General features: G+C 35.1%; 2 long non-coding RNA genes across 2 annotated transcripts; one reads left to right on the top strand and one right to left on the bottom strand.

The window, feature by feature from the left end:
• The first annotated feature begins 69,949 nt into the window (after positions 1 to 69,949).
• LOC120243740 lies at positions 69,950 to 82,257 on the top strand. The gene is made up of 2 exons (XR_005531386.1): positions 69,950 to 70,077; positions 81,972 to 82,257. It is a non-coding gene; the product is annotated as an uncharacterized LOC120243740 (long non-coding RNA).
• LOC120243739 lies at positions 78,166 to 138,554 on the bottom strand. The gene is made up of 3 exons (XR_005531385.1): positions 138,362 to 138,554; positions 134,637 to 134,727; positions 78,166 to 78,452 (listed from the first exon to the last, which is right to left on the bottom strand). It is a non-coding gene; the product is annotated as an uncharacterized LOC120243739 (long non-coding RNA).
• Positions 138,555 to 144,179: the final 5,625 nt, after the last annotated feature.

The following is a 144,179-nucleotide window of genomic DNA, read 5'->3' as shown; positions in this document are numbered from 1 at the left end:
ACTTTCACTTTGCCAAGGACAAATAGAAAAACAATGTTTTGCAACATGTTTTAGCATAACTACTAATTTAGAACTTAAGCACAAGCTTGCATTTTATAAAAGTATTTATTTTTATTTCTAAAATAGAAAAAGGACATTTTCAAAAGAGTATATTACCCTAACAGACAAAAGAACCCAAACTATTACATTTCTTTTCTGAAGCCACTTTCATAAAATATTAGATGCAATATGCTACTGGGAAGAGACACAGATTTGTATGCATGAGTTCACACTTCCTTGGCTCCTTTCCCATAGAAAATACAAATCAAATGTTTTCTATGGCCATCTTTTATAATGCAAAATTATTTCTTGGCTATAATTTTAAATATAGTATATGATCTATGTAAAGGGAGAATAAAATTTAATCCAAAGGGAATCCAAATATTGTTAAAATATATTAGGTAATATAGGGACCCTGGGTTCAATAGATTGGTCCAGTTGGAAAGAAGTAGCACTTTTGATATATTTAGAACATAGTAGGTTTGTAGGGGCTTAGAACTCTATTCTAAATTTTTCTTAGCATATTGGCTGTCTACGAGTAAAACAATTATCCACTTGTGTTTCAATAATTACATATATTTCCATTGAGAGTTAAAGGTCTTCATGATAATAAACACTAGTCTATCTCACTGTCTTTAGATAACATTCCAGAAAAATATCCAGATATAGGCATTTTTCCTCTACCATATAAAATACTTATAAAGACTATTCTGCAAATTCATGCACTAAAAATAATAGAGCTAATGGGAAAACAATAATTGAAGGCAAATCACTTAATAAAAGACTCATGAAACTTTTTTATCAAACCATATGTATAAACAGATATATAATACATATGCTTATAGATAAATATTTACAGTTACATATTCACAGGTAATTGCACCCATTATTACTGTCAGTCAATCCTTTTCAGCCTTAACCTTGATGTTGTGCTTATATCTGATATATTGTCCCCTAGAAACATTTGCTTCTTTGTAGAATTCAATTCTATCCAAATTGAGAATCTAATCAACAGTGCAGATTTCTTCATCATTCTTTCTTACCGAATAAAGTTGCTGATCCTTGTTCTAACTGATGCCTGAGTTTCTTGTCTCTCTTTTTCAACATACTGTGCCTTGAGCTGATGAAAAAGTCATTAACAAGTAGCATTTTGAATATTTAAATCTCCACTTTAAACAGTTCCTTTGAGACTATAATTTCAAATCCAGTCCCTTTCTCCTAGTGCATTGATTTTCTCCATTAAAACCATGTCTCTGGCATCCACTTGAATTGGGCTATATAATTTTAAACATGTGAGGCTGTAGATGATTTGAGAATGTAACATTGAAGATTCAACTTTATTTACATTTCTGCAGTGGAAATATCTGTATCCCTGAAGCATTTAATAAAGTCTGCTGTGATCATAATACATTAGGTCAGTGAAGATCAAGGAAAAACAGGCGGCTAGCAAAACAAAAAACAAACAGATGAAAAACCTAAACAGAACTGAGTTTGCAAGAAAACCTATAAACTAAATTAGGCTCTGAGCTTCAGGTCACCATAATCATTTATATTTCTACTTCAAATAGATCCTTCTTCGTAATCATTTTAATTCCATTCTCGTATTTAAATGTCCTTCCCCATTGCAAGTTTTTCTTGAGATCTTTGACATTTCCATAATTATCAGAGCCCATACTATCTACACCTTAAAAAGCAATGTGACCTCAACTGAAAGTTGAGGTTTCAAAGATGATGGAGATATAGTCTCTAGCAACAGTGATTTCTAAGACCATATGCACATGCGTACTAGACACTTTAGACACATGCATAAAGCACATTTCTGTGGATTTTGCATAGCTTCTGTGCTGTACACCAAGTGGTATGGGAGCAGAGAAGTGGTTTGGTACTCCTCCTGCTTGGAGATCTGAACATAAGCATCTTGATGAGAACTTGCCAAGGGTCTTCCCTTTTCTTTCATAAACTGCAAGGCTATTGAAATAAAGCACTCTTGACACTGGGTTCTTAGAGCAAGACCTCTCCATTAGGCTTTTGCAGTTAATGCAGAAGCAATCATATTCTTTTTTCTTTCCCTAGTCTAGATATGGGATATCACAGCTTCTAGAACCCCCTACCCCCACCATATATACAGTTTTTTAATCAAGAAATGAAAGATTCACTTAAAAAAAAACTCTCCTTGGAACAACTTAGCAATGCTCTTATAATTCAAAAAACATTAAGGATTAGGGTCAGGTTTCTTGATCCTCAGATCAACATGCATCTTATGGTTACATGGATGCATGGATGGATGGATAGATGAATGGATGGATGTCCGAGATCAGGGAGTCCCTGATGATTCAGTTCACAATGCCATTCATATCAGAAATCACACTGTTCTTGTTTTGTAATTTCACTTTTGTTACTAATTCATAGTACACATTAGCTCTACATGAGATCTCTTGTCTGTAGAGCACAAGACCCATGGAAATATAACTTTTTGATAGGACATTTTTAAATGTGAGTTTAAAATGACTAGTATTTCCTAGTTCCTGCTTATGGCTAAGACATCATTTCATGTTTATTATTTAAAAGCCTCAATAAAATTCTCAAAGTTATGCAATGTTGTCCATTCTGGTCAACAAAAATTTTTATTCTGTGATAACATCAAAGAAGAAGTGAAATAAAAGCTGGACTTTAAGGCCCTTCAACTAAGAATGTCACATATAAGAAAGAAGTTTGTCTAGATGGAAGGAAAAAGACTGTTTCTAAAAAAGGAGGATTTAATGCTTACTTAATCCACTTGAAAACAGCATTTAGCTTTAAAATACTTTTTTTCTGTTCCAATCATGTACGTTGACCTCTTCCTAGTTATGATATGCAGTGTAATGATAATATATAGATTTATTTGTTTCTATCCTTTCTTTTTCCAGAGAAGAATTTAGGTTGGCTACCTGAAATACCTATAATACAATATATTAAAATAAAACTTAAACCAAAGAATGAAGTGGTTAAAAAAACAAAAAGACACAGTTTATGGTAAAGTCAAAAATGAGATTAATATGAAATTTCATCAATCAACTTGCCAAATATGGGAGAAAAAATATACTTCTTTGCAATTCAGAAAAGAAACAAAAAAGATGATAAGGTCAAATAAAAAATCATATCACGTATAATTAAAACTAAACTAGGTGCACAGAAGTAGTCTAATTACATCACATGCTGAGGCTAGCGAAAATGTCCTGTGAGCTTTCAAGAAGAGAATAGCACTCCACAGTACTATAAACACGTTCCTCAACGCCATCTTTACAGTGAATGGAGGCTATAGGATTTTTTTTTTAATATTTTTATTTCTAGGAGAGAGAGAGACAGCGTGAGAAGGGGAGGGTCAGAGAGAGAAGGAGTCACAGACTGAAACAGGCTCCAGGCTCTGAGCTGGCAGTCAGCACAGAGCCCGACGCGGGGCTCGAACCCACGAACCGCGAGATCATGACCTAAGCAAAAGTCGGACGCTTAACCAGCTAAGCCACCCAGGCGCCCCGAGGCTATACGATTTTTAAAGGCACTTTTGGATAATATCCTTCCAGGTGGGCTAAAAGCTTAATAAGAACAATCCTTTTAACGATCAAAATAATAGAGCCAAACTTCTGGATAAGGATAAGGAAAGTAGAGTTTCTCTCTCATGAATTAAAACTAAAACACATGAATAAAAATTTTCAGTGGCTATAGACAGATCTCCAAGAAAATCACTCTTTTTTAGGTCAGAGAATTTGGAAGGGCCACCTCTGTATGAGAGTGGAAGGAAATCTTTTTGTTTTCTTCCTCTTTGTACTCTCCCAACACTGCCTCAGAGAATGTCTCTTTTAGGAAGCTGCATGGCCAAGCAGGCATGATGGCTGGCTCGGTAGATGTGGCAGTTATCTGGGCTCCATACTGACAAGAGAAACTGAGGAAATAGGCCCCTGTGATCAAAGCATGGGATGGGGGTGGGGTAGGGGGATCTCTATTACCTGTTCTCTCTTTTCTTATCATTACTCTTCTTTTTTTTTTTTTTTAATGTTTTGTTTTGTTTTTTCTAGGAGAGAGAGAGAGAGAGAGTGAGCAGGGGAGGATCAGAGAGAGAGGGAGTCACAGACTCTGAAACAGGCTCCAGGCTCTGAGCTGGCAGTCAGCACAGAGCCCGACGCAGGGCTCGAACCCACGAACCGCGAGATCATGACCTAAGCGAAAGTCAGACGCTTAACTGACTAAGCCACCCAGGCGCCCCTTATCATTACTCTTCAAAACAGACCTAACTGTAGAGAAAGCCCTCACAGCACAGAATGCAATGTTAGCTTTCAAGCCACTGCACCAAAATCAGTCCTATGGGAGTTAAAGTACATGAGAGAAATACAGACAGAGTGTGCCAGAGAAGCACAGAGATATTTTTGGAAATTAAAATGAAAAGGGTTTAATATTGTCCTAGACAAAGGTGAAGGAGAGGAGCTATGAAGAATGGCTGTTAGGATTATGATTGAACCACATGCTTAATGGGTTCTACTCACTCTATTTACTAACCTAAGAAGAGAACCAGATCTGATGGGTTAGATCTTGACTTTAATTTTGAATATAAAAGAGTTCTGAGTACCTTAGGAACATCAAATTTCATAGGTCAGGTATTTTTGGGTCCAAAGCTTAGGGAAGAGATTAGGGTTAAAAAAAAGATATATTTGGGAAATATTGGAGATAGAGTTTTTTAAAGAGAATGTAATTAATAGTATTGAATTTCTTCAAGAATTCAAGTCATAAAAGACTCAAAAGCAAAATTTTGTTAATAGGTGGTTATTGGTGACATTTGTCATAACTGTAAGTATAGTGTTTTTATTTATTTATTTTTTGAAGTAGGAAGCAAGACTAAGAAGAAGAAGATTGATAATTATGAGGAACATAGAAATGTATCCCAATAGCATGCCAGGCCCAGTATGTTGGTGATTATAATCAAATCATGTTGTTACCAATCTACTCTATTTCTTTTTTCAGTAGTGATTAACTTACTGGCCATTGTTAAGTTCACATACCTCTTCAAAGAAGAAATTTAAAGGGGAAATAAAATATGTTTTGTTCTGTTCCTATATACTGAAAAGAGCATATCAAGGATCCAATATACTTTTTTAAAGAGGAAAAAGTCAAGGTGCCTGGGTGGTTCAGTCGGTTGAGCGTCAGACCCTTGATCTTAGCTCAGGTCATGATCTCATGGTTTGTGAGTTCAAGGCTTATGTCAGGCTCTGCATTGACTGTGAGGAGCCTGGTTGGGATTTTGCCTCTCCCTCTCACTGCCCTTCCCCAGCTCGTGCTCTCTCTCTCTCCTTTGCTCTGTCTCTCAAAATAAATAAATAAGCATACAATAAATAAATTAAATAAAGAGGAAAAGGTAATCTCATAATAGACACAGGAAGCAGATGGGCATTATTGCTAGTGGAGTATTTATCTTAAAAGAATTATTTTTAATTCCTGGGGGAGAGGGGAAGCATGGACTGTTCACACATGGTCATGGCTCCTTGGCCCAGTTCACAATATTATGTTACTCACCTCCTCCCTGTAGACATTTGAGTATATAATTCTTCCCATACAATATGGTTACCATGATAGTATTTCTTGTATAAACAATTAAGTCATATATAATTCATTAAGAAAATCAATAAATAGGTTAATTTTGAACTTATCATAAATTAATGTACTTAAGAAAATGGATGTTATTATTAAACATAAACTGTTAGATATTAGGGATATCAATAAAAGTAATAACTTTGATTTAAAAATAGAATGTAGGCTCTTCCTATCACTTGACCTATACTCTTGAAGAATTAATCCCCTTCCTTTGAGTTTGGGTAGAGCCTATTTATATGATGGGACATAGTTATCATGATTACATAATATTACATGGAACAAAAAGATTCTGAAGATGTAATTTGGGTTTCTGATCAGTAGATTTTAGCTAATCAAAAAGGAGTCTATGCGAAATGGGTCTGACCTAATCAGAAGGTGATTTTTTTTTTTTTTTTTTATTTCTAGGAGAGAGAGAGAGAGAGCGTGAGCAGGGGAGGGTCAGAGAGAGAGGGAGTCACAGACTGAAACAGGCTCCAGGTTCTGAGCTGGCAGTCAGCACAGAGCCCGACGCGGGGCTCGAACCCACAAACCGCAAGATCATGACCTGAGCGAAAGTCGGACGCTCAACCGACTAAGCCACCCAGGCGCCCCAATCAGAAGGTGATTTTAAAAAAGACTCCAGATGAGAGAGAATCTCCCACTGGCTTTAAAGTAGGAAGTTACCATGTGATGAAAAGGTCACATGGCTAGGACTTGAAGGCAGCCTCTATTAGGAGTTGAGAGTGACCCCCAGTCAACAGCTAGTAGGAAAATGAAGACTTCAGTTCTATAACTCCCAGAAACTAAATTCTGTCAACACCCTAAATGAAATTAGAAGATGAACCCAAGGTTCAGATGAAACTGTGGACCAGCTGACACTTTGACCAAGCCTATAGAACTGAACAAAGAACCCAGTTATACTATGCATGAACTCCTACGCTACAGATGGATGGATGGATATTGTTTCAAGACACTAAGTTTGTGATAATTTTTTATGGATAATAATAACTGAATGTTGTTTTAAGACATTAAGTTTGTGATAGTTTTTTTATGTTGTGATAGAAAACCAATACAGGGGTGCCTGCGTGGCTCAGTTGGTTAAGCATCCAACTTCAGCTCGGGTCATGATTTCAGGTTGTGAGTTCAAGCCCTATGTCAGGTTCTGTGTGGACAGCTCAGAGCCTGGAGCCTGCTTTGGATTCTATGTCTCCCTCTCTCTTCCCTCCCCTGCTCGTACTCTGTCTCTCTCTGTCTCTTTCTCTGTCTCTGTCTCTCTCTCAAAAGTAATAAACATTAAAATATATAAAAAAAGAAAATCAATACATTAAGGCCACACCTATTTTGTAATAAGTAGTTCATAATATGTATCTACATGAGAATTGTCATACCTGTTTTCCATCTAGCAAAAATTTAAAAATATCTGTCAAACGTTGGAAACCCATTTTAGAACTCCATAAACTTCAAAAGCAATAAAAAATATGTACAGGCCATTTGTTTTTTCTGAAAAAGTGAATCCTTATAAGGTCCCATGTAGGGAGCTCAGGAGGAAATGTATAATCTTACAGTGTAAGATTAGCTACTTCATCATGTAAAAAATACCAGTGAAAAAATAGGCAACTTTTTAGCACTAAAATGGTAACATCTGGGTATATATGAGAAGTAGCAACATGAAGGCAGCATTCAAATTTTTATATCCTGAAATTATATATCAGGCTGTATTGAGAAGCCAGTCATGGCCAGAGTTTTTCATTGCCAATATGGACTATCAAGAAGCAGCAGTTTTAAAGAACTTATTTGGGCTTTCAAACTGCCACTTTCCTATGCAGTTCAGAAAAACCCTTAAAGCAGTATGGAAAAAATGGCTGGAATTCTTCACAAATACCATACAATGCAGTAAAAGAAATATTATCAGTATTGTTGTGTTAGACTTCTTATATAGCTTTCAATCAAATGTGTTATTAGTTATTCCTGAACGTGTTTGAATTTGAAGCAATTTATTCAGCCTTTTAAAGAATCTTAGGCTTATCCAATCTTATGAGAAAATGAAAGAACACATTATGGTTGCAGTTTTGATGTTAGTTTTTGAAATTAGAAATAACTTTGAATTGTTAACTTGTTGGTTAAAAGGTAAGTTGTGTATTTGTGTTAATGCTGTTCAGGGAAGAGAATGGCATAGTTTTGAGCAAACCTCATGAATCAGCTTTCATTTCTATGTAAAGAATACTTACTTATAATAATTACTTTGTAGTTAAAGATCTGATTTTCTTCTTTAAAATTTGTATTACTCAAAATTATTTATGAAGATCTGTATTAACATTAGTCGGCTGTGTTGTATGATAACCCCCTTCTTCTCTATCTCACTGGCTTATAACATTTAGCCTGTAGGAGCCAAGTATTTCACAGTGGAGAAGAGTATAGGCTGAGCCAAACCTTGCAATAGTACTTAAAGCTTCTGCTCAGACGTGGTGTGTGTCATGTAGGCTCACTTCCCATTAGCTAAAGTAAGTCACATAATCAAGCTGGAGTGCAATGACACAGGGATCAAGGAGAGAGGTAAAATCACAAGGCAAGGTCAACGATATATAATCCTACTGAGAAGTGGTGGGGGGGGGGGTGAGTAACTGTAAAAGATAATACAATCAAGATCAGGATTGATGTTGAATGTTGTGGTAAAATAAATTTGAATAAAATCTGTCATTTAATTAGTTCACTATCATATTCAGAGATTTATACATTTATAGGTAGGAGTATAAACATTTTCAAGCATTAGATCATAAGTTTTTTTTAATTTTTATTTCAATATTTACTTTGTTTTTGAGAGAAAGACAAACCACAAGCGAAGGAGGGGCCGAGAGACAGGGAGATACAGAATCTGAAGCAGGCCCCAGGCTCTGAGCTGTCAGCACAGGGCCTAATGTGGAGCTTGAACCCAAATCCCATGAGATCATTACTGGAGCCAAAGTTGGAGGCTTAAACCTGCTGAGCCACCCAGGTGCCCCGATCTTAAGTATTAATGGAAACTTAGGCGTGAACAGTTGCTAATTTCTACTCAAGCACAATAGAAATAGAGACAAATATATTCAGAAAATGAAACATATTCAGGAAAAAAAAAGGATCAAATACATTTCAAAGGCAAAATGAGAATATTCACCAATTTTACATTTACTTAGATTTCCCCCAAATCGTGATATACTGTGATGAATTTTTAGGCTGGCTAACCATATGAAGAATATAATCTTTAGAAGCATCCAGGGAACTTCTCTAGGCATACCCTTAAGAAATATGCTGTTAAATGTTTAATTTTGTTTTGAATATTCACATTTGATGATTTTATGTTTAATAAAGGAGGACTTATTCTATTATGAACTATTTCAAAAAATCTGTTTAAGTAGTATACTAAGTAGCGTTTTATAAACACTAGATCTCACTTGTAGATTTGCACTGAATTTGTTTTCACTTAAAATAAATGTCTTTGTCTTTAGCCTGACAAATAATTTAAGTTTGCCCTCTTTAAAATACTTTCATCTTAAAAAAATAAATAAATAAAATACTTTCATCTTGTAATCTGGTATCTATTTCCAAAACATTTTCAGAATAATAGCCTTTAGTATTAATAACATATACATGCAGGTCTGTGAGTATATGTGTACCTACAATAATGTATACCAAATTGTTTATTATGATAATTTTGAAAGTGCAATGGATAGAAAATAGGATTAAATATTTTAAAAATGTTTATGTGTTGACTTGAACAAGAATATATTTGTTTTAAAATAAATATGCTTAATGGTTAGTCCAGAAAGGAAATTCTGTTCATTCTTTTTTGTCCTCAGAATTTTATTCTGAATTTTATGTTAGTTCACCATAGATCCTTGGGAACATATTAAAAGTTCCAAATTATAAAGTGGCTGACTGTTATTCAATGATAATCCTAGATTCAGATTCAAGGATGTTAAAAGATAAGTGTAGGAACATTTTCATTTTATTGGAAAATTTAACCTCCAAAGGTCTCATCTGGTCTCGGTATTGTGAAGCCATCAATGTTATTTCAAGGACACTATGCACATTTCTAAATAAGAAATATTACAGAAGAAAAAAGCTAAACAATTCTCTATGAAAGATTCATGTATATGTCTTTTCCCATACTTACCAGGATATCACCTAAATCATTTGGAACATTAAATTGATTCTATTGTCATTTTAAAACGCTACAATATTTTTCTAAATCTATATTATTTATGGCATACAATTGTGGTTTTATTTTTTGGTAAAGAAAATTTATTGTCTTTACATATTTTTATAGATGTTGTTGTTGTTGACAATAAAATCAAATTTGTATAAGGAACTAAAGACCTTCTGGGAATTCAAAGCTACTGAATTCTGTCCTGTGGATAGAGCTGATCTGTCTCAAAGCCACTGTCTGGCGAGAGTTGTGGGTCTCGAAGTGGTAAAGCTCAAAGCTGAGTCATGATGTCAGGTCTCTCAGTGCAGACACCACCACGTCGTTCCTAAATGCATCATCCTGAAGGAAAGCAATTGTTCTAGAGAAAAGACTAAGAAGAATGGTGAGTAATTTTTTAAAGGAGCATAGTTTGGGAACCTCAGTTCAATTCTGACATCGGCTCAACTTTGGCAAAATTTGGCACAGCCAGAAGACAGTCCCACCTTGTATCTTGTGGGCCTGATGCAGGCCAGGGTGAGCTCTATCAGTTCCCTAGGCAAGAAACAGACAGGAAGGTTTACAAGTCACCTCCCTTCATTGGATAGGACATGGAATGGACTCCAGCCGGTACAACAGCCTCTGATAACAGACACCTCTTTTGGCCATTTGTGTGACCAGCATATGCCAGGCTCTTGTGGCAACAGAGTAGCACTGAACCAAGTCATTTGGAGCAACCAGCTTGAAGTATGATTGGGAAATTCTCTGTATCAGGGGGGCAGGTGAGTTCAAGGTCAAGCATAAGGGTCACAGAAGATATAGACAAGACAAAGGACAGTGTGAATCTGGGGGTTCTAAGACATCAACATTGGGAGAGTGAGTGGAAAGGGCACAAAGACAGGAGACTGGACTTCCTATCAGATTGCTGAATATGGATGTGCTACTATTTGAGCTCTTTATTGCATATAACCTGAAGAGTTTGTGGTTTGTATCTCAAGATTTTAATAGGAACACTTTAATTAAAGAAACATTATCTCATTTAATTTTCAAAACAACTCGTTACGAAAAAACTATTATCTCTCTTACATGCGACAACGAAAAGAAATTTTGATTGGTTATCTTGCCTCAGGACATACTGGGAGTAGAGAGTGCACAGCCAGGATTGTAAACTAGGTTTATCTGACTCAAAGCCTCTTTCTTTTTATAACCTCAGGGTGAAAAGAGTAAATGCTATAATTATATATCAGATATTGAAATGCTAATTGTGAATAGTGGAGTGGTTCGCTGCAGAGTCCAGACCTTAATAAGTAGCAAAGCCAAAATGAGAATACGAGTTTTCTCGTTCCTGGCATTGTACCTTATTTGCCCTTGAAATACGTTATTAAATTATTTTCCTGTTTACTTAATGACAAAGAACCTCAGGAATATACTACATGCTTCATTTAAGGTCATTTCCCTCATAATCTTAGATTTTGGAAACCCAAAATTTCCTAAGTGTGAACACTGAGACAGTATTTACTGCCAGAAATTTATCTCCAAGTGTATTTTTTTGAGGCTAAAGAATAAAGCTTTTGGCCAAAAATAGACTTCATATTTGCACTGAAGTTCAGTCCTACAGGATGTTGAAAGAATAACTTAATCACATATTCATCAATGTTTTCTTATGTTCTTGAAGCAGAGAAAGAGCATCGTTAATCTTGTTGGGCTGTGACAATTTATCTTCAAAGACTTCAAGTGGTGTAGAGTTTATCGAAAGATTAATAAACCTTGAGTGCAATTTGGGTTGAATTAGCAAACTGTCCAAAATAATTGATTTGGTTTACTATTAATCTTTATTTATGAAAATATAAATTAAAAAAATCAAGAGCCTGGCAAATCGCTTAAGACTTTGAAATATTTGCAGGTATATGTTTTTGAGAATGTAGAATTAATACCTATGGCTAAAATACTTTTAATCCTGACCATTTGAAGAATTTTTTAAAAACATGCTAATTAGTTTCAAGCTATGAGCTGTATTACTACTTAGTATGGTATTAGTGCATATATTTTCTTTGTTTAATTTTCTTAAATGACTACTTTTCTCAGCTTATACAGTCTTTTCAATCAACTTTTATGAAAATGGGAGAAATCAAATTTGTTAGGATATTTTTTGTCAATGTGTAGGTTCCAATCAGAAATTATTCCTCGGGGCACCTGGGTGGCTCAGTGAGTTGAGTGTCCAACTTCAGCTCAGGTCATGATCTCACGGTTTGTGGGTTCAAGACCCACGTCGGGCTTTGTGCTGACAGCTGTCTCAGAGCCTGGAGCCTGTTTCAGATTCTGTGTCTCCCTCTCTGACCCTCACCTGCTCATGCTGTCCCTCTCTCTCTCAGAAATAAATAAAAAAAACATTAAAATAAAAGAAATTATTCCTCCATGTATCAACATCTATTTTTTTATCACTTTACCAATTGCAATTTGTGATAAAATAATTTCTAGGAAAAAAGACTTTAGTTCATGTCTTGCCGACAGCCAAATTTTTAGAGAAGGTCAAATCACATTGTTCTAAGAAAAATTTTGCAGCATTTGTACAATGATATCTAGTTTGCTTTGACAAAATAAAACTTCAGAATCATAGAGCATAGCCAGTTCAGGAGTATCAATTAATGTACTCTGTTTATTCTTTCAGCAAACATTTATTGGAACTTACTATGAGCCAGGTAGTGTACATGGCACTGTTAATATTAAAAACAAATAAGACTTAGTCCTGTCTACATAAAGCACATAGTTTAATAAGAAGACATGTATATGAAAAATATAATTACAAGATAAAGTAGAAGTAGATGTGATGGGGGAATTAGCAAACCCAAAGCAAGGTGTGCCTCCTATGTCAAGGAACTGGAATGTTATCTATGGAAGGCATTAACTTGTCCCCCACCCTTTTTTAAATCTTCTAATATTATTTAAACCCAAGTTTTTTTTTTAACATACAGTGTAATAATGGTTTCAGGAGTAGAATTTAGTGATTCATCATTTACATACAACACCCAGTGCTCATCCCAGTAAGCGCCCTCCTTAATGCTCATCACTCATTTAGCCCATCTCCCTACCCAACACCCCTCCAGCAACCCTCACTTTGTCTCTGTTTTTAAGAGTCTCTTATGGTTTGCCTCCCTCTCTCTTTTTATCTTATTTTTCCTTCCCTTCCCCTATGTTCATCTGTTCTGTTTCTTTAAATTCCACATGTGAGTGAAATCATATGATATTTATCTTTCTCTGACTGACTTATTTCACTTAACATAATGCACTCTAGTTCCATCTACATTGTTGCAAATGATGAGCTCATTCTTTTTGATCACCAAGTAATACTCCATTGAAGATATGTTCCACGTCTTCTTTATCCATTCATCAATCAAGGTACATTTGGGCCCTTTCTATACTTTGGCTATTGCTGATAGCGTCACTATAAACGTTGGGGTACCTGTGCCCCTTTGAATCAGCCTTTTTTATCTGTTGGGTAAATATCTAGTAGTGCAATTGTTAGGTCATAAGGTAGGTCTATTTTTAATTTTTTTTAGGATCCTCCTTATTGTTTTCAGGAGTGGCTGATTTTTTAATCAGTTGGGAAGTTCAGGGAGAATAGTTGAAGAAGACTGAAGGCAGGAGTGTAACTATGGGGATCATCTGAGTTCAAGAGAAGATCTGATCCAGGGCAGTGATAGTAAGGCTAGAGAAGATATATTCAATTTTAAGAGATTCTTTAGAGGACAGATCAGCAGCATTTGGAAATACATAAGAAATATGTAAGAAAAAGAAAAAGTGAATACAGTTTAAAATTATTTGTTTTATCTTGCTTTATTTAATTTTCTGTATTTTTAATGAGGTGGGATTACATTACAATAATGTTGAGATCTCAAGTATACCGTTTGATGAGTTTTGAAAAATGTATACTTCTGTGTAGCCTACACCTTAATCAAGATATAGTACATTCCCATCTCCCCAGAAAGATCCCTTTTACCCTTTTCCTGTCTCTCTGTACCTTACCTGCTATATGGAACCACTATTCTAACTTCTATATCCTTGGGTTAGTTGGTTTGTTACTTAGTTTTCATATGTATGCCTACCTTCTTTTTCTCAGCATGATTTTGAGATTAATGCCTGTTGCTAAGTGTTCCATCCTTATTATTGCTGAGTAGTAGTCTATTGTTTTAATATAGTAGAATTTGTATATGCAGTATTCTGCTCATGGGTATTTAAGTCCCTGATAACTTATTTGTTCTTTCTGAAAGCTTCTGAAACTCCATCTTTGATTTATGGAACTTCTTCTTTGATTTATGGATTATTTAGAATTTTTTTTCTAGTCTGGAGATTTTCTTTTTACGTTAATCACATTGAATTCTAATATACTTGCATTATGATCAGAGGACAAACTGTATGATGTCATTTATTTTATATTTTTCAAGCTCTGGTTTATGGCCCAGGATATAGTCTGTATTGGAATTTGTTCCATGAGCTCTTAAAAAATGTATGTTCTGGGGCACCTGGGTGACTCAGTTGGTTGAGTGACTGACTCTTGATTTTGGTTCAGGTCATGATCCCAAAGTCATGTGATTGAGCTCTGTGTGGAGCCTGATTGAAATTCTCTTTCTGTCTGCCTCTGTCCCTTAACCCCTCTACCCAGCTATCCTTCTCTCTCAAAAGTTAAAAAGAAAAAAAAAAAGTATTCTGCTGATGTTGAATGGAGTATTCTAAGAATGTTGACTACATCTTTTTGTTGATGGTGTTGAATACTTCTAAGTCCTTGTTAATTTCTTGTCTGGTTTTTCTACCAATTATTGAAAGAAGGGTATTGATATAGCCAACATAATTGTGGATTTATGTATTCCTGTTTTAATTTTTTAAATATTTTTTAAAATTTTAACTGAGGTAAAGTTCCATCACTGTTTGCTTCAATATTTCACACCTCTGTTATTTGTTGCAAACACACTTAGGATTGCCATATCTTCTGGTTAGATTTACTCTTTTTCCATTTTTTTCAAGTTTATTTATTTATTTTTCGAGTCAGAGAAGGTCAGAGAGAGGGAGAGAGAGAATCCCAAGCAGGCTCTGTGTGTCAGTGCATGACATGGGGCTTGATCTAGTGAACTGTGAGATCATGATGTGAGCCGAGATCAAGATTCAGATACTTCACTGACTGAGCCACCCAGATGACCCTATTTTTTTTTTTTTATTATATAATGTCCTTCTCTGTCTATTATTGCTTTGTTCTATTAGAGTCTACTTTATCCAGTTTAGCTACTCTTGCTTTTATAGAATAATTATTGAGGGATGCCTGGTTGCTCAGTCAGTTGAGCCTCCGACTTTGGCTCAGGTCATTCATTTTCTGACACTTCGTGGGTTTGAGTCCTGCATCAGGCTCTATGCTGACAGCTCAAAGCCTGGAGCCTGTTTTGGATTCTGTGTCTCCCTCTCTGTCTCTGCCCCTCTCTTGTTCATGCTCTGTCTCACTCTCTCTCTCAAAAATAAATAAACATTAAAACTTTTTATAATATAATTATTGAAAAATTTCTTTTACATATATTTATAATCATATCAGTGTTATAATTTTGCTTCAACCATCAAAGATAACTTAGAAAATTCAAGAGAAGAAGAAAAATCAGTTTTATTTATACACACTTGCCTGCTGTCTTCTTTTCTTCCTGATATTCGAAGGGTTCATTGTTTCCTTCATGTTTAGAGAACTTTCAATTTGGGTAATATCTACTCCTCCATATTCTAGTTCATTGAGTCTTTCTTCTGTCTTCTTTTTTTCTATTGTTGTATTCTTCTGTTGAAATTTTTAATTTCTGTTATGTATTTTGGTTCTAAAATTGTCATTTCTTTCTTATATATTCTATTTTTTGGAAGAGAATATTACTTTGGTGAAATTTTCTAGTTTTTCTAGAAAGTGTGTTTGTAATTCTTCCTTGAGACATATTTATCATGATCACTTTAAAATATTTGTCAGATACTTCTAGTATCTCTGTCTTCTGAGTGCTAACATCTGTTGCTTATCTTTTTTCATTCACTTTGAGATTTTCCTGGTTCTTGGTGTGGCAAATGATTTTTTATTGAAACCTGGACACTTTTGTATTATGTCAGGAAACTATATCTTTTGTAAATTTTCAAATTTAGCTGGCTTTCTCCCATACTGCTCTGGCAGGGGAAGTCAGGGTGCCAATTTGTTAATGCTAAGGTACCAATGACAATCCAGGCTCCCCACTTGGCTTCCATTGACACCTGAAGATTTCCTTCCTTGATGTTGGGCAAGGTAGGAGTTCAGGTGCCCCATGTGATTTCTAGTGACACTGCAGTGGAGATGGCTTTATGACCACTGGGCAATTGTGAAAGTGCTGACTTTCCACTTAACTCAAACACTATCCCAGTGGAGAGGGGAAAAGGTGTTGGTTGAGGATGGAAGTCTAGGCTCCTTAAGTTGTCTCCACTGACTGGTGAAGCTCATAGGCAGGAAATTGGTGATGGTCTTATTACTGGCTAATGGGGATGAAATTCTCTACTCTCTACCTGGACTTCTCTGAAACAACCACAACAGTGACTTTGGGGTGTCTCAGTATAGCTTCAAGAGGGTGCAAGTCTAGTTCCCCAACTGGCTTTTGCTGGCATGGGTGAGTGTGGGGAAAAGGTTTATATCTTGCTTTCTTGCCCATTTCTTGACCTATTAGCTAGAGAGTAGTGTTTGTCAGAGCTTTTGTTGTCTGTGCCTGTTGACATTTCTAGGTTGTCAGTTTCTTCAACTTCAGGTCTGGGATTCTATGAGATGAAAAAGAAAACCCAGAATTCACCATCATTTCCCAAGACAGCCTCTTTTCATCTCGTCACCTTTCAAATTTTTCTTGTATTTTGGCTATATATATAGCTCAGAGATTTTCATTCTTTTGGAGGAGTAGTTCTAGTTTGTTCTTTTGTATATCTTTCTTCTGAGATTTCTGTATCTATTTATCAGTTATTTGGATTTTTCTATATATTTGTTAATTTATTGATAACAGCTGCTTTAAAGTCTTTGACTGCTAATTCTAGTCTTTAGCTCATCTGGATAGTAACCTCTGCTAATTTATTTCTTGATTGTGTATCACATTACTTTCATTTTTGTTTTTCCGATGCTTTAAAAAATTTTTTTGTACTAGATATTTTACATAAAAAAAGAACAGTGATGAGGCAGGTATAGTAACATTTTGGTTTTTATTCACCAGAAAGTGTGGGCTTATTTCTATGCTTTGTATCTAAGCTGAGATGCCAACTGTACTGTCGTCTAGGATTGAGCCCCAGCACTAAGAAGATTGACCTCACTTCTGATTAACCAACTCTTACTCCACATTGCCACTGCTGGGAGCTCATAACCTCATTGGTCTTAACAGTTTTTTAGCTTGAAGCCAAGAGTCTTGTTGAGCCAAGGTGAACAGTTTAGGTGAACAGTTCTAGACACAGGAAAATTAAGTGAAGCTGCCCACATTCTTTCTTCTGTTCGGTTTCAACTTTATTGACTTTTTCTTAGCAAAATTGGGATAAGTAGAAATATGTGTAATGCCAACCCAAATAATTGTTGTATTTTGGGTATACTGCGGATTTCAATCTTTTCCATCTGTCCCCATCATCACCAGTAGCTTGGCTGGCCTCTTTTAGACCCAGTGAGGTGACTGTTTTTGGCACATCTTTTCATCCATCTGTCAGAAAGACATGGAATTTGTTCTTACTTGTACTGTGATGGAATTATAGGTCTGGAAATCAATTCATAAGGTTTTCTTTAAAAAGAAATTAAAGAACCATTGGGATATTTTGTATTCTAGTTATTAATTATTGTTTTATTTCATTTTGTTTTATTTATTTGTTTTTTTCATACATTAGTTTGCTTATTATGAGCCAGTTTGTGAAGAAAGACACTGAATTTGAGGTTTTTCAGGTAAAAAAAACACCTCACACAGGTAGACATGCCATTCCAGTCTGAAGCCAAGCACAGGTGTAGAAAGCAATGGGAAGGCTCAAATAGAGAGCAGGAAATAAGGATATGGGTAGTGGAATATTTATAGTCTTTCCTTTTTCTTTTTAAAAAGAATGTTCTATAATTTTACCAAAATTGACTATACATTATAGACAGAAACTTTTATACCTTAAATAATAGAAAGAATGTGCTAGAGGCACTCTGAATGGATTTGAAAATACTTACAAACTTTATCTGCACATAGCATATGTTTCTTTTTCCGTTCACTACTTACATCCTCCTAAGGCTCATACATCTGTTTACTGGATGTTTCTGCCTTTCTCCTTCAGTGTCCAGGTTCTGTCAGTTTTCTCTGTATCTCCGTTATCTTTAAAATTTCCTTTTTTCTGGCTATTTCTCATAGTCCTTTAAATGTTTTCAAATCTTTCTACCTTAAAACTGAACAAAGAATTTTCCCTTCCTCATCCTGACAGAAAAAATTCCTTTCAGAATGATCATTAAGCATATAAAAACAAAACTCTGAAAAAAATATATAAAACAAGTCCCTGAAGACACTGGAGAGTAAATAACATCAGGTTGTTATTATAGGGGACTTAACATTTAGACAAGAGAACATGGGGTAAGTTTTCCACTTTTTAGGAGTTTTGATTTGCTTTTTACAGCTTCTGACCTGACATCTGCTCAAGTCAGCATGGTACTAGAGGGTACCTGGAACTCAGATAGAAACCTTATGTTTCACAATCATGAAGAAATGGAAGGCAGACTTCAATGAAAACATAGGTACTAGAAATTGAGGTGTGAATCTCTGAAAGAAGGCATCTAGTGAGAGGAAGGCCAGATGCTATGTCAGCTTTACTCCCTCTTTTAACCATGTAGTATAACTGGCTGAGGAAAGGAAAAAAAGTGGACTTCACTTGAGCTGTGGTTCTGCAGGTGACAGGAGCAGTTTCAAATGTTAGTTCATCCAAGTTAATTCCCTACTTAAAGAATTGCAGACATATTTTGTTTTATTGAGCTCTACTTTATTGCACTTTGCAATTACTGAATTTTTTACGAATTGAAGGTCTGTGGCAACTCGTGGGTTGAGAAACTCTATTGGCACCATTTCTCCAACAGCATTTGCCCACTTTGTGTTTCTGTGTCATATTTCAGTAATTCTCACAATATTTGAAGCATTCTCATTATTATTAAATCTGTTATAGTGATCTGTGATCGGTGATCTTTGATGTTACCATTGCAATTATTTCAGAATGCAACAAACCATGCCCATATAAGACAATGATCTTCACTGACAAATGTGTGTATTCTGACTGCTCCTCCAACCAGCGGTTCCCCACATCTCTGCCCCTTGCTTCAGGCCTCCCTATTCCTTGAGACACAACAATATTAACATTAGGGCAATTAAGATCCCTTACAAAAGCTTCTCGGTGTTATAGCAGAAAGAAGAGTCATATATCTCTCACTTTATATCAAAAGCTAGAAATGATTAATCTTTACGAGGAATGCATCTCAAAAGCCTAGATAGACTGAAATTTAGGCCATTGTACAAGTTAGGCAAGTTGTGAATTCAGATGAAAAATTATTTTCTTTTTTTAAAAGTTTATTTATATATTGAGATGGGGAGAGAGAGTTGGGGCGGAGCAGAGATAGAGGGAGACAAGAGAATCCCAAGCAGGTTCTGTGCTATCAGTGCAGAGTCCAGTGCAGGGCTTGAACCCACAAACATGAGATCATGGCCTGAGCTGAAATCAACTCAGTCACTTAACTGAGTAAGCCAGGCACCACAGGAAAAATTCTTGAAGGAAATTAAAAGTGCTACCCCAGTGAACACATGAATGATAAGAAAGTGAAATAGCCTATTGTTCATATAGGTGATCTGGAGAGATCAAACCAGACACAACATTCCCTTCAGCAGTAGCCCAATTTGGAGCAAGGCTCTAAGTCTCTTCAACTCTATGAAGGCTAAGAGAAGTGAGGAAGGTGCAGAAGGAAAGTTTGACGCTAGCAGAGGTTTGTTCATGAAGTTTAAGGAAAGAAGTCATCTTCATAACACTAAACGGCAAGATGAAGTATTAAGTGCTGATGTAGAAGCTGCAGAAAGTTAGCCAAAGATCTAGCCAAGATCATTAATGAAGGTGACTACACTAAACAGCAGATTTTCAATGTAGATAAAATAGCTTTATACTGTAAGAAGATAATATCGAAGACTTTCATAGCTAGAGTGAAGTCAATGCCTGGCTTCAAAGCTTCAGTGAACAGGCTGACTTTCTTTTTAGGAGTTAATACAGCTGGTGACTTCATATTAAAGCCAATGCTCATTTATCAGTCTGAAGTCCTAAAGCCTTTAAGAATTATACTAAATTTACTCTGCCTGTGTTCTCCAAATGAAACAACAAAGCCTGGATGACAGCACTTCTGATTACAGTATGGTTTACTGAATATTTTCAGTTTGCTGCTGTGAACTACTGTTCAGAAAAAATGATTCCTTTCAAAATATTACTGCTCATTGACAATGTGCCTGGTAGCCCAAAAGGTAAAATTGAAATGTATAAGAGTAATGTTCCCACTTTGGTTAACCCATGGATCAAGGAGTCATTTCAACTGTGAAGTTCTACAACTTAAGAAACATATTTTGAAAGGTTCTAGCTGCCATAGAGAGTGGTTCCTTTGATGGAACTGAACAAAGTAAATGGGAAACCTTCTGGAAAGGATTCACCATTCTAGATACCATCAAGAATACTCATGATTCATGGGGAGAGGTCAAAATATCAACATTTACAGGAGTTTGTAAAAAGTTTTCCAGCCTCATGGATGACTGTGATGGTTTCAGGACCTTGGTGGAAGAAGTAACTACAGATGTGATCAAAATAGCGAGAGAGCTATAGTCAGAAGTGGAGTCTAATGATGGAACTGAATTGCTACAGTCTCATGAGAAAATTTGAGCGAGTGAGGAATTGCTTCTTATGAATGAGCAAAGAAGTGGTTTCTTGAGATGGAATCTACTTTTGGTGAAGTTGTTGTGAAGATTGTTGAAATGAAAACAAAGGATTTAAACTATTACATAAACTTAATTGATGAAGCAGAGTCAGGGTTTAAAGGAATTGACTCCAATTTTGAAAGAAGTTCTCCTGTAGATAAAATTCTATCAAACAGCATCAGATGCTACAGAGAAATCACTTGTGAGAGGAAGACTTAATCAATGTGGCACACTTCATTGTCATCTTTTTTGACATTAGTTATCAGAGATATGCAAATTAAAACCACAAGACAGGACTATATCCCTACTTGAATGGATTCAACTGAAGAGACTGTAAATAACAGTTATTAAGGAGTATGTGGAGAAACTGGACCTCTTCTATATTGTTGGAAAACTACTTAGGAAAACATTCTGACTGTTTCTTGTATCACTAAATGCATAAATACTCTACAAGTATATGATCCCACTTCTAAGTAATTACCCAAGAGAAATAAAATCATATATGCACAAAGAAACCTTTATAACAATATTGACAGCATATTTATTCATCATGCTAAAACTGGAAACACTCTATGTGTCTATCAATCACACTGTTATGTATTCACTCAATAGCAGTAAAAAGAAATGAACTACTAATACATGAAATGATATGGATATATCTAAAAAAATAAGCTCATTGAAAGAAGCATTTAAAAGAGTTAATAACTCAAATTGCAATTTGTATGATTCTAAAAGAGGCAAAAATTATATGAAGTGGAGAACATTAGAATACTGATTGTCTTTGGGAAGTGATTGACTGGGAAATGGTAAGAAGGAACTTTCTGTGTTTGACAGAAATGCTAGTATCTTGATAGGGATTCTCGCTGCAAATCCTCATGCATTTGTCACAACTCAATGTAAGGTATACTTAAAAGACTTTTGCATTTCATTTTATATAAATTTTATCCCCCAAACTAAAAGAACTATAAACAAACATTGGATCCTTTAATTATATGAGTATTTGGGGCAAAATGTATTGCTATGTATAAATTACTGAGCAAATCAAATTATTGATACCTACAAATTACTGATCCAAAGGATTGGATCAATGGATGTGCAGAGGGCTGGATAGATAAATAGATGTAATAATGCAAATGTATTAAAATATTAACTGAATGATAATAATAATTAACAATGTGTTAGTGGTGTTTGTTTGGATTTTCACTGTAAAATTCTTTCAGTTTGGGGGCACCTGTGTGACTCAGTCAATTCAGCTTCTGACTCTTGATTTTGGCTCCCGTCATGATCTCATGGTTGGTGAGTTTGAGCCCCACATCAGACTGCATGCTGACAGTGCCCTTCCCCTGTGTGCTCACTCTGTCTCAAAATAAATAAATAAACATTTAAAAAAATTCTTTCAATTTTTTTGTTTTTAAGCTAATCTTAATTTTGTATATTAAACTAATCTTAATAAAATGTAGGGAAAAATACACATCTAGCATATCTAATACGAATGAGCCTGACAAAAATAAACAAAAACTTGTCCTCTCACAGCCCCTCTTTTTACCAGGATTTTGAAGGACTGGCTTACATATGGTTTTCACAGCTCACTTCTCATTTACTCATCAATGCATTACACTGTCTCTCTTCTCACATAATTTCATTGAAACTGCTTGCTTTGAAAGCCTTTTTGCTAAATGTAAGAGTCACAGATATATTTGATATATTTGCTAAAGAAATCTACTTCCTCTAGGATCCCATGACATTACACTCACTGGGATTCCCATTACTTGTTTTATTTCCTCCTAATCTCCTCTTCGACCCACTTTGTTTATGACCATTCCTAAAGAGAGTGATGATTCTCAACATTCATTTCTGCCTTGGGATCTCCTGTATTCACAGACCGTTAGTGCTAGTACACATTCTAAAGTGGATTTTCAACTTTTGTAACTCTTCTGAGAACCCAAGTGGATTATCAAGTTGCCTACTTGATATCTACATTGAATTTTGCATGTGCACTTATATCTAAAAATGTGCAAAATAGTTCTCCCCTAATCCATATATTTCTCATATCAGTGAATGATTCTAATCTTTACTAAACCAAACAAATTCTAAACTAAGTGACATTCTCTTACTTTTTATTCCACATTCCACACATAATCAATCTTTAAGTTTAATTTTTGTTATCTCTTTCATATATCACAACTGTATTTCTCCCTAATGACACTACCTGTATTTTAGTCAGTCACTGTTTTCCTCTTGTTCAGATGGTACAAATGCCTCCTAAATAGTATCATTATTATACTATTTAAGTAGTATCACTCTTTGAGATCTTGCTTTTTCCAGCCAATGTCAATATTATAGCCAACATGATCATTCTAAATGTAAGTCTGATTACATTGCAAGCCTTGGAAAAATTATGCAGCATTTTCCATTGTCGTCAGAATCAAGTCTTGCTTCTCACCCTGCCTTATTCGGCTTATTATTATCTTCCCTGTATTTATATCTCTAGTCTCATCTCAATACTTACCCAGTGTGATAGGCTGAATAATGTCCTCCCCTGCAAAGTTATCCACACCCTAATCCTCAGAATCTGTGAGAATGTTACATTACATGATCATAGAAACTGAATATGTCCCCTGTAAATTCATATGTTGAAGCCTTAACTCCCACTGTGATGACATTTGGAGGTGCGATTTTAGGGAGTTAATTAGAGTTAGATTTGGTCATGAGGTTGGGATCCTCAGGATGGGATTAGTGGCTTTCTAAGGAACGATATCTCTCTCCATTTGCATTCAAGTACCAAGGAAATACCAAATGTGTACATAGCGAGAAGGTGGCCATTTGCAATCCAGGAAGGCAGCTTTCACCAGAAACCACACTGGGCATATCTTAAAGTGTGAGAAAACAAATTTCTGTTATTTAAGCTACCCACTCTATGGTATTATTTTATGACAGGCCCAGCTGAATAATACATATGGCAAAAGGAACTTCATAGAGGAAATTAAATTTACAAACCTTGAATAAGGAAAGTATCCTATATTATCTAAAGGGTACCACCTAATCATATGAGTCCTTCAAAGCAAAGACCTTTCCTTTGCTGAAATTAGAGAGATGAGGCAGAAAAGAAATCAGGAGAGAGGAGGTACAGGTAGGAATTGACCTGGGTTGTCTGTTTGAAGATGAGGAAAGCCTTGTACCATGGAATATGAGAAGCATCTAGAAGGTGACAGCAACCCCAAGGTAACAGCCACAGAAGAAATGAAGCCTTCAGAACTGCCATCTCAAGCACCTGAGGTGTGCCAACAATGTACATGAGCCTAAAACTGATTCTCCACAAAGCCTCCAGTAAGAATGCAGTCCTGTTACATCTTGATTGTAATGCCTAGAAACCTTTGTCAGACTTCTGACCTATAGCACTGTGAGATGATGAACTTGTGCTGTTCATCATCTTAGCCACTATCTTTATAGTGATTTGTTACACTGGCTGTAGAAAACTCATACACCCATCCTGAATTACAAGCTTCAACACCTCAGAAACTTCCTATACATCTTTTGTCTCCAGACGTTTTCCTATGCTCTTCTCTCTGTCTGGTACACCCTTCTTTATTCTTACATCCATCGTTTCCATAGATATTTTTATCAATATTGTGTCTTATTATTGTAATATCCTATTTGCAACAGAGTTAGTTAATCTATCTGCCCTTCTGATACCAGGACTTTTTCCCCTCAAAGTGCTTGTCACATAGTAGTAAATTTTTCCATATTCCTGACTGTCTTACTCACTAGCCTCAGGCTACTTGAGGTAGAGATTGTATTCTTTTTATTTTTTATTTTATTTTATTTTTTTACTTATTTCTGATAGAGAGAGAGAGAGAGAGCATGAGCAGGAGAGGGTCAGAGAGACAGGAAGACACAGAATCTGAAGACAGCCTCCAGGCTCTGAGCTAGCTGTCAGCACAGAGACCGACGCAGGGCTCAGACCCACGGACCCATGAGATCATGACCTGAGCCGAAGTCGGACACTGAAATGACTGAGCCACCCAGGTGCCCCAGAGATTATATTTCATTTATTATTTTATCTCTTTCATCAATCATAATTCCTAGAATATGGAAGACTCTCAGTAAATATTTTTGAGTGAATGAATAAAGGTTATTACAAAGCAAATAAACTCTGTTTAGAATTTAGAATTTAGTATTTGATAAATGTTATGCATGTTCTAAGATTACTAAAGTCAATCATTTTAATCAAATGGAAAAAAAGAGGAGGCTATTTACATACGATGTCTTTTGATTTCTCTATCTAGTAATCTTCCATCCTGTTATTTCCATCTGAAGATTGTTGTTGCTCATTGTTAACATGTTCTTAGTTATTGGATTTTTGTGGATTTTAAGTTTAGCTATTTCACCATCCCTAATATTATCATTACAAGTCTGTGTCAGCTGAGTGAATATTTTGCCTTTCCCAGACCTAGCTATTTGTATGTGTCTGTAAAAGAATGTTCTGGAATTTTATAATTTAACTTCCTCAGTCTCCCAACTACAACTTCCTATGTACACATGAAAGGCAAAACCCCATTAAGAGAAGGGACATATTGAAAGACAGTAGCTTGGAATAACTCTGGATGGAGGGGTGTATTTTGTGGGGCACTAATGTTTTCTACGTTGGTTGCAATGGACTGTAACATCACAAAACCCTCAAATCAATCAAAGACACATGGCAAAATGGGTAAATAATTGGGGGCATTATTATGTCTGGCATTTTTGTTTGTTTGAGTTTAAATTTTTTTTTAATGTTTTTATTTATTTCTGAGAGAGAAAGAGAAACACAGCATGAGCAGGGCAGGGTCAGAGAGAGAGGGAGATACAAAATCTGAAGCAGGCTGCAGCCTCCAGGCTCTGAGCTAGCTGTCAGCAGAGAGCCCGACATGAGGCTCAAACCCATGAACAGTGAGATCATGACCTGAGCCAAAGTCGGAAGCTTAACTGACTGAACCACAGAGGCACCCCAATTGTTTGTTTGAGTTTAAAGTGACCTTTGAAGTTAGTCTTGATTATTTCTAAAAGAAGGAGTTGGGGTGTGGGACAATAAATGCAACAGCTCACAGTGCCTCATAGTTAACTCCAAGCTGCTTTCATATGAGTCCAACAATTGTCATAAGATAATATTGGGTCTATCAGAAATAATGGTCAGAAATCAGGGTGCCTGAGTGGCTCAGTTGGTTAAGCATTCGACTTTGGCTAAGGAGCCGGTTTCCAATTCTGTCTCCCTCTCTCTCTGTCCCTTTCCCACTTGTGCTCTGTCTTTCTCTCTCAAAAATAAATAAACATTAAAAATTTTTAAAAAGAAATAGTTGTCAGAATTGTTTTTGAATTATTTAAAGCAAGGACTTCAGTGACTGGTTTGTGCCAAGATGTGTTATATATACCCAATTCAGGGTTTCAAATGGTTCTATGAATCATATCTCTAATACAGACAAAATTTTATATGCCTGTATAAGTTTTAGGGGAAGGAAATTCATAACTTTTATTAATATCTCTCAGGAGGCAGTAGATGAAAAAGGTTAAGAACCACTGCATTTAAACCACTTTGTAAAATATATACCCCTAAGTCTATCAATGGATTCACAATACACTAGTATAAAGTACTGTCAAATATAAATACTATAATACTCTTTGTAATAATTAATAACTCATAGTCATTCCTTATGAATGCTAAACAAAACAAATGTTATAGAGAATTTCCTAAGTTTCATTTTTCTCTTTATTTTCCTTATTCCACATTATGATAATTAAAAACCTAATTTAATTAGGTTTGGCATTTTTGTTTGTATCCTGAAATCTAAAATAAAGTCCTTGCTCCACCTTTTGCCAAGTAATGTATCTTTGCAATGATTTTCAAAGCTAAAGAAGGGTTTAAGAAAATGAATTTGTTGTTACTTTGCTAAAAATTTTACTAAGGCTTTGACCTCTAATTTAGGGGGACTCTTACTTTGGGCATCATAAATCTTCCTCACAATAGCCTTCACAGAGCAGACTTCATTTGCTGCTTTCACAAGCCACATGAAACAAAAGTTTCCTTATCAGTGACAACCATATAGGAACAGAGAAAACATTTAACCCTTTGGATGTTCTCTATTCCAATTTATAGCAAAATAATTGGAACATATATGAAAGAGAGTGGATTAAAAGTAGGGCTTTAGATTTTAGCAATTTTAAAAAAAAGTCTCTACAGAACACTTGAGTCCTAATTACTGAACACAAGCTATTTATCAGCAATAATCAATGAACAGCTTCATTGCAAAAGAAAAAAAAAGACTGATGTATAAAAACTATTTTATAAAGTCAAAAAATTATGGGTTGACAAGCAGTCTAAGTGATTCTGACTGGCTCATATTGCTAGTTTGTTGTGAAATGAAGCTAATGAAATATGTAAACTTATAATCAGAAAGCCTTGATTAGAGATTCATCTCTAGAACTTTTCATGTATGTGAATTTTGGCAAGTGAAACAATATCTCTAATGCTTAGTTTAGTTAGTTTGAAATAGTATATCTATCTCACAGCTATTATTTATGAGACTTAAATTAGAGAATTTATAACACTTTATAAGTATAATAAATATGTAAGATCCTTCCGATATTTAGAGAGAATTCTCTTCTTTCATGCTTTTATATATATATATATACATATATATGCATATGTATATGTGTCTATACATATATATACATATATATTACTTTCTTTTTTTAGAGAGAGAGAAAATGTGTGCATAAGAGTACAAGTGGAGTAGGGGAAAAGGAGAGGAAGAGAGTATCGCAGCAGGCTCCACTCTCAGCACAGAGCCCCACAGTGGGCTCAATCCCACAACCCTGGTATCATGACCCAAGCTGAAATCAAGAGTCAGACACTCAAATGACTAAGCCACCCAGGCATCCCACTTGCTTATATTTTTAAGCTTTTGAATTGTATCTTTAACTGTCTCCTCACTATTCTATAAACTCTTCAGTGTTCATATATTTATTGTACCAAACACAATGCTTAACACACAGAAGAGGCTTAAATAATTTATATGCCTTAATAACTACATAAACATACCTACTAACCTACTACTTATTAATTTGCCTTTAGCAATGGTGATATGTCTCTAATTGGACATGGTAATAGTGATTTTCATTTAATTTTATTTTGGGGAAAGATGTCTTTTGTGAGGGGAGGGAGATGTCTTTAAAACTTGAATATACATAGGGGCATCTGGGTGGCTCAGTCGGTGAAGCATCCGACTTCGGCTCAGGTTATTATCTCACAGTTCATGGGTTCGAGCCCCGCGTCAGGCTCTGTGCTGACAGCTAGCTCAGACCCTGGAGCCTGTTTCAGATTCTGTGTCTCCTTCTCTCTCTGACCCTCCCTTGCTCACTCTCTCTCTCTCTCTCTCAGAAATAAATAAAACATTAAAAAATTTTTTTAAACTTGAATATACATAAACATAGAATTTAAGAAGCTGTGTCCTTGCCCCTCTCTGATTATATGTTACCTAAGAAATACTTCAATTCTAAGATAAAAATAAAGAAATTTGCCCATTGAAAGGGTGAAGATAACCTAAAATTCTACAAATAACCTTCTTTCACCTCTCCATTGTGGATAGTATTATGATCATACTCATAGTTTGTACTATTTATTGATTGCCTAATAAGTTCTGATACCTGTATTGATCTTTTTTTATATATTTATTTTTGAGAGAGAGAGAGAAAGAGAGGGACAGAGAACAAGACAGAGAGGGTCAGAGAGAGAGGGAGACACAGAATCTGAAACAGGCTCCAGGCTCTGAGCTGTGAGCACAGCACAGAGCCAAATGTGGGGCTCATACTCATGGACTGTGAGATCATGACCTGAGCCAAAGTCGGACGCCTAACCGACTGAACCACCCAGGCACCCCGTGTACTGATCTTTTATGCATCATATCACTGAGTCTTCTTAACAACTCATTAATTATAATTATTCTTATTGCCAAAAATGAGGAAACAAGACCTAGAGAAGTTAATTTATTTTAACAAAAATAATGATAAAGCAAGAGTTTGTGTCTAAACATTATAAGCACACATATTCACAGTTTAACGAGTAATTCAGAATTATTTTTCTGAAGAATTTTTCAGCCTGTTAAATCATTAGTTCTAGAAATATCAAGAGAAGTCACAAGATTGGTCTTACAGACATCCTCAAATTTCTACATTTTTTAATGTTTGTTTATTTATTTTTGAGAGAGAAAGAGAGAGAACAAGTGGGGGGGAGCAGAGAAAGAGGAAGACAGAAAATCCCAAGCAAGCTTTGCACTGTCAGTGCAGACCTCAGGGGCTTGAACTCACAAACTGGGAGATCACGTGAAAGTAAATACTATTCTATAAGTTGTAAAAGTACATGCCTACAGAACCAAGAAGTTTTGCCCAAAGATGTGGATGAAGATGATGTTGCTATAATTGGAAATCTGTCATCAATGTCATCCACACTATCCTGACCAATAAGGACCAGGTTGAAGACAATTAGATACTGTTTATGAAATAACAGTCAAGGAAACTATTATGCAGAAAAGTTTGCCTAGACAGAAGCTACAAATCTATAGAATGCCCTAGAGTTCGGGTGGAGGAGAGGGCATAAATAAGGATTGGCTTTAAAAAAGAAATACAATGAGTTATTTAACCAAGTTATTTAACCAGTACAATGAGTTATTTAAGTAAACATGAATTGAAAGCATGTCTATTTCTGTTTGCTTTTCAAGTAGTTTCTTGGTTCCTAGGATGAATTCCAGGAAAATGGTGGCATCTTGAGGATACATCTGATTCACACTTTCTCACTACTCAAAGAAATCACCTAGAAAATGTACAGTTTGGAGAATAACATCTTCTGGATTGGAAGGCTGAGACGAGAGCAAGCCAGAAACTCTGAGGAATTTGGCAGTTTAAATGCAGATGAAATCAGACCAAACAGGAGAACAGAATTCTGGCGGACAGGATACTTCTTCCAAGTAAGACCAGAAATTGGAGAAAGAAAGGGCAAACACAATGCAAGAAAACCCAAGATGAAGTGAATGAACAAAGTCTTATGAGGACTTAACACCTACCAAAAAAACAAAAACAAAACAAAACAAAAACCATTAAGTCCTTTTATTGCCTCTGAGCCAACACAGTTTAAGAATACCTGTGGATGGCCATCTGGGTGGCTCAGTTGGTTAAGTGTCTGACTTAAATTCAGGTCATGATCTCACAGTTCGTCGGTTCAAGCCCCATGTCAGGCTCTTAACTGACAGCTCAGAGCCTGGAGCCTGTTTCAGATTCTGTTCTCCTTCTCTCTCTGCCCCTCCCTCTCTCTTTCTCTCGGTTTCTCTCTTTCAAAAATAAATAAATGTACAAAAAATAAAAGAATAAATAGAATACCTGTGGCATCACAAAACAGGGCATAGGTGACTACAATGGTTATGGTTATGATACAAAATGTAGGTGACTACAATGATTATGGTTATGATACAAAAGATTATGGCAGAGATAGTTGTCAAAGCAAAAACTGTGCCAGGGAATGTTAAACAGGCAGGGAAGACAGTTTACTTAAGGCTCATGCAATCGGGTAGGGAGGCCAGTCTGAGCTCCTGTTGAAACACAATGCAAGAGAGTTTGTAAGAGCTGGGATGGTGAGACTATAGAGGCCAGGAGATATCTGTGCAACTTAGAACAAGGCACCCACTGAAGTTGGGTTCTCATCCTCCCACAGACACCAGGAAATAGAAGTGCTGTCTTCCTTAATGATTAAATTCCAAAGCCCTGCGTTTCTGATCCTGAAAAATGAAATTCCTGGGTTTTAAAACTGGAGAGAGACTTTAAAAAGAGTTACATCCCAAAGGAGTAAATAATTTACAACTGTAAGTTTTCTAAAGTAAATGCTCTAAGAAAAGGGCTTACAGTCTTTAGCTTGGCTAAAGTTTAGTCAAACTGAGGGAATTAAGTCATAGGTAAAGTCACAGTTTAAGGAATCATAAAAAAGATAAGATTTATGATATAAAAACAAGAATATTTTCTTAGTCTAACATGTCAGATTTTCCTTTTCCTCAATTTTTCCTGGTATTGCCTTTCAGTACTCAACCCTAAGATCACTTTTCAGTTTTTTTCTCTGTACAGTTTCCTAAATAGATATCATCAACCTTCATGACTTTAATTACTGTTTAATGGTGACAATTTCTAAGCTATGATATTTTTACTCTCAAAAAAAAATACATTTTACTGATTCAAAGGGGGTACATGCACCCTGATATTTATAGCAGTGCTATGGACAATAGTCAAATTATGGAAAGAGCCCAAATGTCCATCAGCTGATGAAAGGATAAAAATGTGGTATTTACACACACACACACACACACACACACACACACACACACCATGGAATATTACTCAACCATCAAAAAGAATGAAATCTTGCCATTTGCAATGATGTGGATGGGGCTGGAATGTATTTTGTTAAGTGAAATAAGTCAGACAGAGAAATACCAATACCATATGATTTCACACAGGTATGGAATTTAAGAGACAAAACAGATAAATGTAAGAGAAAGAAAAAAAAAGAGTGGGAGGCAAACCATAAGATTCTTTTTTTAAAAAGTTTTACTTTATTTACTTTATTTATTTTGAGAGAGAGAGAGAGCACATGCAGGGAAGGGGCAGAGAGAGATTGGGAGAGAGAGAATCCCCAGCAGGCTTTGCATTGTCAGCGCAGAGTCCAACTCAAGGCTTGATCTCATGAACTATGAGATCATAATATGAGCTGAAATCAAGAGTCAGATGCAGGCAGAGGATTGGATAATGGATGATGATGGGTATTAAAGAGGGCATTTGTTGTGATGGTCACTGGGTCTTGTATGTAAGTGATGCATCCCTAAACTATAATCCTGAAAGTAATATGACACTATATGTTAAATAACTAGAATTTAAATAAAAACTTGAAACACAAAAAACTACATATTGATTCAAACTTCTATATTTAGTGTCTTTTGTTTGTCTTTCTTATAAAAAAAAGACAGATATATAAAGGGTACTCAAGCACAAAAACAAATGAACAAACAAAAACATGAATTAAAATAACAAAGGAACCAGGGGTTGCATTAGAAAACTACTCTAAATACAGTTATAGGAGAATATTAAGATGCCAATGTTTCTTAAAAGAGATTTATTATAGAAATTAATTTTTAAAAAGTAAACTAGATATAAATTTCCATATTATCCTAATAAAACTGGGTAGGAAGATAATAAGTAGACAAATAAAGAAAACATTATGTGCCTAAATTATAGTCATTAGAATTGGTTTTATAATTAGAAAATTTTTTAGAGAAAAGAATATATGTATTTTTTTCATATACAAAGACTAGCATGTTGTATACATTTTTCTTTATTTTTCTTTTTCTTAACAACATACTCTGAATATCTTTCTATATGACTCCATGGAGAGACATAAAATGATAACATAAAAAGACATTAAATGATAAAATGGTAGAACCGATAACTGCACTGTCATCTAATTCATTAAATAAAGAGGTAATCAAGAGCTCAATAAAACATGACATGAATTATAAAACAGGGTAATAACTAGAGTTATATTAGGATATTTTTAAATAATAGAACATATATAATTCTTTACAGTTGAATTTAAATATCTCCATTAAATATATGCTATTTTAGGAAAACAGAAATGATCAAATTGACTCAGGGAGAAATAGAAGCCTGAAGAGTACAATAAAGTCTGAAGAATTTCCTTCAAGTATAAATTGATAAGTCTTTCAAAGATGACATTGCAATAGCCTTTAAAATTTTTAATTTAGATATGCATTACTCTACTATTAAAGACTTGTCTTATATGCTTGCAGAAGCATTCAAATATATATTTCAAATATATAATTGCAACATCTTACATTTAAAAAATAGTTAAAATATCTATGAATACTTGCTTTAAAAAATCATCACAAATATCAAATATTAGAATATAAGCTCCATGTGAGTGTGAATCTTTGGTTTTGTGTCATTGTTCATCATGGGTTCATCAATAGTACCTTTGTTTGCACATAGCTGGCCCACAATAAATATTAAATGCACAAATATGAGGAATACTATCCTAGTTGTTAGGAATAATAAAATAGATGTTTCAGCATGTTTTAGGTGAAAAAGCATGTATTTACTTTTTCCCACAATTACTGTTCTTTTTAAAATTTTTATGTTTATTTATTCTTTGAGAAAGAGAGAAAGAGAGCATGAGCAGGGGAGAGGCAGAGAAAGGGAGACACAGCAGCTGAAGGAGGCTCCAGGCTCTGAGCTGTCAACACAGAGCCCAAGAGTCAGACACTTAACCAACTGAGCCACCCAGGTGCCCCACCACAATTATTGTTTTAAAGGTCATTCTAATACACCAGAGGCAAAAACAATAAATGAAACATGAATTGGGCTCTGTGCTGGCAGTGCAGAGTCTGCTTGGGATTCTCTGTCTCCCTTTTTCTCTGCCCCTTCCTCTCTCTCTCTCTTTCTGTCTTTCTCAAAAATAGACATTAAAAAAAATTCATCCACTACATCAACTTTAAGATCTTCTTATAGCTAAAAGTTGCCATAAAATCTTACAAGATAAAATATTAAATAAATAAGAAATGTACAGAATACTGTGGATGAAAAATTATTAATATATCTTAAATATATTAACATATCTTAAAAATCAATAACCAATTATGAGCCCATATGCAAATGATTGAATATTACCAATGAGTAATTTTAAAAGAAGAAATATAAATAAGAGGGGCATATGGTGGCTCAGTCCATTAAGCATTCAACTCTTGTTTTTGGCTCAGGTCATGATTATCTCATGGTTCATGAGATCAAGCCCCACATGGAGTTCTGTGCTGACAGCGTGGAGCCTGCTGGGGATTCTCTCTCTCCCTCTCTCTATACCCTTTCCCCTTTGTGCACACACATACACGTTCTCCTTCTATCTCTCCCTCAAAATAAATAAATATGAAAAAAGAGTCATAAATAGGAAACAAAACAAAGAAATAGATAAATAGGAAACAAGCTTGTGTAAAAACCGTACTGCTTATTAATAATCAAATAAATGCTACTCAATAAATTGACATCATAGATTTGTGACTTAATGGATCAGAGGAATTGTGTGAATTCTGGCCCTGTCACATACTACCTCAACATGTTCATTAAATTCTTTATTCCTTCTCTGTGTTTTGTTGTAAAATACAGCAATGCTACTTATCTCAGAGTGATGTTAAAGATCAAATGACAAAAGCAAGAATACACCAAAGTTCTACTTTTACTTCAATAAGTAGAGTAGGCTTTCGAATATAAAAATAATGTATCAACTAGTTGAATGATATTTCTTGGCATTGAGGAACTTAAGTAAAATCAATGATCGTTAATTGGTTATTATCTTATTTAATTAGTATAACACCATTGGTAATGAAGCAAGACTTCCCTTGCATTAATGCTAGTAGCATATGTAAGCATGTTATAGATTTCATTATGTGACTTTGTTAAAATTCTAAAGTTAAATTCTACACTTACTATTACAAATAGAACACTATAATAAATAATGATTTCTGCATCAAAAGAAAATTAAGAATATTAGAAAAAAATGATTTTAGCTCAATCCTAAAAAAAGTACATTAAAAATCCTTTAAAAAATGTTTATAATATTGCAAGACAGCACAATAGAAAATTAGATTTTATTATACTGTTAAACATTTCTAATTGGTCTATTAACATTCTTACACCTAGAAAGTTAACCTTTATGAATTCTGTTGAATTTTTATTTCTGAAGTTTCATTTAGATTATGAGTCTTCCAAGCAGTCTTGTATAGGTATTCTTTACATCTTTTGAGGGTGAATTAAAAGCAGGTTATCAACTCTGCCATGTTAAAATTTTATAAGAACTCTATGTTCTATGTGGCAGTAACTAATTGTCTACATCCAGACACAATAGAGAAAAGAGAAGAAAATCCTGAAAAAGGAAGTACTCCTATTTTATGCTAATGAAACATTAAAACAGTAGACATCACAAAATGGGTCTAAGATGTCTCCTTATAGTGCAGAATTATCATAGCTAAAAATTTATTATTATAATTTTTTTAATGTATGGATTCCAAGAGATGGCATTGATCATTCCTCAGTGGGTAAACCGTCTATAACCTTTATGGGTCACATCAGTTTTAGGCTCTTTGGCTTATTGTTTAGCATTCAGTGCACTTTTATTCACAAGCATAAGGTGTCATGTCTGAGAAAATGGATGCTGTATATTCCCTTTTCATGTATCTGGTTGAGTGCTAAGTAGTAGTAAAGTATGGCAAAATTATGGACAAAGTGCATGCTTCGAGCATATGAAAGGAAAAGTTGCTATTTGCTTTATGCCAAATCATGTCTTTTTATCCTGGCCTCCACAGCAATACCAGGAAGCTATAAAATTGCTCACTTGTGAGTAATAGAGTCTGTGTAGTTTTGATTCATTAATTAGGTTTTACCTTCTATACTGTAAAAGACAGTGTGACACCACAATCACATACGGTGGTAAAGAATGTAACTAAAATCTTACTCAGAATTATTGTGTGCCAAAGTGAATTCTTTTTTTTTTTTTTTTTTTAACATTTTATCCCTTTAGCTCATTTCTCCTATTGTCAATCCATCACCTCTGGCAACCAGCAATCTATTATCAGTATCTAGAAGCTTGTTTTATTTTGTTGTTTTTTTGTTTTGTTTTGTTTTAGATTCTATATACAAGCAAAATCATATGGCATTTTTCTTTCTGTGTGACCTATTTTACTTAGCATAATGTCCTGAGTTCCATCAATGTTGTACAAACATCAAGAATTCACTACTTTTTATGGTGAAATAATATTTCATTGTGTATGTATACACAACTTCCTTGTCCTCTCTTGCATCAGTACACACTTAGGATGCCTCCATACCTTGACTATTATAAACAATGCTGCAATGAACATGCACTGGTAGACATCTTTTCAACTTAGTGTTCACATTTCTTCTGATAACTGACTAGACATGGAATAGTTAGATCATATGGTTATTCTATTTGTAAATTTTTGAGAACACTTCTTATTGTTTTCCATAGTGGCTGCACCAATTTATATTCCCACCAACAGTGCATAATGCAATGTCCTTGCCAATGCTTGCTAATTCTTGTCTTTTTGATAATAGCCATTCTGACAGGTGTAAAGTGACATCCTCTTGTGGTTTGATGTCATTTACCTGATGATTAATGATGTTAAGCATCTTTTGATGCACTTGTTGGCTATCTGTATGCCTGCTTTGGAAAAATGTAAATTCAGAATGTCTGCCCATTTTTAATCAGATTTTTTTGGTCATTGAGTTGTAGGAGTGTGTATATATATATATGTAATATATATATATATGGTAATATATATATATATATATATATATATACTACCTTCTTATCAGATATATGATTTGCAAATGTTTTTCTCCCATTCAGTAGTTCGCTTTTCTTTTTGTTGATGGTTTCTTTTGCTGTGCAGAAGTGTCTTAGTATGACATAGTTCCAATTATCTGCTTTTCTTGCTTATGTTTTTGGTGTCAGATTTAAAAACCATCACCAAGATGTATGCCAAGGAGCTTATTGACTATGTTTTTATGGTTTCAGGACTGACATTCAAATCTTTAATCCATGCTGGGTTTATTTTTATGTGCACTGTAAGATCATGGTATAGTTTCATTCTTTTGCATGTTGCTATCCAGTTTGTCCAGACCATTTACTGAAGATAATGTATTTTCCCCATTGTGTATTCTTGAATCCTTTGTTGTAAATTAATTTATCATATATTGTGGGTTTATTTCTGGGCTCTCTGTTCTATTTATCTATGTGTCCATTTTTATTCCAATACCATACTGCTTTAATTACTATAGCTTTGTAATATAGCTTGATATCAGAGATCATGATGCCTCCAGCTTTGCCTTTCTTTCTCAAGATTGCTTTGGCTGTTTAGACCTTTGTGTGGTTACATACAAATTTTAGAATTTGTTCTATTTCTTTAAAAAAAGTCATTGGAATTATTTTAGGATTACATTAAATCCATAGATTGCTTTTAATTGTATGGACATTTTAACAATATTCATTCTTCCAACCCATGAGTGCAGAATATCTTCCCATTTACAAGACTTCATTAAGACACTTTTTCATAGTTTTCCATTATAGTAGCTAAGAATCTCTGTGTGTGTGTGCACATACACACATGCAGAAAGGTGCTTTTATTATAGCATGGAGACAGAATTGTGAGGAACAATTGAGTAGCTAAGAAATTAAACAGAATTTCTCTTTTGTATAATTGCTTGAGGCCATCAGCAATTTTCAGTAGTTGAAAAAGAAGGCTTATTCCCAAATTATGAATCTTAAGAACAATATTCCTTCTAGAAAATGTTGCTAAAAATATTTTTCCAGAAATAAATTCTCTGTACAAAAAAGACTAGTGATACTATTAAACATTCCAGTTAAAAGTAGACATTTTGTCATTGTGAAAATCACATTTTTAATGTGATCATAGGAACAAAGTAGCACCTGAAGTTTCTAAGAAATTGCTGTTTCTGGAAAATAAATTTCATTTACTAAACTTTTTAATAGTTAATAAATAATTAAGTAAAATTCTAAAATTAGCTGTGTTTCTTTGCATCAAATTTCAATATTACTCTGCTTTAATGATACTCAACTTTGACTCCAGGTGGGAATGACTGTTGATTTTAGCATCTAACCATTTTTCAAATAAAATGTGTATTTTATGCACCTCTTCTTAATGTTTATTTATTTTTTAAATAAGGACAGAGTGTGAGTGAAGGAGGGTCAGGGGGAGAGAGGGAGACACAGAATCTGAAACAGGCTCCAGGCTCTGAGCTGGCTGTCAGCCCAAAGCCCGATGCAGGGCTTGAACTTAGGAACGGCAAGATCATGACCTAGGCTGAAGATGGACACTTAACCAACTGAGCCACTCAGGCACCCCTTTATACATCTCTTCTTAAGACTTGCAAAGTATTTAGCATAGTGCCTAGCACATAGTCAATAAATCCTGTCTATTTAATATTACTATTACTGGATGAAATTAAAGATAATGTGATATATTGTATCATTTATATAATTAGATATTATTTTTTAAAATCTTACAACAATCTTTCGTGTTGAGGGAGTTGTAGAAACAAAAGTCCATCTTATACATTGATGATATAAGTATAGATTGGCCTAATTTGGACAATATGTTGTATCAATTCAAAGTCTTAAAAATATCACTATTCTTTGGCTCAACAACTCCACTTCCAGGAATCTATCTTCAAGGAAAAATTCACACAAGTTACCAAAGGTAAATGCGCTTGAAAGTTTACCTCACAAGCTAGATGTCAAAACAGAGGTTAAATAAATCATAGTCTATATAATCAGTACCAAGTTTCCATTTAAAACGAGAATTTAAAGAAGATATTTGTTGATGCAGAAATATTTTAGTAACATATTGTTACATAAAAAACAAGTTGTATCTATATGCATTACCATATTGTAATTTTATTTTAAATATGCATATTCATAACTATTATAAAAAGATTATGTATAGAAGGACAGCAAGAGAAAAGTAGACCCTGACATTCAAAACTAGCTTCATACTAGTGGCAGCATCTCAGTGCTCTTAGGCACTACCCTGTCATTCTCATGAGGGCCACGGTGTCGTCCTGTTGAACCCACACAATCTCACAGAACACTAACATCAGGCAAAATCATTTTTGTGACTTTAATGAAGTGGGATCAAACAAACAAACAAGCAGTACTGCTTCAGGGTCTTGTCTAAGCACAGACACAAACAGGGTCACTGTGCAAACCAAATGCTAAACATTCTCCTTTCCTGGCTTAGTGACTGCAATTTATTTACAATTGTTAGCTTCACCAGATCTTTCCTTCCTTCTGCATGAAATTAACCAAGAAACCTGGTCATAGAATTAGCCTGCTGCCTCACAGCATCCAATCCAGAACATGTCTCGGCTTACTTCAAACTTCCCCAAATCACTTTGCTCAAGTCCTGTAAGAAGTCCTTTCTAACACCTTTTTATAAAGAGGCACATGCTTCCCTACGTCAACTCCTCCTTAACCCTGTTCTTCCTTGTTGCAATGAGCAAGGAGCCCAAGTTGGTAAAAGTACAGATATGTCTCTGATGGTTTTTGCAAGAAGACACTGGCAGTCTATATAATACGTATTATATAACATTATATATATATATACACATTACCATTTATTTTTAAAGCAACTGGTTTTAAAAATGATAGAATGAATAAGTCATGGGAATAAAAGGAACAACATCCGGAATATAGCCAATATATTGGAATAACACTGTGTGGTGACAGATGGTAGCTACACTTGTGGTGAACATAGCATAACATATAAACTTATTGAATCACTATGTTGTACACCTGCAATTAATGTAATATTGTGTGTCAGCTATACTTCAAAAAAATCAGTTACTAAAAATGTAAAAATGATGTGATGTGAAATTTTTATTCTTTTTTAAAATAAATAAGTAATGTTTAGTTTCTAACATAGAAAAATCTGATATATCTCTGTTGGAAATTCTATAGAAAAGATGTAGGCAACAATAATTCAACACAGTATTGTGGACATACAAGAGAAATTTCTTTTAAGCCTTGAAAGCTGTGTTTTTTTTTTTATGTTTTATTTATTTCTGAGAGAGAGAGAGAGAGAGCATGAGCAGGGAAGGGTCCGAGAGAAAGGGAGATACAGAAACAGGCTCCAGGCTCTGAACTGGCTGTCAGCACAGAGCTCGACGTGGGGTTCAAACCCATGAACTATAAGATCATGACCCGAGCCAAAGTTGGACGCTCAACCGACTGAGCCACCCAGGCTCCCTGAAAAGCTGTGGTTTTTAAGGACACTGTGAATCATATTACTGATGGTATTGCAGTGTATTTTATAATCCATTTCTAATAAAATGTGTAGTTACCATACATTTTGTCTACTGATATCACCACTAGCTTCATCTTATTTAGAATAATTCTTATTTTCTTGTGCTTCTTAAGTCATGTGAAGAATAATTTTACCCTAACTTTGTTTTGTAAACAGACTCACATCAACTTGATTGGAAAAATGATTATAAATAAAATAAAATAAATATTTTCCTTTGGTTGAGAGTGTAAAACTTATATTACTCATCAAAGTAGGTGTTTGGTCACACAAGTATTATCACATAGCCAACCACAGACCTTTTAAAAATGAATGAACGGAAATAAATTAACAAAATAAATGAGTAAGAATAACCTGATTATTTATAAAATAATCAGGACACATGCATATACATATACAAATAGATACATTCATTTATTCAAGATAAATTTTCATGATAAATTATATTTACTTGTTAGAGTTCAATTACTTGAAGAAATTTTGGGTGTTTCCTTTTTCTTAAAACTGGCTTTCTTACTGTTTAAGATGAACAGAATGTAATTATCAATTGCTATACAATAAACTAATGAAATAATTATTTTAAGATTTAAAAATAATCTGATCCTTGCTCTATATCTTTCAGGGAATTTTTTTTTACTTTTATAATGTTTATTTATTTTTTGAGAGACAGAGCACCAGCAGGGAAGGAGCAGAGAGAGAGGGAGACACAGAATCCAAAGCAGGCTCCAAGTTCTCAGCTGTGAGCCCAAAGCCTGACACGGAGCTCGAACCCACAAACTGAGACATCTTAACTTGAGCTGAAATAGGATGTTTAACCAACTGAGTCACCCAGGCACCCCCAGGGAAATTATTAAAATTCAAACTGAAACTATGGTACTGTTTTAGATAGAATGATATTGAGATATGACTCCGAGATTTAGGAGACAAATCAAAGGTTCCCTGCACTTAAATGTTTTGGTATTATGCCATTTTGTTTAATTATTTTAAATAAAAAGAATTCAGTGTAACAGTCAAGTTCATGGGCTGTACAGTCAGATTAATTCAATATGAACTATTATATGACCTTGAGCAAGTTACTCTTTGTGCTTCAGTTTTCTGACATATTAATTGAAAGTAATAATAATATCTCTCATTTTACATGTTTACACATGTTAAATGAGTAACTATCTCCATGGGGCATCTGAGTGTCTCAGTCAGTTGAGCATCTGACTCTTGATTTTGGCTTAGGTCATGATCTTGTGGTTCCTGGGATCGAGCCCTTGTCAATTCTTCCTCTCTCTCTTTCTCTGCCCCTCCCCCAATGTGAGTGCATGCACTTGCTTGCTCTCTCTCAAAATAAATAAATAAAACATTTTTTTAAAAACAAGTACGTAACTCTAATGCACTAAGAACAGTGGCACACTGAAGTGCTATAGGCAACTATTTACCTCTAAGTGTCATGTTGGTTTAATTTTTACTTTTTATATGAAAACAAGAGGAAAAAAAGGACTTTTTTTTAGAGTGTACCTAATTGGAATATGAATTTAATGAGGTTTTATTATCACTTACATCAACAATCCCTTCAAAAAGTAATCAAAATTTAATACTAAACAACTCGATCATGGTAGAAAAAAAGTTAAATTATAATGTAATTAAGAAAAAGTGGAATACAACTGTTTGCTTTCATGGAAAATAATTATTTTCCCCTTATTGCTTTTGGTGTGTGAGTATTTCTTAACAACCAAAGATATGTTTGGTTTTCATTAGGAAAATAAATCATTTTCACAATTTTACCTCCTTTATAAGTTTATCATTCATAATTTTGCCATTTTTTGTATGATTTGTGAGAAAAGTTATAGAAGCAGGGGAGGTTTTGCTGTTGTTATTACCAATACAAAAGTTAAGTTACATGAATGTTAAGGACCATACCCTAAGTAATAGTTACTTCTAGTAAAAATAAGAGTAGAATTTTTATTCTCTGGCTGGTATTTCTCGAGGTGATTTATAACGTAACTTTCTCATTAATATTAAAATTAAATTTCCCATTTTCTGTCAAATTGAACATAATAGTTAGAGTGGCTTTCAGGCCTACAGGGTAGTATTAATAAATACATTTTCTTATTACCGGATAAAAATTACTATGGATCTGGGGCGCCTGGGTGGCTTAGTCGGTTAAGCGGCCGACTTTCGCTTAGGTCAGGATCTCGCGGTTCGTGGGTTCGAGCCCCGCGTCGGGCTCTGTGCTGACTGCCAGCTCAGAGCCTGGAGCCTGTTTCAGAGTCTGTATCTCCTTCTCTCTCTGACCCTCCCCTGCTCACGCTGTCTCTCTCTCTCTTAAAAATAAATAAAAATATTAAAAAAAAAAAAAAATTACTATGGATCTTTGTACTATCAGCTCTATAGGTAATTAGTAGAACTTTCGAGAAATCAAACCCACAACTCATGATTTGAAATATTATGTTACTATATAAAACAGACATAAAACCCATCTGTTAAACCAGAATCAGGACAGTGCTTATAAAAGAAAAACAACTACTCTTTTAGAAAATACTTAGGGGCGCCTGGGTGGCTCAGTCGGTTAAGCCTCCGGCTTCAGCTCAGGTCATGATCTCACAGTTTGTTGGTTCAAGCCCCGCATCAGACTCTGTGCTGACAGCTAGCTCAGAGCCTGGAGCCTGCTTCGGATTCTGTATCTCTCTCTCTCTCTGACCCTCCCCTGCTCATGCTGCCTCTCTCTCTCTCTCTCAGAAATAAAACATTAAAAAAAATTTTAAGAGTTTATTTCTTAAAAAAAGAAAGAAAATAGCTTAATATTTAGTCTGTGATACTGTTAAGATGACTTAAGTTTTTTCTATCTTGTGAAAGATTATAAAAGACTTTACAACTCTTATTTTTAGTCTACATTGCACACAATCTTTTCTTAAAAATACAATTAAGGTAGTTTTTCATAATATTTATGGGTTATGAGAATGTTTCTAGAAATTGATAGGTAATATAACAGATTTACATCAATCAAACATTATTAGGCATATCCAATTGGGATTTTTACAAAAAATACAAATATGGCTAAACATACAAAAATCATACAAAAATAACTATTATTTGAAGTAGACAAATTATACCTATGACGATATTTTAACAGTAACTTTTTTTCCTGGTAATCCATGGATAAATTATATATTTCATTTATAGAAATTTAATTTTCTGTGTATAAGTCCAGGCTTACATGTTGAAAAATGTTTCAAATGCAATTATCTGGACAATAAGTGTTGGGTATTTTAAATCCAGTATAAAAAATTAACAAGTAAAATTTTGTAAGTTTCAAGACAGTTGAAAACATGGTTTTAATAATATAAGCATATAATTTCTGTTAAATGGGTGCTAAGATTATGATTAAGCTTCTATATAATGGTAGGCAAATCTCTATATTATCTTTAAGCTATGGCAACAGTCATAGAGAGTCAAAGGAAAACACAGCATGTTGGTTTCTAGAATTTTAATTTTATTCCAAGATTTAAAAGAACAAATACATTATTTTATATTAAAATAAACATGAATATATTACAGTAAAATTTGAGAATTAGCATTAAATTTTAGAATAAAATGTTTTTGCAACTTTATAGTACAACTGACGAGATCTGGCCATATTTCTGATTTTCAGGAGCTATTTTTGCTCTTTTGATTTTTCTTAATTTGAGAGAGAGTGTGTGTGTGTGTAAGCATGAGAGAGGGGCAGAGGGAAAGAGAGAGAATCTTAAGCAGGCTCCAGGCTCAGCATGAAGCCCAATGCAAAGGTTCAATCTCACCACCCTAAGATCATGACCTGAGCCAAAATCAAGAGTTGGACATTCAACCAACTCTGACACCCAGGTGTCTTTGTTTTGTTTTTTTTTTTTTAATTTTTATGTCTTTATTTTGAGAGACAGAGACAGAGAGCAAGTGGGGGAGGGGCGGAGAGAGAGAGAGAGAGATACAGAAGCCAAAGTAGGCTCCAGGCTCTGAGCTGTCAGCACAGAGCCTGACACGGGGCTCAAACCCACGGACTGTGAGATCATGACCTGAACTGAAGTCGAACTATTAACCAACTAAGCCACCCAGACGCCCCTCTGTTGCTTATTATTAGCCTATTTGATGAAACCATTTAAGAAATATGAGATTAATTATTTCTGTCTCAGTTTTTGACATAATAGTTCCATAGTTTTATCAGGCCACCAGCCATCATTCTTTCTGGATGATTTTATGAATAAATTTTTATTAGTATACTTCTTCAATAAATACACATGTGCTGTCATTAACCAGATTAGGAACTCAGTAATGAACAAGACCCACTCCTTGTCCTCCAGGTGGCTCATAATAAAGACATCAAATCTATAAAAATTATCAGCTACAATGCTACATGGATGAACTTGGAGGACGTTATGCTAAGTAAAATAAGCTAGTCAGACACACACAAAGACTGTATGATTCCACTGACATGAGATACATAAAGTCAAAATAATAATGACAGAAAATAGAATGGTGGCTGCCAAAAGCTGGGGGAGGGGAAAATAGGGCGTTAGGGTTTATGGAATAGAGAATTTCAGTTTTATAAGATGAAAAGAATGATGGAGATGGATGATGGTGATGGTTCCACAACAATGTGAATGTATTTAATAGCACTAACCTGTGCACTTAAGCGTGGTTCAGATGGCAAAAATTGTGTTTTGTATTTAACCATCCACACATAAATATTAAGTTACTATCTTAAAAATGTATCTTCTTTTTAATGGCTTGGCTTATAAATTTGCGTGAAAACACATCTAAAGAAGATAAATTATTTACCAGATTGTATTAAATGATTCACTTATAAATATTCATACTACACAATTTGCACAAATTTGGGATTTTCTGTCACATTGTAGAGTAGATAGAGATTTTGCATGGCGAAAAGTGTAAGGGCTCTGAGATTCTACAATTAACTCCTATGTTCTTGATTATGAGAAAACTTTTTAAAGGATTTTGTGAATACCTGAAAAATGAATATTGTGGCATTAGTTAGAATGAGAGACATAAAAGTTTGCCAGCCTCTGTTACAGATTTTGTCTTAGTAGGTAAGTGTTCTTGAGTCTGTAAGTTTTATTTCATCATATGCCTCCTCTTGAGCCCAGAATTTGATATTCTCCAAAGCGTATTTTTCTTATTCAAGCATTTCTGGCATTTCTGATCAGGGTTTTAGTGACTCTCTATCAGAAATTTAATTAACTCAATGTATTTTCTCCAGTGTGTCATCAATACTACAACTAAATAAGTAGAGACTTACCAGGCAATTATCTTTCCTGTTCTTAAAAAAATATAGCTTCCATGTAAGTAAGTGTTCTGGGTTTCTGCTAATTCCACATAAATATAAAAATTCTCTACCTGAGAATAATTAGTTGAATGTAAATTATATAACCACGGCTAAATATATTATTGTTTAATTTCAACACAATTCTCTTTAATTCACAGTCAGACATAACTGATTTTTTAAAGTAAATCTTAAGTGTAATCACATATTTTAAAAATAGCAACTTTTACAGATGAAAGAATGGAGACTTTCACTTCTGGACAGACGGATTAGTCATACTGCTCGGTATTTCCCTGCTAAGTACAACAAAAATCCCTGCACATTACATACAGAACAAGTACAAGACTCTGAATGGGAGACTGAATAAGTCACACGAGCTAGGAAACTCAGAATTCATATAACAACATGGTGGTGATACCTCTGGGATTCTTTTGTCTTTTTTGCCTCATGGCCTGGAGCTAAAAATGCTGAAAATCAAAAAACATCAATGGGCATGGAGAAAACAAAACAAAACAAAACAGAAACCCTCCAACAGAAGTATGCTTTTTCTAGCCAGAGAACCAACAATGGGCAGTATAATAGAGAGAAAATTTCTAATCACCATTCTACTCCAGCCAAACACCAGAAAAACTTTTTCCCCCACCCATCCATGCCAACCGAGCTGGGAGCCTAGACTTCCATGCTCCCAAGCTACAAGTAGGCAAGCCTATCCCCTCACTGTGATGGTGTCAGAGATGGAACCACAACTTTCAATCCCAGTGGCCAATAAAGAAGCCTCACCCAATACACAGTGACAATGGAGACAGTGTGGACAGCCAGGACTTCTACCTTTACCTGAAAGTAGCAAGATGCTCCTCTTGATTGAAAAGATGTTAAAACAAGCCTGGTGGAGAGTCATGGGTTTTACATCAGCAGCAGAAATGAGGCTACTTCTGCCCTTATGCCCCCAGCGTGTCAGTGAAGACCACCTGGGGAGAAATCATTAGGTATTTCTTTTGCCATTAGTCAAGGAAGTATTAGCGAAGTTCTAAGGGAAAGCCAAAAATTGTACCTCCACCCAGCAGTAACAAGAAGCTCCTCACTCCCTTCAGGTGCCAACAGAAATTGTTGGGGGAACCTGGATCTTCCACCCCCTCCCCCAGCTGCCAGTATGTAGGAAGTCCCTTTTCCTTTCTCTGCTAGAGTGGTGTTGGAGGAAGTGAGTTCAAATGCAAGGTGCAAATAACATCCAGAGCCTTATAGCAAAATTCTTAAAATGTCTAGCTTTCGATAGAAAATCACATGTTATGTCAAAAACCAGAAAATCTCAAACTGAATGAAAAAAACAGACAATGAATGAGAAGATAGAGATGCTCAAATGAATATAGAAAGTATGACTAGGAAAATAAAGGGATGGATAAATAAATGAGTGCCAAGATAATTTAACTTTCTAACAATGTATATGCCAATCAGATGGGCATAATGTATCTTCTAGCTAAAAAGAATACAAAATATTTCCTGCAGCATCACTCGCCCTAAAATTTTAAGCTTGTGTGCCCCTGAACTCCTTGTATCCAGAGGAAATGACTGTCAGGAAAGTAAACTCTGTTTCTCTTTTTACCAGAAGCTAGTTTTAGGATGGAAAAAATATGCAGAGTTTTATAGACTCAGAGTTAATACGTCTTCTTTTGGTTCTCAAGTGCAAAATTTTCCTTCACATAAATTGATTAGGTTTTTGGACTGAACAGAAAATATAGCTCTGAAATATGTGATGATAAATGAGGGAAACAATGGCATCATTTCAGGATTCAATAGAAAATTTTCCAGATGTTACAATGGTTTAAAATAGTTTTCTCTAGTACAGACTTCTGGCTGCTGGCAGTGTCCAAATCCATGCTACCGATCGCTTCCTTATTGAGATCTCACAAAGTGTCCCTGCCTGGAAAACTCCTCTTTACTTGGTCCCGAGACTGGCCTCTTTTCGGAGTGGAGGTTCCCAAACCCAGCCAGAGAATCACTCGGAGATTTGTTAAAAGACAGTTCCTGTGCTTCACCTCCAGAATTTCCCATTCAATAAGTCTGGGGCGGGGCCCCAAGTTCTGCATTCTTGTTTCCCCATGATGCTGATGTTGTCGGTACAGGAACCAGACTTTTATTAGCTCTGCTTTAGACTAGCATTTCCTAAGTATGAAATCATATTTATTCAAGATTGAGCAAATATTCTACACCATATCTCATAAAACCTACTAAAATAAGGATTTATGAAAAATCTGTTAGACATAACTTTGTTTATTATTATGAGAAACTCTATCTTTTTAAAATGTGCCACAACTGTAAAAACCAGGGAATTAAAAATCACCAGATTCAAATACTCATGGTTTCAAATTTCCCACAGAAGCAGCATTTCTTAACCATTTGACATTTTTGGTGTGATTGTTACTGGTCTATGTTGTATGTTCTTAGTAATATATATGTATATATATATATGCATATTTATATATGTCTATCACTTGATTATATTTTTTGATTACATTATTTATATATTATATAGAAAATATATTTATAAAATATATAATATATAATATATATAAAAATAGGTGATATACATACTTATATATGTCTATCACATGATTATATTATTTTTTATTTTTATTTCTTACAAAACAAGAAGTACTATGAAATCAAATTTTGATCATTATATGGCAATAAGTCTGCTGGTTCATTTTTTACCCTGACCAGTTATTTCAAGTTACAATAAGGGCCCAAAAGTTCTGATGGATATGTCACCCATGCATTATGAATTACAACACACTTTGTTATCATACAATCACTTAATAAAATACTCAAAAGCATTTTATCCAATACTACTCAGTAATATACTCTTTGATGAAGGTGGGCTAATTCAATACATCTATTAGAATATATTTTCAAGATGACCAAATTGATAATTCATCAGATTGGTTCTCACAGAAAGTCTACTCCTGTAACCAATACTACACAGTATGTTAAATGAACCTGGATTTAAATAAATAAGTTTTTTAAAAAAAGAAATTTTATTTTTATTTACTAATAACACTTTCTTTAAAAGTATAATTTGTAAGTGTGTAATGCAATTAGTTAGGCTTCATTTGGACACAGGCATTTGTTTTTGCCTGCAAGGTATATTTTATTTTGTTTTGGACAACAAGAATTCCAGTGAAGTCTCACTTATAAACCCAGATATGGCAACATTCCAAAAGCTTTTAAAGTGCCTTTCTAAAATATTGGCAGGAGCCTATGGATTTTGGTGGTTTTATGTTGATTTCTTGTTGTATTTTTCCATCATGCTTTTGTTTCCTTTTTCTCTTTGGAGAATATAAGACTTTGCAAACAATTCTGGGGCTTGCCTGGAATGCTGTGACAGGGAATTACATCCTGTTTTAAAGGGAATTGTTTATGAGGAGGTATTTACACTGGGTGCAGATCAGGCCCAAAGAACCAGACCCACAATTAGTAGGAGAGACATTTATCTCCCAGTGCACAGTCCGCCCCGTGGGCACAGTCTGGAAGTCAGGCAAAACAGATGTAAATAGCCTTCTGCAAGCCAGCAAAGGTGGAGCCTGGGATGGTTTGAGGCCCACTGATTTTTGCCAGAAGAGTTGGCTCAGGATAAGCTAGAAAACACACATCTGTACATAGTTGTCTTCTCTCTTTTTCTTTTAAGTAGTTTGACTCAAAATCCTTATGCCATATTTTGCTTTCTATATATGAATAAGCCCTATCACTTTGTATAATTTGAAATCATTTAAGAATACAGATAGTCCCATGGGGCACCTGGACGGTTCAGTCTGTTAAGTGTCAGACTCTTGATCTACTTAAGATTCTCTCTCTCCCTCTCCGTTTGCCCATCTCCAGCTCATGCTCTCTCTAAAAATAAATAAATAATAAAATAAAAAATACAGACAGTTCTGACTTATAATAGTGCAACTTTTTTTGGCTTTACAATGATGTGAAAGCAATATATGTATTTAGCAGAGATTGTACTTCAGATTTTAAATTTTGCTCTTTTCTTGGGCTACCAATGTGGTGAACAGTCCTCTCTGGTGATTTTGGACAACAGTAGTGACCCACAGCTCCCCATCAGCCACAGATCACACGGGCCAACAACTGATACCCTTACAAGCATTCTGTACCCATACAACCATTCTGTTTTTCACTTTCAGTACAGCATTCAATAAATTACATGAGAGAGTCAACACTTTATAATAAAATACTGTTAAATGACATTGTCCAACTGTAGGTGTGAGTGTTCTGAGCACGTTTAAGATCAGCTGGGCTAAGTTATGATATTTGGTAGCTTAGATGTATTGAATGAATTTTTGATTATGATATTTTCAATTTACAATGGGTTTATCAAAATGTAACCCCATGGTAAGATCTGTATAACAATGTTCCAAATACAGAGTATATTTTTCAAGTTAGCAGAGCAAGATCATCTGACTAAAAATGTTTAACCTATGGTTTCTCATTGTCATCTCAAATGATGTGTAAAAGAAAATTTATCTCATTGATGAAAATTGCCTCTCATTATAATTATATGTTGATGATATTTTCATAGCATGAAATTGCAATGGTTAGTTCTGGAAACCAATTACAGAGCCTGGAATGGGGGAGAGTGGAGAAGAAGTAAGGAACAAAGACTGAAGGAGGAAGAAAAATGAGAAGCCGATTTCTCTGGTGAATCAAAAAGCATCCAGGCAATGAAGATAGAGAAGGCTGCATCCAGAAAAATGTAAAGTGTGAGAGCAGCAGTGGCACTGCACAAAATTAAACAGGCAAGGGAGATTTTACTTGAGTTATAACAATGGGGGAGGGAGACCAGAACTAAATTAGAACTCAACTCCAATGGAACAAAGAATGGACTACTTTGACAGGTTGGGATAAACTAGTGGAAAAGTGTGGGATGACACCAGGGGAAGATTAATCAATGGGATGTGACAAGCACATGAATGTATTCCTGAGTTTGCAGGATTGGGCCATGTTGTGATTAGGCCATCTGTGTTTGCTAATTGGTGTCCACTGAGTTAGTTAAGTTTCTACTATCTTGGGGCATAAGGATGCTATCTTCCTTGATGATTATGTGTCAAAGGGATGGTTTTTAGTTCCTTGAGAAAGGCATTTCTGGACTATAAAACTGGCAATAGGCTTTTAAAAAGATTTACATATATCCCAAAGAGGGTGAGAGAGAATTTGAAAGTATGAGCTTTCTAAGGAAAATATCCTAAGAAAAGAGAAGTCAAGAAAGGGCCTAGAGCCAGGAAGAGATTCATCCAAAGTTTCATCAAGTGCTTATGGCCCCTCCAGCCTGTGGCAGGTGCCACCATTCTGTCTCTGTCTCACTTTGGCCAGACAGACACATATAAATCATATCCCTAGGTCCTTTAAGCATTTAAATTAAGGTTTCCTGCACTAGCAGTTAGAGTGGGCAACTATACCTAATTCCTCTCATGAGGAATACATTCATTATAATAACTCCTGCAAAAATGCCTCAAGCTATGCCTGGCACAATTTGTGGTCTTCCATGAATACTAATAATTGCTTTTTGTTACATTCCTTTTTTTTTTTTCTAGTAAGGATGGGACACAGGTTGGAACATGCTGTGGATGGAGGATGGTGAGTGACATGGATACTGTAAGACAATGTGCTAACAGCTCTAATTACTCTCCTTTTAGGGTTTTGCTGCCTTAATGTATGTGTGGACAAGTATTTTTCTTGAAATGATAAATGCAGAGTCCTCAATACTCACAAATACGTTTCCAACCATGATCACCCACAACATATTCAAAGAAGTATCATAGCAAGAATAGACAAACTGACAAAGATTTCTACCTAGAGAAAGTCAATAAACTCAGTTGTCATCAGAGTTTACAGCTTTGCAGAAAAGAAACCATATGAGTTACTTGTCTTTGGCCTTAAACTGACATTAGAATAAACTAATTGTTAATGGAGTGTGGTATCATCTCACATGCACAGTCACACACATCATCGCACATACGTAGATACATAGATCCATTAATATCCACATAATGTCCATTATAATTCTATTCTTTAGATTTATTTTGAAATAGGATGTGTCAATTCTATTTTCCTGAAAGGGTCACAGCAATATTTCTAGACCCACATGCTTCTTCAGGAACTTGCCATTCCCTCTCATGTGTTAGAATCTATCTTTTCTTCCCTTGAAACTGTGCAAGTCTTTGTGACTTTGTGATAAAGAGAATGGGGCCAATAACACTGTATCAGTTAGTATAACAGGAGTTAAAATAAAAATCTTAATTAAAAAAAATAGAGAATGGGATCAAAGAGGTGCTGTATAACTCTGAATACAAGTCTGAGCTACATGGCAAATACCTGGAGTTCTCTCTCTTTCTGTCTGTCCCCATCTCTCTTTAATCTCTCTCTTGCATGTGCACATACCTTTGGATGATTTCACCTCCTAACTTTGGAGAGTTTTAGTTAAGACAGTCCCTGGAGCAGAAAAAGAAGCCCGTTCTTGTACCCAATCCAAATTCTCAACATGAAAAATCCATGATTATATTAAATGGTAGTTTTATACCACTAAGAAAGATTGTGAGTTATATGTTTTATAAGTAAGTAATCATAGCAGAGACAATGGGAGTTGTGACTTGTATATATTTCAATTATTTCTATGCTTTAAAAGTGTTTGTAAAAAGAGCTGGGGCTTTTTTTTTTTATGTTGGCAAATGTAATACTCTCAAAAGAAAGGCAACAGTCTAAATGGACACAGGTCATGACTGTATGAACTCGTGGCTGAGGACCTAAGAGACAATAGAAATCATTTAGCCTAAAATGTTCACACATTCTGGTTAAAACTGCCTTGAGGTGTGTTTACCTAGGCTCCAAGTAATGTCAGACCTGAGGAATGTTCTCTGCTTGATTTTCAAAAAATAGCTTGCTGTTGCAGTTTACACAAAGTTCAAACAGAACTTCATTCTATAGTGAGAAGTTTTCTGGGGGGCTTATATTTATTTTTAACTTATTTTTTAATGTTTCTTTATATTTGAGAAGGAGAGAGAGAGAGAATCTGAAGCAGGTTCCAAGCTCTGAGCTATCATCATAAATCCCAACATGGGGCTCAAACCCAGGAACTATGAGATCATGACCTGAGCCAAAGTTGGATGCTTAATTGACTGAGCCACCCAGGAGCACCTAATTTTATTTAAAACTCCAGTATAGTTAACTAATGTAGTTTGTATTAGTTTCTGGTGCACAATATAGTGATTCAACACTTACATAGGACACCCAGTCCTCATCATGACAAGTGCTCTCCTTAATCTCCATCACCTATTTCACCCACACCCCACATACCTCCCCTCTGATGACTATCAGTTTAATTCTCTATAGTTAAGAGTCTGTTTCTTGGTTTCTATCTCTCTCTCTCTCTCTCTCTCTCTCTCTCTCTCTCTCACTTCTTATGAAAGGGTTTATTGGAGTCTGAGAAAATTTTCAGCCAAATTCCATATCCTGAACCATTGTCTCTCAATATCCTGCAGAGTTGATAAGTGGATGACAAGAACATACATTATTTTTCTAAAAAAAAAAAACGTGTGCCCTTGTTGTGGCTTTCACTCAGCTTGACTAACCCCCTTGCACACCCTAATCTTTTTCATTATTTAAAGTTTAAATTCTCAGAAGGTCAATAAGTGGGCACAAATGACAGATATCTTTCTATGTATGTCAGTGTCTATACCCTGGGCTCATATTGTCTGAGAATACCTTCTATTACTCAGTTCTTCAGTGACGGGAAAGAGACCATGAATATATGGCAATGCCTTTGTCCTTTATTTTAATAAGGAAATTTTACTGCATATCCATTGCTGGTCTAATGAGTTCACTTCATAAAATCCTATTTCTAGATCTGTCTTAAATAGATGACCCAACTATCTTATTAAATTGTTATTTCCCTCCCCAATAAAAAACTTTCTTCAGAATCCTTTTAATAATTTTATCTTGATGAAAAAAATTATCCTTGATAAAGCATTCTTCATTAACTTACTAGCATAAAAAGTATCTTATCATTCTCTTCTATTTAAATTAGAGTAAAAAGTAACCACAGTGTTTCAGGGTTGGAAAACTTGAAAAGTAATGATGTCATTGTAATAAATAGGAAGTTTGGAAGTTTGATATCTGAATAGAGTCATGCAGGAAAACTTCCAATGAAGGGAAAAAGTCAAGGATAGAACCCTAGAGTTTTGAGATTTGTCTGTACAGACACAATAGCTGAAATCATTAAAATGAGCTAGCTCCTGAGTGAGTGTAAAGAAGTAAGAATACCACTTATGTATTAATTCATGGTATATTTCCAATTGTATTCATTTAAACATATTATTACTTTTGTCTCTTTATACATATCAACCCAATACTACTAGTTAAAGCAGCTTAGGGGCACCTGGGTGCCTCAGTTGTTTGAGTGTCTGACTTTGGCTCAGGTCATGATCTCCCAGTTCATGGGTTCAAGCCCCATGTGGGGCTCTGTGCTGACAGCTCAGAGCCTGGAGCCTGCTTTGGATTGTGTCTCCCTCTCTCTCTGCCCCTGACCCACTCATACTCTCTCTCTCTCTCAAAAATAAATATAAACTTAATTAAAGCAGCCTGAAGTTTCAGACATGGTGGAAATTTAATATGCTTTACAAAATATTTGTTACAACACAAAATCCACTGAGAAGCTAAGAAAACTTTCATAAGCACCCTCAATCTTTCTCATTGGTTTGAACTTCTGCTAAAAATGACCAAAGGAAAAAAGAACACATATTCTGTGCAAGGCACTACCCCCAGGCAATGGTGATACAATGAAGAATGAAACACATTAACAACCCTGCCCTCATGAAACATATTTTATTAGTGATGGAGATGAATAGAGTCAATATAATCAACAAACAGCTACTTAACATATACAGTGTCAGATATTGCTATGTGCTTTGAAGCAAAGTGAACTTGTGAAGGAGGATAAGGAAATGCTGGGCTGGAAGGTAAGAGGTACAATTCAAATAAGGGGCACAGTGCAAGTTGCACTGAGACGTGGCAACTGCACAGCTGTGAAGGATAGGAGACGTATCTGGAGGAGAGCATTCCAGCAGAGAAAAAGTGCGAGGCCCTGGCATGGCAGATGACTGGAGTGTTGGGAGAACAAGAAGGATGGTAATATAGGCAGAGGGAAGTGAGCCAAGGATAGGTAGCAAGGGAAGTCAGAGGGAGATAGGAAGGGTAATTCCATAGACCTTGAGGGAGATAGGAAGGGTAATTCCATAGTCCTTCAAGGACTTTGTAAGGACATAGATTACTTTCCTTTTTGAAAGATGGGAAGCCCCTAGCAGAACATGAGCAGAGGAGGGACATGAACTACCTTACATTCTAAAATGGTATTTCTTTTTTTTTAATTTATTTCTGAAAGAGAGAGAGAGCGAGCGAGTGAGCGTGAGCAGGGGAGGGTGAGATAGAGAGGGAGACACAGAATCTTTTCATGATAGGTTTAAGGGGAGGATTGATAGAATGAATAGAAAAGAATATTAAAGTTTTTAGGGATGTATTTCATATAGAACTAGAACCAGTGGCCCATAGTCAGTATCAACTGTGGTCATTTCATAAAAATAGGTTAGAATACTACCTATGTCTGAACTGGATCATGAGTATATGGAGTTTATAATAAATGCTCTGTAAATATTGATGTATTTGAATTTTATTTGGAAGCTGCATCATATTAACATATGGATCCACCAGTCTGGTTGGCCAATTGTTCATTTCCATACTGCCCTATAATTATTCAAGCTGTATTGAACATTTTTAAATAATATGTAAGAAGAACTTCTCATGAAAATGCTATTGGGAGCACCTGGGTGGCTCAGTCAGTTAAGCATCGACTTCAGTTCAGGTCATGATCTCATGGTTTGTGGGTTCAAGCCCTGCGTCGGGCTCTGTACTGACAGCCAGCTCAGAGCCTGGAGCCTATTTCAGATTCTGTATCTCCCTCTCTCTCTGACCCTCCCCTGCTCACAGTGTCTCTCTCTCTCTCTCTCTCAGAAATAATTTAAACATTAAAAAATTAAAAAAAGAGAAAAGGTTATTTGATGTAAATTCTCATTAATAATTAGAATTTATAGAGCTATAAATATACTGAATTAACCATAAACTGGATGTTGTTAATATGAGATACACACTATGTATGAATATTTCTTTTTTGTTCTACTCTATCATGAAATAATGTGGGGTAAAACTGTTAGAGAAAAGTATTTGGAGTTGAGTCAGTAATACAAATCATTATCGTTTATCAAACATTTTAGCTGTTATTTAGAAAATATGATGGACATGTCTACCTACTAGAAGAGCTATAATTTTAACTATAGAGGGAGAGAGAGAGAGAGAGAGAAGGAGAAAAAGAGATTGAGAAGGAGGGAGGGGAGAAGAGAGATTTTTCCAGACTGAACATGTCCTTATATCCCTGGGCCCAGATGATTTTTGGATCACCCACTGCTTTGCATAATTTCTGTCATTCAAAATCTCTATTGATGTCGGTAATCTAAAAACTGAATAATACCTTGAGGTGCATGCAACTCAGGAATTAGCAAACTTTCCATGTCTCTTTACCTGCGTACTCTAGGAATGTGGGAAAAGAAGGGAGGATGGTGGGAATAAAGAAAGGGATCTGGACTTTTTGGAAGATCCTCCAGTCAACAAGATCTCCCTCATCTTGCTCACCATAGAGAGACACTATGAACTAACAGGTATCTCCTTTTAAATGCAAATAACCCCTGAGAAGTCCAGGTACTGGCTTTGGGGTCAAATATATCTGTTGTTGAATCCTGGTTCTACCATTTACTACTCATGTGACCTTGGTAAAGTAGCTATTATTTATCTACTGATTTTTATACAGACTTGCTTCCTTTCATATAGTAGAAAGTTATTAACTGCCAATAACCTCTCCCTCTCTGCATTCTTCTTGAAATACTAACACTCATTCCTCTCCTTCTCTCCCCTCTTCCCCTCTCCTCTCCTCACCACCTACCCCCTCCACACACAGCGGTAGTTTGCCCTGAGAGATTTATATCACTTTATTCACTTATTTCCAGATAGAAGTATTTTATTCCTTTATTCATTCAATCAGCTAAAATTTATTAGGCATGCCAGTAAGTATTATGTCCCCTCAGTATACAAAACAGTATATAAAACAGACAGTGGTGCCTGTCTTCACAGAGCTTCATTTTTAGTAGAGGATGCAGATGATAAATATATACATAGTAAAGCATCACTTTCTATAGAATTTTGGAAGGTGATGAATGCTTTGAAAAAAAATGAAGTGGAAGACAGTACTTGGAGGGTATTAATCATGAATTAATTGGTTATAAAAGGTCTCCTTGAAAAAGTGACATTTGAATAGATGTGTATAAAGAAAAGGAACTTAAGGAACAGTCCAGAGGCTGGTGTAGCTAGGAAAGGAGAAAGATGGAGATAGGAACAGGGTGAGTCGGACCAGGCAGGACTGAGTTGATGAGGGCATGACCAGTCACACACAGGGCCTTGTACCCAGAAAGGCCCTGAGCTTGGGGCTGAATGTTTCATGGCCACCTTCTTGAAATTAGTAATAATTTGTCTTTGAATTTATTTTTTGCAGATGTGTGCTGATAGGACAACGCCAGAGCTTGGAGAGCTCCAGAGCTTGGAGGCTCAGTACATGCGTGATCCCACCTTCCAGGGCTTCGTTGACTTACCCTTCTGTTCCCCCATCCTCCACCCTAAAGGCATGATGGGGCCTGGGTAAGGACTGGAAAGAGTCTAGGTTAGTGCCTCAAAGCAGACCACAGTAGTGGCCATCTGGTTCAGGACTAGCAGTGCTATGTGCATTCTGTGGATGAGCTATTGGGGAAGCTTCACCCATCCCAGATCCAGGTGCCTCTGGCATCTTGGTACAAAGTTTTCAATACCCTTGACAGTGGCTCTTCAACTGTATGTTGGGGCAATGGTCCTGTGGGAAGTGGACCCTCCTGGTTGGACTTCCTTCTCCCAGCAAAGGCACAGCCTCTGAGTCCTGTAGCTTGTTGGGAGGAGGGAAAGGAAACCCAGGAGCTAGTGAGTGCCACACCATATTCAGTAGTGAGGCAAGGCCACTGGGCATCAGGGATGGCCTTTCCTTTCCGGAGGGAACGCATGACAGATCAAGAGGAACCATGAAAAGAAGAAAAACAACCCTATATTTTAGTACTTTTAATGGAACTTAGAAAAGCAGAAAAAGGGAACCTGAATTTTCATTTTGATCTGAGCCCCATAAATCAAGAAGCCAGTCCTACAGATAGGTAAGAGAAGGCAGATTATTTAAGATTGTATAAACTCTTCATTTCAAGGACAGTCCCTGCAGGGTTTTGAAAAGAGTGGATATGGCATAATCTGTGTTATATTTTTAAAAGTCTTTGCTGTTGTTTTGAGAGATCCTGAAAATGGGTTAGGACGTCATTTCCAACCCAAGTGAGAGATGTGATGGAAGCTTAGACCAGGTGAGAGAGTAGGTGGTGAGAAATTGCAACAATCAGGATAAGATCTAAAGGTGGGGTTGAGATAATTTACTGATGGGTTGTGTAGATCTCTGAGCTACACAAGTATATACAATTTCCCAGACTCACTGAGCTGTATACTTATGATCTGTGTATTTTACTATATAGAAATTACACCTCAATAGAAGTAAAAATAAAAACAAAATGATAGTGCAGAGGAATTTTCATGGTATAGCCCCATGTGTGAAGAAAACAAGGAGGGGCTTTCTTCTTTAGAAAAATATTCTTCTGTGTGTGAAATAATAATTTCTAGGAGGTTACACAAGATACGTTAGCAATGTTAACCTGTTCAGAATCTGGGTCAGGGAATAGGCAGAGAAATATAATTATTCTCTAAATACTTTTTATAATTTCTATATTCTTGAGCATATAAAATATTACCTAATAAACTGGTAAATAAATATATTTTAAATTATGTGCTTGGGGCACATTTTGAAAGTTTCACCATCCAGTCTCAAAGAAATAAAATATTACCAAACACTTTCAATACCAATAAAAGAAACTCTGGTTTGGGCTAGCACCAGGTATTAGCAATAATGTTCTTGGTGTTCTGAATCCATGAAATTCATACTTTCTATCCATGACTGGAACAAAGCATATTTCTACATGTCACTTTTGAAAAAGGACACAAAGAGGCTTTAATCAAGTATAATAAGGCAGGGGAATCAAAAAGTTGCATTCTGTCTTTGGCAAAATCCAAACAGGGCAGATAAAGGAGTAATTTTCTAAAACTAATAGAAAATGGACAGAAAGAAGTATAACAGAGAGCAATCATCACCCCTGGAAGAAAACATCTGACCTAAGTTAATACAAACAAGCAGCGTGTTCCAGGGCAGAGAACAAAAGCACCATCTGCTTTGCTTGGATTCAACACTTCTCTCTTACCTTAGCCAACTGTGCTCATCACCCTATTGCTCTGCCCCACTCCTGTTTGCTGTGCCTAACTTCCCCACACCAGAGAACATTTTTAAACTATAAAGCCAATCATTTAATCCTCTTGCTTAAATCCATTCCGAAGTGTTAACATGATCAACAATGGTCTGCACCATGTCTATTTCCATCTCCATCTGTAGTTACCCGCTTTTTTGTCTCCTCAGTACATTGGCCCTATTCATATCTTTCTTGATTCGGGATCTTTGCATATGCTTTGCATATGCTGTTCCTTAACTATCTAGTGATCTTTCCTATAGTGCTTTGCTTGGCTAACTCTCAATCATATTTCAGGCCTCAGTAAGTGGTCTTCTGAGTCACTCAGTAAGTGAATTTCTGATCTAAGCTCATAAGTAGTCTTTGTTATAGTCTTTCTGTTACTTTTACTTAATGATACTTATCATGACTTACAATTTCATAATTATTTAGTTTCCGTCCCCTGAGGATACTGTTGACCCTATCAGTGCAGGAACTCAAATTACTCAGACAAAATGATAAATTTAATATTTACTAACTATGAGTGCCTATCATCCCTATGTTATTGCAAATTTAAGAGATAGAAAGAGTAAAGAATTTTTTTTTTAAATGCTTCTTGTCTGCTTAAGTCAGAATCTGTTCTCACTCTCCTGACCTTGGCTTACTCCTGTGTCTAAGTGTACTTCCTTCTCAAAGTCCACAGGATACATCTGCACTCTCCTTTAGGAAAATGCCATCTCTATCTCTGAGTTTACAACAGCAGTTCTCAATAGACAAAATAATATTCACTAAGGAATGTTTTGGAAATTGGTGGGAACATTTTTGGCTGTCAGATAACTGGAATTTAGTGGACAAAAGCTGAAGATGTTGGATTTCCTGCAACATGTACTATGCAAAGAATTGAAAGAATTCCATTTTCTAGCAGATTTCCTGATAACCAACTGGAAATTCATGTAGATGTGCAGGCAAAAGACTGTTTAATTAAAAAGAAGTGACACTTTTTAATTAAAAAGAGGAACACCATATTAAAAATAGTGACTGACTATCCTTGATTATATAAAACCAAAGCAGATAGTTTCTCAGCACTGTTTTGGTTTGTAATAAAATTTTAAATGAGGTTTATATGAAGGATTGCTAGACTGCCCATTTTTTTCTACTTTTTTGTTAAGTTTAGATTTCTCTCTAAGAAAAGGAAAAAAGTCTCAAGACCAAGAATTACTCAATCAAATAGGTAAGTGGCTGGGGCCAGCTAGAGGATAGAAAAGACCCAAGCTGGTTAGGTTTTGCACACACACACACACACACACACACACACACACACACAGTTTATTAATTAAAATTACTCTCTAGGTTGTTATCGAATTATGTTTGGCACTAGGTGAACAAATATGAAAACTCTCTGTTGTCCTTATGTGATCTGAAGCAATTTTAAATAAATATAAAATGTACTTGACATATTCCTGTCATCCTCCTATTGATATCAATACAAATGTTTCTAGTATGCAAAATTTTAAGTGTTTTGCTGGAGCAAAGCTCCTTTTTTATAGAGCAATTCTCACACCAGAATTATCCTTCTTATCTTAATTGATTTATTTAAAAGAAACACCATATTATTCATTTGCTAATTCAGTGACAGTCAACAGGGTGCGGTATGGAAGGTAGCAAGAGAGAAAAAGAGAAGAGGCATGTGCGAATTTACCAAGTTGTTTCTCAGATTTCACCCACCAGGCAGAGGTAAGAAAGAAATATTAGAAAGCCTACTATTCTGGATTTCATCACAATCCATTCTGCTCTACATCACCTTGACCTATTTAAGCCAGAAAGTACACATCTAATTACTAATACAGCCGACCGGTTCCTTCACTGTCTTTCTACAAGCAGGTGATCAGAGCATGGAGACGATGGCAATGTCACCTGTGTGTTTCAGGCTTCTGTTGCACATTGCGCTGCTGAGAGGGCAGGGGCTGGAAACTGAAAAGAAGGGCATAGAGCAGCAGGACTTCAATGTTCCCACTCCACAGGGCCTGCCAGCCATATGGCTCTCCCAATGCCCCGAAATGCACACATGCGTGCATGCACCAGCACATTTATTTCAGAGGACCTTATTATTTCACAGTTACATTTTTGTTTATGTGTATTAACAGAATCTTCGGTTGTCCTTTGAAATTTATTAAATTTATTATGGAAAATATTGAGAAATATTAATTATGAAAAACAGTGGGGGGTTTTGTTTTAAAAATTGTATCTAAATTAGCAAGGAAAAGATGGATAACACAAGTGATCCAGAAAAACAGACCATGAGGAGAGTGTTGGGATTGTGGAAGCTTTGATGGTTAACGTTAAAAAGAGGCTAAATAGAAATGTCAGAGAACTAGAATTTCCTGTCTCCCATTAGGTCTTTCTTGCTGGACTAAGAATTAAATTGACATTAGACAGAGTAATAGGAGAAAATCAAATTTATTGTCATACATATGGAGAATCCACATAGACATGGAAATCCTGAAGACAGGCAAAATGAATATATATAAGTCATCTTGAACTAAGGAGAAGGGAGTAGAGGTCTGGGACTTCAAAGAGAAGGAATGTAATTAGCAGGGTAATATGAAGAAGAGCAGATGTTTGGTAAGTAAGTAGATGTTTGCCCTGCAGTACAGATGGGTCACTCAGTCAAATTTTATCTCTGGTATTAACCCTTATTCTGGAAAGGGCCACCAGTTTAGATTCTTTTATTAGTTAAGAGAACAGCAAAAATTTCTCTTGAACCTGGAGGGTCTCAGTTGCATTTAGCTCAAAATAATGTTCATACCAGTGACCCATCTTGCGGTGGCCTGTCTTTGTCCCCTACAGTATCATCTAACCAATGCTCTCTCTTTATGGCCAAAAAATACGAAGATGTTCATGAAGTCAAAAGACTTCTCCAGGATCCTCAGGACCATGAGGAAGGGTACTGCTGTTCCCGGAACCCAGACCACATTAACCCCACTCCCAGCCCCTGTCCAACCAACCAGAAGATACACAGATATTGAAGGAAACAACTGAAATTTTGGAATAAGAAATAGAAGACAACAAAACTGAGGAGGCTGAGTTTATAGTGTATTTCCTTGTTTATGTGGGTGATTTTTCACCTTGGCAGATGGAGTGGACATATGTAAAGCCCATTAATATTAATGGGCCCCTAATATTAATATTTTAATGGTCCATATTTATTTTTATTTATTACTTTTTACAGTTTATTTATTTATTTTGAGAGACAGAGCATGACAGTGTGAGAGGGGGAAAGGCAGAAAGAGAGGGAGAGAGAGAGTCCCAAGCAGACTCCAAGCTGTCAGCCCAGAGCCCATCATAGCGCTTGATCTCACAAACCATGAGATCATGACCTGAGCTGAAATCAAGAGTCAGACACTTAACTGACTGAGCTACCTGGCAGACCCAACCCATATTTATTTTAAATAATGTGAAATGAGAGTAAAGAGTTTCAAGAATTTTGGAGAAATTTTCAAAATACTGACAATTATGCAAGAATGCTTCATATTTGCACAATGCTTAGCTCACTTAGATCACAATGTTTGCAATTCTATTAATTAATAATGTTTCAATATTCTGAATGTAACATATTTTTTATTGGATTTTTTGGACAGAATTCTTCCAATCTGCTGTATCAACCTTACTGCTCTTCCTGAAAGGAATGTGAGAATACATTAAGCATAGGTAAGAATATGACAAGATATTATATAAACATTATAAGAAACCTACTGTTTTATCTCTGATCTCATTGAACATCTGGATTAATACAATATATCATGCCCTGTTTTTAAAAGTTGGTCCTGCCTCCATAAGTTGGTAAAATTCATATTTTTCTAAAATTCCTTTATAACATTATATATATTATATATGTGTTATATATATATCCAAATAGGATACAAACAACTTTTCAATGTATAAATTCTATACCTTTAAGACACTCAAATTCTAGAACTTAGTATATACCATTTAAAAAACTCTTGATGTGCTTTCGTATCCAAAGTTTCTAAATGACTGCTTTTTCATAATCTAATATAATAATTCCATCTGGAAGTATCCAGGCAATATGTTCTTTGATATTATTTCTTTAAGAGCTGCTAAACAACCTTCAGAGTTTCATGGGTTAGTAATATTTTTTCCTTATTTCTATTCATATAAAAACTTGAGAAAAAATCCCCATTTACATTTACTATAAATCATATGCCTTGTTCATCTGGGAGGCATGCAATATAACAGAACATATGTTCAGAATTTCACAGGAGTAAGGAAATTGTAAAAATGGCAATCAAACTGTAAAAATGTAGCTAGAAAAGTCCTTTTCTGAATTATAGTTTCACAGAGAGACTGGTTATTTGGGTGGTGGTAGGGAAGTTATTTTAGTCTGTATTTTAAAAAAAGTAACTTGTCCTAAGTAATTGTTTCCCTCTTCCTCTACACAGCTAAAAATCAAGAAATGAGTTTCCTTTTGTAGTGAATATATTTCCAAATTTTTGTGATCAAAAGTATGTTGGATATGTATATATATATTCAGTGTCTCAGTTAAACAAACAGTAGGTTGACTTAGAAAAATAAATGTTGGACAAAGAAAGCAACAATCTAATGAACAACCTGCACTCAAGAGACAACTATGCCTGGCCCACACCCACCAGGCAGAGATTTTCTGAGCCCTATCGGACCACTATAGATTATGGTTCCTCTCAATCGAAACACACAATCAAAGCCACATGGTCTTTCAACCACCACAACATGATGTTGTCTTTCTTGGCTTGAGCATTTTTGCATATACTTTCACAATATGTTAAACTGTTTATAAATGAAGTCAGACTTCACATATTTATTGTCCTCCCATCTGGCCTTATAAACTAACAAAGCTATCATATTAAATCACTGATTCATGTTGGTTTTTTGTTTTGTTTTGTTTTGGTTTTGGTCCTTAAAACTTCCCATTCTTTCCCATTCCCTTACCTACTTTCCATGCCAGCTAATTGAAGACACTCATTGTTTTCCAGATAGAGCAAGTACAAAACAACCTCTTAAATGGCTTACTTGTCTTCAGTCTCACCTGCATCCATCCATTCTCCCTGAGAGTTATGTTCCTATAATGCGAATTAAGGCTGAATCCCTCCTGCTTGAGATTCTTTACTTTCTCCCTTCTTTGTAAATAAAAAGTTGACTCTTTTGTGTGGCATTCAAGATTTTTTCAGAAATACCCTCCTCCAGTATATTTCTCCTTCATTCTTGTCACTTCTCAACCTTCTCCAATTCTTAAGCCCTACAAAAGGTCCTCAAAAGTGTCACTCTTTGATTTTTACCCTTTTGGCTTCCTCTGCTTTCTTTCTTTTTAGCTGGGCTACCTCAACTTAAATGAAATCTTGATTCTCTGAACCTCAATTTGAGTTGACATCCTTCCTTCATATTCCCAAAGATCTCTGTGATTTACTCATATCCAGTTACTCTTTAGGTATTAAATTTTCTATTTTAGGGACCAAGGGCAGGCTGCTCCAAAATGTACCCCTTTGGAAGGCAGATTATTTCAAGCTAAAAACAATCAAGGCCTAAAAAACTGAAGAAGAAACTTTGATCCCCTCCCCTCAAAACTGCATTAAAATTTTTGGATGGAGTGCCTGCTTCAGAAAGAGAGCTATCACCATAGTTAGCTACCTTACAATAGAACCAAGTACAGTAGACAGGGAGGAACCTAGCAAGGCCTGCTTGATCAGAGTGTTCTCTATGCCCCATTGTTTCTGAATGGGCCCATAAATATTTCTTTTCCAAACATTTACAAGTGTTCATCTTCCTGTGAATTGTATTCTTTCCCTTTGAAGTCTCTTCCAATCCTTGAGACTTAGCGTACTTGCCAATGAGCTGTGCACTACAATACCAACCCATTGAAGTCTACTACATTTTTGTTTCACTGAATTTAAGAATAAAACTCTTGACTTTCAAAATCTGCAAAAAGCTCTTATGCCCAAACTAAATTACCTTATTCATTATAGGTTATATCTTAGTGTCATCTTTAATTTCTGTCTTCAATGGTCTTAAAAAAAAGACATACTGAAGTTATCTTGAGATTTTGCAAAAAACATACAGCTTTAAAGATTATAGTTCAAAATAGATAAAGATGAGAAACAATAGCTTCTCCTTAGCATAATTCAGGGTGTGTGTGTGTGTGTGTCTGTGTGTGTGTGTGTGTTTTAAATGAGGCCCAGGGTTGGGGTGCCTGGGTGGCTTAGTCGGTTAAATGTCCGACTTTCGCTTAGGTCATGATCTCACGGTTCCTGGGCTCGAGCCTTGCATTGGGCTTTCTGCTGACTGCCAGCTCAGAGCCTGGAGCCTGTTTCGGAGTCTGTGTCTCCCTCTCTCTCTGACCCTCCCCTGCTCATGCTGTCTCTCTCTCTCTCTCCTAGAAATAAATAAAACATTAAAAAAATTAAAAATAAAATAAAATAAGGCCCAGGGTAGCCCTGCCACAGGCTGTCTAGAGGACACAGTGGCTGTTTTTTTGTCTGGCTCCAGTGAGAATCAAGGCCATAGCTGTCCTGTGTCCATTCTCATTTAGCTTCTTCTAAGGTTCTGTTGAGGTTCCAGATTCTTAGGGGCGAGAAGTGCCATTCCTGTCACAGAAAAGCTGAGTAATGGGCTGACAGCAATGGACCAGACTTAGTCTTCAGGTTGTATAGTGTGTTACCACTACCCCAGCCAGCCTGAGGCCAAAGGCCACACCTGTCTCCCAGTCTAAACTGCCCTTATTAAAGTCCATTTAACTCAGTGGGTTCTTGAAGAGTGGTCCCCAAACCAGTAGAATAATTGCGAACTTTTTAGAAATGCAAATTTTTGGTACTATCCCAGATTGTTGAATCAGAACTTTGGGTTCCAGCAATTTTTTTTTTTTTTTAAGGAACAGTTCTTTTTTTTAAATTTTTAAATGTTTATTTATTATTGAGAGACAGAGAGAGACAGAGCATAAGCATAGGAGGGGACAGAGAGAGAGAGACAGAACCTGAGTCAAGCTCCTGACTCTGAGCTGTCAGCACAAAGCCCGACGTGGGGCTCCGAACTCACGAACCACGAGATCATGACCTAAGCCAAAGTCCTACGCTTAACCGCCTGAGCCACCCAGGCTCCCCAGCAGCAATTTGCTTCCTAAAAATCTTTTGGATGAATCTACTTTCTAAAATTTGAGAACCATTGATATAACTTTAATACTCCTAAAATTAGGTTCTGAGAATAAATAAAGCAAGAACTTGCATAGAACTATTTTACTGAAGAGTCATCATTGCTTGTAGAAATTTTCCTTACTCCAATTCCCTGCAGTTTTCCTAACCTCATGCCTCTGATATGCAAAAGAGACGTTTTAAAGCTTTAATGTAGATTTTTGCTCTTCTTAAACTTGTGATGCATTTCTGTCCATCTGTTCTTAGAAATAAGGGGATTTTGACTAAATTAACCTGTAATATGAGAGAGTAATTTGGGTACTTAAACTCTTTAATTTTGACATTAAAGTGAGTGAGTGAAGGCTTTGCAAACCCTGGGCAATGCAAGTTTCTCAGAAGGCTAACCCAGGCTCTTTAAAGAGTTGTCCTTAATCAACAAGTCCTAAGCATCAGAATCACTTAATGCAATTGGTAAGAACATTGATTTCTTTACTTCACAATAAATCTACTGAATCAAAATTTGAAGATGAAGCTACAAAATCTTTATTATGAAATCGCTTGTGCTCTAATTCTCATGCCCACTGAAGTTGGAGATTGTTTGACCAGAGGGATACTTGGGAGTTTATACAGTTGTGACCAACCTACAAAGCAACAAAAACTGACAAATTAATTTGTATAATTGTCTCACACAGAAAATATTTGCACTTTCATGTGACTTAAAATATTTTTTTTTCTTATCCTGAGATTTCACCTTCAGAGAAATGGTATGCAGTGTCTCATTAGAGTCAGTCAAGTGTAAAAAAGTGAAAAGCGTGACTCAAAATTACAAAGATGTAGGAGTTAAAACAACTGCTACCCGGATTCTTCTATTCACAGGTACATCATGTGATGTACACAGGCACATTAAAAGACCTCAAACTATAACTGTTTCTGACATGCTCAGGGACAAGTTCTTTATAGATCTGTACCTGTGAAAGTTGAGGTTAGGTGCTCAGAGCCTTATACTTAACAGTATGCAAGAATTTAATTAGGGAATAGAAAATAACAAAAATGTATGTTGTTTGGAGATTTTGAAAACTATAAATGCCTGATGTTTAACTTAATTATATTCAGCGCTAGAGTAAAAGGTAAATAATTATTTTGTGAATAGCTATATAAATATAGGTGTTTTTCTTTTAAAAATGTTTAATGTTTTATTTATTTCTGACACAGAGAGAGAGAGCGTGAGCAGGGGAGGGTCAGAGAGAGAGGGAGACATAATCTGAAGCAGGCTCCAGGCTCTGAGCTAGCTGTCAGCACAGAGCCTTACGACCAGCTCAAACCCACTAATCGTGAAATCATGACCTGAGCCAAAGTTGGACACTTAACCAACTGAGGCACCCAGGTGCCCCATTGTTTTTCTTTTATATTGCTAACAAATTCTTGCCAACCAGTCCATTCAAAGCATGTTAGTCTAGACACCTTGGTTTTATAAATGTCTCAACATGAAAATTTTAAAACTAAAATATTTTCGATATAATATTTCCAAAATCTATTAATGAATATTCTATCACATGTAACAGATAATTTTGAATGTACATATGTACACACACATTTGCTTTTGCTTATTGACTTAACAATCATCATGAATACAATGGTGTTATGCAGAGAAGAATGGCATAGTCCATTCAGGATCTTCTGAGGCGAAAGGACTATCTGCCTCTAAACCACATGGTTCTACCTCTGAGACTCCTGTTCTGCGGCCCATCTGTAGTATAACTCAATATACAGAAACTCAGTAATTGCAGTCCTGAGTGTTTTTCTAATAAAACTGCTGATAATCTTGATATTAAATCTACATTTTTTCTTCTTTCTTTCAATTGTGTATGCATAATTGTTTGTGTGTGTGTGACTGTGTGTGTGTGTGACTGTGTGTGTGTGTGTGTGTGTGTGCATATGTGTGAGAAGGAAGAGTAGGAGTAGGACTCGTGGTAGTTGTAGTTATTTTTCCTGCATTCTGGTGGCAGCAACCTTATCTTCTTGCAGAAATTCGCCAATCTAAAAAGCCTTGTTAGAATTGCATGTAAGAGTGAATAGCTGTTGTCTCATAGTCCTGACTTTGAGATGTTTGAAAACATAAAGAATATCAATAGCTGACATTTATGTAGAGCTTTCTATGTGCCTGGCACATAGAAACCGTCTTTGTGGACGGTATTCTATTTAAACCATACACAAGTATCCTTCAATCTTATAAACTCTTTTATACAGATGAAGAAATTTAAGTTTTAAGAGCATAGATTTGGACTGTGAGCCTGTGTTGTCTGACTCAGGCTCTGGGCTTCTACCCTCTAAGCTTTACTACTTTTCTTTCAGCAGAAATCTGGAGTTTGGCCTCCTATATATAATTTCACATCTAAAGGATTCTGATCATCAATGAGATTTGAAAACAAGTAAAAGGATTTTAAGTAAGGTCTTGAAAGAGTTTCCTTTGACTCAAAAACATGCACTTTGGTGTATTTTAAAAATTAAATTTTAAAAATTTTGTTTTGTTTTGTTTTCCTGCTTGTGCCCAGAGAGTTAGTTATGAAACAGCAATCTGTATTCTAGAAACCCATTCAAAAGTCTGAGAAACTAGAATATTAGATGATGTGAGGAAGCCATAAGGAATATCCAGTTATGCTTTCTGCAAAAGCAATCTCCCAAACAGCATTCACATAATTCTGTTTTGTCTGAAAACATATGATAGAACTAAATAGAACCTCCAAACTGATAAGCTGATTGGAAGAAATGAATATAGTTATTGTACGTTATTAACATATAATGTATTAGGAAATGTATCTTATATTGCTCTGATGAACATTATTTAAATCTCTCTTCACTTCAGTTTACTCACTTATAAACTGATAATAACATTTTCCACCTCTAAAAACTGTTGTCAAGAGTAAATCTACCCCCAAGGTACTACTATACTCTATATGAGTTATTCATCAGTAATACACTTGGGTATAGGTTTTTAAAATGTCTTCTCTATTCATAATCTTTTCATGGGCTATTGATTGACTCATACCACATTGTTCAAAAGAAAGAAAAGGTATAAAATGATTTGAAATTGGGCTGACTTCAAAATAAATTTACTTTGGCATGTTTTATGCATTCTATATCAAATCAAGATAAAGCAAGATAGAGGCATAACAGCCTCTTCATTCTGATTCTCTCCATTTCGGCATTTGGTCAGGTAACTGTTAACATCATAAAAAGCAATTGTAATTTAAAAGCAGCTAGTGACAACCCATTGTACATCTTCAATCAACTCACAGTGGGCCATTTATCATGATGATTAGCAGTTCCAGGTACTTTCAGGAATTATAATACTTGTCTGAGCCTTCATTCAGAATTTGAGCTCATTTCTACCATCTAATACCACTAAATGTCACTGAATAAAAGGAAACATTATGTACAGCTATTGCATGAAAAGCAAGAAAAATGATAAATGTTTCTATAGCTACAGGTTTGAAAAAAAAATGACATGTTGAGATATAAACCAGAATAAAAGTCATACACAAGTACATTGTGCACCCTAAATTCTTTTCTCTAAAAGCAAATAGATTAAAATACAAATGTCTAATAGGTATGATGAAGTTTTGGGGTGATGGTGGGGTGGTCCGGAGCCAAAGCCAAGAAAGAATTCTTAAAAACATTTGCAGTGCAAAAAGGCGATTTTATCAAAGCATGTAGGCAGGAACCCAGGGCAGGAAGAGCTCCACTAGGGTCATGATAGGTAACTAATTATCTACCCTCAGGTTGGGAGGGAATCAGGGATAGAGTAAATATCTAGGAATTTTGGAAACAAGGTTTCCAATATTTGAGGGACTAGCTGTTGTGAGGGAAATGTCACTTACTACCATTTAGTAAAATCTCAGTCATGAGACCCTTCGAATGCATATTAGGGGGCCATAACCTTGAAGTATAATTGGCAGTGTATATCTTGGGGGAGTTGAGATAAAGGAAGTTTACAAAGGAATTTTCATATGTTAAAGTAGACTTACAGGATCCTTGAGGTGGGGATAAAGTTAAGCTAAGATTCTCTTTTGCCCCTAGCAAAATGTTGTTGTCCAGGTATCTGAGCTCTTAGAGGGAGGCCACTCTGCTGGTTTCAAGGACTTGTCATCAGGTTAGGCTGTAAGGGAATTTAACTTTTCATTTGCCTTAGTTTCCCACGTTACCATGGTTCCCACAGAACCTTTCCTTTGTTCTTGGGTAGCTAGGACTGTTGAGAAATACCACACATGTTCCACCTGGTGGGGGCTAAGTGGTGCTGTTAGCCTGTATTTTGCCCTCAGCTTTCCATACCTTCCCTCATTAGGTAGTCAGGACACCATTTTCTTAACCAATGGATTCAAGAAAGTGTATAGGAGGTAAGTACAACGTGGTAAAAGATTTTGTGTGTGTTCGTGTACATGTGCACACGCACATACACAGTATCAAAATCATATTTGTACAAATAAAATTAAAGGAAATAACTACCAAAGGCACCTTGACAAGAAAATAGACCATTCCAAAGGAGAGAATTTAGAGCTTTGCCCACTTTATCTTGATTGTTGTTGTTTTGAGTTACTGACTGTATGGGGTCAGAGTTAACATGTAACCTCTACTGAGCACCAGCTACCAGCTCACCTTTCCTTTCTACTTGGCAGAGTCTGTTTTTAACTCTCCAGCGCTCACCTACTGAGAGCTCATCAGAGAGGATGGTGTGCCACTCTGGGTTAGTTTTTCTCACAGGGTGCTATGTTGTAGCTCATACAGCCCCATGACACATAAGGAGTGTGGTCTGTCAGTTGTACGGACTGTATAGATGCACTGCAGGCAGGCTTAGAGAGAGTTGTTTTTTTTTTTTTTAATTTTTTTAATGTTTTATTTATTTCTAGGAGAAAGAGAGAGACAGCGTGAGCAGGGGAGGGTCAGAGAGAGAGGGAGTCACAGACTCTGAAACAGGCTCCAGGCTCTGAGCTGGCAGTCAGCACAGAGCCTGACGCGGGGCTCGAACCCACAAACCGCGAGATCATGACCTAAGCGAAAGTTGGACGCTTAACCGACTAAGCCACCCAGAAGCCCCAGGCTTAGAGAGAGTTTAACTCAATTTGCATCTGTCTAGGAGTATAACTATTAGAAGATATATCGGGGTTTTTCTTAGAAATCTTTTACGGTTCTTTTCCATTTAGATGTAATTAAGGATACTTCAAGATCGAATTATGCATCTATTTTATTGTTTTAACTAATCAGAATGGTTTGCCTATTTCAAGGTCAGTGAGCCCTGGTGGAGTTTGCAAAACAAGGCATGTTTTTACTATCCTACCATTTGGGGTACTTTTCTCTCACCAATCCCAAAGTCTGAAGAAATTCTACATAAGAAAATAATAAAGCAATAAACAAGAGCCTTAAAAATAAATGCATTTGCTGTTTTGAAGTGATAGAGCATATAATACAGTTATAAAATAAGTACAGGGAATTAAGAAACAAGAACAAGTATTTAGGAAAAAGAAGCAAAAAAGTGCATTTGTTGTGATGATCAGCAGATGATGCATGGAAATATTGAAATAGTGTATTATATGCTTGAAACTTCTATAACACTATATGTTAACTAACTGGAATTAAAATAAAACTTAAAAAATAAAGGCAAAGACTTTTTAAAAAATCAAATGAAAAATCTAGATATAAAAATATAACTGCTAACATAAACTTTCAATAGAGGACTTTTATCTGTAACAATATTTTAAGTTTTATGTTGAGAAAAGTTCTTGCTGATTCAGAACACCAAAAATACTGGGATATTTGTAAAGTATTTTTAAAAGCATGGCTGATCAATAGATAGTAAAGAACACAATTCAAAACCAAGATTCAGACAGCTCAGATCTGCGGGTGTCAGCAAACCCTGGAGTGAGAATTTGATTTGATCATCTGTGTTTACCTGGAGCTGGGGTTTTAGTTGAACATTCAAACCTGGGGAACAGGAGGTAAAACCTGGGGTTTTAACAAGATAAAAGAAGATCCGTGACATATGGAATAAAGACAGAAACCCCAAACTACTTAGAATTCATGACAAATTGGGGGAAGAATGTCTTGTAGGAAAGGGTTGTGTAATAACTTGTTTCAGCCATGTCACTAGGTAAAAAGCTGAAAAAAATATTTAAAAAGTTAATTACAAAGTCATCCTCAGTGAGAACTGAAAACACACAAACAGAAAAATGAAAATAGTCTGGAGTTGCTCATGCTCATATATATATATGGAAAAAATAAAATGGAAATTTTTTCTAGGGTTTTGCACTTAAAATACGTGGCTGAAATATATGCTATGGGAATGAGTACACACACAAATACTCACACACAGACATGAACACACGCACAAGAGGAAAAAAGCCACATTAAGCAAAAGGCTTAAGAAACAATAAAATCCAAAATGAGACCTACTCAGACTAATAACAGTAAAATCATCTGGTAAGAAGTAAGTCTTATAAGCAACAATATATGATACACATGTTATGTTTAAGATTGGAAAAATATTAATTGTATATTGAAAGATAAAGACTGTTTTTTAAAATTTAAATAGAACTTCTTGGGGCACCTGGGTGGCTCAGTCAGTTGGGCATCCGACTTCAGCTCAGGTCATGATCTCATGGTTTGTGGGTTCAAGCCCCACGTCGGGCTCTATGCTGACAGCTCAGAGCCTGTAGCCTACTTAGGATTCTGTGTGTCTCCCTCTCTCTGTCCCTGCCCTCCTCATGCTCTGTCTCTCTCTGTCTCTTAAAAATAAATAAACATTTTAAAAAATTTAAATAAAATTTAAAGAGATATATAAAATGTGATAATTAACAATTCAATAGGCATACTTAAAGAGTAGAATAAAAAGAGACTTAAAAGCTTTGATATATTCTAAGAAAGACCTATTTGAGGAAATACTCAGAATGCAGACCAGATAGATGGTATAATAGAGAACATAAAAGTGATATTACAAGCCATGAAGCACACAGGAGAAAAGCTAATATAGGCAAGATCAGAATGTTGGAAGAAGAGACTAGGACATGGAGGAGAGACAATATTTGAAAAAAAAAAAAACACTTTATACGATTGATAAAGGACAACAAGCCAAATGGATATTGATACAACAAATAAAAAGAGATTCAGGCCTAGATACATATCAGAGAATGATTTTGAAATCTGCCAGAAAATACAGACAAGAACTGCAAATAAACTATAATGAAATTAACTGCTGACTTCTTAGCAGCAACAAAGGAAACCAGAGAGAAAGGATTAAAATTCTCAAAGCACCAAAAACCAAGCAAGTGTTGACAAGAACTCTATGCCCTCAAAAATGCATTTGAAGAGAAACTACTGATAAAACCTTTACAAGCAAGTAAAATTAATACTTTACCCAAACCAACTTCTATTAAAAGGACTTATAAGTTATATGCAGACATATATCAAAATGAGGGAAAATCTCCCCACATGGAAAATCTGAGACTCAATAATGTAACAGCGAGCAAAATAAAAACGAAGATATTTGTTATATCTAAAAAGTCTTTATAAAAGAATAGCAATTGTTCTTGTGATATTTAAAATAAGGGCAGAACCATAATACTAAACAGTAATAATGCTGCTAAGGGTTGACCTGAGACAAAATAGTCTAAAGTCCTTTCGGGGCGCCTGGGTGGTTTAGTCGGTTAAGCGTCCGACTTTCGCTTAGGTCATGATCTCGCGGTTCGTGGGTTCGAGCCCCGCGTCGAGCTCTGTGCTGACTGCCAGCTCAGAGCCTGGAGCCTGTTTCGGAGTCTGTGTCTCCCTCTCTCTCTGACCCTCCCCTGCTCACGCTGTCTCTCTCTCTCTCTCTCTCCTAGAAATAAATTTTAAAAAATATATTAAAAAAAAATAAAGTCCTTTCATTGTTTGTGGATGTGAGTAGATTGGTTAGTATGTTGTTGATTCACTGATTGTAATCCTAAATATGCATTTTACAATTTCAAGGGTAAACACTAATTGAAGGCACACAAATGTCTAATTTCTAAACCAATACATGGAGGACAAATGAGAATAGCAAACAAACATAGGAATTCAAAATATAAAAGTAAAGTCAGGGAAAAAAGTAAAGGAAGCATGGAAAAAGCAAGATATGTTAAAAAGTACTATATAAGATAGTCATGGATCACCTGGATAGTTTAGTTAGTTAAGCTTCCAACTCTTGATTACAGCTCAGGTGATGATCTTAGGGTTCACGAGCTTGAACCCCCTATTGGGCTCTGTGCTGACAATGAGGAGCTTGCTCGGGATTCTCTCTCTCATTCTTTTTGCCCCTCCCTCCCTCAAACTTTCTCTCTCTCTCTCAAAAATTTTAAAGAATGATATAAGATAATATAAGAATAATATAAGAACAATATAAGAACAATAAAAGAATAATAATATGTAAGCAATCATAACAAGGGTACATAATCTAAGCTTACAAGTTAAAAGACAGAGATTGTCCAAAAGGACTTTTAACCCAGCTATAGTCTTTTTCAAAGGTCACTCATGAACAAAAAAAGACATATAGGGCTGAAAGGAAAAAAGAGGGGAAAAATATACCAGTGAAAAACTCACCAAAATAAAGCTGGAGTAGTTATATTAATAACAAATAAATATGTACTTTAAGATAAAAGCAACACCAAAAAATAGTGGTATTACCTAAAGAGAAAAGGTTTAACTTAATTTACCAAAAAGATAAAACACATTTAAACTTATAATCATTTCATGTCTCCAACTGTATTTTATAAAACTGGTAGAAACATGGAGAGGAGTTTTATAAATCCTACATCATACAGTAACTCTCAAAATATCTTTCAATTTTATAGATGAGGTGCCTCACCAAAAAAGGTTACATATAGAAGAATTGACAACACAACTAATACCTCAATATTATTTATTTATTTATACATTTATTTATTAAACTTCTTCTATGTGGCAGGTACTGCTTTAGTCGGTGCTTCTTAATCCATATTCGCAACATATGCTAGGACTAAAGTAATGTTAACATACTGAAAAGGAGTGAAATCATGTGCAGAGATGAGTACAATGAGTACAAATGATAATTATATGCAATTGAAAATTACAACACTTCCAAATAACGTAAATGTTGAAAAAACAAAAAAGTAACATACAATGGAAAATCTTAAATACTTAGAACTTAGAGCTATTTGATAATAAAATTACACGTCAAAGTCATAGAAGTTCGTTCTTTGAAATGACTAGTAAAAAGGCAAAATTCTATTGAGGGGAAAACAAAAGAAAATTAAACTATATCAAGAATGAAATAGGTAGGTATCTATACATGGAATGTAAATAAAATGAGATATATTGCACATAATTTCAGAAAGCCTGAAGTACCTCCAAACAATAAAGACGTTGAATTGGTATTTTAAAATTTTCTGAGAAAAAATCAACATAAATAGTTATGAGCTAGAAGTTATTAAATTTAAAGCCAGAATTACTTTTCAGTCCTGTACAAACCATTCCTGATAGAAAAGGAAGGGGAAATATACCCAATTTATTCTGAGAAACCAGCATAAATTTAAAGTGAACAAACAAAAACATACAAAGGCAGCATAATAAGGGGAAATTATAGGCTAACTTCATTAATGAAAAAAAAGGCAAAAGTACTAAATACAATATTCATGAAGTAAATCTACAAGTGCATTTGAAATAATCAATCATGAGCAGACTACTCATCACATTATCATATTAAAGGAATAATGTGATTATAATATTTGCAGAAACATTTCAAAAAGATTAAAAATTTATTTATTACAAACAATTGACACACTTGGACAAGAAGACTATTTTCTGATCATGATAAAGTTTAGATACTAAAGAAATACAAAAGTCATTCTTAAAGCTAAAATGTGAAGTGTATTTGCTTTAAGTTAGTAATAAAATGAAGATACACACTTTTGTAAATATAGGGTTTTTAATTTTTAAAAACGTTTATTTATTTTTGAGAGAGAGACTCAGTGCAAGCAAGGGAAGGGGCAAAGAGAGAGGGAGACACAGAATCTGAAGCAGGCTTCAGGCCCTAAGCTGTCAGCACAGAGCCCGATGTGGGGCTCAACCCAAGAACTGTGAGATCATGACCCAAGTTGAAGTCAGATGCTTAACCGACTGAACCATCCAGGCGCCTGAAGATGTCCACTTTTATTGTTTCTATTTAATATTTACAAGTCCTAGACTAAACTGCAAGACACAAAAAATATCTATTGATTGATTGATTCAGGAATAAGGAACATAAAGGAAAGACAAACTTTTTCTTGGCACATGATATGATACTCAGCAAAGTAATTCTAAAAATATCTATAGATTTTTAAATATAATTGGAAAATTTTTGTATGACTATTTATAAGATTAAATCTGCTTAGAAAACTATGTAAAAACAATTAGATTTAAATTTCTAAAGCATACCATCTATTCTTTTCCTTTAAGACACAAATAAAGGAGAAATTTAATCTGTGATGTTAGAAGTCAGCAAGGTGATTTTATTTGGAGAAGTTTATTACTAGAAACAATACAAGAAGGCGTTTTGAGGTGATGGTAGAGTTCTGTTTCTTGATCTGGGGCTGATATAGACATGTACAGTTTGTAAAAATTCATTCATCTCTATAGTCAAGATACTTAACGGAAAATTCTACTTTAACAAAAGAAAACAAGTAACTCAGGAATTACTTTAAAAAGAAATTAAATTATTTAAAGTGTAAATGAATTGAAATAAAAAAGTAATTTTACTGAAAAAATTTGAGAAATAAACAAACATAGAGATATACCACTTTATTGGATGAGATGTTTCAATATTGGAAGATATCACCATGGAAAGATCTCAATCCCAGACTGACCTATATATTTAGCACATATCCCAACAAATTTGGAATTCTTCAAGCTGAAAGTAAAAGTTATGTGGAAAAGCATATAGCCACATGCATAGCAAAATGCTACTAAAGAAACAGCATACTTACATAAAATGTAAAATAAATGAGGCTCACATATGCCAAATCAATTTCATGTAGATTAAGAAAATACTTGACTGAGACCAGCTCACTTCAAACTTAGAAAAAATACAAGGGGATCCAGATGGTCCCCAATTTATGATGATTCAACCTACAATTTTTCAACCTTGTAATGATGTGAAAGCTGTACACATTCAGTCGAAACCATACTTTGAATTTTGAATTTTGATCTTTTCCTGTGTTGGTAATATGCAGAACCACCGTGAGCCACAGATCACAATCAGCTACACCATCACCAGGGCAAACCACCAATGCACTTACCAGCATTCTATACAACCGTTGTTTTTCACCTTCGGTAGAGTAGTTCAATAAATTACAAGACATAGTCAACACTTTATATTTTATTTTTATTACTTTTAATGTTTGTTTATTTTTGAGAGAGAGAGAGAGCCAGAGTGTGGGCAGGGGAGGGGCAGAGAGAGAGGGAGTCAGAGAATCTGAAGCAGGCATGACCTGAGCCGAAGTCAGACACTTAACTAACCGAGCCACGCAGGCACCGTCATAGTCAACTCTTTATAATAAAATAGGCTTTGTGGCATTGTGTATTCAGACAATAAACTATTTATCATTAAAAAAATAGGAAAGACAACAACAAGCAACCCCATAGAATGTTGGGCAAAGACCAGAAAGATGTGTTCCAGAAGACTGAAAGAAAAAAGTGCTGTCTACTTATGAGAAATTCAGTTGCATTGATGAGGTGATTCAAAATAAAATACAAAATACTGTATCTTACTGGTACACACACACACACACACACACACACACACACACAAAAGCACAACTTCCTGACACAATGTAAATGTTGGCAAATATTAAAAGTTCATGAGAATATGCAGCATAACATTTCTTGCACAGTATTATAGAAATTTAAATAGGGATGATCTTTTTAGAAAACTGCTCAGGAATTATGTAGCAAATATAAAAATGTAAGCACCTTACAAACCAAGAATTCCACTATTTTACTCCTGGGTAGCTACTCTGGAAAACTCTTACACATTTCTAGTCTCTTTATTTTTTCTTTCTGAAACTCTAAATGGGTATTGGGGTTTCTGTATCAATGTTATATGACCCTTAAAATTCCTTTCATACCTTCAGTTTCATTATGTCTTTGTGTAATCTTCTTAAAGATTTCTTAATTTAATTTTTCAGCTCACTTATCTGCTCTCCAGCTATATCATATGCTATCTACTCACATTAGTTTTATGTCTTTATTTTGTAGTGTAGTTTGTATTGTAGTTTGTATTGCACAAACTATAGGATATCTACAAGTATTGATAATTTTAAAAATTATAAACCGAATTCCTGATACACTTAAAATTCCACATAAAAAAGAATACACTGATAGTATCTTTGGAGTCCTCTTGATTATTCATAAGGAGAACACAACTAAAGAACATTCCCCTGATGGGATTTTGTTTATTTCTCGTCAATTCCCTCCCTAACCTATTGTGGTCATTTTCTTGCAGTGAGAAGGCTTAGTGCCGCTTGATGAAGCCCAGACTTTAATTAAACCAGTGAATTTTTCTCTTCTTCCTGTTATATTAAGACTTGTTTTGAGGATTGCTACAATACATGAGTCCCCTCGCAGATGCTTCAGAAGGAGCGACGTGGGTTTTCTTTTCTTTATGGTTGTCATCAACTCCATCTCTGCTGCCTCTCCATCAATCTTTTCTACCCATCAATTTGGTCACAGTTCCTGCGTTCCTCCTCTCCAACTTAAAGATAGTTGAGGTGAAAGGGAAAAAAAGATGAAGAAAACTGGGTTCAATGAACAGAACCAAGTACTGTCAGATATCTTTTATCTCTACCTATTTGCATTCAAAAAAACACGGAATGACTGACTCACAGTGTTTTATTTACTAATTTGTCATTTCACAAGGTTAGTAGACAATTAACCTGAGATAGACTTCAAAAATTAGGGCAGGAGGAAAGGGAGATGGAGCACAGTTCTTGCTCCTCATATTTGAAAATAGTATAAAGTCTTGGTAGCTTTTTCAATTACAGGGGGTGCAGGGAGAGGATGAGGATAGTATAATCAAATATAATTTGTAAATAAGGCAGATGCTACTGGTCCCCATACCCATTACTCCCTTTAATAATAAAATCTCTGAATTTTAGATGAGAACATAGCATTCAGAGTCAAGACTGGATTTCTCACTCAACATGCCTTGCAGCTAGGTGTGACCATGTAGCTCAGTTCTGACTGATAGGATGGGGACAGAAGAGATCTGTTGCCTCAATCTTTCTGTTCTCACCTTCCTGAAAACTGATATGTGGACGTAATGGTGGGAACAGGAGCATTGGACTATAAAATAAGAGATGCATTTTAGTATTTCAGCAAGATAGAGGAAATTTTTGCATCCAACATGAACAAGCCACTGTAGTAGCTCTGAATCACATGCATACACCCAGGGCAAAAATGTACTTTCACTTTGATTAAGCCACTGTTGTTTAGGTTTACTTTGCTATAATAACTTAACTTGCAACCTAATTATTATAGCATCCTTACAAGACTAATGTGGATTTGTCAACATATAACACTAATATTATAAAAAAAATTAAAAAATCATTAAATTATGGATAAATTGAAATGTGTGGTATTTAAACATTCTGTTTGTTTGCTGAAACTATATTTTATTTTCTTTAAATAATATATGTATTACTTATAATATAATATGCTTTAATTTACTTCTACAACTAAGTGAAAATTATCTACATCTTATAATGATATCAGGGCTAGAGTCTACTGCTATCTTTAAGTAATAACATAAAATAAAAACATAAAACAAATAAATGACTACTTTCAATCTAGAAATGAAAATATATTCTAGTTATCATTTTCCAAGTATTCTTTGTTACAAGTGTGCTTTGGATCAATTCTGTTCCATTAAAAATATATACATAAATAACCCTATGACTAATACTTGATCTTTTACTCATAATCTTATTACAGAAAATTTGTTGTGTATGTTAGTGAAAGTGGAAAGGGAACCTATTTCAAATCATTTAATATATATGGCATAAATATCCAATTGCTCATCTAAGTTTAATGCTTTGCAAAAGTTGTATTAAATCTCATTCGATTTATATCAATCATTGTTATATCAAAATTACATACCAGTTTTTTCTAAACTTTATCAAAATTATTAAAATGATTTGCTCTACTTTCTGTTTTATATATTCCTACAGAATACATAGAAAAAGCTTTCACCAGTTCATATCAGCATTTGGTAACCCTAAATGCCTGGTTACATAAATCTGCTGATCACACCCAGGCTTTAGGAATAAACATGTAATTAATAGGAATAATAAGAAAACTCATTGCTTGTGTATCTCATAATATATTATTTCAGAGCAATTAACAGAGAGAGAGAGAGAGAAGTAGTTGGCAGTTCAAGCTCCCTTCAAAATAATTTTTGTCAATTCAGTTTATTTTAGGACAGGAAGCGCATCTGACACAAAATGTAAAAGAAACAAAATATCTTATAAAAATCTTCATTCTCTGCTGTCAGCAGCCATTCACTTCTGTCTAGAGATTACTGTTACTACTTTTATGTGTTCTTCAGTCTGTTTATATTCTTGTTTTCACAGTAATATACATATCTTATCATACCTTGCCTTTGTACCTTATTTTAGTATTTATTTTTTGAGTCAGAATATCTTGGGGTATACATCTCTATTAGTGCTCATGGAACTACTGCACAGTATTCAATTATATGTATGTACCGAGAACTGTTTTTAACCAATTTCCAATATTTATGGGTAATTAAGATGTTTCGAAACTTCTATAAAAATATTGCAATTGGGGTGTCAGGGTGGCTCAGTTGGTTAGGTGTCTGACTTCCACTCAGGTTATGATCTCACAGTCCTTCTGTGGGTTTGAGCCCCACATTGGGCTTTGTGCTGACAGCTCAGAGCCTGGAGCCTGTTTCAGATTCTGTGTTTCCCCTCTTTCTCTGCCCTTCTCCTGCTCACACTCTTTCTCTCTCTCTCAAAAATAAATAAACATTTAAAAAAGGAAATTTTTTTAAAAATTGCAATTAATATTACCTATTATATATGTGTGTTTTCATATCGTATCTGTAATATTAATATCTAGAATGTTTGAGTCAAAAGTTATATACACATTTAACTTGAATAGTCACATTTTTATTCATATTTATTGTAGTAATTTACTTTCCAACTAGCATTAGATAAAAATTCCTTATCCCTTACCTTTCTCTTACAATCAGTGCATTGTCAAACATTCTCACCTTTGCCAACCAATAATCAAAAATGAATTCTCCCTGTAATTAGTTACACGTCTCTTACAATGAATATTATTCTTAACAAGCCATGTGTATTTATTTTTCTTTTTTATATGCCTTATCCACATTTTAATTGAGTCATAGTACTATCTGCTATCTAAGAAGTCTTTCTATATTAAGGGAATTCTTTCTCTTTCTGTAATATGAGTTACAAATAATTTACCTATCAGTCATTTGTGTTGTGATTTTTGGTAGTGGTATTTTCTTTCACATTTTACCAATTTTAAATAATTCATTTATGAGTATATTTTTATAAATCTTTGTTTTTATGTCTTATCTAAAAGTCCCTTTGAACTTTGAGATTATATATTGTATTTATTTTCATATTTTTAGCTTTAAATTATAGAAATATTAGAAATGAATTATCTTACTAACAATGAGATAGGAACTATAGAAGTTCTACACTACTTAGAACACTATTTAGTGGAAGTTATTGATATTCTTAATTCTCTTTATAAACATAAGCTAGAATTATATTTCCCTACTTTTTAAAATTCATTGTAGTCATGTGACTTACTTTGTCCAAAAAAAAGAAAAGTGAAAATTGTCATGTGTCCCTTCCAAGTCAAAATTTTCAGTCGATGTACAATTCACTTTTCTTCCACCAAAGTTTTTTTTACTTATCCACAGAGAGTAGCTGTTTGGATAACTTGGGTCCTCAAAGTGGAAGTGAATATACCACTTGGCAGAGAGCTCCATTCAAACCACAGTGAAACCTGTGGCATGAATAGGGTGCTTTTTATTGAATCTTTACAGTTTTCCTCTTCCAAGCACATGTAAGGTTATTTTTTCTTATTATCCACCTTGTAAGCAAGTGCAAATGCACCTTACTTTGGCTAAAGACACGAAAATCAAAGTCATGTATTTGTCACTTTGTTTAGAAGCTTAAAGAACCAATGCATAATGTGCCATCTTTTTCTTCTACAGTTTTCCAGAAGGGGCATCAAGAAAGAACCTCATTCAGCTGAGTGCCTAAATACAATGCAGGGCAGTGTCTCCATCTAACCTACAATGCACATGTAGCATAAAAAAGAAATCTTCCTTTTTTTTTAAAGTCATTGATATAGGGGGATTGATTAATACTGCAGCATATCTTAGCTATTCCTGACTTGTTTCCTCTGCCACCTTCTGATGGCAGAAGGGTTCAATACTACTTACTGAACAATCTACTTTTTTCCTTTTTTATTTACTACGTATTATATCCCTGAAAATATCTGGTCTTGTTTCTGAGTTTTCCATTCTATTCCATTAATCTGTGAATTCTTCATTGAAAAGTACAGTATCTAAATTATTGTAGGACTGTGACTTTTAATATCTAAAATAAAAGCCTACCATCATTACTCTTTATTTTCAAAATTTGCTTGGTTTTTCTTGTTTTTGTTTTTCACATGAAGTTTACAGTTTAACTTTTTAAAAAAGCCTTATGTGTACTTTTGTTGGACTGTACATTAATTGATGAGTTTGTTATCATTCTTATATTATCATTTGTTTTGTGATTTCTAATAGTTAAGTGCAAAACTAAAACTATTGTATAGACTGTTCCAGGTATTTATTATTATTTTTTTTTAATTTCAGAGAGAGAGGGAGAGAGTGGGGAAGATGGGCAGAACGAGAGAGAGAGAATCTTAAGCAGGCTCCACACTCAGCATGGAGCCCAACTCAAGGCTCAATCCCACGACCAGAGCTGAAGTCAAGAGTTGGACGCTCAACCAACTGAGCTACCCCTATTTCAGTTATTTTAAAAATGATTCATATATACACAGGGTATTTATAACAACTTATTCCAAGAAAATATATAATTAAGATGGTCACTATGATTTAATCATTGCAGTTTTTTTAAATAAAATTTGTTCCATTTTCCATATAGCATGCATAAAACTCTCATTTTATGGGAGTCCCAGCATACAACAGAGTATGACCAATCAAGAGGGAAAGACTGATCCTAAGACATTTTAAAAAAAGATATTCACTTCTTAGTTTAATGGTGAAGAGAGAAGACTGAAGAGCCAGACCACTTGGATTCTCATCTAGATTTTGTTATTTACTATCATGTAACTTTGGGCAATTTATTGAACTTACCTGTATAAGACTATTTCTGGGGAAAAAAAGAGACCTACAAACTCACAACAATGTGAAGCCTTATAAAAAGTTCCTCAGACTTAAAGAAAAATAAAGATAAAATATTTTAGAAAGGAAAAAAGAAACACAGATCACATAGAAATGATTAGGCATAGTTGCACCTGAGTGGCCCCTTGGTTAAGCATCCAGCCCTTGGTTTTGGCTCAGGTCATGATTTCACTGTTCGTGGGATCGAGCCCTGTGTTGGGAGCCTGATTAGGATTCTCTCTCTCCTCCTCTCCCTCCCTTCCCCACTCAAACAAGCACTTAATCTCTCTCTCACAAAATAAATAAATAACATTTAAAATAAAAGAAATGATTAGGCATCAGGCAACTTTGAGCTTTTCAATAACAACATGGGAAGCTGGATGCAAATGAAATAATGCCTTAAAAATTCTGAGGAAAATAAGTTTCCAGCTGGAATTCTACATTGGACTAAGCATTAACTACATAGGAGAGTAAAATGAAGACATTAACAGAGGCAAGGACTCATGAATTTTATACCTATGTACTTTTTTCCAGGAAGATATGGGAAGATTTACTTCATCAAAATGAGGCTATAAAATAAGACAGAGAAAGGAATGAAATTTAGTGAAGAAGAGATTTACTTTGGAAAAGAACCAAAGAAAATCTCTAGAAAGGTGAACAAAAGCCAAGGGAAGTCATTCTTCTGCTTGCCCATTCAGACAATTCAGATTGGTGCAAAATATAATGGGCACAAATAAGGATATATTTGGGGGAGAAAGTGGACCAGATGGATCATCTGATGTGTCTGGTCCCATTGAAAACGCCTTCTGGTCCTTTTGTGGATTAGCCGTTTGTGGATTAGCAATAGTTACAATGAAATGTCAACTACAGAAAAATCAAGGCCAATATATCACGGGAAAAGAAACAAAATAGGGATATAACACGTGATTGAGTTAAAAGCTGATTTACAGTTGAAATGAATATTGATCCAAAAAAATTGTGAAATCAATGCATTGAAAAGATAGAAAAGAACTATTTGTCTGTGCATATGTGTGTGTAAAGTCTTATATTCCTTACGTAGGAAGTCAATAAAGCATGTCGAAATAGAAAAATCAACAAATATCCATATACATGTTTTATTTTTAAAACTAACATTAACTTCAGGGTAAAAATATCTGAAATTGAGTTGAAATTTTTTGCTTCATAGAAAATATTAGGGATAGGAAAATGAGATAGGAGACTACTCTTGTTCTTTAAAAGCCTTGCATTTGACCTTCAACAATGTACATAGGTTGTTATTTTAATAAAAATTCCAATTGAAATTACAAAACTAAAAGTGAAATTGAAATAATTTTCAAAAGAAAGAAAAGTGTAAACTTGACACTGATTGTACAGCTTAAAAAGTATTTTATTAGTTAGAGAAGTGACTATATTTATAGGTAAAATAAAAAGTCTTATTGGAAAAAGTAAATTATAAAAAGAAAGGATATGTCATAAATTAGTATATGAGTAAACCACCTTAAAAAGTCACAGAACATACACAGTGATACTCTTAAGGGCCAAATAGTAAACAGAGCACAAAAAGAAACCCAATTCAAATTTACTAATATATAATTTGTATATCTGTCCCATATAAATGTGCATATTTTACCTTTCATTTTACCACACACCAGGAACAAGGATATGATTTTGCTTTAAAACAACTGAAAGAGATGGTGTTTGTGAAATGAAAAGTAAAAATTGAAAAGCTAAGACTTTAGAAATGTAAATTCACCTTCAGCATAAAACAACTGCCATTCTGTTTGACATTTAAGAAGAGAACAATTTGTTAATTTCTAACTGTTTTCTATTACTATGACATTAGTCACTGACCCAGATGAATTCTATGTGAAAGTAAATACAGTGCTACTTATCCATTAAAAATCAGGACATTTTTAGATAATGCTTTGTCCACGATTCTCTTTTCAAGCCCATAATTTATTAAACTGATGCATGCAGCATTTAGAAGCGACCATTATCATATTAGCACTGTGCTTTCTGAACAGGAAAGAATAATCCTTTATGCTTCTGTTTGCATTTTTGTTCCTTAAAACTAATTACTGATTTAGGATGTTATGGTCCTGAGGATAAAAAGTGAAGTGAACAAATTATTGTATCAAATCCTGTATATTCATATACATGCAATTGTTAACAGTGACTATGAATAATGATGATTTAAGAATATATATAAGCATGCACTTAAACTAACTTTTATTTTTATAGGTACAAACTTATGTATATACAGATGTAATGTTTGTTTTAATATTCTACTAATTACATCACTCCTGAGCATGAATATATTCATATGTTGAATTTTTGTTTCTTATTTTAGTAAGATAATTCTTGCTCCATTAACATTATAGCAAATAAACTGGAATGAACTATGATATGCAAGAAGAGTAAAGACAATGGACATGAATAATAGCTGTGGTAAAACTGCTTCACCCTCATGCCTCGGCAGACTTGGAGAAGAGCAAATGAGCAACTGAATTATCTATATAGAATCTTAAAAAGGAAACTCGAGGAGCGCCTGGGTACTCAGTCAGTTGGGGGTCCAACTTCGGCTCAGGTCATGACCTCGCAGTCTATCGGTTTGAGCCCTGCATTGGGCTCTGTGCTGATAGCTCAGAGCCTGAAGCCTGCTTTGGATTCTGTGTATGTGTGTCTCTCTCTGCCCCTCCCCTGCTCATTGTCTCTCTATTTCTCCCCCGCCTCTCAAAAATAAACATTAAGAAATTTTTAAAAAAGTAAACAAGTTCATGAAAAAAAAGATAAACCTAACAACTCTTACTTATTTCACCATGTAGGACATGGAAAATTGCCTCAGAGTGTCTGTATGCAATGAGCATAATATAGGCACAGTGACTGACTTTTGAAATATACCTGTCAACTCAAACAATAAAACCCAAACAATCAACTGTGAGATTATCTGCTATTACGTGCAAGACTAGATGGGATGCATTTGAACAGAATATATCTATTTCCCTGAGTAAGCAAAACAACCAGAAAAGAGTAAATTGCTTAATGACATGACTATTCCAAACATAATAGTTCTCTACATGTCTCCTTTCTCTGAGATAACTACAGTGCTGAATTCCAACTAGGTTTGTTTTTAAGTATTCTCTTACTGAGGAATACTTTTAGTTTCTTTTTAAAACAAAGGAGGAGAAAAAATGTGAAATAAGGTTTTTGAAAAACGATTCCATTTCTTTATTGCCGGTCTCACATTAGCACTTGACCGCCAACCATTATAGACATGCACCGTGGCTATAAAAATCTGAAAGAGTATTAGGTGTCCTGTGAGAAGAAAGCTTTAATTTGGAAATCCACTCCATTCATTAGAATCCGCAGTTGTTCAGATGTTGCCATTGATATCTGGCATTTGACTATTATTGGACACTTTATGGATGTGGAGTCAATGAAGGAATCCTCACATGTGCAAAATGTGAGGAACCACACAAGCCACAGGGGATGGGGGTTGTTGTCTCACCATTATAGATGAGAAGCAAGCCTAAAAAAATTAAGCTATAGATGAGAAGCAAGCCTAGAAAAATTAAGTGACTTAACATGGTTACACTATAGCTATCTTCAGCTGACTCAGGAAATGCTTAAAACAACCTGTTAAGTCAAAGGATAATAATTCCTATTAGGCTTTACGTGCATTTAGAGCAGTTGTTCTTGACCCTGGCTGCACATCGGAATCATATGCACCATAGTAAGACCATGGCCCCATCCCAGGCCAATCAGAACCTCTGGGGGTTAAGCCCTAGGCACTGTTTATTTTTTAACTCTTTAGGTTAAAATTCTATATATATGCAAATTGAGGGTGCTAATTCAGAAAAATGTTATGTATGAAATATTTTACCAACAATAAAATAACTTACATTTGCAGGATTTGCCTTCAAAAAGCAGAGAAGAGACTGAATTTTTAGAAGCTTTGCCTTAATTTCACTATGATGTATTTACTCAAAGGATAAAAAAATACTTATTCAAAGGGGCCCATACACCCCAATGTTTATAGCAGCATTATCAACAATAGCCAAATTATGGAAAGAACCCAAATGTCCATGGACTGGATAAAGAAGATATGATATATCTATATCTATCTATATATACTTATAGATATCTATATATCTATGTCTATATCTATCTATATCTATCTATAGATATTGATATGTATACATGTATATACACAATGGAATATTACTCAGGCATCAAAAAGAAGGAAATCTTGCTATTTCCAGTGATGCGGATGGACCTAAAGTGTATTAAGCTAAGCAAAATAAGTCAGAGAAAGACAAACCATACAATTTCAATCATATGTGGACTTTAAGACAACAAATGAACATAGAGGAAGAGGAAAACAAGAAGAGAAGTAAACCATAAGAGACTCTTAACTATAGAGAACAAACTGAGGTTTGACAGAGGGATGGTAGGCAGGGGACAGGCTAAGGAGGGCACTTGTGTTGAGCACTGGATATTGTATATAGATGACTCAATCACTAAATTCTGCTTCTGAAACCTACATTACACAAATCAAATTTGAAACAGCAACAATGAAACAAAGACAAACAAAAGCAAGCTTTGCCCTAATCTACCTATCACTTCGGACAGGCTAGCTTTTTCTAAGCTAACAAATAATCCAACTTGAAACAACAAAGTTTATTTGTTTCCCAGGATACATGTCTATTGCTGCTTGTCAAGGGACTGTGTTCACTGAGTCTCACAGTGACCCAATGTGACAGAAGATTCATTGAGACAATTTTCTCGAACCACAGAAGTTGAGAAAAGAGTTCAGCTACATCATGGCTCTTAAACTATATCCAGAAAGTAGATATAACCACATATCACTTCTCCTTACATTTCCTCTTTGTAAGCAAGTTATGGGGCTGCAGCTGTTTTCAAGCAAGACTGAAGTCCTACCGTTTTTAGAACATGAGAGCTGGCACTTATGAACAGCTCTGACCACTACCATGCTTGTCTAACTAGTTCCACAGTCCTCAGTGGGGGAGCTACCAGAAATTTGGAGCACAGCTGGCTGAGAAAATAGCGTTCCACACATACTTACTAACTACTAGTGTGCACTGGGCATGAAGATAAGATGTCTGGGCCCTGAGGGGATATCAAAGAGAAGGTGTGGTATATGTAAAAGCCCCTGAGAGATGTATATTGAGGAGAAGCCTGATCTGCAGGGGGAAAAGATTCAAGATGGAGAAGCAGTCAAGGGCCCAGGGCTTTGTAAGTACCTTTAGAGATTTCTATTTCACTATGATTACCATAGCTATCAGAAACTCAGAAGATACCAGGTGCCAGATAAGTTTCTTGGGTGTTTTAGGTTTTACATTATTTACTCCTCACAATGATCTATGAGGTATGTGGTAGTATTATTTCCTCTTTTAAGATAATGAGACTGAGGCATTGAGGGATAACTTCTCAAGGCAGTGACCTCATAAGAGGTAGACGTAGGCTTGAACCCAAGTCCTCTGGGCCATGAGTCCTTACATTTAACCATTTACAGTGTGCCTCAGAATGGTAGGATTTTAATTCTGTAACTGGTCAAAGAATACCTGATTCAAGATTTCCATGGCACAGGTATGAGGCAATAGCTAAGCTGGAATTTAAAGAATCCAAAGTCCACTGATATTTACTTTAAGATTTTTCCATCTCTGATTCAATCCCTTTATTGGTGAAATATCCTTACTTTTGTGAAGCTGTTGGACAATGTTGTCTTCCTACAATTAATCTAGTGTTCATGAGGTGATGACAGTCATAGGGCACTTCCTTTAAGGTTGCTGGGTAAACCCCACACAAGGGCACCTGTTTGAACATGTGAGATGAGGCAAAGGCCAAACAATATTCTGTTTGTACAGACCTGTGACCTGGCTTATTAAAGCCAGAGAAAGGGATGTACTTTTCTAATTTTGACAGAGCAGGGTTTCTTAACCTCAGTATGTGACATTTGAGGCCAGATTGTTCTTTGCTATGGAGGCTATCCTACACATTAGACACATCCCTACTTGCATGCCACTATTTATTGGTAACATTCCTCCACCCCTAGTTATAACAAGCACAGTGTCTCCAGATATTGCCAAATAGCCCTGAAGTGTGCATGTGTCTTAGGGTGTGGAGAGGCAACACTGTCCCAGGTAGAAAACCACTGCTAACCAAACACGATCCACTCCCCACACTGTATGGCCGTGAGACTCTCTCTCCCTGTAGACCTGGTATTTTTTTTCTTAATCCTACTAGATTTCTGAAAGAGCTGGCAGAAAAATGATTTTCTGTTAGCTGCTTCTCAATCAGACTAGTGGCAGTATTAGTAATATTTATTTCCTAAAACAAAAAATAGCCAAACCAGATGTGCCTGGGTGGCTCAGTCTGTTGAGTGTAGGACTCTTGATTTCAGCTTAGGTCATGATCCCAGGGTTGTGGGATCAAGCCCTGTATAAGGCTCCTCACCGAACATAGAGCCTGCTTGAGATTCTTTCTCTCTCTCTCTCTCTCTCTCAATTATATATATATTGGAAATATAATATATAATATTGATATTATATTAATATATAAATATAATATATTGGAATATATATAAATATATATATTTCAAATATATATAAATATATATATTTCAAATATATATATATATATTTGAAATACTGGATGTGTATGAAATATACATCCATAAGGAAGTGGTTTAGTAAAATATGGTACATTCTTAATATGTAAAATAGTGTCATTAAAAAAAAAGATACATATTTGTGACATGATGTATTTGATAGAATGGGAATTGAAAAAGGCAGGGGTCAGACAATATATTTAATCTTATCCCACATATGTTTAAAATATATATTATTTATTTGCTCATGGAAGTGTACAGGGAAATGTCTGAAGAATGAGATTAGGAGAGAATGAAATGAGGTGTGTGTGTGTGTGTGTGTGTGTGTGTGTGTGTATGTGTGTGTGTGTGTTTAAACACATCATACTGCCTAGTTTCTGCATTTCAAAGGAATACAATCACTATTTCATTAAACATGGTAAACAACATCTGTGTGGACTAGAAGGCAAAGAGTTCTACAGGCAATTTAGAAAAGCCCTATTTAGCTTCATGAAATAATTATTATTTTAAAATTTGACAAAGCATAAAAGCTTTACATTTTCCATCCTATGAAGGAAATGGACATTCAATCATTGCAACTAACCAAAGGATATTTTCTAGAGTTACTGTTTTCTAAAATATCTTTATTTAATGCTTATTTATTTTTGAGAGAGAGAGAGAGAGCAGGAGAGGGTCAGAGAGAGAGGGAGACACAGAATCCGAATCAGGCTCCAGGCTCTGACCTGTCAGCACAAAGCCCGATGTCGGGCTCAAGCCCATGAACCGTGAAATCATGATCAGAGCTGAAGTCAGACATTTAACTGACTGAGCCCCAGGTGTCCCATTTTTTTTAAGAAAATCTTTTTTTAATGATTATTTATTTTTGAGAGAAAGAGAGAGACAGAGTGGAAGTGGGAGAAGGGCAGAGAGAGACACACACTGAAAAGAGCTGTAGTTTTGAAAGATGGCTAATGGCAGTGGTACTTTAGTTTTCTTTTGCTAATAAAATGAATTTTGCTCACTAAAATTATAGAACTTATGGGTATTTTTATTTTATTTTATTTCAGTTCTAGATATTTTTTCTCCAATATCATTCTAACAAATGTAAGGTGTCAGTTTCTAAGTGAAAGTATAATAGAAGTGACCAGCATGGTGTATGCAGTCTTTAATATGAGACAAAAAGACTAAATTGAAATTTAAAAATATGATTAAAAATATATGCTAAACAAAATGTATATATTTCATCTCTTAATGCATTTTTACTGCCCAGGAGGAGAGCATCAATAAAAAATAAAATTGTCTTCTAATTCTATTATCAAGAATCATTTTTTGCAGGATTTTAACAACATAATCATTAGTATCCCAGTGCTTAGAGAAATGAGTATTTTTTTAAATAATAAGTAGTTTCAATAATAAGGCTCATTCAAGGTTAAATTTTGGAAAGTAGAGGAGAGCTTCCTTTCTTCTGCATGTTTTATTTTATCCTTGAAAAATAAACAGCCAATCATTTTCTATTCCAACATGTTTATAATGGATGGACACATAAATGATCTTATTCCTCTGGGATTTCCCTCTACTTGGTGGTTAGTTGGGTCCTCTTGTTTCTCCTTATTTATGGAGAGCTCCGGAAAGGTTGTTATCTGAGACTGCATTTTCTATTCCGTTTTCTCTCTTCTTGGTTTAATCTTGTTAGCTTTGTTAGCCTTGAAAAGGCAATGCAACTATGGCTATGCATATGTTTGTCTTTCTGTATAACTCAAACATGCACTTGGGAAAACAGAGTTTGCACATTCTGTTTCTACTTCAATTAACAGCTATATTATAAACTGACAGAAAACTAATGAAAAGTAAGGGGTTATGGAAATAATAGCCCAAGTGAATGGGTTGCAATTAAAAGCTTATCAATGCCCACTTTTGTTATCATTCCACGATGCTCTGAAGCCTCTAGAATGTAATTAATATTTCATACAATTTGCAGCTACTAAATGAAATTTTGCATTTACATCAATGGGCAAAAATTAATTAACAATCATCAACAGACTGCGTAGGAATGTCTTGTTTACACAAAGATTACTGTCCAACTCAAGTTTAGAAAAATAATTACCTGCTACACACGAGGGAGAACTTTACATTGTTATAGAGACCTCCACATGGATGACTTTTTGAGTGAATTATTGTTAAACAAACTGTTGGAGAGTTGAAAACCCTTGTCCTACATGTAATAGCAATTAGGAGAGTTAATGGAAATTCTGCTCAGAAGACTGGAGAGGAATACAATGTGATGATCCTACCACTGCAGTGAGGAATGGGTAGAAATTCACCTGCAATAGCCCAGTATGGTATTATCACTCTTTTCTCATTAAATTAGATCTCTTCTTTAAATCTAATCAAAGAACAATTATTATGTATCGCCTCTAAGCCTTTTAGTCACTCAATATTATATAATCTAATTTTTTCAAACAAATATTGCCTCCTCAGGGTGAAACTCTTTTTATGATTAGAAAATATGACCCAATGCAAATTTACAGACTGCTAACTCTGGTACACTATTTTCCCAAGGACAGCTCAAAAAAACCAAGCTAAATCTTTTCTAGAACATGACAGTGAGTAGATAGATGGGTAGATGGATAGACAGACATTGACAGACAGATAGGCAGACAGCAGAGAGATGATTTTTAACCAGAATGCTGGCGACGTGGATGACAGATACTTTCCGCTTTCTTCACGACAGCATCCTAGACCTAAGAAGCAGAATTGAAGATGGAATCATAGGGAAGAAAGTCATAGGTTCTAATTGCACAGTTTCATAATTTCTTCCCCTGCCATACCTAGAGAAATAAAATTCACTAAGCCCTCTATTGTTGGCATATGCATGAAAAAGAATACACTGTACTGTACTAAATCCTTTAGTTTTGTTAATATTTTTAATCTGGCTCTTAAACCTTTGGCAATTGAATCTCTCTGTTTGAATTTATGAACTTAATCTCCTATGGCTAATGTCTCCAGTAGGAACCTTAAAACTGAAAACAATATCTATATTTCCTTAAACATTGATCTTTGAAGTAGCTGGGTGTAAATCTGATTCCCTTGTGAATTTGCAATATTCCATTCTAAGGACTTACAATATCTCGAAAGTGTACTTATTCTTTTTTGAACATCATTATAGGATTCTCTAAGACTTTACCTTTGAACTTGCAAGATATTGTGTTCCATGTGTATTGTACAAATGACTTTCCGAGTTGTAGTCAGAGTTAGTAAAGTCTGTCCCCTGAGACTTGGCATATATGGATGTAGTTGAATAGTGTTCATAACATAGTGCAGGCTCTGTCTAGACTTTCTGTGGCAGATGCATTAGAAAATAATTCTGACCTTGAGTCCAACCAATCAGCCACAACTAATTTACATGACAGTGTAATTATAGGCATCCATGAGGATTAGCTCTTTCAATTACAACACTATGTAGATATGCCAAATCTGACTAGTTTGATTAAAAGATACAGAGAAAAATACTGAAAAAGTTCTGCCCTCAAACAGAAGATGCTGCTTCAGTCGCTTAATCACCACTTAGCTTTTCGCTTTATAGTGAATCTTTACACCTATTTTTTTTAATTTTGTCATGAATTATAGAATCAAAACCACTAAAACCAAGACACTATAAAGCTAGCACTTCTCTTCAACTACTAAACCTGTCACTGTGTCATTGGAGACCTTAAATGAATCTAATTCACTGTGTTCTCCATAAAGTCATGCAGATTTTAACCAGGAACTCTCTTGCTTTCAGGATATTGATATCAAGATTTTAAGAATCCATTGCTATGATTTTTTTCTTATTTTACTAGCAAGTAAATCAAGTCCATAAGTGTTCCTTTCCCTCCCCCTTTTTCACTCTCTCCCTTCTTCTCTCTCTTCTTCCCTCCCCCCCCTCATTCTTTCTCTTCTATTTCTCTCAATATATGACATTTAGTGACAATGAATAATGAATATGGCTAACTCCTATTCTCTGTATAGATCTCAATATAACTTACATTAAAGCTTTGTTTTCATTTCTTAATCACCCTAGAAAAATGATCATTTAGCCAACAGTTCAGAGGTTTCACTGTCCCAGCATCAACTAAATTGCGTATTTATTGAGTATTACTATGTCTTGAATATTTTTAAGCTCCCTTGAAATTATACAAGAAGGATTTTAACAAAGCTTTCCTTAAGGAACTTAAGATGTAGTAAAGGAGCTTGCAAAATTATCCTTGTGACAAGAAGGGTATAGCTGGCCATGTTTGAAAGTAATGAATAAATCATTTTAAAGTTTTTCATCATTTCCTGTAGGCCACTGTAGAAGCATTCTGTTTTCTAGAAAATTTGTTCTCCTAGATTTAATCTGATCCCTTTGTCTATTGAGAATCAATATGATCAGTATCAGCAGAATCACCTGTCCTGAGGTGGCCATAGTGGCTAGAATGGAGAAAAGCATAGCCTTTTTTGCCTTATTTATAATTGTAAGGAGACTGAGAAATCCAAGTCACTCTAGGTCCTGTGGCCATGGGTCTTTTCTTTGGTTCTTGTAAATAGAATGCCTATATTTTTGATGTTTCTGAGAAGTTTCTCTTTATTTTTTTTAAATGTTTTTTTATTTATTTCTAGGAGAGAGAGAGAGAGAGACAGTGTGAGCAGGGGAGGGTCAGAGAGAGAGGGAGTCACAGACTCTGAAACGGGCTCCAGGCTCTGAGCTGGCAGTCAGCACAGAGCCCGATGCGGGGCTCGAACCCACGAACCGTGAGATCATGACCTAAGCGAAAGTCGGACGCCCAACCAACTAAGCCACCCAGGAGCCCCGAGAATTTTCTCTTTAAACTACTCATATTTTTTATTGGTTGAGTTCCGACTCTTCAATATGGAGTTTTTACAACATTAGTATGGATACATGTCCCTGAAAAGTTTGTTCAACATACTGATTGACTGCCTCTCTCCACATTCAACTGTGACTCAAAGGAGCAGGAATCTGTATTTAAATAAGTTTTTGTTTTGTTTGTTTTTGGTGATTCTTTCAGATCATGCTTTGAGACACACAGCTTTCATAACTCTGATACTGGGTTTTCAATACGATGTTTCCAATTAGAGGAGCCATCTGTGACTGATTGTATTTGTGTCCATGGCTTTAATATGTCCGACCTGTAATCCATTATCTGTTTGTGTAACTACAGTATTCATACCATCAGAATAGAAACTGAAATGGCACTCAGACTGGAAAGAGGCCACGTGCCCTCTACCCTATGATCTGAGAGACATCGGCAGGAATTCAATGGGAGGAAGTGAGTGTCACCGGAGCCACTCAAGGAGAGCCCACTCGACAAGACAATGAATGAAGCAGTCCTCACAAGTAGCAGGAAGACCCTGTCAGAACAAAAATATTCCTTCAGCAGTATGGAGATTTTGTATCTTATCCTTTCTTTTCCTTCCAATTATATATCTCTTTAGTGTTAATCTGTAACCACCAGCTCTTCCTAGATAGGTCATGCTTCAAAGGAGCCCCCCTTTCCTATTTACTGCTGTATCCTCCAATGCTTAGAAATGGACTTAGCATATAGAATCAGTCTGAAAAAAAAGTCAAATAACAATAATAAGTAGGAAGGTCTTTGAATGCTGACCCAAAGGACAGATTTTTAGTGTTCTAATGGACCTTATTATCACTTATTGCAACTATATATTCAAAAGTTGAATCATCTCTCATTTATGTCTTTACTTATTGACATTTCTTTACAGACACAAATGTGTTACTTTCTGATGATGTCTATCCCATTTGGGAATTTCTGACTACTAAGTAGGTCTTCATTCTAGTGAGTAGAACTTTTATCTTCTTGTACATTGTATACTCTGGCCCTAGTTCTGCCTCTGAGATCAGCACTCACACAACTGGCATATCTTCTTTACAGCATCTGTTCACAGACTTTGGAAGTTGGCTATTAAGTTCTATTATCTCTTGTCCTCAGAATTCAATCTCTCCAATTATTTTAATCATTTTTTTAATAAAATATGGTTAGGTTTTTGGAATCATCTTTGTAATTTGCCTCTTGAACTACTCATCTGTCAATATTTGTCTAAAATTTAAGTCGCCAAAATTTGAATCAGTGATGCAGGTATGTTCTGGGAAATACTCTGAGCAGGATGGGACTCTCACCTCACCAGTCATCCTACTCCTGTTAATGCAGTTTACAATCTCACTTGGCTTATTTGCTTACATTTTCCCCATCAAACTTACAGTATAAAATCACATTGAGCTAATTGTTAATTAAAAGATTTTTGCTCCCTTTTGTATGCTATAATTGTTTCTTACCACTAGTGAGTGAATATAATTATATATGCATATAAAATATATAAATCTTTGCCTGTAAGAGCTATCAAAAAACTTTTTAAGAAAAAAATGCTTTAGGGGCGCCTGGGTGGCTCAGTCAGTTATGCTTCCAACTCTTGGTTTTGACTCAGGTCATGATCTTGTAGTTCCTGAGTTCAAGCCCTACATTGGATGGTGCTGGTTGTGTGGAGCTTCCTTGGGATTCCCTCCCTCTCCCTCTCTCTCTCTGCTCCTCCCCTGCTTGCTCTCTCTCTCTCTCTCTCTCTCTCTAGTTCTCTCTCAAAATAACTAGAGGGTATTAAGTTGAGTGAGATAAGTCAGTCAAAGAAAGACAGATACCATATGTTTTCATTCATATGTGGATCTTGAGAAACTTAACAGAAGACCATGGGGGACGGGAAGGGGAAACAATAGTTATAAACAGAGAGGGGGGGAGGCAAACCATAAGAGACTCTTTAGTGCAGAGATCAAACTGAGGGTAGATGAGGGGTGGCAGAGAGGGGAAAGTGGGTGATGGGCATTGAGGAGAGCACTTGTTGGGATGAGCACTGGGTGTTGTATGGAAACCAATTTGACAATAAATTATATTTAAAAATAAAAATAAATAAACTTTAAAAAAAAAACAATGTTTTAAAATATTAACTAAAGGCTATCCAGCCCATATATTTCTTCAGATACTCTAAAGAATACCCCTAGGTTAATTCTGACCATAAGCAAGCTGTATTTGTGGGCTTGTTAGCCTGAGTTGAATTTTAGTGCAATGCCATTGTCCAGTACAGGAAACTGTGTATATAACCTATGAATAGATTTTTTTCAAGGCATTATTTGAAGATATCATTTATTACTTTGCATAGACCCTTCTTTTAGGTGCATCTTGAGTTTATTTAGGAGAAAGGTGCTTACTATTTAGAATAGTTATTAATTATCTTCATTTTGCCTTATGAATGGTTTCTGCAGTTGTGGAACTGATTATATTTCCCCATCGGTTGTTAGAAAACTTAGAATCAAATTGATAGCCCAGTGTTAACATATCAGAGGAGTTTCATTACATTCACTTGTAATGCTGGCTTGATTCCTGGTTCCATTTCTTGTCCTTATTTCCCCCCACACACCCCAATCTCTCCTATTATTAGAGCAAACTGACTCTGCAGCCCTGTGTCCCAAAATTTCAGCCCATCTCTGATTTCAGCTGCACCTTCAGTGAACATGTCCTAGGAAATATAGAATTGTCTGATGCCACACAGCTTTGTTCTTGCTGCCCTGGAACCTTCCCCAAGTCTAGGAAAACAGGGATTGATCTGAAGATAGATATGGTTGAGCTAAGTCAGTTGAGTCGAAGAGAATTTCAGGATTTCGATATGAAGACTAGGATAAATATGCTCCTTCTTCTCTGCTGGATATATACCACAGAAGATTATAGCTCCTAGACGTTCTTTTTGATCTCAAGGTGAGTCAGGATTAGGAGGAAGCCAATAATACAAAAGCATAATAGACTGATGAAAAAAAAAAGATATCCTTGGAGACATGACTGAAATAGCATATCACTCTTCATATAAAGCTATATTTACCTCCAGTTTTCCATTTTCTGTGTAGCTTAATCCAGATGGAAATGGACTTTCCAATATTTTCACCAAGAGATATCTTGATATGTCCCTTTTTTAACTAAGTTTTTTTTTCATTATACAATGGATATAGAAATAGAACAAATCTAAAATTATATAAAATTATGCGAATTCTGTAAGGTAATAAACATAATGAATGTAACACAGTATTTAGCATAGAGCAAGTCCTCAATAAATATTAAATATATCAATTAAAATAGTCCCATTACTTGAAACACCATAAAGATTTATAATTTTCAAAATGAACTCTGTCCAGGTCTCTTTCCTGAATTGTTATACATAATTAGCTACATGATATTATTACCTAGAAAAAAAATTATAATATATTAAATTTAAACTGTCCAGAAGTATACCTTTAGTCATTCCACCCTCTAACTTTACCCCATCCATGTAATTAGCCATCTCAGTAAATTGCAATATAACTAATATGATAATTAATGACAAAATTTAGATTTATCATTGTTTTCTCCATTTACTTTCTTACTCATGTCCAAATTTTCATGAAGTTCTTATATTTCTACAACCAAAATTTGCTTCAATATTCACTTTCATTCATCTTTCTAGACACCTTCCTAGTCCAAGTTGCCATAATTTTTTACCAAGACTATGGCGATAGCTACCTACTTACCCTTTTCAAGCAGTCAAAAGAATCTCTTAAGAGTGTGGCCTCATGCTATTCACCTGCTTAAAAAGCCTTTAATAGTTTCCTGCAAGTAATTTGGAATTCAATTCCTTACAAGGACCAAAGGCCTTTGTTATTAGATCCAACTTCATTTGTCACAACTGTCTGCCTAGCTCACTAACGCCTAGCTACACTACCTTATGAGAGTTCTAGAATAACTTTATTTTCTACTAAATCTACATAAAATGCGCTTTTCCAGGCTCTATGAATGCATAACTTTTCATTGGATAGATCTTATTATTAATGTTACCTGGGCTCCTTCCTCTTTCTGTTTTATCTTTATAACACAGTGCAAACATTTCTTTATAGAACTTATCCTAAATAATATAATTTTATTTATTTTTAAACTATCAGTATTTCTATTAGATAAGTAAGGTTCATGAAGGCAGGGACTGTACCATCAAATCCCTAGAGACTAATCCAATGGCTGATACATAATAAGACCTCAATAAATTTTACTTGAATAAATAAATGAATAAATCTGTTCACTGACCATGTTAAACAAAGATATTTTCTTATTAATTAGGTATATTTAATTTTACATAAATACTATCTTCAACTAAATTTGGTGAAGATTGACAATCTTTTTGTAGATGTATTAACTATCTTAATTTTATTATACTGCTTTTACTTTGTGTATGAAAGAAAGGTTCATTTGTCCTCAAAGTTCTAGAAATAAGCCCCTGCTTGAAATTTCACTTAGCAGAGAATATTTCAAAGTATACACCTAGCACTGTATTAAGTGATGAATTCCATCAAATGGATAACATTAATAAAATTCAAGAAAGGAAGAGATCAATGTTACTGAACATCTTAGGAAAAGTTTATCATTGTAAAAATAAATTGAACTAGTTTTGAAGGAAAACTATCATTTAGATATTTGTAAGGGCAAATGCAAGTTTTTACAGGCTAGGGAAGCACTATACAATAATTATGGTAATGTATTTTCTGTGGAAAATTGACTTCCTTTAAATATAAAATACTTTCATTAAATAAAAATTGGATCTATTTTACTTTGATTCATGTTGTATATTATGTAAAATATGTTATTGGTTTATATCCAATATGATTTATAGCTTTCCTTCATCTTAATAACTATGTGTAGAACATGATATTCTTCAGAGTTTTTCACTTGATGAAAATTAAATTTTGTTTAACATGTCTCTTCTTTTTATTTAAGTTTATTTATTTATTTTGAGAGAGAAATAGAGCACAATGAGGGGAGGGGAAGAGAGAGGGAGAGAAAGAGAATCCCAAGCAGGCTCTACATTGGCAGCAAAAAGATTGACATGGGGCTCAAACCCACAGACTGTGAGATCATGACCTGAGCTGAAAACAAGACTTGGATGCTTAACAGACTGAGCTACCCAGGTGCCCCTGAAGTGTTTACTCTTACGAGAAATATTTTTACATATAATAACTGAACTAGGCTAAGCTTATCAAATGTGATAGTTTTCTTTAGTAAAGCCTTAATTATAAGACAAAAATGGAGCAATGTGTATAGCAAAGACATTTGTAAAAGATGGTAAGAACAGACTAAAAATAAGAAATTATAAAATTACATGAAAAATTAGATAAGTAAAATAAATGGAAAAAGAAGAAAACTCTTGTTCATTTTTTCTTCTTATTTAATTACTTACTTTTTCTTTTTTTTTTTTTTATGTTTCACCTTTTTTTTTTTTTTTTACAAATAGTTTATTGTCAAATTAGTTTCTACATAACACTCAGTGCTCATCCCCAAAGTGCCCTCCTTCATGCCCATCCCCCCCTCCCCCCCACATCCATCAGTCCTCAGTTTTTGTCAGCATTCAAGAGTCTCTCATGGTTTGCCTCTCTCCCTTTCCCCCACCATTTCCCCCCTTCTTCTCCCCCTTGGTCCTCCGTCAAGTTCCTCCTAATCCTCCTATACGTGCAAACATATGGTATTTGTCCTTCTCTGCCTGACTTATTTCGCTCAGCATAACACCCTCAAGGTCCATCCATGTTGCTACACATGGCCAGATTTCATTGTTTCTCATTGCCATGTAGTATTCCATGGTATAGATAAACCACATCTTCTTGATCCATTCATCTGTTGATGGACACTTAGGCTCTTTCCATGTTTTAGCTATTGTGGAGAGTGCTGCTATGAACATTGGGGTACATGTGCTCCTATGCATCAGCATTTCTGTATCCCTTGGGTAAATTCCTAGCAGTGCTATTGCTGGGTCATAAGGGAGTTCTATTGTTAGTTTCCTGAGGAACCTCCACACTGTTTTCCAGAGGGGCTGTACCAGTTGACATTCCCACCAACAGTGCAGGAGGGTGCCTGTTTCTCCACATCCTCGCCAGCATCTCGAGTTCTCTGATTTGCTCATTTTAGCCACTCTGACTGGCGTGAGGTGGTATCTCAGTGTGGTTTTGATTTGTATTTCCCTGATGAGGAGGGATGCTGAGCATCGTTTCATGTGTCTGTTGGCCATCTGGATGTCCTCTTTGGAGAAGTGTCTGTTCATGTCTTCTGCCCATTTCTTCACTGGGTTGTTTGTTTTTCGGGCGTGTAGTTTGGTGAGTTCCTTATAGATTCTGGATATTAACCCTTTATCTGATATGTCATTTGCAACTATCTTTTCCCATTCCGTTGGTTGCCTATTAATTTTCTGGGTTGTTTCCTTGGCTGTGCAGAAGCTTTTAATCTTGATGAGGTCCCAACAGTTTATTTTTGCTCTCGATTCCCTTTGACAAAGCAGGAAAGAATATCCAATGGAAAAAAGACAGCCTTTTTAACAGATGGTGTTGGGAGAACTGGACAGCAACATGCAGAAGAATGAAACTAGATCATTTTCTCACACCATGCACAAAAATCAACTCAAAATGGATTAAGGACCTGAACGTGAGACAGGAAACTATCAACACTCTAGAGGAGAAAGCAGGAAACAACCTCCTTGACCTCCACCGCAGCAACTTCTTACTTGACACATTACTTACTTTTTCTTATACAAAATTATATCTTCCTATTAGAAGATGGATAAGATTTTTAGTGATATATGTGAATAATGCAAGGAAATAAAGGAAACTGTTTCACTATCCATAATAAATTACAGAAAGAATATTTCTTCTTGCACAAGTAATCCTAAATATCAATGATTTTTTAGACGTGTGTGTATTACTAAGGAAACAATTAAGCATCAGGTAAAGTATCTTCTATTCATTAACTAAGTCTTTCTGAAGTCTATATACAGTGTATATGGACTGGGTTGAGTAGTATGCCCTCAAAATTTATGTCTATTCCAATATTTCATAACATGACCTTATTTGAAGATGCAGATGTATTTAATTAAAATGAGGTCATACTGGATTAAGGTGGGTCCTAATATAATAACTAGTGCGTTTAGTAAGAGGGGAAAATATGGTAGAAGGACATGTGAGGACAGAAACAGAGATTCCAGTGATTTGTCTATAAGCCAAGAATCACCAAAAATTGCCAACAACCATTCACCAAGACATTCTTAACATTTTCCTCAACTTAACGTTAAACAAATTTCTTCCTGACTAGAAACCCCTGACCTCCCTTTCCTTAGAGCATTTACTTTAGAAAACTCGCCATTGTAAATTATTTCTTTGTCCCTTTGAGACATAAATCTTCTCCCAGTTTCTTGCCAGTTTTACAACCCAGGAATGCCTTTCTCAAGGCACCTGGAAGTCATCTCCTGGAAATAAAATTATCTAAGGAGATAATACCCCTATCTTTCAGTCTCTGTGGGAGAGTAGGAGCCTAACGTTGATGTGCCAGTTATCAAACACAGATGGTCTAAACATATTGACTGCCCCACATAAATTCCTCCAGTATTTTTCTATGATGGTCCACCCCAGGGCTTAAAAACCTTCCTGCCTTTTGTTACAGCAGAATTGAGTTCTGTCTATCTCCTTTATTGAAATAGTCTTGACTCCTATTCCAGTAGTCTTGAAAAGGAAGTCTTCTTGCCTGTTTAACTGTTTGCTATCATCATCATCATCATCATCATCATCATTTTGACACCACCAGAAGGTAGGAAGAAACAAGGAAAGATCCTTACCTAGAAACTTTAGAGACAGCATGGCCCTGATGACATCTTGATTCAGGACTTCAAGCCTCCAAAATTGTGAGACAATGAATTTCTGTTGTTTTAAACCATTCAGTTTGTCATATATTCTTATGGCAGCCAAAAGAAATGAATACAACATGTAAATGTGGACTTTTTCTAATAATAAAGTGTTTTCTAAATGGATTACAAAAATCCTTCATACTATCATACATACATACATATATATATATGTTTATATTATACATATAAATATATATATATATTTAAATGTTTATTTATTTTGGGAGAGAAGGGGATGGGGCAGAGAAGGAGAGAGAATCTGAAGCAGGCTTCTTGCTGTCAGTGCAGAGCCTGACATGGGACTCAATCCTAAGCACCATGAGATCATGACCTGAATTCAAATCAAGAGTCAGATGCTTAACAGACTAAGCCACCCAGGTACCCCTCACACTCTCTTACATAATATTAATGAAGGAATTACTTTCGGTTTTTGTCATTGTCAAATAAATATATAACATTTAAAATTTTTAAGAATTTATATTGAGTAAACTATGATCTTCTATTTGAAATAATACCTAACTGTAAACCCACAATTCAAAGGGAACATTTGAAGATATGACCCTTTTTAACTCACATTTTAAACTGAGACTATAATACTGATATATTATACCAAGTTGTATTTACAAATGATTTATTATATCACTTATCCACAGGACAACTATAGAGTGATAGTTCCTAAATTTTCTTTGATCATTTGACAAACTCACTAAATATTTCTTAATATTATATTGTCTACATAAGCTCCCTACCGATTTTATTTAGAAAAAGAAAAAAACGTTTCTTAAAGTTCAATGATGATCAATTACAGAAGATGAATTTGGATTGTGTATTTATTGGACTCCAAACTGAGGTCTGCAAGAAATAGTCTACTCTTCAGTTTCTTTGAAATAAATTATAATCCATTTTATAGTCATTGTTGAGTTTCATTTATGTCCCGTCCACTAACAAACTATGGAAAATTAGAAAATGGGTCTATAGTCTTCATTGGAAAAGTGGTATTCTTGCTTTTAGTACATTGTTTTTGACTCTGACATCTTCAGGATTCAAGCTTAGTAGTCCCTTGAACTGTACTATCTTTTCATATCTCTTCTAAGGATGGTAATTTTGTTTTCTGCCACATTCCAAATTTGTTCCATGGGGCATGATATAGCTCCTAATAAGTTAAAGACTCATTGGAAACATAGTTAACCTCTTCCCAGGATCTCAGAATCATTCTTTTCTTTAAAAAAAAAAAAAACTATTCTTTCATCTCCTTTTATGAACATTTCTATCATGTTTTTGGTTAGTCCAAAATGTATAAAGCAAAAAGCCAAAAAGGAGAATATTTATATACAAATTCTCATTTTGGCCTTGTCTTAAGGTAAAATTTCTTTAAAAGTCTCAAACCCCTTCTTTTTAAAAAAAATATTTATTTTTTTAATGTTTATTTTAGTTTTGAGACAGAGAGAGAGACAGAGTATAAGCAGGGGAGAAACAGAGAGAGGGGGAGACACAGAATGTGAAGCAGGCACCAGGCTCTGAGCTGTCACCACAGAGCCCGACATGGGGCCTGAATTCATGAACTGTAAGATCATGACCTGAGCTGCAGTTGGACGCTCAACCAACTGAACCACCCAGGCACCCCTCAGACCTATTCTTAAAATGGAATAAGGAAAAAAATAAAGAGAAAAATGTATAAATTGATATACTAATAATTATCCTACCTCAAAGTTGTAATGAAAAACAATAATATCCAAAGACAGAATGAAGTAAAGAAAACCTGTAAGAGGCTAGAAAAGAGAGTAATGTTACAGAACAAAAAGATGACCTTGTACCAAAACCTCAAAATGTTCTATGTATTCTTGACAAGAAGTGGATGTGTTTAAATATGGATGGATGGTTTTAAACGACTAAAATAGGAACCCAGACAATTGAAAAACCTATGTATATCATGCCTGAACATACACTCACACCACACCCAATATACGTGCATCCCATTAAATATTATTTTAAATATTTGTATAAGACCAGGAATAATTATATTCTGAATAGTTAATGAACAGTGGTGTGTTCTGTTGGAGGTTATAGGTCTGGTTGTTCTAACAAAAACTGGAGAAAACTCATCCTAGACTAATTTTCACACACCAATATTTTCACTTAAACAATGTCTCATTCTTATTTCACTACCTTAAAAATACTATAAGAGCAAGGCATCTGGGTGGCTCAGTCAGTTAAGCATCCGACTTCGGCTCAGGTCATGATTTCACGGTCCATGGGTTCGAGCCCTGCTTAGGGCTCTGTTGACAACTAGCTCAGAGCCTGGAGCCTGCTTTGGATTCTGTGTCTCCCTCTCTCTCTGACTCTCCCCTGCTCACACTGTCTCTCTCTCTCTCCCTCAGAAATAAATAAAAAAAAACATTTAAAAAGTTTTTAAAAATAAAAATACTGTAAGAGGAGTCTAGAAATCTTCTCTAATCAAGAATTTATAGAGAATAGTATCTTGTGTTATTTGCTGTCATAAAATTGCAATCTGACATTGCCTAATTTTCTTTGATTTGATAAAGCCCATCATCTAATTTTGTCAAAATTTTACTATTATAATTACTATGATTAGAATACTTGTGAAGGTTAGTAATTCTTGAGCACAGAATTTAGAATGTAGGAAATGAGCTTGACCAGGTCAAGGGATTTACAACCTGGGAATTATATTACTTTGTAATGAGCAATGAGGCAGTTTGGTTTTATAGGTAGAATATTAAATATGAAGGGAGTCAAGAGTTATATTTCTGTTATTTTAAATATCGTAATAATTTAATCAGTTGATAATTTAATAGCCATTACCTTTATTTGAATGATAATAATTCTTTAAATTTTCTAGGGACTAGAATTTTGATGCAAATACATATAAATAATCATTGTTACCTGAGTTTTGCTTAATATGAACATATCGATGAGTGTCAGAAGTTTACTCCCAATAGTTCTCTCTTTATAAATTTTTAAAATGTTTTTATTTATTTCTGAGAGAGAGAGAGAGAGAGAGAGAGGGAGCGTGAGCAGGGGAGGGTCAGAGAGAGAGGGAGTTACAGATTCTGAAACAGGCTCTAGGCTCTGAACTAGCTGTCAGCACAGAGCCCAACACGGGGATTGAACTAACGAACCATGAGATCATGACCTGAGCCGAAGTTGGACGCTCAACTGACTGAGCCACCCAGGCACCCCTAATAGCTCTCTCTTTAAACGCCTTCCCTTGGATGTGGGTTTATTAAAACTTTCTCAAGAGCAATGCCCTAGAAAATAGAACTCTCTTTGCTAGATTAGGAACCTTTGATTTTTCCTAAATTGCCTGCTTTCTCTGAGAGGTAAATGAGAAACAAATTATGTTCCAACTGGTCAATGACTGGTACCCTAGTGTGGTTACCTCCCCTCAGTTCTCTAAGTCTTCTAGATAATCGCTGTCAGGACCCCAATGCTATAGTCACTTCTGTAGTGTGGGAAGTGGTGTGAAGTTGCAGATTAAGAGGAAGAAGAAGCCAAAATTCATAAATATTTCAGGCATCTCAGTCACATCGGGCAGCCTGATGGTTTTATTTAGGTAAGTTTTGGCTCTCAGGGATGTAGGGGGATAAGGATAAGAGACATCCTTGGGTGACAATATTTCTTATCCCTTTTTTTCCTGGATTGTGTGAACTCACCCTTTCCATCAGCAGTCTTCGTTAATAGGTAAATCCAACTCTAAGTGTATCTGTGATTTCTACTTTCCTTGATTTTGCTTTTGTGGGTTAAGGAATCACTGCCACCATTTTAATAAAACTCAGGGTGTGAGATCCCACACTATAAGATTTTCAGGCAGAATCCTCCAAATCCCCCAACTTTCTAGATTGAGGAACAGGAGTTTTTAAGTTGGCTCTGGCCTTCCACTATCCTACCTTCCAGACAATCATATCAAAGAAATTAGAGCATCTGTTAATTTTATTTTCCTTTTCCCTAAAAGACATAATTAATTACACACATTCTTATTCATAATATGTAAAACTGTCAACTCTTGGGGTGCCTGGGTGGCTCAGTCAATTATGTGTCTGACTCTTGATTTCAGCTCAGGTCATGATCTCATGGTTAGTGACTTCAAGCCCCACATTGGAGTCTGTGTTGATAGTGGGGTGCTTGCTTTGGATTCTCTCTCCCTCTCTCCTGCCCCCCCCGCCACACTCTCTCTTTCTCTCTCAAAACAAATAAGTAAACTTAAAGACAAAAGAGTTGAGTAAACATTGTGAAGTAGGGAGATCCAAAGTTCTCTGGTCCTTCAAACACAGCAGTATTGAGGCTAGAAGACTTGGAATTCCAGGAATCCAGGATACAGAGTGACAGAAACGTCAGAGCAGGCCACAGGTACATGATTGTAAATTAGGAGAGATAAAAATGGGTGGCATAGGGGAGGGATCCTTTTTTGTAGAGAGACAAAAGGAAGAGAAAGAGAGGCTGTGGAAGTGTAGGATTATATTTGGACAAGAGAGAAACCTCTCCAGACTATGAACCAGGGAATGGAAAAAATGGAGAAAGAGCCAATTTCTAACTTGCAACCAGCCTTAGGAATGACGACTCAGGGTTTCAGGACTTCCTCCGGACAAGAGCCTGCTGCCCTGTGCTCACACCTAGGGGGTAGTGGGAGCCAGCCTGCTTGGTGGCAAGCTTAGAGGCACGTTGAGAGACCAGTCCACTCACTCAAATGCTGAGGGAAGAAGGTATATAGCCTCTCCAAGAACAAAAGACTTTGCAGATACCTGCCAGCCAAAGTTCCTTTGTTAGCTGGGCAGAGTGGTGCTACCCCAGAACCTGGGTGAGGAGAGCAGGATCCTTTAAGACATTGGGGTTTAAATCCCAGCTGAGGTCCTGGGAGGTATGGGAAACTGTAGAGTGGACAAACCGACGATTCATGCCTGCACAGTGCTATGAGGACTGCCTAAACAGATTATTTTGGGACCCTGGGTCCAGGGAGGAGAGACTGGGGTGTTGCCATTTTTCTCCCCATCACAGACAAGGTGGTGATTCAGAAAACAGGACAGCAGGTCCACAGTGGAGGTAGGAACACCTACACAAAACCATGCCCCTCTGATGCCTGGTAGCTGCATATCTACTGGAGGAAGATTGACACTGATGGAACTATATGACCCCTCCTCCAGACCAACACAGCCAATGGTTCCAAGACATCAACAGACATCAATCCAACAGTTTTGCATTTTCTGATTTGAATCTTGGTCAACTATTATTGTATATATATATTTCTTTTATTTTATTTTCTTCCTCATATTTTTTCCCTTCTCAATTCTGGTTGTTGGTTTGCTTAAGCAGACATTTTTAATTTATTTTCTTTACACCTCTTCTGTATCTCCTTCTTTATTTTCCTCTCTCTCTCTCTTCTCTCTTTCTTTCTCTCTCTGTATTAATCCATATCTTTTCTCTTATTCTCTGCATGGTCAGTTTTTTTCCTTGCATTTTCTCCAATGTTATCATTTCTCTCTTTGTATTAGATAAAGCTTCTTCCACCACCATCCCCCCCTTTAAATTTTTTCTAAGGTTACTTCCATAAACAAATCAAAGCACACCTGATGGAAGGTGCCAACAACCAGTCTGAGTAGAGAGATAAAGCAACCAAAGTCACAACAACAGAGAGCATACAACATACTCCAGAAACACCTCCAGAAAGGCCAGGCTCTGCACAGTGTATGACTCCTTCTTAATACAGTAATGTTTGCAGGCACAGGACACATAAGCTATTAAAATACATAAAGGACAGAACACTAGCCAAAATGATGAAATAGAAGAATTCTTCTCAAAAGAAACTCCAGGAAGAAAAGAAATGAAAACCAAAGAATTGCTCAAAACAGATATAAACAATATATCTGATCAAGAATTTAGAATAATAGTCATGAGATTAATATCTGGACTTAAAAAAAAAACAGAAGACAGCAGAGAATCTATTGCTGCAGAGATCAAGGAAATAGGAAAAGTCACGATGGATTAAGAAATGTGGGAAATGAGATGCAAAATAAACTAGGTGCAGTGACAGCAAGAATGGAAGAAGCAGAGGAGAGAATAAGTAAAATAGAAGACAAAATTATGAAAAATGATGAAACTGAGAAAAATAGAGATAACAAAATACTAGACTAGACTAGGGGAGGATTAGAGACCTAACTGATTCAATGAAATGTAATAATATTTGTATCAAAGGAGTTCCAGAAGAAGAAGAGAGAGAAAGGGGAAGAAGGTTTACTTTACAAATTATAGCTGAGAACTTCCCTAATCTGGGGAAGGAAACCGAAATCCAAATTTAGAAGGCACAGAGAACTCCCTTTAGATTTAATAAGAATAGGTTTTCACCATGGCATATCATAGTGAAACTGGCAAAATACAAAGATTAAGGGAGTATTCTGAAAGCAGCTAGGGACAAACAGGCCTAGACATTTCAGGGTAGTAGCAAACTTGTCCACTGGAGCTTGGCAGGCCAGAATGGAGTGACAGGAAATATTCAATGTGCTGAATAGGAAAAATATACAGCCAAGAATCCTTTATCCAGCAAGGCTGTCATCTAGAATAGAAGGAGAGATAAAGGCTTTCCCAGACAAACAAAAACTGAAAGAGTTCATGATCAATAAACCAGCCCTGAAGGAGAACCTAAGGGGAACTCTGTGAGTGGAAGCTCCAAAGATTACAGACGAACATAGACATCATGACAAGCATGAAACCTACAGATAAGAAAATGACACTAAATCCATATCTTTCAATAATCACTCTGGTTGTAAATGGACTAAATGCCCCAATCAAAAGAAATAGAGTATCAGAATGGATAAAAAAAAAAAAAAAAAAAAAAAAAAACCAAGATCCATCTATATGCTATCTACAAGAGACTCATTTTAGACCTGAGGACACTTTCAGATTGAAAGTGAGGTGATGGAGAACCATCTCTCATGTTGCTGGAAGTCAAAAGAAAGCTACAGTAGCCATACTAATGTCAGACAAAATATTTTAAACTAAAGACTGTAACAAGAGATGAATAAGGGCATTATATCATAATTAAGTGGTCTATTCATCCAGAAGAGTTCACAATTGTAAATATTATGCCCCCAAATATATAAATCAATTAATCACAAACATAAGCAATCTTATTGATAAGAGTAGGGTAATTGTAGGTGACTTTAATACTCCATTTAAGGCAACAGATAGATCATCTAGGCAGAAAATCATTAAAGAAAAAATGGCCTTGAATGATACACTTGACCAGATGGAACTGGTATATATATTCAGAACTTTTCATCCAAAAGCAGGAGAATACACATTCTTCTCAAATGCACATGGAACATTCTCCAAAATAGATCATATACTGGGTCACAAAATAGCCCTCAACAAATATAAAAGGATTTATATCATACCATGAAGACTTTCAGATCACAATGCTATGAAACTTGAAATCAACCACAAGAGAAACTTTGGAAAGCCTTCATATACATGGAAGTTAAAGAATATACTACTTAAGAATGAACTGGTCAACCAGAAAATTTAAGAAGAAATTAAAAACGTATAGAAGAAAATGAAAATGAAAACATGACAGCCCAAACCCTATTCAACAAGGGCAGTCCTAAGAGGAAAATACATTGCAATCCAGGCAATCAAGAAACAAGAAACAAGGGTTTTACAAGAAACAAGAAAAACCCTGAATACAAAACCTAACCTATCACCTACAGGAACTATAAGCAGAACAGCAAAGAAATCCCAAAGGCAGCATAAGAAGAGAAATAATAAAGGTTAGAGCAAAAATAAACACTACAGAACTCAACCCCCACCTCAAAAAAACAAAAAAGACCCCCAAAAACCAGTAGTACAGATTAATGAAACTAGAGATGTTTTTTTTTTAAAGAATAAACAAAATTGATAAACTAACAGCCAGACTTCTAGAAAAGAAAAGAAAGAGAGCCCAAATAGATAAAATCATGAATGGAAGAGGAGAGATCACAACCAACACCACAGAAATACAAACAATTATAAGAGAATACTATAAAAAATTATATGCAAACAAACTGGACAACCTGGAAGAAATTGACAAATTCCTAGACACCCACATACTACCAAACTCAAATGGGAAAAATTAGAAAATTAGAGCAGACCCATAAGCAATTAAGACATTGAATCAGTTATCAAAAATCTCCCAACAAATAAGAGTCCTGTGCAAGATGGCTTCCCAGGTGAATTCTATCAGACATTGAAAGCTTCTCAAGCTGTCCAAAAAATTAAAATGGGAAGAAATCTTCGGGACTCACTCTATGAAGTCCAGTATTACCTTGACTCCCAAATCAGACAGAGACCCTACTAAAAAGGAGAATTACAGGCCAATATCCCTGATGAACATGGATGCAAAAATTCTCAACAAGATCCTAGCAAATCAAAATCAACAGTATATTAAAAGAATTCTTCACCATGATCAAGTGGGATTCATTCCTGGACTGAAGGGCTGGTTCAGTATTAGCAAATCAATCAATGTGATACATCACATTAATTGAAGAAAGGATAAGAGCCAGATGATCCTATCAGTACATGCAGAAAAAGCATTTGACAAAATATGCATCTTTTCTTAATAAAAAACCTTCAAGAAAGTAGGGACAGAAGGAACATACATTAACATCATAAAAGCCATTTATGAAAGGCCCACAGTTAATATAATCCTCAATGGGGGAAAAATAAGAACTTTCCCAGAAATCAAGAACATGAGAAGAATGTCCACTCTCACCACTGTTGTTTAATATAGTGTTGGAAGTCCTAGCTTCAGCAATCAGATAACAAAATGAAATAAAAGCATCCAAACTGTCAAAGGAAAAATCAAACTTTCACTTTTTGCAGATGACATGATATTGTACATGGAAAACCTGAAAAATTCCACCAAAAAGCTGCTAGAACTGATACATGAATTCAGCAAAATCATAGGATATAAAATTAATGTACAGAAATTGGTTGTATTCATTGATGAATGAATGGTAAAATTCGTTTACCAATGAAGCAGTAGAAAGAGAAATCAAGGAATCAATCCCGTTTAAAATTGCACCAAGACCCATAAAATACCTAGGAACAAACCTAACCAAAGATATAAAAGATCTGTATGCTGAAAACTATAGAAAAGTTACAAAAGCAACTGAAGAAGACACAAAAAAAGGGAAAAATATTCCATGTTCAGGGATTTGAAGAATAAATATTATTAAAATGTCAATACTACCCAGAGCAATATACACATTCAATGCAATCCCAATCAAAATTGCACCAGCATTCTTCTCAGAGCTAGAACAAGCCATCCTAAAATTTGTATGGAACCAAAAAAGACCCCAAATACCAAAATTAATGTTGAAACGGAAAACCACAGTGGGAAGCATCACAATCCAGGACTTAAGCCTCTATTATAAAGTTGTAATCATCAAGACAGTGCGGTATTGCCACAAAAACAGACACAGAGATCAATGGGATAGAATAAAGAACCCAAAATTGGACCCACAAATGTATGGCCAACTAATCTTTGGCAAAGCAGCCTAGAGTATCCAATGGAAAAGGACAGTCTATGGGTGCCGGGAGAACTGGACAGCAATATGCAGAAGAATGAACCTGGACCATTTTCTTACACCATACACAAAAATAAACTCAAGATGGATGAAAGACCTAAATGTGAAACAAGAAACCAGCAAAACCATGGAAGAGAAAACAGGCAACAACCTCTGTGACCTCAGCTGCAGCAACTTCTTACTTGAAACGTCGCCAAAGGCAAGAGAATAAAAGCAAAAATAAACTATTGTGACCTCATCAAGATAAAAAGCTTCTGCACAGCAGAGGAAACAATCTACAAAACTAAAAGGCAGCTGATGGAATGGGAGAAGATATTTGCAAATGACATATCAGATAAAGGGTTAGTATCCAAAATCTATAAAAATCTTACGAAACTCAAAACCCAAAAAAACAATGATCCAGTGAAGAAATGGGCAGAAAATATGAATAGACACTTCCAAAGAAGATATCCAGATGGCCAACAGACACATGAAAAGATGCTCAACATTGCTCATCATCAGGGAAATATAAATCAAAACCACACTGAGATACTACCTCACACTAGTCAGAGTGGCTAAAATTAACAATTCAAGAAACAATAGATACTGGTGAGGATATGAAGAAAAGGGAACCCTCTTGCACTGTTGTTAGGAATTCAAACTGGAGCAGCTGCTCTGAAAAACAGTATGGACTTTCCTTAAAGAATTAAAAATAGAATTACCCTAGGACCCAGCAATAGCACTACTAAGAATTTATCCAAAGGATACAAGAGTGCTGATTCATAGGGGCTCATGTGCCCCAATGTTTATAGCAGCACTATTAACAACAGCCAAATTATGGAAGAGCCAAAATGCCCATCAACTAATGAATGGATAAAGAAGTAGTTTATATATACAATGGAATACTACTTGGCAATGAGAAAGAATGAAATCTTGCCATTAGCAACAACATGGATGGAACTGGAAGACATTATGCTAAGTGAAATAAGTCAGTCAGAGAAAGACAGATATCATATGTTTTCACTCATAGATGGAATTTGAGAAACTTAGCAGAAGACCATGGGGGAAGGGAAGGGGAAAAAAATAGTTACAGAGAGGGAGGAAAGCCATAAGAGACTCAAACGCAGAGAACAAACTTAGGGTTGAGGGAGGGACTGCGGGGAGAGGAAAATGGGTGACGGGCACTGAAGAAGGCACTTGTTGGGATGAGTACTGGGTGATGTATATAAGTGATGAATCCTGGGAATGTACTCCTGAAACCAAGAACACACTGTATACACTGTATATTAGCTAACTTGACAATAAATTATATTTAGGAAAAATAAATAAATAATAAAATAATTTTTTAAAAAAAGAGTCCAGGATAAAAGTGTAAAAAAAAAAAATCCCTGTCAACTCTCAGGGACATATATAGAAGTATATTAATTTATGAGATAAATTTTGATACATTTTTTATACTGATTTCATTATTAAAATATGCATTATGAGTTAAATATGTTTTAGGTATTTCTTGTTTTTATAAATTTCTGTCTACATTATCTATGAAAAGGAAATCATTGATACTAGAGAAAAATAGAAGGTCAGATTAATATAAGAGGAGCTATAGGACCAAGGCACTTTCTAGAATATGAATAAATGTAATGCAATCCAAGAATTACATAAGTAAATTGCTCAAGTGGTGATGAGGAAACTTATCATTCAAATAGAGAAGACAATTAACTGGGGTTTTCACCGCACATCAAAGAAAAGAATACATGCCAGTTAATTAAAAGACAACCTTATACTTCAAATTATGAAGTTTTATGAAAATGGATATAACATTTGTTAGATGAGGAAAATTTCTCAATAAATTTTTGAAGATAAAATCAATAGCTTTACTTACAAATTTAAATGTTCTGCATGTCTAACAAAATGAATGGCAAAAAATAGTCAACATAGAAGGTACATAAATTGTCCCTGGGTTGGGAGCTACTTTGAACTTTGATCATCTTAATGCACTTTATTGAATTTTGTCATCATCTGAGTCATCTTCTGATGTTTAAAGAAGTCCACATTCTACGGATGTCTGCAATAGAAGCTAGATGCTTGATTTTCCCACTTCTTTATCAGCTACTACAAAATACTGCACCAAAGCCTTAGCCTATCATTTGCATCCAGCTGGTACATTCATTCAGGAGTTGATTACTTAGCAAAGTGGAAAAGATGATAGTTCAACTGAACTAGGATTACCGAGTCACCAGTACCACATGTGATCATACTTATTTTTCATATTTACAAGGTCTCTTTCGGGTGCTTACCTTCTTAGATAATAACCACATTTTTTCTTACCAGCTCATCACCATCTGACCCTCCTCCTATAAGAATTAATTTTATTTTACATGCTTCAGCATGCACCTTCTCCCCTGGTTTAGTTTCTTTTATTTATGTGCCTGCACTAAACATGTAATGCATTACACCTGCCATCCTTCCTTTAATGATTTCTTGGAAGAACCCAAGAGGAAGTCAAATGGCAAATAAGTATGAGAAATGTAGCTTTTAGAGTCCTAGCACCGGGATCACTGCGTATAGAGGGTAGAGTTGAAGTTGATAACCAATACAAAAATAATCATAGTGCCTCATGCATTTGTTTTCATGATTGAGCTAATTCTTGAAATGATCTTACAAATAGGTGCTAAACAATAATAGCAGTAATAGTTATAACTACTATAATAGTAATAACAATGATAATAATACTTTATGATTCACTCCATGACTCTTTTTTTCTTAGAAGTAGCATCTGTGGATGACGTTATTAGTTGAATTTGTGCCTTCCCTCAAATTTACAAGTTGAATTCCTAACTTTCAGTACTTCAGAATGTGATTTTATTTGGAAATTGGGTTATTGCAGATGAATGAATGACGTCCTCATAAAAAGGGGAAATTTGGGCTCAGGCATACACACATAGGGAAAACACCACGTGAAGATGAAGCTACGTAGATACATATAACATAAGGAATGTCAAAGTCTGCCAGCAAATCACAAGAACTAGGGGAGAGACATAATACCGATTCTTCCTTACAGCCTTCAAATGCAACACTGTTAACATTTTGATCTCAGACACTGGCCTCTGGCACTGTGCGACAACAAATTTCTGTTTGTTAAGCCTCCTGCTTTGTGGCATTTTATTACAGCAGATCTAGCAAGGTAATACCAATGGTAATATTTATTTGATTTCTCCTTTTATGCTGGCTACTAAGATCAGAGATATGCACCTGATACAAGGGTAGACAAGTTATATGGTGCCAGTAGTAGTTAACAGACAATATCTGCAACATTTGCTCACATGGATTAATAAAGAGAGCAGGGAACAGACATTATAAGCAGGAAGAAGTAATGTATTAGAAGGGAAAGTACAGAATCATTAATAGCAAGGACAAGCATAGGTTAAAGACATATAGAGTTTAGGGGCACCTGGGTAGCTCTGTTGGATAAGTGACCAACTCTTGGTTTCAGCTCAGGTTATGATCTCATTGCTCTTGGGTTTGAGCCTCGCATGCGGCTCCATGCTGACAGTGAGGACCCTGCTGTTGGGATTCTTCTCTCTCTTTCTCTCTGTTGCTCCTGCGCCTGCTCTCTCTATCTCTCTCAAATAAATAAACTTAAAAAAAGATACATAGAGTTTACATTAGTAATCAAAATGACAAAGCAATGAGGTTATAGGATAAAGCTAAAGCAGAATTTAGGGGAAAAATCTTATTCTCAATGCAGATATTGGAAAAGAAGAAAAAATAAAAGTAAAGTATTTGAGATTCAATATCAAGAATCTAGAAAACATAACAGCTAAGTAAATTCAAACTAAAATAAAAAATCAAAATAAAATAAAAATAAATGAAATAAAATAGGTACAGCAAAGGAAAATCTATAAAGCCGGATTAAGTAAGTTCTGAAGAAAAATGAAAACAAAATTAAACTCTAGTTATAAACAGAAAAAATAAAGTGACAATAATCAATAATCAAAATTAGAAGTAAAAGGGAGTATCATAACTGATCTTTCAGTCATTAATAATATTACAAGCAACTGTATGTCAATAAATTTGAAAATGTTGATGAAATGGACATATTCCTTGCAAATTGCAGCTTCACATAACTGGTACAGAAATAAAAAGCATGAATGTTTCTAAATCTGTTAAAGAAATTTAATTAATATAAAAAATATTTCTCTAACGAAAATTTGAAGTCCAGATAGCTTTGCTGGTGAATTCCTCTACAGGTTTAAGAAGGAAATATGATAAATTTTACACAGTTATTTCAAAGAATAGCAAGAGAGAATACTTCTTAATTTGTTTCATAAAACCAGAATACCTTGATACAAAAACTTATCAAGGACATTACAAAAAACGAAATAACAGATGTTGGTGAGGATGCAAAACAGGAGAACCCTTTTGCACTGCTGGTGGGAATGCAACCTAGTGCAGCTGCTCTGGAAAACAGTATGGAAGTTCCGTAAAAAATTAAAAGCAGAACTATCATATGACCCAGTAATTGTACTACTGGGTCATCCAAAGATTACAAAAATGCTGATTCAAAGGGCACATGTACCCCAGTGTTCATAGCAGTGTTATTAACAATAACTAAATTATGGAAAGAGCCCAAATGCCCATCAACTGACGAGTGGATAAAAAAGAGGTGGTTTATATACATAATGAAAGACTACTTGTTGATCGAAAAGAATGAAATCTTGCCAATTTGCAACAACGTGGATGTAACTAGAGTGTATCATTTATATTAAAAAACAAATATCATATGACTTCACTCATGTGGAATTTAATAAAGCAGCTGAACATAGAGGAAGGGAATGAAAAATAAGATAGAAACAGAAAGGAAGGCAAACCCGAAGAGACTCTTAAATACAGAGAACAAACTGAAGGTTGCTGGAGGGGAGGTCGGTAGGGGGATGGGCTAAATGGGTGATGGGCATTAAGGAGTGTACTTGTTGGGATGAGCACTGGGTGTTATACGTAAGTGGATTCTACTCCTGAAATCAATACTACATATATGTTAACTAACTTGAATTTAAATAAATAAATAAAGTAAAAAAGATTACAGAACAATATTCCTCATTAACTCTGACAAAACCTTAAACACGATTGTAACAAATAAAAAACAAAAATACATGAAAAGTAAAATATATCATAATCAAATGAGGTTGATTTCTATAATTCAAATTTGGTGTAATATACAAAGTTAATCAGTTGTAAACAGAGTAAACAGGAAAATAATATTATTTCAACAATTAAAGAAAAACTATTTCAGTGAGATTTAACACCCATTCATGAGTGAAAATAAAAACAACAGGATGGATCTTATATGCATTGTGTTGCACTAATAGGACCAAACTCAGAAAAGTATATATTATATGATCACATTTATGTGAACTTCAAGAGCAGGTGAACTGACTTATAGTTTGGGATATAGAGTGGTTACTTCTGTGGGTAAGTGTTTAGAAGGGGCATGATAGAGTCTTTGAGGTGCTGGGGATATTCTATATCCTGATTTGATTAATAATAGCATGGAAGTATACATGTATAAAAAGTCATTGATATGCACACTTACTTTTAATATCTCAAAATAATTAAATGACAGAGCATTAGAAATAAAAAAAAAATTCTCAGCACTGAGAGGAGGACAAGTAAACTATCTTAGATGAATCACATGATTTTCCTCTGTTTCAGTTCCCTTGAGTTCTTGGTTGATCTTGCCTTCTTACCAAGTAAGTGTGAGGTCATCTTATCCTCTTTGGCTCTTCCCATGAGTACTGGATCTGTCGCGTGATTTATTCTCTTCCAGTTTTCCTAGTGTGTCTTCAGCAATAACCTGATCACAGAGTGAATCTCTGGGATGACTAAGCATCTCTCCACCCCAACACCAAGCTTACATCTCCCTTTGTACTTATATAGGTTTGTTCTTCCCATTCGGAAAGTTATCCCTTTTTCCTCTTCATTTATCCACAACCTATTACACTGTAGAACCCTTTAAAGTCACTGTTGACAGAGTATACTACCATCTCTAATAGTTTTTGCATTGCATCCATACTGCATAATGAACCCTTTATTTGATATTCCAGATATCCCCTTAGTCACTCTTTCACCTGATTCAGATTTCTGCTCAAATGTTTTTGGTCCTCCTTAAATCCTTTCTCATAATTGCAACCCCTCAACTCTCCTGCAGTCCTTATGCTTCTTTATTTTTATTTCAATTAATTTCACATACATATACCCCAAAACAAAGAAAAACACTTGTGAACATTAAAAATAATGACTAGAACATAATGGGTATTCAGTAAATATTTAATGAACAACTGAATACTAGAATACTCCTAATTTTGTGCACAGCACAATGTTATGATATATTGCATTCTATTTTTAATGGCTAATATTTGTTATATGTGTATGTGTTGTAGTTAAATAGACTTTTTTATTATTAACTCATTTACTGAGGTACTATTTTCTGAGTTCTTTGAATATTTTCCACTGATATCCCATAATATCTGATAATATTTTCTTTAAATTTATAGTTAGAAATAAATTAATGGCTTAAAATCTATTTTAATTTACTTCTTTTCCAATTCATCTGTTGCAGCAGAGGCATTATAAGCACTAGGGTAATGAAAAACATAATGTTAGTCTACCCCGGAATATAGGTGATTTGAAGAAAACCAAGGCAGTATGTAAGTCAATAATATGCTTGAATCATAAGGGTAGAAGGATTCCAGAGGAAGCTAATATTAAAACAATATATGGTTGTATAATCAGAGGAGGGATCTTATTGAACTTAAGGATGATCTAAAAATTCAGATATATGTGCAGCAATATTCCAAATAGTAAAACCACAATCAGATCATTATTTTCTCCCATAAGGTATTTTATTACCTCATTATTATTTGTTTTTTCTCCCCCAATTTGCTGAAATATATATTTCCTTTGTTTCACTAAGTACCTTCTTGATTATATATTTACTGCCCAAAGCCATTTAAATAATGCTATTTATAAGACATAATTAAAATTCCTATTTTTTTTCAATGAAAAAGCACAATTCAACACTAACAATCCCAAATAATCAGTACAGCTTAAACAACTCAGGATTAGTCTAGTCATACAGAAGCTGGAACAAATTAGTTGAGAATCAAGAACTATTTAGTTTCTTAAAGATCTCTAAATCCTAATAAATGAGCAGTTTGGTGTAAAAAGAGAAAATGGGTAAAGACTTTCAGCATGACCTCCACTATTTCTATAGGCTTCTTGAAAACAAAAAGGGGTGAACTAATATATGCTATTGTAGCAAATATTCTTAGTAGCACCAGTATCTTTAAATTGTACTGATAGTTTTAATTTAAATTAAACTTATTGTTATCAGCCCCTGCAGATGTGTGAAAAGTTTACTGTCTAAATGGCACCATAAAGTGAAACTGAATAATACAAAATAAAAATGAAGGCAGGTTAATTAAAATGAAACCCATGAAAATTTCTCCAGGAGAGATAGCCTATCCTATTTCATATTGTAAGTCAAATCCTTCCCTTTCTCCCGTTCCTCACATCTCCAAGTTCTTAGACTTACAATTGGAAATAAAATTTTATAATAAATTTGAGTAAAGAATGCATGTCAAAACATACAAATGTCTGTGGGCTTTTCAAAAATTCCATTTTTTTCTTTTTCTGTTTAAAAATAATGAATTTAAATCATTCCAAACAGTATATTATGAAAGCAAACAATCAGCCCAGACAAGGTGAAAAGAGGAAAGAATTTGCCCCAGAAATAAAAGGAGGAGAACAGCTAAAGATGAAATATTTTGTGTTATTCAAATTGCAAATGTGGTTATTTTTTATCAATGTCTCCAATACCATTTTGGCAGCTTTGAATAAATGATGAAAGGTATCATCTTTTTCTTGCCACTGTTATCAACAATTTAGACAGGGCAATTAATTTCTCCTAGGTGCATGAGGATTCTTTTCTCCTCAAAAATTTTGCCATTATTTTTATGTTCAGGGTTTCCATCTCCTTGGTGGTAGATTTGATAATTTCATTAAAAAGTGTCCATGGTGAGGGATGGGGCGGGGGGGGGGGGATGTAAAAGTGAAATTAGGACCAGAAAAATGATTACTTTTGGTAGAGAATTCATAAACATGCCAGTTTTCTACCATTTCCTTCATTTTACAGTGACAAATTTGAGGTTGTATTTAGTATTTCAGCTTCTTGAAAAAATGATTTACAAATATTGATTTTTTTTAAATGTTTGTTTAGTTTTCAGAGAGAGAGATAGACAAAGCATGAGCGGGGAAGGGACAGTGAGAGACAGAGAGAGAGCAGGAGACAGAATCAGAAGCAGCCTCCAGGATCTGAACTGTCAGCTCTGAGCTGTCAGCCCAGAGTCCGATGTGGGGCTCCAACCCACCAACAATGAGATCATGACCTGAGCCAAAATCAGATGCTTAACCCACTGAACCACCCAGATACCCCAATACTATAATTTTTTGAAGTGGCTCCTAAAACAAGGTGTTACTAAATGTGTTTAGGCTGTTTGTAATCTGGGCGTCCTTACAGTTAGTCCTTTTGGCAATGATAAGCATCCTCTAACTCAGTTTCTCCTAAACACAATATGAAGTAAATATGCCCGTCATTGTCATTTGAACTAAGTCTCATAAACTCAGAGAGGAGTGTGGTCAAAGCAATTCCTAGATTTCCTTCAGATAAAGAAAGTTCAGTTCCGGCATCTTGACCTCATAAAAGAGTGATTATTTTTGTTGTTAATTTACTGCCTACCTTCTTGGTAGGTCAAGCTACTTCTGAGGGGAAGGCTCCCTGCTTAGTATCACCTACAATCCCGCAAGCAAAGCCTTCACAGAAACTGCCCAGACCCTTGAGCCTGATTAGCAGGATTCAACCCCCAGGGTCTGGGGAGATACTTCCAAAGAGAGAAATATCTCTCTTCTTCCCTATAGAAGATTCTCCTGGCATTAAGAACGTAGGCTTCCCCATGACATTTATTTCCCCTCATGTTTCTTCCATGAGGGTGCAGCTAGAGCTGGACTGTTCAGATCTGAGAAAACCCACAGTGAGCATTATGAGGGTGGTGAATATGCACATGTGGTGCAGCAAATGCTTTCTGTCTGGATCTGGCCCTGGTCTCTGTCCTCTGACCCTAGCCAGTGACACTTTTGAAATTTAGGATGGTGCATCTAAGCAAAACAAAGCACAATTTAACAGTTTTACTCATCAAATATCAGGTTGAGAGGTTTTCTTTGTTTTTGGTTTTGTCTCTGTGTCTGTATTTCATCTGGGTGGTTGAATGGCTGCCCCACACCAGGAATCCAGTATTTGTAGGGAATCCAGAGGAACAGACTTTCAATTTTTCTAAGACACCCCTCAGGAAAAATGGCATTTGATATTGCTTGTAATAACTTATTCTAGAAGAATAACATATTCTTCTAGATTGTATTTTCACCACACTTTTGGTATATGCGCTTATCTATTGATGTAATTATCCCAAGAGTTTTGGAAAAGGCAAGAGGAAAGCTAAAATAAAGTTACAAGCAAATATTTGCCATAAATCTTTAACTGAAAGGGAGACCAGTATTTACTAATTTTATCAGCCCTAGCCAAAGCTGATCTTCTCTGTAAATATATTCTTTGACTAACCCACCCAGGCTTGTCTCTTCTTCCTCTGCTATTGTATAACAATCTTTAAAAAGTCAATTCATTTGGCAATTAATTGTATGTGCCTTGTCACATTTTTTTTTTTTGGTTAATGGATTAACTGTTATTTTGAAATTGCTCTTTTCTTTATTTTTTTTAAATAGGAATGCTTTCTTTTTTTAAGTGTTCATGTTTCAGAGAGAGGGGGGAGGAGGAGGGGCAGAGAGGAGGACAAGGGTCCATAGCAGGCTCCGCATTGACAGCAGAGAGCCCCGATGTAGAGCTCGAACTCACAAAACCGTGAGAGCATGACCTGAGTTGAAGTTGGACACTTAACCTACTGAGCCACCCAGGCCCCCCTTCCTTATGTTTTTAAAATTTAATACAAATACATTGTGAGATTTTAAAACACACAGATTTATGTTTTTAAAACTCTATGACAGCAATGATAATAGTCAAACTGCATTGAGTTCTTACTGCATGACAGATATTGTTCCATATTGTTCCATATATTGTTTTATTTACATCAGCACATGGGGTCCTCACCACAAACTTGTGAGATTAGTGCCATTACCAAATCACCTTTTCATGGATGTGTAAGGCAAGTAATAGATAGTAAGTGCTTGAGTTGCATTTATTCTAGCCCCCAACATTTGATCCAAAAAACAGCAGATATTTTATACACAGAAGATATTGAATTTGAACCCACTATGAGTACAATGAGGCCTTCAGACTTCCACATATGATATTTATGAGTTTATAGTCCAAAGAGTTCATATTTCTACTTTTACATGGAAGGGAAAACCAAGCCTCTATCAAAAAGAAACAATAATATACAACACGAGAGTTAGATGAAATACCCATTTTCTAGTCTTTAACCTCTTCTCATGTCGCTGTCACAGAACCATTGGTGGGGAAGGCAGGACTCTGGTCCAGACCCTTTTCAATTTAGTCTAAGTTGAATTCCCAGGAAATATTTTTATTGGGTTACTACCAGGATAGGCCGTTAGTAAATGAATTTATAAAAGAAAGTTTCCCTCACAAAGGCCTTGGTAGGAAAGCTTTAACAAGATTTGCTGAGTACTCCATGAGTAATAGATTTAAGGAGGTCAACAAAAAAGACATTTTTATTATACACTATACGGTATTTTATTACATCAATCCTTTGGCTTCCATGTGGTAACCTTTCAAAAACTTTTTAGAGCAATTTCTTAAAACCACTTATTGAATTTAGCTATAATAGAATCTTACAGAGCTTTGCATCATTTTTTTCTTCATGATGAAATCTAAGACATTCTCTAATTAGCCTGATTTTTTAAAGCATAACTCAAATAAAGACAAGGTAAAGAGTTCTTGACATTTCTGTATAGCTTATTCTTCGTTTCCCAGTCATTTATCAAAAAATACTTTCAATATTAATTTTATTCCATATATATATTAAACTTTGTGATCACATGTACAGATAAGTTTAAATGTAAGCCGATTGTTTTCAGGAGTTTTTTGGCATGTTTTAAATTTTATTTTTTAAGTCTATTAATTTTGAGAGGGAGAGAAAGCATGAGTGGGGACAGGCAGGAGAGAAAGAGAATCCCAGGCAGGTTCTGCACTATCAGCATGGAGCCCAATGTGGGGCTCAAACTCATGAATCATGAGATCATGTCCTGAGTTGAAATCAAGGGTTAAGCTTTTAACTGAGTGAGCCACTCAGGTTCCCTGAATGTTTTGGCATATTTTAAAATATGCTTCTAATTGATCATTAATTTATTCAATCATTCGATTGGTAAATATTGATTACAAGAATGTATTATATGCTAATTGTAGCAAATAAAGATATTTTGCTCAGCAAAACAAACACATACCTTGCCCCCAGTCTCATGAGGAAGGCAAAAATTCATGGAGAAATTACATCAACATATAAATTCTAACAGTATCACCTCTAGGAATCAAGATATATTAGTAACTTTGAAAACCTATGGAAGGTATGTATCATATCTTTAGTGAAATTCTCTAATACAGGCAAAGTAGTGTTACTGCAGAGCTTGCTTTTTGTTTGTTTGTTTGTTTGTTTTGTTTTGTTTTTCAGCATTTCTGTTGAATATTGAACTTTCATCCACTAGGTAAACTGGAGCCAACGAAATATCAAAGTTGAGAAACCACACCATATAAAGAGACATTTCTTTTTTTTTTTTTTTTTTACAAATAGTTTATTGTCAAATTAGTTTCTACATAACACTCAGTGCTAAAGAGACATTTCTTTATTTCCAATGCTAAGTAATAAAGCTTTAAAAAATGGCATAGGAGCACATGTACCCCAATGTTCATAGCAGCACTCTCCACAATAGCTAAAACATGGAAAGAGCCTAAGTGTCCATCAACAGATGAATGGATCAAGAAGATGTGGTTTATCTTTACCATGGAATACTACATGGCAATGAGAAACAATGAAATCTGGCCATGTGTAGCAACATGGATGGACCTTGAGGGTTTTATGCTGAGCGAAATAAGTCAGGCAGAGAAGGACAAATATCATATGTTTGCACGTATAGGATGATTAGGAGGAACTTGATGGAGGAACAAGGGGGAGAAGAAGGGCGGAAATGGTGGGGGAAAGGGAGAGAGGCAAACCATGAGAGACTCTTGAATGCTGACAAAAACTGAGGACGGAGGGGGGGGGGGGGGGGGATGGGCATGGAGGAGGGCACTTTGGGGATGAGCACTGAGTGTTATGTGGAAACCAATTTGACAATAAACTATTTGTAAAAAAAAAAAATAAAAAAAAATAATAATGATAACATAAAAAAAATGGCAACAGTTGATGAAGGTATATTAGTGCATTGTTACTCTATAGGGGGAATAAGGCCTCAAGGGTCATTTCCTTATCAAAAGCATCATTCAAGGGCACCTGTGTGGCTCAGTCGGTTAAGCAGTTAAGCGCCAGACTTCAGCACAGGCCATGATCTCACGGCTTGTGAGTTCAAGCCCCTCATGGGGCTCTGTGCTGACAGCTCAGAGCCTGGAGCCTGATTCAGATTCTGTGTCTCCCTCTCTCTGGCCCTTCCCTACTCTCTCTCTCTCTGAAAAATAAATAAACATTAAAGATTTTAAAAAGCATCATTCAAGAAATGTATTATTGTTTTTGCAGGTGAAATGTTTCCAGGTGAAAAAATCGACTGCAAACACAGATACTATTTACTTGAAAAAGATGTCTCTTCTAAACTGATCAAAGTTAAGTCAAACATAGATAAAAGTCACTGTTAGGATCCTGTTCCCTAGCAATTTAGGACTCTAGATTTCTCTTCCAGAATGCATTCCTAGCTGTCTCGAACTGGCTTATGATCATTGTTTCTGCTGATATCATTGACATTCTGTTTTATATTTTATCTTTACTTTGTGCTAAGAAATGTTACCTGAATGTTTTTAAGCTCTTTACTTCTCACTTATCACTTTAACTTTGTCTGAGGACAGTTGGCACTTTTAATAAAAAACAGTACAACCTGACTCATTTCTTCCCATGTATTCAATTGAAATGAAACCACCAGTTTGGAAAAATATACATTTTTAAAATGTATACCACCAGTTTTATAAAATTTATAGAGTAGTTTATTACCTGAGAATAAGATGGTAAAAACAAAAACTCACTAAGCCTCACAATTATATTTTATTTATTTATATACTTATTGACTTTTTTGAGAAAGAGAGACACAGCCTGAGTCAGGGAGGGGCGGAGAGAGAGGGAGACACAGAATCTGAAACAGGCTCCAGGCTCTGCCATGTCACCACAGAGCCCTTCGCAGGGCTCATACCTATGAACTGTGAGATCATGACCTAAGCCAAACTTGGATGCTTAACCAACTGAGCATTAAAGATAGATATAAAATGAATTAATTTATTGCCTCTTTAAATGTTTATGTAAACTAACTTTAGGGAGCTAATAGCATTTATCGTTTATCCTAGAGTTTTGCATGAACACCAATTCATTATTTTTTTACATCTGTAAAATATATATTTCTTCAAAATACCTTAACTGAAATTATTTATATAGATGAAGTATAAAAATACATTTGAATCTGTTACTTTCCTGACATAAACTTGACTAATTATTTTAAAATCCAGATGGCAAAAATATCTTAGCACAAAATATCACAATACCTTTGCAATGCATTTAAATTTATACAATGCTAAATTATGTTTATAGAAAGAACAAGATAATCAAAGGCAATTTGGAACAATTTTTTTCTGATGCTTTACAATAAAATTACTTGAATGGGTGTTAAACAAATGTATAGATATTATTCAGAATTTAAGAAATACTGTAGTTAGCTATCCAAATCAGGGCTAATCAGAAATAGAATTGACAACCTTGAGTTTACAAACCTGAATAAAAGGTTACTGCTAATATTTAGGTTTTTATTCTCAGAAGATTTATATTTGAACTAGAGTGATCACCAGCCAGCAGCCAGGTTAATCACACCACATTGTGTTAGTACCATGTTGTTCTCAAGCAGAAGTAATGTTAAAAAGCTGGATAATGTGAAGTCAAATATTCAAAGACAAACTATTGTGGAGCTATTCAAATTATAAAAAATGTGCGATGTTCATTTGAATTAACAAATTGAAGTGAGTATCTTTTTTCAAACGTTTGTTAATGTTAATAAGCAAAGAGGCAGAGTACTGAAGCTCCACTAATCAGGAGTTGTCAATGGTGGGTCAAAAGAACTAAGTGATGGAGGCAAATTTTATACACTTAGTAATAAGTAGGAGATTATTATGTATGATTTTATCTTAATTGGTTTTGAAAATTAATTGGGTGGTAACAAAAGCTGGCATAAAGCTTTTCATTTGAATAGAACAATTAAAAACCCCAAAAGGCTTAGAGTTGATGATAACCACTCTACTGGATTAACTCCTAGCTATAAAATCAGAAGAGATTTATTATTTATCTGAAAATTGAGTTAATGTTAATGACTAATGTATGTTACTTAGCTGGGAACATTTCTACTTTTCAAAGCATGTTTCTTCGGTCAAGGTCAAGTCTGTATAAAATTGATATAATAGTAAGTGACTTCCGTGACTACATTTTTTTTTCTCATTCAGAATTGGAAATGTATGTAATGAAAGTAGTAAGACATAGTATTTATTACCCTTTACTTCAATAACTGAACTTTTTTTGTCTTCTGTAATATCTGCCTTACTAAAGTAATATTTGTTTTAAATTAGAAATAAGAATAATCATTTCTATATTTACTTGTCTTCATAAGGTTACCATTATATATATCATCCTATTCTAAGTTTAATTTCTGAAAATTTCATGTTATCTTCTAATATAGTCATTAAAACAGAAATATGTGTTCTAGCCTTGACATTTGTTAAAGATACTTTGAAATGAGCACTAGTGTGTCAGCAACTGATGGATAGAGTCACTCTTAATCATGTTAACATTAACACTGATCAAATCTTTATTTCTATAATTTTAAGTGGTACAAAAATATTTATAACTATAGGATAATATTTAGTCATAAATATTTATAACTATAGGATAATATTTAGTCATAAGTGACATGTATATATTTACAGTCCTGATGCAATGCTATGTATGTATTTCTAGAGTTATGCTTAACTGGTTACTATTCAAGAGCAAACTTTAGCTCTTCTTTTAGCTTTTATCAACTAATTTCTTTTATTTATTTATTTATTTTTAAAATATTTATTTATTTTTTGAGAGAGAGTATGCGAGCAGGGAGGAGCAGAGACAGAGGGAGACACAAAATCAGAAGCAGGCTACAGGCCCGAGCTGTCAGCACAGGGCCTGATGCAGGGCTCCAACAAACAAACTGTGAGATCATGACCTGAGCTGAAGTCGGACGTTTAACCAACTGAGCCACCCAGGTGCCCCTCTTTTAAAAATTTTTTAAAATGTTTATTTATTTTTGATACAGAGACAGAGTGCGGGATGTGGAGGGGCAGAGAGAGGGAGACACAGCATCTGAGCGCAACATGAGGCCCTAACCCCTGAACCTTGAGATCATGACCTGAGCCGAAGTCAGACACTTAACCGACTGAGCCACCCACGTGCTTTCAACTAATTTCTATCAGACATTACAAACCTACTTTGTCCATATTTTACCTTCTTACTATTTAAAAAAGAGTGGAAATGTTTTTGTATGTCATCAGATTTTTAAGCAGATTTAGAACCAATGCCAAACGCTTTGGGTATTTACATAAATGAAATGAAATGAAGGGATTAGTCTAGACTCTATTCTGTTTTAATATGAAATGTAGATTTTGTTTCCTATGAAGTTATGGATTTTTAAAAAAAACAAGATATTTTAAAGTGAAAAATATTTGTTTTAAATTAAGTGTAGATATCTTCCATTTAAAATATATTTGTAAAAAAATGTTTTATGTAAAATTAACATTCCTCAATTACATTTGTAATTAATTACTCTGGTAAGTGAATTTTATTTTAAGCTCACATTAACAAAACATTGGGATCCACTGGAAATCTAGAGCATGTCTAGGCAGATGGACATAATAAATAAAGCAAGAGAATGAATGAACAGAGTGAAACAGCAGAAAGTATATTATCTCAACAAGAAATGTGGGATTTTGTCTTTTGAAACCTGTTCCAAATCAGTAAGCTTTTTATATTCACCAGGAGTGTTTGTTTTCACATTTTCATAGTCGTTTGGCAGTCCGTGACAAGCTCTTTGTGGCTAAGAAAATTGAAAACTACTTTGAAATTCTCTGAGCAACTCACAGATACCATCAAAATATACTGCCATAGTATGAAGAAAAGTTGAAGAATTATGCCTTTAAAATTGTGCCAAGAAACCTCGCCAGCATCTTTCTCTCTTTCATTATCAAGCAGAATTCTACACTGCCTGCCTTTGGGCTAGGCAATTCCATAGATATTTCTCATACAACTGCTTACTGCAAAAGTTTTAGGCCAGAAAAGACTTACTTTTCTCACCCTGGGGAAGTAACATAGTATAAGAAGGAAAAATAGTTTGCAAAAGTGGGAGAACTGTGTCTGCCATTAACCAACAAATGATGGAAAGTCTACAGCATTTGATTTTTATATCCAGAAAATAATGGGAGTGCATTGTGGGATTTCTAGTGCCCCATTTAGCTTTCAAAGTATGAATCTGCTACCTTTCCGGTCAGTTAAATGTCCAAGTCTTATCATAAGGAGTGTGACCAAAATTTGACTACATTACACATTGCAATGCCTGCCTCTGAACTGTATAGTCCATTGAAAGGAACAAATTGTGGAGTGGCTGGTAAGTAAGGAAAGGAGGAAAGGAGAGTTTATATCCAGCTGCTTCTTGACATCTTGTATTATCTAAGTACCTCAAATAAAGCTCTCCTCTTTACAGATCTGATACTTTCCTACTGTTAGTCCTATTAATGAATGACACCACCATCCAGACATTTTGAAAGCAAAATATCTCTCCTTTAGGTCCCAAACTGAATCCATCATTAAATCTCATTTTTTATAGCTGCTAAAATCATGCAACTGTGTTCATATCTCTCATCTCCATATATTACAATATTTTCATTAGAGCCCATAATAACCTTTTAAGTTGTGTACTTCAATGCAATTTTCTCTCCCCCAGCCAAGCTAGTCTCCATTCTATAGCCATCAAGTTCTTTTCACAATACACCTTCTGATCATATCATTCCACACCTCAATTTGAAAAAAGTCCCTCTGTGACTCCCATTGCTCTTAGGATGAAGCTAAATCGAACACAATTTTATCCAGTAGAATTTCCGCGATAATGGAAATCTTCCCTGAACTTTCTAGTCTAATAACCACTAGACACAGGTGGCAACTGAGCACATGAAATGTGGCTAGTTCAGTTTAGGAACTAAATTCTTAATTCTATGTGATTTTAATTCCTGTAAGTCTGAATTTAAATAATCATGTTATCTGATGGCATCCACATTGGGCGCTCTAGCTCACAAATATGTCCGCTGCATCACCTGATCTCTATCCCTTCTCAAGCCTTTTCCTGTACCAAGTCCTCTTGATCTCTCTGATTCACTCCTTTAAGTTTGGCAAATTCATTTTGTTCCCCACTGCCTCAGGGAAACTTTACACACATTATGACATCTGATGGGAGACTTATTTCCATTCCTTTTCTCCTAGTTAACACCAATCAACCTTCAGATTATCCAAGAATAAAAATAATATCCTTAGGGAATAAAGAAACGCTCTTCATTGTCCTTGTCATAGTTTCAGACTTATGTATGCGGTTTTTTGATAAACTAGACTACAAGATAAGGGTATGAACCGCCCTTGCCTCGAATTACTCTAGTGCTTGGCATATAATAAGCATTCCATAAATATCAATTACATGAAGGAGTGACTAATTATTCTGTAGCCCAATAGCTTCAATTTGACTTGAATTGTTCTGGCAATATATTTGGCAAATCTTTCTAAGCATACAAAGCAGCAACTAAAGGAAATTTACCAAATTGCCAAACTTTTCTCAGACCAACAAGGGAATGGACCTTGAGAGTTTCTTTGGTATTTACAGATTTGGGAATCATCCAGTAACATCTAAGCTATGAGCTCAAACAAACAGGGATTGTTAGTATCCAATTTGCCTGAAACAGCCTAAACTCCATTCAGGCTGACAAGTTAGTGAAGAAAACTTTCATAACCTTCACCAACAACCTGAGCTGCACAAATCCCTCTGCTCTTGATATCTTAATTTAATCCCTTTTGAAGTCATTTGTTCCTGTAACTGGCATTTTAATCTCCTTGTGTGCTTCCGGTTGTTCCCATTTCACACTTGTTATCAGTATACTCTGCTGCAGCTTAATGCCTTCAAAGAGCCAAGCATAGTTTTACTGTAACTCAGATTTTTAAGCTCCTTTTCAAGGATCTTCAACTTTTAATCTTTTTCTTCATCCTAATTCCACTAATACGTCTTGCATTTTTGAGGGGACAGGTTTACAGGGCAGTCTGTGCATTCATCCAGCTTGCCCCCTACCTTGAAGACAAAGAAATTGTCTCTCGAAATTCTCTAAAGGGCATGTAATGCGAACTAGTATACTCTACATCTAAATGACTGGCTGTACAAAATCATTCAGTAATCTATTCATTATAATTCCAAAAAGAACTAGAGACTTTCCAATAAACTTTACATCAAATCTCTGTAGTTAAATGACATATATGTGAAGGTGTGCTAAGAACATTTACGTTTGGCCCCTTTCACTATAACAAAGGCTGAAAATGCATCATGGAATGGGGCCAAAAATTTGTATTTCAACAAGTACTTTTAATACTTACACTTATGCCACTATCTAACATTAGGAATCCTACCACATCAATTATAATAAGAAAATAACATCCATCGTTCACTAATATTAAATGGACTAATATAGTTCAAGCTCCTAGTTATAGTACATTTGCAAACTTAAGTATTTTCCCTCCCTATTCCCTCTTTCAATCCTTTTATTTTCAGAGCCTTTCATCCAAGAATTTTATGTTATCGGCTCAGGCCTGTCACCCTCAGCTGAAAGCAATGATGACATAGTCCTTCAATATCTTCATTCTATTATCTAGCATTATTTTTTTCCACTAAGACCAAGTTTTCATTGTGGTTGGACCTCAGACAACAGCAAGTCTATGAGATGACAATGTAGTCTTCAGTGTCTTTCTGCCAGGTTACTAACTATCCTACATTATTTTGCTTGTTATCCCAATTTCTTTTTGCCATTGGAGCACCATCACCTACCTAGGTTCTACCTAGCCAGAACCATGGCTAGCTCTATTCCTTTGTTCTTGGGAGGTAGATCCAATGGTCTCCATTCCTAAACACTGGCCTTATTTCGAAAGGATGTGTGGCTTGGAAACTCATTCCTGCCCTTCATTGAATCTAAACTCTTGAATGTCATTTTCACTTTTTTCATCATATTATGTCTTTGTAGATAACAACACCAGTTGAAGCACACCTAAATTTGCCATTGTGTGCTCTATAGTCTAGCTGCCATTGCAAAGGCCAACCATCATAGCTGGTTAATTAATCTGCTCTTTTGACCTTACCTTTTTCTCCCCAGTTGCAAACGCTCATGCCTCTGATGTCAGTGTCTGTCTATCCAGCCTAACAGAGGTTCCTTGTTAAAATGAAATCCTTTATGCAACTAAGAAATTAAGAGAAATGGGTTCTCATATAACAAACCTAAGCAAAAATGTGTTTTCCAGTAAAATATAATCATTGGCTATTATATAGATGAAATGATAATAGATATAGAACAAAAATGATCTAGCAATAATTGATATCTCATTTTTAAAGCTAAGGAAAAGAACCTAACTTGTTGGTAAATCTTACCAAAAAAATCATAAAAGGTGGGGTACCTGGATGGCTTAGTCAGTTGAGTGATCGTCTTCAGCTCAGGTCATGATCTCACAGTCTGTGAGTTTGAGCCCCACGTCGGGCTCTGTACTGACAGCTCAGAGTCTGAAGCCTGCTTCAAATTCTGAGTCTTCCTCTCTCTCTCCCTCTCCCCATTCATGCTCTATCTCTCTCTCTCAAAAATGAATAAATGTTAAAAAAAAAAAAAGAAAGAAACAATAAACAAAGCACACAAACAACTAAAAGTGCATAGTTCTACTTTCCCCTGACACCCACTACCAACTCCCAGCACATGAATTCTCTAAGGTCATTGGTAAAATTTCTATTTTCTGAGTTAATGTAATGATATTTGAACAACCACTGACCTGGAAGATCTGGAGAACACAGCCTCCTAAGTCTAATAGCTTTTCCAGGTAAAATGCCTGTCTTCTGTAGTGGTAGCACAGCACACGCTCAATACCAGGCATCTATCAGCTTGGCTTCCTCCAAAATGCTTGAGGGGCTAAGGGAATAGCTCAAAATATGAGATAGAAGCTCCAAGCCAGGTGCGTGTTCACTTGACTTCTGCTCTGCTCTACTTTTAAATTCTTTAACCTTAAAGCAAAACATTGTAAAATCTGTTCTATTTTCCTCCTGTGGTCAAATTGGTTAACTTTCAAACTATTACTTCCATGAAAACAAAGAATTTTACTCCCTTTCAAGACTTCAAGAATGTCCAAAGATGCTTGACTTAAAACCTATGGAAGTTTTATAGATCAATTTTCAGTCAACTGAGAACCAAAAGGATAAATGTTTATTATTGTCTGTCTCTAGTTGGGTTGACCATTTCTAATTAGAATCTCAAAAGAAGCATAATATACAAATGTATAGGTCAAATTTCATTACAACTATCATAATAATAAGCATCTCAAAGATAAACATACTATCCAATTCAGACAAATGTTTAAACAACCATCTTAGAAGCAATGACATCTAAAAATTTATAGGAAAAGAGATTTTACTCACTCATTGAAGTTTAATATCTAAAGGTATTGAGAAAAAAGCTTTTTGGCATAAGATCTATTCTGCCTATTCTAATAAATAAATAAGTTAATGTTAGTCTTATTATTGAAATATCTGTTAAATATCCTGTTTCTTCCCATAAAATGGATTTCACCTTTGGATAAGAAACTGATTAAGAAAGGCAAATAGTTTCAAGAAAATAAAAAACTAGGAATAAAAATGTTTACTATGTTTAATCCAATTGATTTTCTCTCTATATATATGTATGTTTCCCTCAAGTTCAGATTACAGAGAATTATTATTAATCTTTTTCTCGTTATATATTTCATGTCAAACAATTTCATAAGATATTATGAATTCTTTAAAACCCTGGTTTTAATGAATGACTTATAATTATCTGAAATGGTGGTAGTACCATATGCACACCTCACTATTATATATTTCAGTTATTTCTTATTTACCCTTTACTATAAAAAAGATGTTATGAAAATACTGTATATACATTTCTTCTAACTTACGAGTATTTTCTTTAGATAAATTTCTACAAGTGAAATTAATGATGCAAATAATATAAAAAATGTTATGATTTTTAATACATAATGAAAAGATGTTCTTTAAGAAAGTTTGTACCAATTCATACTCTACCATGACTGTATGGGAATGTGTGGTTCAACAAACTATCTTCAGCCTTGAGTATTATTTTTAAAATAAAATCTTGCCCTGCTTGACATATTGAAAAGAGATACTTGCTTATAATTCTTCTTATTAATAAGATATGATAAATTCTATACATATAGTGTTTACAAAGAGTTTGCTTACATCATCATATTTTAGTCTAGCCTGTATTTTATAAGAAATATTTTCCTAAAACACCATGTTTCTCTTAATTTTAGCTATTTCATTTTTATTTTGGTAAGGTACTTTTAGGTAGCCTTATTTGAAAACTTTTGAGTTTCTTCCACTGCTTTTACTTCTTTTATGGTTTCATACTGATAATTTTTAGTTTGTAGTTTGTAACCCATAACTTAACTTTGTTTAAATTGATGTCCAAATTGATGTATTTTCCTAAATTCATAATATTAAATACAATTTCCCTGATAAAGGATTCCTTTTCTATTCATTCTGTGGTCTGCTTAAGGTCTACATTCTGCTCTTATACTCAGTTTTTTGCATCTTATACCAATACCAGATTGGCATAAAATTTTGAGTTTTAGAATGTATTTTTTTTTTAAATGCTTTATTTATTTCTAGGAGAGAGAGAGAGACAGCATGAGCAGGGGAGGGTCAGAGAGAGGGAGTCACAGACTGAAACAGGCTCCAGGCTCTGAGCTGGCAGTCAGCACAGAGCCCGACGCGGGGCTCGAACCCACGAACCGTGAGATCATGACCTAAGCGAAAGTCAGACGCTTAACCAACTAAGCCACCCAGGCGCCCCTAGAATGTATTTTAATATGAACTAAAATAGGTGAAAAACAAAGGAAATAATGATAGAAATACTTTATCTCAGATGCTTACCAGCCAAGGTGTTCTTGCTTATGTTTCATGTTTGTCTGGGTTGGCTGCAGCTCCTCTGGGTTTTCACTCTGGAACATTGCAGATTCATGGGCTGAAGGAAAAGATACATCGCTGGCTATTAGAATATCCTGTGTACCCATACTTCATTGGCCATATCCGGTCATAATGCAAGGCCTGAATTCAAAAGGTTGGAATCCTCTACTCTTCCCACAGGAAAGGCACAATGAAACACAAGATACAAGTTTACACTAAATCAACTTTAAATAAATTAATCAAGTCCAAGAAAGATCCCATTTCACTTTTGACTGAAATTATCCAAAATCCATAAATTAATTTAAAAGGAACTGGCATTTTTACAATACCCAGTTTTCTTATTCAGATACACATTTCTCTTCATGTATTCAAATTTCATCCTTATAACTGTCAGCTAAGTTTGTAAATTTTTAATACTTCTAAGGAAATTATTCATTTTATAATAGATAGGTTTTGGATATTTCAATGCAACAAAGAATTGAAAGAATTTTCCCATTATAATTTCAACTGCTTAATAATAGTATATGGAAAAAGTCATTTAAAAATACTGATATTGTATCTGCTATTTGGTTAGATGTTCTTTTTAATTCAGAATTATAAGTGATTCCTTCAGGCTGTGCTGATCAATACAGTAGTCACTTGCCACATTTGGTTATTTAAATATAAATTAATTAGTATTAAATTAAATTAAATTAATATTCAGTTCCTTGGTCATATTTACCACATTTCAAATTCTTAATAAGAATATGTAGCTGATAGCTACTGCTTTGGACAGGAGCTTTCTGGATCTTTCCTTCATTGTAGAAAGTTCTATTAGTACTGCTGTAGGGCTTCTAATTGTATAGCCCTATTATCTGTCTATATTGTTAATTTTTTTCCTTTTAATAGTCATGATTTTTCTCATTTCTCTTTGTGTCCTATTATGCTGACAACTTAAAGCAAAATGTGAATTACTGGCGGTGATGGTTTTGCATAACATTTACTACTCTTCTGCTTTTGTTAGTTGAAATCATCACCCTGGAGTGCATGAATGGCTGTGTGGCCCTCACAGTCTGTCGAAATTGTAACTACTACTATTCATTTCATTATTACAAGTTGTATGGAAAGATGAATAATGAAAAAGAAAGGAAGCACCCATGAAAACAGTATTTTGGCTGTCTTCAATATTAGCACCAAAATAATAGAAGAAACATTGTCCAGTTTTTTGATAGGTAGACAGTGAGTCTCCGACATAATAAGAAGTTGAAAAGAGATGAAACATCCTACTTGCTGCTCTCAATCAATGCATGTAGCAAAGCATTTCCTGAACATAGATTGAAATTCTTAATGAAACTCCATCGATTATATCATCAGTGGATTAGCCTCTTCTAATTCCACCATCCTATATTATAGTATTATATTTCCATAATTTTTAGGTGTCCTGCTTTTTCCCTTTCTTTTTTTGTGTGTTCACAGATCATTTTTTAGTTGAAGATAATGATAAGCTTCCTCAGAGTTCACTAGACAAACACCATATTGAACCGGAAGCTCATGTTGACTTAATATTACATACTCCGACTTTTCATTTACTCAGTTTTTGTGGATAAATGGACTTTACTCACCATTTTTGTAGATAAATAGATGTATAAACTTACAAATATGTTATTGACAATAAACTTAAGAGCTAATGAGTGCCATTTACTTAACCTTGTTTTGTGTGCAGGGCTCTTTAGTAAGCTTTTAAATCAAACTTCTGACGGTTTAAACACCACAATGATATTAAACATCACCTCATTTTAAATTGAGGAAGTTAAGGATCAGACAGATTTAGCAATTTTCCCAAGGTCACAGCTCTAGTATCTGAAGAAGCAGGAATTTGAAACTTAATCTATTTAACTCCAATGAGATAATTTTTATTGATAAAAACTACGTGTATGTGTGTGTGTGTGTGTGTGTGTGTGTGTGTGTAAGCTTTTAAGAGAGAATTGACAAATAACATTGTGTAGTGTAATTTAATTAGGATATATTTAAAGAAAATATTCTTGATTCTTTCTAAGGAATAACAATAGAAAGATTTTCAGAAATAAAACAAAAATAGTCTTTGGTTCCCTTGTGAAATACAGGCGTATTGAAAATCTGAGATTAAATTTTCCTGTATTAAACATTTTTTTAATATGGCTTGTGATTTTGTCACTATCTTGGGAATATAAAGGGAGGAGAATATTTGAAATAAAAGGAAATATATATACATAAACCACTTTTTATTCTCTGAATTTTATACTTACTGACTTTGTAATTGGGCAACTGTGATAATCAAAACTTCTAGCTCCAATAAAACTTTCCAGAAACAAATGTATTTGTGACACATATTGATCATGTATCTCATTATATTGCCTTATTTAAAGTGAATATTTTGTCCCCCAATGTTTATATTTACATTCTTGACTTCCATAAATATCAACAGCCACAAACAACAATTGAGTAAATGTCCTAAAGGACAGTCACGTAAATTTACACTAAAATCTCATTTTGCTAATAAAAAATGCTTTTTTCTTAAATAAATTCACATGCACAAAAAATCCTTATGTTACCTTCATAATAAAACATATTAAAACTCATTTATAAAATCTTCATACAGAAATTTCTCATAGAAAATATGAAGGAAAGTATTTTGATCAATACTGCCAAAGGAAAATTTTGCATTTAGTCATTCAACTAGAATATGAGTATGTATATTTCATCTTGAATGTTTCTATTTCTCTAATTTTAAATGTATATGAAAATGTTTTCAATTGCATACAATTAATGATTGATATTAGACACTGAATTTAGGGAAACTCAACTTAATCATAAAAATTACTAGTAGACATATAAGGAAATTTCTCTTTTTCTTTCTCTCTTTTTGGAAAAATATATGAGAAATAGAGAGTAAACCAAAGGGTCTGAGGAGAGAAATGGATGATTTAGGGAAAAGAGACTGCAAGCTTCATAAAAGCAGGGGTCATATCTGCCTTTTATATGACATCATCCTTATAATCCTGCCCTCAATTAATATCCATTCAATGAGAGAATAGCCAAATGAATGAATGACAAGTGGCATAGGCTTACCTGTACACAGTTTAAATTAATAAAAAATTAAATCTTATATTTTCAAAACAATTTTTTGTTTACTTTTATTTATTTTTGTCAAACATTATCATTCCACCCCTATTTCTCAGTCTCAAATATGATTCTCTGCTTCATACCTCTCTCCTACCTCTCACAATTATTTCTGATCTTATGTCACTGCCTACCAAGGTGTGTTTTCTCTAGGATGTTTTGAGGTTACCTCTATACTGTAGAGTAAATTGCAAAGGATGCCTATTCTCAGCACTCAGATAACTGAGTCAGATAACTCAGATAACCTACACATATCACACACTCAAACTCTCTCATGCACACTTAGTCATAATTTAATCTCCATGTAACTAATAACATATTAATGGTAAGCATTTATTGTTTATTAAGTATTGCTTGGCAAATATATTTTTATGTACTTGTATACTTGTAAGATAGTAAAGTATGTATATTAAGTATACATGTATTTATAATAAGCATTTGTGCTTATTACATTCATGTTGCATATAAAAATGATTATGATTTCACAACCTTACGGGCACTCTTTATAGTCTTTCTGTCAACACAACTAAGGCGCAGAGCCGCTGAGTAATTACCTTCAATTACAAGCTGGTGGGTGACTGAGCCATGCTTCACAGGCATTCAGGAATGCTTTTAATTCTGATCTTATACTGTATGTTGCCGGGGTGGAAAATTTCTGCACCACATGTGGAGCCTGTCTTTTTGAGAGGCAAATATTTTTACAGAAGTATTGTTCTTTTCTGTCTCAGATAACAATCTTTATGTCAATTAAAAAGTTGCCTGGGTGGCTCAGTCGGTTAAGCCACTGGCTCTTGATTTCAGCTCAGGTCATGATCTCATAATTCATGAAATCGAGCCCTGTGTCGGACTCTGTGCTGACAGGGCAAAGCCTGCTTGAGATTGTCTCTCTCTCCCTCTTTCTTCGTCTCTCTCTCTCTCCCTCTTTCTTCATCTCTCTCTCTCTCTGCCCCTCCTCTGTGAACACGGGTGCTCTCTCTCTCTCTCTCTCTCTCAATAAATTAAACTTATTTTTAAACTTAAAAGCAATTGTTGAATGAATGAGCAAATAAATAAATATTAAACTTACCTCTGAATGAGATGTTAACTTGGGATGTGGATTGTGTTTATTTATGAAATGTACTTGCCTTGGGAATAGGAAAAGAAGTAAGGTGAAAGAAATAAACTAAAGCTAGGAACTACTGAGTCATTCTCTACTTCTTGAAACATCACCCTAGGATGGGTATTATTATTTCTCTATCTATAAAATATATAGATGTGAGAAACTAGGGCTCAGAGAATTTAAGAAATTTACCAAATAATGTATCTAGAATCAGCAAGGACAGTATTCAGAAGCAAGTACGCCTGGCTCGAAAGCCCATGTTCTTAAACTAATTTGCCATGTCAATGCCACCCGAGTATCTGGCATCTCTTGAAGTTTCAACTCTATACATAAATAATTAAGAGAACTTTCTCTGAGTTATAGTTTTCTACTCATGGATTCCACAACTCTGAACAGTCATTTCAAAACTCTGTGGTGATGTATTTACTGAGAAAAGTAAGGAGTTTAAGGTAATAATAATCTAAAATGCATGCTTTACCTAATGGACGACTACTCCAAAATTTACCAGTTCATGTTTGAAATTACAATTTTTTCTGGCAACATTATCTTTGGTTTAGAAATGTGTATATGTTTAAACATATGAACACAAGCTATTGTTCTTACTGCAAATTCTACAAAATAGATCAACAAACTAAAAATGATGCCAGTTCGTAAAGTTATCAGCTATCGCAGTTCACCTGGGTAAGCAATCCAACATGCACAGTGGCATGAGTTTAATGACACAACCTTGAAAGAAAACTGTCCTAGCTGAATGATCTCTTTATAACAATAGTTTTCCTGATTCAGAAGTTACTTTATAAGTTTTAAAATGATTTCATATCTTCTGTTTGTTAAGATCTAATCTCTCAATGACAATGGCTAAGAATTGATGAATGGTCCAGTAGAGAATTACATGCTATTTAGCTTTTCTGGAGAGATATGACATTTTAGGTTTACGATGATTCATCACATGATTGATATGTCAAGTTTTCCTTTGGGATGTTAGTTATTGCAAGAAGTGTAATGGACATATCACTGGTGCATCTGGAGCTGGGACAGAGTCTGCTTGTCATTTTGGGTGGCTGAGCTAAAGCATTGACCATTTATTGGACAAAATCTACTGAATTTTGAGCAAATGGCTGTTTTCAAACATCTTGATATATTCTGTATGTCCAGTCAGTGTTCCCCTGGCTGGCATAGAGAGCCTTCCCACTCTGATAATTAGTTAACCCATTAAGGGAGTCTTATTGATCAACAATCTTTTATGTGTTGCCGAAACTTGTGCATAACCACAAGTCAATATTTGTGAGGGTTAATTCCCTATATTTAGGATTCAAACTTTACACAGGACACTGTTCCTTTTGTGTGCTGCCTTTTTAGCTTTTTAAGAGAGGTTAATAAAAAGAGAAGAAATCTGCACACTTTAGGGCTTACCCATCGATTTAGTGAAGTTGCACCCACACTAAAGACCTCTGACACTAAAATCAATGTAGCAAGTGATGATCACTTATAAGAGGGAAGATTAGGCTCAGAATCCATTATTATTAGGGGGTCACCGTAGCCAGCTATAGGAAATCAAGCTAAGCAACTATACGATGGTGAGAAATGAGCATAGACTAGATTCCAAATCACAGCTGTGATTCAAGAATGAAGTGCATCTCTGTGATTCAGTTTCACATGAAAAATGTCCTTCTTTCATGGAGCTAGATCCATTTTTTCCCAGGTTTTTGAGAAATCTGAGAGGTGATTATCCAAGAAGGAACAGGTCAGTGGCCAAATGGCTTCACCTCTCCCTTGAGTTTCAGTTTCCCTATTACTTGTTCACTTCTATTTCCCATATCTTGTCCTAGGCCAGGCTCTGGATGGGTACTCTTTCAACTGAGTCCAGTATTAGGCTCAATTTCCCTGAGTAGAGCTAAAACATGATTTTTGAAAAATAATTTTACTAAGGCATAGGATAAAAAAATTAAATAAAAAAGATAGCATAAAAACAGTCCAACTAATGAAAAACATGTTTGGTTTTATAACCTAGCTATCTTATATTATTCATTAGCTTTGAAACCAAGTACCAAGGCTCTTTCCAAATAACTCAGATTGCCTCTCAAGGTGTGAATCCAATAATAAATTCTTTTGAATATAAGGCATTTATTTTTATATATTATAATCTGATGAAGCCTTAATCATAATGTATATTTTTACAGCTATCTAAAATTTATTTATTTTATCTATAGGGCTGTTATGTGTATAAGCAGAATAGATAGAAGCCTGAGAAGTATTGTTGAGGAATACTGCTAACCAAATATATCTCTATCACTGGCTACAAAAGATAACTAAATTTTCCAAAATTTTTTCACCAGAAAGTATTGAAAACTTTTGATAAAATAAAATACATCATTTGTTTTTGCTCACCGAGCCTTGGTTAAGAATGAACACTAAATATGAGTAGGGGAGATAAATTTGTAAACCATTGGAAAATGCTTTGTTAGATACCAAATAAAAACTGATGTTTAAACTGAAGTTATTTTTTAAGTTATCCCATACACTCAAAACCGAACCCATTTTTTTAAAAATCTAGGAGAATCAGTTAAAACTATTTGGTGGTAGTTTATATTTCCAAACTAATTGTACAGTTTCAGCAAAAATGAGTCATGAATTATTACTGATTAATGACAAGAAGCTCCAAGTTAATTAGAGTTTCAGCACGCGTCAACAATGTGAAGGGAGTCTGAAGAAGGCAATGTGACCTTGGAATGGCTAAACAATGTCATTCTCAATCCAGGCAAGGTAGTAATCACCTTACTAAATTCTACCCTAGACACCACTCACCTAAGTGATTTTGTAAGCCACATAATTAGAAGGGTAGAGCGGTAGATATCACCCAGAACAAAACTAGCAAAAAGTCCAGAAATTCTTCAGTGTTACAGTCTAGATAGAGCTCCAGAAGTGGAGTCAGAAAGATTAGGTTCTAACTGAACCCTTTTTACTTGATGAAAGCTGAGCAGTTTTGGGCTAATCATTTTGTCCTTTTAAGGTCCAGTTTTATCACCCATAAAACTGATATAATAATACCATCCTTTTCCTAACGTTGTTGTATAGGTCAAATGACATGCATTATGTAAGTTGTGACATGCTATGCAAATATTATGTGAAAATAGTTGATCTGGTTCTGAGTATATAATAATAGACTGCATGAGATGGAGAAGTTTGTTACTTATAATTTCATAGGGTTTGGGACAGGAATAGAAGTGAAAACGAAGTAGATTTTGCTTAATGAATAAAAGAACCAAATAATGACCGATAATATATCAATAATATAACTGGTTGCCTCAAAAAAGCAGCTTCCCCTCTTAAGAAGAATTCAGTGAGAAACTAGATAAAAACCTGGAATTGATGGTCGTGGAAGAATTTATTGTATGGTCTGTAAATACCTTTCCTGGTGAAAGAGTTTCCCAATATGATGAGGTTTTGTTAGAATCCTAGTTTGTATTTCCAAATCACTAGGTTAAGGACAATTTTATATTTAATATCAATTATAACAATACCAATTGAAGGCACTAGCACTTATGAGACACCAGTCATATTACAATAAGTCCAGACTATTTGTATGGTCCTTTACAATTTTTAAAGCTATTTATATACATACTTTACCTAGGAAAGAAGGAAAAGAATACACTTAAGCCCATTTCTCCTACCCCCGATATAATATAGCTGATAATAGGACAAGAATTCAAAAGTTTCTTGTCCAAAATGTTGTTCCACATTTCTTGTACACACACACTTTCTAATCTGACCCCCAAGATAATGCTTATAAAAACAAGCTTATGTGGATCATTACTGTAAGAGCAAAGTAAGTCAACATAGGCAACAAGCAGAGTAGGCAGAAAAAAAAAAATTCTACACCACCCAGAAAAGAATTGCCTTGTGAAATTTACAGCTTTACAAATCTTGTGTGGCTCTTTAAACAGAAAAATAGCTCAACTCTTTATCTGACAAACCTATAGGTGATTCTACTTGGAGAAATAAGAGTAATCAAATCTCACGCTTCAGAAATAAGCTCAACACTGTAGAGGTCAGGAAGATATTTTTTCCTTTGTAACCCTGTTCCACTTGACAATTGGCTCAAAGCAAAGAAAGTGGCACTTGGGGCTTCTTTGCTTCCTTTTGATGCATCAGTATCAGTTTGTCTAATAGCCATGAAGGGCAAAGGCCCTTAAGAAAAAGGACAAATGACAGTTTCCTAATCTGAGGGTGTTATGCAAAATGCAGACAGTCTATTCTCCTTGTTGATCAGGGCTCCCATTTGTAGAATGTGTGAGAATAAATAAATACAATCTTTGCATCCTCCAAGTAACAGAGATTATCATTTAGGGCAGAGAAGGTGATTTCTTTATATGCGCGCTCACACGTGCATACACACACACACACACACACACACACACTGCTTGTTTATTTTACTAATACAGTTTTTTTCTTTCTACCAATTCATTTCTAGTTTGGCTAGGATAAAAATGAGAAAAAAATATTATAAAGGGTAAATCTTTCATCATCCCTGGGTCTATTTCGAAGCCAACCTCTAACAGCAGGTTGAAAATTGTTGAGGAGAACACCTGTCCATACCCTCAGTCCGTGATGACATGTAGTGGATGAATGTGCCAAAGGGGAAATCCATGCATCCTTGTGAGTTACGGCCTCATTTTTAATGGTTCAGGACAAAGAAATAGCAACAGACGACCATTGTAAATCCTTCTTTTTTTCAGACTCAGCTTTCAAAGGGTTTCAAATAATCAGATAATTTAAAGCTGTTTGAGTTCAAATGAGAGAGATGGCAAGGTGAGTGTTTTTACAGTTTTGAGAGCCTTATTTTGTACAAGGAAAAGGTGACTCTGGGGAAAAGAATACTCTGGGTAGTAGGCACAGCTAAATAGGACTGTTAGAGGGGAGACAGGATTTTTCAAATTTGCTGATACAGATCTGAAAGGCTGTGCATGCTAGTGTATTTGTTGATGAAAACAAGACTTACAACGTAGACATACATTCATTAATACTTTAAGAAAGGGTAGGAATACAGGGACAGAAAGGTTGAAAAGCTTAAAACCTTAGCACCCACACGGCCACATATCCCCTATGGATAGTCATGGCCAGCAAGACTCATGTGGGCACAGATGGAACTGTTGCTGGAAACTAGAAGATGTATTATATTTATCTTCCTGCTAAGGCTATCTCCTATTCCAAATACTAGAGATGGAGACTGATCTGCCTAGGTGAAAAGAGGAAAACAGTTAGGAAACATCTCT

The sequence above is a fragment of the Hyaena hyaena genome, unplaced genomic scaffold (genome assembly GCF_003009895.1).
Source record: "Hyaena hyaena isolate Hyena2069 unplaced genomic scaffold, ASM300989v1 scaffold_355, whole genome shotgun sequence".
NCBI lineage: Eukaryota > Metazoa > Chordata > Mammalia > Carnivora > Hyaenidae > Hyaena > Hyaena hyaena.
This window is presented reverse-complemented; position numbering and strand designations above follow the sequence as displayed.